The sequence below is a fragment of the Macrotis lagotis genome, chromosome 5 (assembly GCF_037893015.1).
Source record: "Macrotis lagotis isolate mMagLag1 chromosome 5, bilby.v1.9.chrom.fasta, whole genome shotgun sequence".
Classification (NCBI taxonomy): domain Eukaryota; kingdom Metazoa; phylum Chordata; class Mammalia; order Peramelemorphia; family Peramelidae; genus Macrotis; species Macrotis lagotis.
Window position 1 is genome coordinate 189,199,941 of NC_133662.1, and position 144,179 is coordinate 189,344,119.

The 144,179-nt window shown below is 34.5% G+C and overlaps 1 protein-coding gene across 2 annotated transcripts; it reads right to left on the bottom strand.

The window, feature by feature from the left end:
* Nucleotides 1-15,439: 15,439 nt before the first annotated feature.
* On the bottom strand, nucleotides 15,440-92,434 carry THBS2 (thrombospondin 2). Of its 2 annotated transcripts, XM_074188075.1 has the most exons (25): nucleotides 92,331-92,434; nucleotides 68,041-68,143; nucleotides 65,524-65,641; nucleotides 64,534-64,816; nucleotides 60,736-60,810; nucleotides 59,494-60,050; nucleotides 57,891-57,975; nucleotides 47,966-48,135; nucleotides 44,140-44,280; nucleotides 43,518-43,614; nucleotides 41,740-41,910; nucleotides 41,181-41,357; nucleotides 39,142-39,315; nucleotides 38,773-38,900; nucleotides 38,500-38,652; nucleotides 36,898-37,116; nucleotides 33,508-33,615; nucleotides 31,194-31,353; nucleotides 28,244-28,362; nucleotides 27,488-27,722; nucleotides 24,940-25,167; nucleotides 23,196-23,467; nucleotides 22,405-22,502; nucleotides 19,802-19,941; nucleotides 15,440-18,899 (listed from the first exon to the last, which is right to left on the bottom strand). In XM_074188075.1, the coding sequence occupies exons 5-25, from the start codon at nucleotides 60,803-60,805 to the stop codon at nucleotides 18,892-18,894; spliced, it is 3,510 nt and encodes a 1,169-aa protein (XP_074044176.1). In that variant the 5' UTR covers nucleotides 60,806-60,810; nucleotides 64,534-64,816; nucleotides 65,524-65,641; nucleotides 68,041-68,143; nucleotides 92,331-92,434; the 3' UTR covers nucleotides 15,440-18,891. The 2 variants fall into 2 exon arrangements, with proteins under 2 accessions (XP_074044176.1, XP_074044177.1); XM_074188076.1 differs by lacking the exons at nucleotides 68,041-68,143; nucleotides 92,331-92,434 and having other exon boundaries at nucleotides 65,524-65,863.
* Between the last annotated feature and the right edge of the window lie 51,745 nt (nucleotides 92,435-144,179).

Below are 144,179 nucleotides of genomic sequence, written 5' to 3' on the forward strand. Positions count from 1 at the left end.
TATTCATAATTACATTTTATGTTTATGATGCTCAATATTACCTTCTGTTCATGTTTTCCTTAGTCCAGGAGGAGAGCCAATTCTTAGGTTTGTCTCTGTTCCAATCACACCAAACTCATGAACACAGGAGCTCATATTCATACACAAGTGGCTTCCCAAAAATCTTTAGTCTTGCCAACAATTTCATCAGTACCACTGATTTGTATTTATCCTTCCCACATGTACCAATGCCATCTGTATACTCTTTTTAGCCTGATCCTTTCCTCCACATCATTTGATGTGATTGGGGAAGGCAAGTGTCTGAATGTGCTTGTGGGCAAACTAGTTGTACAGCCAAAACCCTACAAAAAAATTGACCAGTACACAAAAGCTTCCTTAATTTGAGTTCCATTCATCTAGATTATGAGATCATTCAATCAGAAGCCAAACTAAAAAATGTCTCTGTTATTATATATTTATATTATATTTATATAATATATTAGAAGAAAATGTTTATTCCAATGAAAAAGTACTCCCTCAAAAATATAAATATAGTGTTTTAGAGGTATTCTTAATTGTTTAAGAGATTTTAGAGGAATGTAATGCTAATTACTTGTAAATTAACTCATTTATATCCTCAACATTGTTCTTCTACTGTACTCACAACTCACAACAAATGATAGATTTCCATTTGGAACCCTATTAGTGATCATCTTCTCCCATTTTATCAATGGAGAGAGAGAGAGAGAGAGAGGATCTGAGTGAGTGGAAAATTTCCCAGCCAAAATTCAAGACCAGTTCTTACACGCAATCTACTGCTCTTTCCCTAATACCTTGATGACTGCCATTTTATTCTGATGGAAATTATATGAATTGAACTTTTTTCCACCTTATCTCAACATATTTCTGGCCTAATAACTGTCCCATCTTCTGTTTTCCTATTCTTCATTCAATGAGATAGGTTAGTATTAGGGGATGAATTCAAACTATACTGGAACAGAGTAACTAGAGTACTCAAATCAGGAAGACTAGGGTTCCTGATCTTCCTCAGATACTTACTAGGTGTGACCCTGGCCAGGTCATTTTTTCCTCTACAAGCTACAGTTTTATCATCTATAAAATGGAAACAATAATGGTAATGATTAAGGGCCTACCTTGACAATCTACTCCAATATGTTAACAAGAAAACCCCATGGAGAATATTGGTATGCTAGGTTCACAGGGTCATGACAAATTGGACATGACTGAATAACTGAACATAAATCAAAGAACTACCAGAAATGAAATGATCCCTGTCATTGAGAAATTTACAATTTGAAAACCTTAAAGGTCTATGGCAAGTGTGACATTATTATTAATGAGGATGATGATGATGATGATTACTGTTAATGCCATCACGATCAACTAGTGAGTTCCCCAGAGGAACTTGGGTCTGCTGCTTAGTCAATTCTACCTTTGAGGTTAAGTTTGAGTCTTACTTCCTGGATCCTCAAGATAAAAATCTTATTATACCTTTATCCTTCATGATTGCAAAGTTTAGGTAAAATAACACCTTCCTGATGAACAAGCTTGAATCTTTGGGAAATCAAATTTCCCCTTGACACAGGAAGGAAACCTTAACCAGAATTCTTTGATTTGTCTTTTCTTAAGGTCCTGTCTCTCTTTCTGGAGATTTGATTATAGTTCTGATAGGGAAAGACTTTGACACCATATCTATACAGAACTGTCAAACCTGTTGTTGGAGAGCTGTCTCCCCTTACTCCTCTTCTGTGTCCCAGACCCCATGTTTCTAATTCCTGAGGGATATTGCTATCATGGTAATAGATATCTATAAATATTTTAATTCCAATGGTTTGGGTTTTTTTCATTGTCAAGAATAATAGTGCTAAGACACTTTAAACCAAGATCATAACTCTGGAGGGACTTAGAAAGGAGGAAGAAATGGAATTAAGGAGAACATTGAAGAAGAAGAAAATAGCTGGATTATATCAAATAACATACTCTTTTTGGAGGTAAAACATTAGGGCATTTTTGGATCAATTCATAGACTATTCAGTGAAGGGAAAGATACCAAATGCTTAGAGTATCATTTTCAGAATTTCCCTTTTCCAGTTAAAACCACAGAGCAAGTCCCTAACCTTCTCCTCAGGTGATAATAGTAAATACAAAGGTCTTCACAAAACTAAAACAAGGATATTCCTTTAAATAATTTCTGAAATAATAAGTACAACTGCAACAACCAAACAGTTTTAAAGCAGTTTCAACTTGTGCATTTATGGGAAAGGGGAAGAGAATAACTTGTGTTGTAGAAATAAGATTCAAAGGACTTTTCTATACATCTATCTCAAAGCAAAAGTTTTCTTTTCCCCAGGTGTTTTCCACAGTAATCAGAGTTCCATCTTGCAAGAGTCCATGCCCTTCAGGATGGAATTTAGTTAGTATTTTTTACCTGCCAGAAAGACTTTTTTGTTTTGGATCCAGACTTGTGATTCCATTGTGAGGGAAAAAAGACACCTAATAAATCAGTCACACCTTTCATTTCTGAAATTTGCCTGGATGCTCCGAGAAAGTAGTCCCAAAGCATCATTCTGATAAAGCACTTGAACCCAAATCTTTCTGAGTCCTAGACTGCCACTGCAGGCCTCTTTCTCAGAAAAATAAGCCTATTTAAAAGCTTTTCAGAATTATTTGCTTTTTTACATATTCATAACTAAAACCTATTTTGTGGGACTAAGGAGACCTTTCAAAGGTTCAAGGAAAAGCAAACATACCTGTCCCAAAAAGTAGATCTACAAGTACTAAAGAAAGAAAGAGAACAGATAAGCTTTAAGGAATTGTGTTATTCATTGAATGACTTTTACCAAGAGATTTCTAAGGGCTTGGCAGACACCAGCTAAAACCCTTAGGAAGATGAATTTCAATATCTGTTCCTTTGATAACTCTGTTTAAAAGTGCCCTGGCAGAGAAAGAGGGACTTTATATAATTTGCCTTACAACAGCCTCCAAGTCAATGTTTCTGCCAGACCTCACACCCCATGCCCTTTGGTGTTCCTATAAGTGAATGAGTTGTGTTTTTTACTTTAAAAAGTTTATTATTTCCTCTTATATTCTTTGTATGGTTTAAGTATAAGCTACCTTCCAAATAAAACTACGTTACTGGTCTGTGGTCTAAAGAACAAGTTGTTTGCTTTATTCTCGTATTTAGGATAAGGGTGAAACATTTCCACATAATATCAATTTGAGCTAGATAATTCAAAAAATAAAGCACTGGCTCTGGAGTTAAGAAGACCTGGTTTAAATTTGAAGTCAGACTTATACTACCTGTGTGACCTGGGAAAGTCATTTAACCATTTGCCTTTGTTTCCCCCTCTGTGAAATAGACTGAAGAAGAAAATTCAAGTATCTTTGCCAAGAAAACTCCAAAATGAGATCAAGGAGAGTCAGACATGACTGAACAACAACCAAAATCCATTTCAAAGAATGAAAATCTCTATTAAAAAAAACTAAATAGAACATTATTAAAGAATATGCTATTAAAATTCTGCCACAAATTTAGCACAAAATTTAAAGGTATAATTATCTTCTTCAGTAACCTTATCTATAATGAACTCTAATCCTTACCTTCTTTTTTATTTCTAAATTCAAAAAGGAGCACATTACTTTTTTTTAACTAATGATTTAATATAAAAATTTTAGAACTTATCTTAGTTTTGTGCTTACACTTGAGAGTTAAAATCTGTTTCTTTAGAAAACAGTACCTTCTTCCCTCTAGTCACAGAGGAAAATCTGCAGAGATAGAGAAACATATAACCTCTCTTTCCCTGCATGCCATTTTCAGAACTGCTTCCAGATTTGCTTCATATAAAAGAGAGGGAGTGATTATCTTTACATACTATATAGTTGCTCTAATAATGGAAAACAATATACTGTAATGATAAAAAATCAATGAATTTATAATAAGAAAAGTATAATCTAAATTCTGGCTCTACTGTTGACTACCTGTATTGAGCTTTGTAACTTAACTTCAGTTTCTTCAACTACACAAGGGTTAAAAGATCTAAAAGTTCTCCTTCTATGAATCTGTATGACTATATTTTTTCCAACAATCAGTTTCTCTTTTTAACAGTATCCATATTGAGGAAAAGGATTAAAACTCTCCTTTCCTTAATTTTTGTATTTTTCTTATTTGAAATGAAATATTAGTTACATATGTTAACTGAGAGTTGACCCTCAGTAGGATTTTAAAATCCAGAAGGGTTTTAGAACTAGACAAAGGCTCGAGAAGTAATGAAATAAATTAAAAGTGGTAGTCCATATGTGTAAATCTTTGCTACCAGGGAGCTAAAACTGAAGCTAATGAGTTTGACTGGCTAAATGGAGCCAATATGTTGAACCCTTAGGAGGCAATAACTACCAGAATGCTTAAGGGGGAGGGGAGGGGTATAGAGAAAGTTAAGTGTGGAGAATTGGTACAGTTTGAAAATGTTTGTCCTTCATTTTCAAAGAAAACCATGATATCAGGGAGGCGATGCCATGACAAGCTCACGAATTGGAGTGGGGGAGGCTGTGCTAAGTCACCAGTCTCACTTTCTCCTCTGGAGCCATCTGGGTCCAATGACCAGATAGGAGTCAGGATGACTAGAGCTGGCCCTGGATGCCAGGCAGTCAGGGTTAAGTGATTTGCCCCAGGTGACATAGTTAATTAGAGTCAAGTTTCTGAGGTCTGATTCAAACTCCCATCCTTCTGAATTCAAGGTGAGTATTCATCCACTGTACCACCTAGCTGCACTTTGATTGAAAAAGAAATAGATCAAAACTCTCTTTCCAATCAATTGGTAATCGGATTTAATTGGGACTGTACTAACCTTAGAAAGATAAGACCTTGTCTAGGAAAAACAAATAAACAAAAAAGTCTTACTTTTTTGAATAATGAAACAGGCCTGTAGAGGTCAAATGATTTGGACTAGAATTTCCTGCCTGGTAAAATTTTACTCAGTTAACAGAGTCTGAAGCTTTTTTTGCTGTTGTTCATTTTGCTTTTTTTTTTTTTAAAAAAAATCTGTTTCCATATTTCCCCCATCCCTGGGACATTAATACATTGTTAGTCGAGCTATGAACTCATCCAACCTTTCTGGAGAGCAATTTGTAATTATACCCAAAGGGCAACAAAAATTTGCATACCATTTGATCCAACAATACCACTACTGGGTCTATACCCTGAAGAGATGATGAAAAAAGGTAAAAGCATCACTTGTACAAAAATATTCATAGCAGCCCCGTTTGTGGTGGTAAAGAATTGGAAATCAACTAAATGTCCTTAAATTGGGGAATAGCTTAACAAACTGTGGTATATGTATGCCATGGAACACTATTGCTCTATTAGAAAACAGGAGGGATGGGAATTCAAGGAAGCCTGGAGGGATTTCCATGAACTGATGCTGAGTGAGATGAGCAAGAAATATATTGTACACCCTAAAAGCAACATAGGGGTGATGATCAATCTTGATGGACTTACTCATTCCATAAGTGCAGCAATCAGGGATAATTTGGGCTATCTGCAATGGAGAATACCATCTGTATCCAGAAAAAGAACTGTGGAGTTTGAACAAAGATGGAAGACTATTACCTTTAATTTAGAAAAAAAAAAAACCGATATCTTATTATGCAATCTTGCTGTCTCTTATAGTTTATGTTTCTTCCTTAAGGATATAATTTCTCTCTCATCACATTCAATTTGGATCAATATATACCATGGAAATAATGTAAAGACTGGCCAATTGCCTTCTGTGGGGGGAGGGAGTGGAAGCAAGATTAGGGGAAAAATTGTAAAACTCAAAATAAATAAAATCTTTTAAAAAATTAAATCTCAGTTTCCAGAAATCTTTTTTAAAGGATATTGATTGTAAAAGTCTTGACCATATAAGAATAAATGAGGATCATAGCTTATGCTAGAAATCTATTTCTCTTTGTGAAACAACACAGAAATAGAAAAACTCAGAATATTTTAAACAGATTTATTTTAATAATAGAACCTAAATCTGCAATTAATAATAAAACTATTTCCTAATATTCTTTAGCTACTGGCAATGAAAACTAAAAGTGCTCAGTACAAAGTGGAATAAAAAGCTTTTTTTAAAAATGCAAAGAAAATACCTGATATAGTCCATCATATAACATATTGCCCATGGAACATTCCTTCTAACTTCTTAAAACACACCTCATATTTCTTTCTAGATAAAGATCTAGAAAAGTGGTTCTTAACCTGAAGTCTACAAACTTTATTTTTTCACATATAATAATTTCATTTCATTTCAGTTGTTTCCTTCATAATCTTGTGTATTTTATTTTCTGGATTTAATTTTAAAACATCATTCTGAAAAAAAGGATCTGTAAAAGCTTCACCAGAATGCCAAAGGGGTCCATCACACACTCACACATAAAGCTTAATAAATGCTGGTCTACATAGATAATGCTGCTGAGCTATTTTGGATGACTAATTTTTAAGGAGCTTTGTGGATAAACTATTTCCACATGGCAATTTCTCTTGCCTTAGTGGCTACCGATTCATCAAAATGTAAATATAATATTGCTGATATCTTAGGCAAGAATTACAACTATGATTTCCTTTTCAGAATATTTGGGGAATAAGGAAGAGGACAGGAATATTTATAGTCTTCTTGTCCTCACAACTAAAAAACCCAATAGATATGTCATTCTAATCTAAACTTTTAACACTTCTCAGATACATCATTCTCCTTAAACATATATTTAACTGTTTGATTTCCTTCTTCCAAACAATGAGCTCATTCTTAGCATTTTCTCGAATTTAACTGAGATGATGGCAGTTGTCAGGTTTGAATTTCCTCATCTTCCTATGTCTGATTATGTCTTTATTCTCATTCCCCCTTCCTCTGAAGAATGGCTATTCTCAAAGAAGAATCACTATGACATCAGGGGACCCTGACAAGTCCATGAATTGGATTTGAATGAGGGGAGCTGTGCTAAGTCACCAGCCTCACTCTCTCCTCCAGAGCCATCTGGATCAAGCAGCCAGACATGAATCAGGATGACTGGAGATGGAACTGGAGGTGAGGTAATCAGGGTTAAATGATTTGCCCAAGGTCACACAGCTAGTAAGTATCTGAGGTCTGATTTGAACTCAGTTCCTCCGGACTATAAGGTCAGTACTCTCTCCTCTCAGCCACCTGCCTTCCCTCTCTACATCAAAGGGAAAGATAGCCTATCTCCTTTCTAGGACAAATCCTCCATTTGTGCCTTTAATCTCAGTCTATTCTCATTCTTTAGTCCACTAAGTGGCACAATGTCTAGATTGCAAAGTCTGAAATCAGGAAGATTTGAGTTCAAATTTAGCATCAGGCACTTACTAGCTGTGCAATCCTGGGCAAGTCACTAAAGCTCTGTTTGTCTCAGTTTTTTCTATCATAAACTGGATAATAACAGTACCCACCTTTCAGGATTTTTGTGAGAACCAAATGAGGTACTATTTTATAAAGACCAATCACTACATAGTAGGTGTTATATAAATGCTTATTCTCTTTCCATTGGCCATTTCTACTTTTGCATATTGCACTGATTTTTACCTTTTCCTTGACCTTTTAGTGAATCTGGTACTATGTTCCATCTGTTATTCTCTCAAAATCTATCATGCTCATCCTTTCCTTTCTTTTTCATATTCACAGACCTAGTTGCAAATTCTTATTACCTCTTCAGTCATTAAAACAGGAAGGAACTACAGATCATGTGTTCAATTATTCATTTTACATGTGAGAATAATGAGCTCAAGGAAGTTGAAGTGTCTTGTTCAATGTTATCCAGATAGCCAATTACCCTTTTAACCAATCCACTCACTCCTAAAATCTCTCACTTCAATTTCCTACAGCAAAGTTCTGATCATATTACTTCCTAGTTCAGTAACTCCCCTTGCCTACTATAATGTTCTTAAAGAACAATAGTACACTATACATTCATATACCTTAGCTTGTTCAGTCATTCCTCAATTGATAAGCATGCCTTCAATTTCCAATTCTTTGCTATTACAAAAAGCTGCTATGATTATTTTGGAACATGTAGGACTTTTCCCATTTTTTAAAATTTCTTTGGGATATAGTTGTAGTATTGATATTGCTTGGTCAAAAAGTATGATCAGTTTTATTGCTCTTTGGGAACCATGTTCCATATTGCTCTCTAGAATGTTTGAATCAGAGAAAGTAAGACTGGTGACATAGCCCAGCAACCCTTCACTCAAATCCAATTCATGTGCTTGTCAAGGCATCACCTCTCTGATGTCCTATCTTTCTTCTTCAAGAATGGTAATTCTGGGACGGCTAGGTGACACAGTGGATGGAGCACCGGCCCTGGAGTCAGGAGTACCTGAGTTTAAATCCGGCCTAATTACCTAGCTGTGTGGCCTTGGGCAAGCCACTTAACCCCATTGCCTTGAAAAAACCTAAAAGAAAATTAACATGAATGGTAATTCTTCAGAGGAAGAGAAAATGGGAATAAAGGCATATTCAGACATAGGAAGATGAGGAAATTTAAACCTGAAAGCTTCCGTCATCTCCGTTAACTCCACCAACAGTGCATTAATGTCCCAGTCCTCCTACAACCTCTCCAACATTGATCATTTTCCCTTTTTGTCATTTTAGGCAATCTGACAGGTGAAAAGTGGTACCTCATTGTTGTTTTAATTTGCATTTCTCTAATCAGTAATGATTTGGAGCATTTTTTCATATGATTATATATATATATAATTTTAATTTCTTCATTTGAAATACAAGTTATTCTTGTTGAACAATCTTTTCTCACTATAATGAAAAGCAAAGCAGTAATAGCCTCCTTTACAGAAGTGAAACAGACTATACCTCCTTCCTACCTTTCGAGTATCTTTAACCTTACTCCCCAACAATTATTCTTGTTCCAGTAACACTAGCTCCTTGGCTGTTCCAAGAATGATACTTGATCTCTTGGTTCCACACATCCACTCCAGACATCCATCCCCATTCCTGAGATGTTCTCCCACCTCTATTAAGTTCTACCTAAAATCTCCCCTCCTTCAGCAAGCCTTCCCCATTCTACTTAATTTTAGTTCTTTCCTTCTGTTTACTATCTCCTATTTATCATCTACATATAATGATTTGTAAAAAATTGTTTGCAAGTTGCCTCCTCCATTAGATCATAAGCAGTTTGAAGGCAGGCACATTTTTTTGCCTCATTTTGTATCCCCCAACACTTAACACAGTGCCCAGCAGACTTATTAAATGTTTCTTCATTGATTGAATGTATTAGTACAAAGCAAGTAAGTTATATGAAAATCATTTTATTATGAAAGGATTATTCACTTTACAAAGTAATTTCCTACAGGTTTCTTTTTTTAGCTAGCAAGGGATACTCAGTGATCAACCTTCATTCTCCAGTAGTATATTTTTTTAAAAATAGAGAAAAGTACTCAGTACATTGAGTGAACCCCTGGGGAGGTTTTATGACAGGACATGGACAAAAGTTATACAAAGTGAGTATGCATGGATGGAATGCTATGACATCAGTATAGATAATAACTACATTGATGGGTATGCAGATATATTGATATATCAGGGTATTAGAATATTAAATTAACATTTAAATAGAAATCTATTTCACTTGTGATCTAATATAATTAAATTTGTCTAACTATAGGCACACATTTTAGCATTTTGTCATGTAGTGTTTTTCAGTGTCACTGACTCTTTCATGTGTGTCACACAAATATACTTCCATCCCATGGCAATTATAGAAAGTGGCAAGATAATTTCTTAGTGAGAGTAATAAGATTGAAATTAATTATGTAATAAAATAAAAAAGCTCACTAAAACCGAATGCCAATTAGATTGAATACTTTTTTACAAAAGACAATGTTTTTATATTTCTTATTAACAAATAATAAGTACTCAGTAAATTTGTTGGATTGATTCTTTAAAAAAACCTATTAATTATATAAAGTGATATCTACTTATCTATCAATTGACCAGAACTATAGGTTTAAGAAAAAGTACATTCTTCCTAGGTGTCAGGTTAAAGATGGACATATATTGTGTTCCAGAGAAATAAAGATCCTGAGAGAATGAAAAAAAAATCATATGAGGACAGATGGTTAAGCCATCAAATAGTTAGGTTTTACAGAGTCCAGAAACTTTAATACAACAATGCTTTAAATCCCAAAGACAAATTTGAAAGCTACCATTCCCCTCCTCTCCCATCAAGGAAAGGCATGATTATTTTGGCAGAAGGTAATTGCTTCTCACAAGTTGAAACTGGCAGAAATCTTGAATTCTTTGTAAGGAATTTTCAGATGACCCTCATGCTCTCTTGCCATTATTTTCTTTATCTCTGTATTTGTCTCTGTCTCTCTGTTAACTATCTCCGTATATTTCTATTTTCTCTATCTCTTTTCCCCTTTATCTCTTTCTTTCTCTGCCTCTTTATCACTGTCTTTTTCTCTGTCTTTTTTGTTTTTATTGTTAACCTGGTTCTCTGTTGTGATGACTTATATCCAAATACAGATTATACATTTTTTTTTGTGCCCAGAATATCGTGGCCCTCCCCCCACCTCTTCTTTCTTTATTATGGGGAATTCTGTTAAATGATTGTGAAATAAAGATTTATTATGTCTATGGAATCTTTCTAATTTACCAATTTGCTAATTATCAACCTATCAATATATGTCATTAACCTATTTTAAAGGAAAAAGGAAATTAAATTAAATATCAAAGGACCTGTACTTAGTGAACCCACATTGATTCTCAGGGATTGTTGTATTCTTTTTCCCAAAAAGTTCATGTCACTTTTATTCCTTCTTTTTTTAAATTAATTAATTAATTAATTTAAGGTGATGGGGTTAAGTGAAGTGACTTGCCCAAGGTCACACAGCTAGGAAATTATTGAGTGTCTGAGGCCACATTTGAATTCAGGTCCTGTTGACTCCAGGGACTGTGCTCTATCCACTGCACTACCTCCTTTTGTTCCTTCTTTAAATAAACATCTATTGAGCCCGACTGACTGAACTTTACTTAATAGACAATAGAATACCACTGAAGATTTTTCAGTAGAGAAGTGATATGCCTATATCTTTATATAGGGATAATGATTTTAGCAGTAGTATTGCATAGAATGGAATAGATTATTGAGGAAAGAATAGAAGAAATAAATGCAATAATCTAGGTGGATGCTAAAAAATCTTATTATAATGGTAATGAGAAAGAAAAGGAAGTGATAAATGGAAAAAACAGATCAGAATTTCACATTCCATGTGATAAATGAGAAAAATGGAAAATAAGACCAAGGATATGAAATATAGATGAAGGTGGTTCCTTAGTCAGAAAATATGAAGTCACAAGGAGGAATAGGCATAGGAAATAAGGATGATAAAAAGGAAGAAAGACCTTCTGATATGTTGCACATGGTAATAAGTGCTTTATAAATATTTCATTTGCTCTTTCCATGAGAGGTAAGAATCATTCCAATTTTACATTTGAGGACTGTGAGATAGATAGAGGTTAAGTGACTTATCTAGGGTCACGTGACTAGTATATGTCCAAGGCTGGATTTTAACTCAGGTATTCCTGTCTGTAGGTTTAGAGTTCTATGCACTGTGCCATCCATCTGCTTCAATAAGCTCAATATTTTGAATATTGAGGGACAGCCAGCCAGAGATAGACAGAGATGTGCCCATAGAATTTAGAATAGACTTCATGAGTTGAGACATTTATCTGAGAGTTAATCACATACAGATCATGAATATGAATGATATGACCAAGAGGGAGAATGTGAGAAAGAGGCCCCATGTCAAACTCTTGAGTACCATCCATATTAAGAATGTTGGAGAGGGACTGCTAGGTGGGGCAGCGGATAGAACATCGGTCCTGGAGTTAGGAGTACTTGAGTTCAAATCCGGCCTCAGACACTTAATAATTCCCTAGCTGTGTGGCCTTGGGAAAGTCACTTAACCCTATTGCCTTGCAAAAAAACACTAAAAAAGAAAAAAAGAATGTTGGAGAGAGGGGTGGGACAACAGAAGGATAACCTGTTGTGATTATTGACACTGTTGACCACATCTCCTTGCAGAAATGCCTTCTTCCCTTGGCATTACTTTCTCTTGGTTCCCTACCTAGGTGTCTATTTGTTCTATCTTTTTGCTGAGTATGAACAATAAATGGACTGAAAACAAGAGGTTGGGTCAAAGGAGTACAAGTCATGATAATGGTGGAGCTGGGTTCAATGTGGGTAAGAAAATAGAAGAGGATAGGTAACCAGAGGGAGAGTAGAATTGCAAAGTTACAAATCTGAGATGATACAAGTTCAAGACATGGTGTGGGAAAAGACATGATCAGGGGTGGCTAGGTGGCATAGTGGATAAAGCACTGGCCTTGGAGTCAGGAGTACATGGGTTTAAATCTGGTCTCAGACACTTAATAATTACCTAGCTGTGTGGCCTTGGGCAAGCCACTTAACCCCATTTGCCTTGCAAAAACCTAAAAAAACGAAAAAGAAAAAGACATGATCAAAGACATGACATATTATTGTGTTATTGGAGTGAGGTAGAGAAAGATTCCTTTTAAATGAGTAAACTGAAGAACTCCGTGATCAGTTAGGTAACCACTGGGAAGGAGCCATAGGTGAGATGAATGGAGCACTAAAAGGGAAATCCCTATAACATTTTTTTCTACTTCATGAACTAGATCAGTCTAAATATATCTTCTTACTTTTGTTCATTGATATCAGAAATTCACCCCAAAGAGCTGGCCTTACTATTTTCTCCTCTGAATCTACTCTATAATATGCCTATTGGATACCATTTTCATTCAAACCCAGAGAAAGATGGTCAAAGACTTAACTTCCTGGAACAACTTGTTCTCCTCTCCTTCTCTCCTCTACTATTCCTCTCTGTCTTCTTCCATCTTGTCAAAGTCCCCTCTGGACTAGAGGATATATATGCCTCCCTCTTTGGTGAGTTAATCTGTCCAGATTGAAGTTCTTTCCTAGGCATGAGTTTCATTAGTCAAAGAGTGAGGGCAAATTTAACTAAATTGACTATATCTTGTTAACCCCAGATCCTACTTCATATCCAACTACCCTGGATGTGTTGATGTATTTGCCATTTGTCTTACTATTGTGTCTGCTTCTTTCTCTCCCAATTCCACCACACACACACACACACACACACACACACACTCTTCACATGTAAAACAGTGCCATCTTAACCACAAGTCACACCATACCTGGCTAGTCCCAGACTAGAGATCATATCTATCTACCCCAGATATCTTAAGACACCCTGCTATCATCACTGCTGGACCACATGCTCTCATCCCCAGAATCAACCCACAATCTGTTACTTTGGAAAGAGTAATCAAATGCATAATACCACTACTACTGGAGAGTGAATTACAATTGACTCTCCTGGGTTTCACTCATCTTTCTTTTAACTCCCCAAGAGAAGATAAAACAAAATAAGAAAAAGCAACTCTCTTCCCTATCACCCACCAACCCCAAAATCACCATCATCATATGTGCTCTCCCAAATAGAAGGTAAAATCTTTGCAGGCAGGAACTATTTCATTTTGTCTTGGTATCCTCAATGGTCAGTAGCAACTAATAAGTATTAGATAAATACATTTTCATTTATTCAATTAAAAAACCATTAAATTTCTCTAGATTACCTAAAAGATAAACAGATTTCAGTTGTATCAGTTAGTTTTACAAGTTAATGGCAAGTTTCTAGAAGTATAATATGCCATTTGAGTGGTCCTCTGGGGATTGCACAGATAGATAAAAGTTGCCAGGTCATTTTGTACATTCTATGGTCCATATCTGTAGACTGAGAGTCAGTCTCTTGTGTCCTCAAGTGACCTGACCCAGTCTGGAGTTTGTCTAGGGTTCTCAGAACTGAATAGAACCTTTGCAATCAGCCCCACAGCAGGAACTACCTTATTTTCCCAGTGGCTGGTTGCCTACAGCTTTAACCAGCAACAGCTGCCTGAGGAAATGCTGATGGACATCTCCAAACACTAAATCTTTGAGAAAATTTTTAATCTCTTATATCCTTTGGAAAGTAGCCTTCTAATTTTACTTTGAATCACAAATCTAAATTAAAATATTGGCATTTTGATGAAAAATAATTCATATATGAATGTATTTTTCTGCCTTTTCTAGAAATAGCAGAGCATGGTGGATGAGTCTCAAGCAAGAACAATATTACTTCTTGAAATATTCCTCTGCCAGTGACCTTCTCTCAAAGGACTTATTTTTATTTATGACTGAGAAAGCCTGAATGGAACAAAAACTAGCCCTTGATCATTTACAAAGAGACACAGAGACAGAGAGAGAGAAGGAGACAGAGACAGAAAGGGAGTGGAGTCATTATGTTTAGACCTAACCACTTACAGTGCTCATGGTTTCTTAGAAATTATTGTTTCTCTTAGCATATTCCTGTTAAGTCTCATCTAAACATCTCCTGGCAGGGCCCCATAAGACTTGTACAGTTATAATAGAGGAAAACTGAGATCCATCCTGCCTCACTAACTTCCTTTTGAAAATTTTGAAATGAATGTGGTATAGGCTCCTCATATTTATCATACGCAAAACAGAACTCATCATCTTTTCCCCAAAACTCCTCCCTCTCCTGAATTTCCTTTTCTCAGTGAAAGAAACCACAGAGCCTCTTAATCACTCAGGCTTACAAGCATTATCATCCTGAATTCCTCACTGAATCTACAATACAAATCTAATCTATTGCCTAATGTTGTCAATTCTACCTCCATAGCATCCTTCACTATCTGTTCATTTAACTAGCTCACCTAGTCATCACCCAAGTTCGAGATGCTTCACTTCTCACTTAGATAATTACAGTGACCTTCTAATTGGTCTCTCTACTTCTATTTTCTCTCTTCTCCCATCCATTATATCTCAACTGATACTCCTAAAAGATGGACCTAACTATGCAATTGTCTGAATCAAAAAGCACCAGTAATTTCTTATCCCCCAATCTAGCCCATTCCATCAAAAACAAAAACTTCTGTTAGACAAAACCTTTTTACAAACTGACTTCAACCGACTTTTCTTGGTATGTTAATTTATTCATCCTTTTCGTGAAATTGGTGGTTCAGCTAAACCAATCTTTTGACTGGTCCACTAACATAATACTCCATCTTCCATCTCCATGCATTCACACAGATTGTTCCCTATGTGTGAAATGTACTCCCTTCTCACTTCTTCAAACCACTAGCTTCCTGCAAAGTTCAGTCTAATCACCACTACCCACATGAACCCTTTCCTGATAACTCTTATCGCACAGTAAGAAAATCTGTTTTGTGTGTTTATGCTGTATATGAATATATTCATATATTTTGTATATACTGATATATATATATATATATATATTAGGTTCTTTAAAAGTACTTGTTGATTAATTGACTGATTGAATGTATGAACTTATAAGAGAATTTCAGTGTTATAAGGACTTCAGAGGTCATCTGGTCTGACCTATACTTGACAAAGAGTCTTCTCCACAATACTATCCTATCATATTTTAAAAATTCCTCTCATGAAAATATGATCCTCATCACAAGATCAAGTCATTTTTGCTTATAATTTAGACAATAAAACTATGGATTTTGAAACTATTGCCATTGCAAAAGCCTTGGGTTTAGCTCTTGCCATCAAGAATAACTATATTCTATTTTCTTACTTTATTGTTGGATTGAGTGCTGATAGAGCTAACATAAATTTCAAATTAGATATAGTTGAATTTTATATTATTTCTGCCCCATTCTTTCTTCCTCTTTTAATCCTACCTTTCAACATTTGATCTCTTTTTTTCTTTTGTTTTCTCTCCTCTATCTTTCCCCTAACTCAACCTCTTTAGTATTCCTTCCTTCTCTCTCCTCTATCTCTCTGGTTCCCACTTGTCCTTTGTTCTGTCTCTTCTCCTCTTTCTTGCCCTCTTCCCTTCCCTTCTTTTTTCTCTTCTCTTCTCTTCTCTTCTCTTCTCATCTCTTCTTTTTTCTTTTGTCTTCTCTTTTCTCCTTTCTTCCTCTTCTTTCCTCTCTCATTCTATTTCCAATATTTCTTTCCTTCTATTTCCCCAACCTGTTGTTTTCCTTCTAGTTCTTCATAATCTGTCCAAAAAAATGATGAGGAGTCTTTGGGGACTACTACACTAAGTTACCATGTTATTTTCTTAAAATATTTGGGTATTGGGATTTTTTTTTGGTTGCACAATAAGATTTTAAATTTCTTTGCCTAGAAAATGTGATCTTTTCCCCCCTTTTCTTAGCATTTGATTGGGTCAAGACAAGTACAGCTTGTATTAGTAAAGGGTGTCCCTTGTGTTGTTGCAAGTTGTCTGAATCACTCTCCTGATTCTTGCCAATATCCACTGTGAAAAATCTGCTCCCTGTTTTGTTTAACAATGACAAGAAGCAGCAGGGGTAAATTTTTAGCTGATTGGATCATAAATAGTATTGGGCGGGTCTGAGAGATATTATGAGACCTGTGCAGAATTAAAGTGTCTCCTAAGGGACCAGAAAACCTATGGTTTGCCCTCTGAGGAAATATGTTTGAAGCAACCTGTAACCAAGCAACAGATTTATTTAGGTAATTGAGCTAAAAAATTTATCTTTCTTTTTTGACTCTTTTCCATCTTTCTACCCTCCCAAAAAAAGGAGTGCCTTTGATTTATAAGAAAAGGTAAAGAGAGAAGTTTTATATAAAACCTTTTTTACAATTTATTTCTTATTATTAATCTTTAAAGTATAAAAATGAGTCTCTAGCTAAATGAAGGACTTCAATGGAAAAATTTTGTCCATGTAAACAAATAAATAATTATTTACAGTCTTTGGCAAAACAAAGCAGTTTCATCAAACTGGACGAGAAGGATTTTTTTTAAAAAAAAGAAAAACATCATAAATAATTTACAAAGGAAAATATGGTACAGTCTAAATATTAACATCATTGTCCCACACTGATGTACTGTTTCAATCAAACAACCCCCAATAACCAAAATTCTACACAGCTATGACAATTGTGACATTTAATGAAGTCTCCCCCACCCTTACTTGGAACTGGGCATGCAGTTCCAAAAACCAGAAGCATGAACCAAGAAAGACTAGGAAACATTACAAAACCAAAACAACAATAAAAAGCAATCACCAGAAGCAATTTTTAAAAATTTGATAATATGAAAATGCAATAAAATGTGCAACAATGTCAAAAGTCGTGGATTATTTCTTATTGTTATAGGAATAAAACCTCCATTGGAAGGAAAAAAGATTGAGACAGAGAGAATTTGTCCAGTATCAGACAAAAGAAAGTTTTCCTTTAGTAAAGTTTTTATGTGAAGTTTGCTTAGCAAGTATTTCCTGTGCAGAAACTACAGGCAACTTAATGCAAAGAAAAAAAGATATTGTACATTTTTATATAAGTGAATAACTGATTAACTAGTGGATCTGGTTAGATTAAATGCTGGTTTCCCTTCAATATTCAATCAAGAAAATGTCCTATGTACAGCAGGCAGATAATAATATGAAATTATGAATTAAAATTTGGGATAACTATACATATACATTAAGGTTCCATTTATAAACTATTATGATTTATTTCATCCTATGGCAATCTATAGCATTCTATATGACAAATCAAAATATTATCAAGTCATGCATTTTGACAGGCACTTACATTGTTTTAGTAGCATGTACACATTGTTATATGATCCTTTCTCAAAAATGTATTACAGAGGCAATGTATGACATGCTTAAAATAAGTTATTAGAGAATGTAGCTGCATCTGATAATCATCTAATAAATATCAACAAACATTTATAACTGGAACCTTAATTTAATGTGCTACCAAACTAGGTAACAGTAACATCCATCATTTGCAAAGCCCGGATCAGGATTTACATGTCAAAGTGCATTTGTTTGGGTTTTTTTTATCTTTTTTTAAAAATATTTTTCAGCAGCAGAGATTGGGGAAAATGGATCAGAGGGGGAAAAACAGCAACAACCCACAAGAAATTGGGGAATGGAAACCCATAGAAAAAAGAAGAGGGATTTACAATAGTACAAGGCTCAAGGTGGGGCACTCTGCTTTGTTATCACATATAGGAATTTTATTTTGATTGGGTGGCTCTTATTTCAACCTGTGGAACCTAGCCTGTCACACTGTCACAAATGAAGCTCTATCACTAAGATCTCCTCTGCAAGGTGTTTCCTGATCTCAGTGTGGAAAGACACCTTTTGAAAAATGTGGGTTGATTTTGGTTGTTATCTGTTTTCTCCCCAAGAACACCGCCCCCCAATCAGTTGAAGGACATGTTATGCTGGCTTCTGAGACTCTTATGCCACCCTCCAACACCTTCTTTACTATTACAACACCATAGCCTCAATAATTCCTGATGTATTCATGTAGGCCAGTTCTGGATTGAAAAGTGATTTAGAATTCATTTTCCTGCTTAATTTAAGACATGGCTTATACTCAGCATCCTCTTCAGCTACATATACATAAATATATTAAGTAATTACACTCTACATGTAAACGTCATCCTTTAAAACAAATAAAAACAGTGACATACATAGTCATACTCAATTTTTTCACTCTGCAGAAAGCTTCTAACTATCATATTTTGCTTCTAGGGCACATTGGCCACTTGTGATAGGGTCCTTTTGATATTACTTCTCAGAAGGCACTTGAACATAGAATTAGCTGAGCAACTCCTGGAAATGGAGAGATGAAAGGCTGCCCAGAGGAAAAGGCCAAGGAACTAGAGGAGAAGGAGACACAGAGGGAGGAGCTGGAAGTACCATGATGAATTGAGGTGTCTAAGCACAAACAGTACTTTGCTGGAAAGGCAGTATCTGTCATTCAGGCATCTGTAGGAAGAAAGAGATAAAATTAATAAATGGGACTAAAACAGGAGCTACCTTAAGACAATTGATTTTGCCCCTATGGGTCTCACTGCCTTATCTGTAAGAAAAAAGAAAACTTATTTATAAAAGCATAGGGTCACAGATTAAGAGCTAGAAGGTCCTTCAGAGGGCATCTAGTTCAATTGGTTTATTTTATAAACCCCAGGAAGTGACTTGTGATCTCTTAAGTCCAAATTCCATGAAAGGTTATTCTGCAATAGTACATTGCCTTGAACATTCCTCATGCTTATGGGAAAATGCCTGAAACTATTTTGCAAAATAACATGATATAAATGATAGGGAGTGAGCATAAAGAAAGACCGATGTCAAGGATTCTAACTCTTCTCCCTACACTACTCACTAACTATAATCTTAATCAAGCTTCTTCAATTCTCTAACCCTGGAGTATCTCATCTCTAATAATTTATTGCTTGTTTGAAGAGAAGGATTTAGATTCTTTAAGTCCATTCCAGAAATAACATTTGATGTCATAATTCAAATGTGACTAAATGTTGAAAGGCTATAAGAATCCTTCTCCAAGGTTTTAATTCAGATATTACAAGGAGAAGAGACATTTCTTTTTTAGCTCATCACAGATTCATAGATGATCTGGAGGTTATATAATGACTTAGTCACAGCTTATTAAGCTTATTATATAGCATAGATCCCCAGATTTCCATTAGACAATATGGAAGTCTTTATGTATATTCAATTATTCTTTTTTTTAATTTCACCTATGATTTCATTAGCATAAGGAATTTTAAGGAGGAAACTATCTATGAAAGAAAATTGTTACTGCTTTTCAACTTAAAGTTGTATCCCTGGGATAGTCAACTGCTTCCAAAATAAAGTTCACCAAAACTTACCTCGGCATTCATATTTGAGGTCTGAGAAAAAGACCATTTCTTGAGAGAAGACGAAAAGACCTAACCGTCCCCCAGCATAGGTTTGATCATAGATTGGTCCTGAATCTGCCATAACCTGCTTCCCTTCATGTACTAAAACTCTGTTGGAAAAGAAAAAAATAAAAGTTAAATTAACTTTCTAGAGAAATGTTTTATATGATCCATTTCTGGAGTGCTTTGAAGTAGGCATACAAAGTACTGTACACATTCTAGCCCATTTGATGTCAGGAGTCGTATTGTGATGAATGTAACTGCCAAGCACCTAAGACAGTATATTCATCAAAGCATTTTATGCACATTATTTCATTGCATTCTCAACAACTCAGTCAAGTAACTCCTGTGGGTCATAGCTTATTTTTGTTGGCAGTATCTATGATTTCATTTCTATTGGGAATGTTTGGTGAGGAAACTCCCTTTACCAGTTCAGGTCAGCACTAACTCTGCAACTGAGAAAGTCTTTCAGAGATGTCTCAGACACTGAAAGGTTAAGTGACCAGGGTCATATAACATATAACTACATCTATATCTCTATATAGTTATTATTGCCTCAGTTTTACAGATGAGGCAAAAGAGGCTCAGGGGAATAATGAGACATGCCCATGGGTCACACAACTAATATGTGCAGAGTTAGATTTGAACCCTGGTGTCTGAATTTAGTGGTCTTTTGTGTTGACTCTTTCATAATTCAAAATACATGTTCTATTTCATCTTTAGCTAGACTCCAGTTCAGTGGTGCTAAACCATCCCCTCTGAGACCCAGATTGTAGGCAGCATGATATAAAGATGGTTGAGAAGTGGCATGGAAGCCAAGTTCCAAGTCATCTTCCCCATCTCCTTCTCATTGGAACTTAGGGTTCTTCCCTTAGAATATTTGACTCTGATAGTTCATCTTTTGCCTTTTAGTGCTTTGGGACCAAATAGCCACATTACTTCCTCTGCCCTTTACAAACTATCCCTCCAAGATAATCCACTCAATCCCCAGTCTTTTATTCCTGGTTAGAATATAAATTCATTTAGCTCATTGAGTTCTAGGATGTTCCTTGCTTTCTTTTATTGGTATCCCCAGAATTTGTAACAGCGCCTATTATGACTGATGCTTAATAATTGCTTTAGCTCTCTGTCTATTCTAATCTATGTGATTGACCCTAAATTATTCTCCATTCCTGCTTGACCAATAGCCATATGCTATGCATTAGACACACAGATGCAATTTTGTAAAGCATTTGGCTGTCATGCACACATACACACACACACACACACACACACACACACAAACACAAACACAAAAGCTGGATTCCAGTGAGTCACCAAAGGAATTTCCCATCATCTTTTTAAAAAATTTCTTTTACCATAATCAAGTATGCTAGAGTAATATTTGTGTTCCAAGGAACCTGACCTCAGTGTTAATCTGTCTGGTATTTAAATGCACAGGGATTTGGCTAATGCAACAAATAAGTTAACCTTTTGACCCTCTTAAAAGAAGCAAATCACATACAAAAACTGTGCATTTATTTTATGATTGTAAAGTGTTAACAGAGAAGTAGGGACTGAAAATTGATTAAATTTTTTTCAATAAAAATCTTTTCTGTTTGTTGATATTAACCTGTAAGGGAGATATCTACATGAATATTTCTTGGTTATCTTTAAGAAGTTTTGAATTATTAATATAAACACTCTAATCTCATTTGAATATACAAGGAATTTAAATTCTAGATAGTAACTTAACAAAATGTACCAAATAATTTACAATTCAATAACTGTGTGATCCTGGGAAACTGAATCTCATTCTGCCTTGTATTCCTCATCTATAAATTGAAAATCATGATAATAATGGCTAAAATGATGGGTAACTGTGAGAATCAGGTAGAATAATACATATGCACAAACCTTGAAACATTACAAAATTCTAACTATGGTTATTGTTATTCCTGGATAATTATTCATTGATGACTGACTAGGCTATTCATTTTGCCCTTTTTTTCTTTTTTGGCTTCCATCCTAACTTTTAGTAGAAATTGGTTATATCAGAAAGACAAAATATCTTCTTTCAATCAATCTTCATATTTTATAGGTAAAGCTGTTATAATCTTTAGGCTTCCCTTTCTATATTATATCAACTATAGTTATATATTACTCACAAACTAGGGTCAGTTTGGGGCTGTTTGAATAGCTACATTATGGATTATTTAGATGATATATATATTACATTTTTTTCATTTCAGTTATTACTAATTTTGCCATTTTCCTCCCAACCCAATGTATTAATGCACACACACCAGACACAAGCAAACATACATACATATCTAACATGCTTCTAATCCAATTTTATTTTCAGAACCATTTCTTTATATTAAATTGGCCACCATAGATCAAGGTAAAGAATTAAAAGAAAGATTATTTTGAATCTAAGATTCCAAAGAAGAATTAGCATATAGGATCAGTTAGCAAATTTATCTTAACCTTTAAATTTGTCATCTTTTATTTTTAAAATGAGAAAGCTACAAAAAAGCTAACTTATACCTAGGAAACAGAAAAGAAACTGCAAGAACTGAGGCATTCCTTACCTAATATACCCTGTCTTGGGTCTGTGAGTCAGATGCCACCTATAGGCAGTATAATCTTTCCAGCCTACATTCTTGGGGTCATGCCATAAGGTACGTACCTGTGAATTAAAAAAAAAAAGTATCATTGAACAGAGTTGAAAGTGAATATGACAGCTATTATTTAGCACTTTCTATACGAAATAATATATTTTAAAAGAAACAGGAAGTTTCACATGAAAATTTATTACTTCATCTTTTTAAAATACTATACCAGTTTCCTAAAAACCTATACCCTAACATCTGTAAGAAAAGTGAGATAAAAAGTTACCACCAGAAAAGAAGAACTTTCAAAACTCCATTTAAAAAAGAAATGGCCCTCTCAGCAGTTCAGAGAATTAGGACTGGCTATGGATTATATTAGCCCCATCCAGAGATAGAAAAACAAAACAAAACACAAACACACACAAAAAACAACCCTTCAGAATCTGATGAACACTTTATAAAAATTATCTCTTCTGTATCTCTTTCCCTTAATTCTAATTCCTCATACTGAAAATAACTAAATCTAATCTATAAACATGTTTATCAAAATATGCATGTACAATGCTAACTTGACTGTTTGCTGAAGGGAGGGGTTGGGAAGGGGGATGAAACTTAAAAATATACATGTGCATATGGATGCAAATAAATAAATAAGTAGATAAATAAATAAAGGGGAAAAAAGAAATGGCAACCACAAGAAGTTGAAGGAGAAAGAAGGCAATCAGTTCCCACTCCTAATGTTTATACTTTCTAGATATCAATTTCCTTACTTGTCCTTCAGTGTTTCCAGTGTGCCATAGGGCATTCCTGAGATGTTCTCCAGTTCCAGTGGTAGAATTCACCACTTTGAGTGATACACCTGAGTAGCCATAAGCCCTGGTGGGCTGGTTTTCCCAATAAGTCTGGGTGACCTGCTTCCACATCACAACATAAAACCGACTGCTTGACTGGTAGCCAAACACAAATCCAGCATAATCATCATCACGGTCAGTATTGACATAAAATGTACCACTGAAGTCGACAGAGCCAAACTCATCAAAACCTAGATTTAAATGAGGAAACATGGTGAGAGAGATAATTTCAGATGAAGATGAATAACCCCTTAATTTCATTGAATAATTCAACAATTAATAAACCATTACTATAGTCATGTGTCTTTCTAGGAGGTAGATACTATTATTATTCATTAACTAATAGGCACTTAATAAAAGTTGTTAACTAATTGCTATTAGATGCTGTGTAAGGATTTCATAAGTAGCAAGGAATGAGTTAAACTCAAGGAATTGATAGCACACTGGGGAGATAAAGATGCAAATTGCTATTCACATGATAAGCTGTATATTAGAGACACAAATATGCACTATGGAATCAGAAAGCTAGAGAAATTTCCTTACTGGTCAAGTAAACTCAGGGAAGACTACATAAGCCCTTGATTTTAACTCTGGTTTTTGGTTTCCTGGTATTTTTTCTTTATTTGTTTTTGCCTCTTTTTTTGTTTGAACATCATGAGACTGGAAAGGGATTAAAAAAACATACAGAGATTAAATTTGTCTATAAAGATAACAACTCACATTGGAAAGTGCTCCAGAAGTCACAAAGCTCTTTTCTCAAAAGAACTGTATAAGTTAAGTGATTTATTGTGAGTCTTCTTTTACAGAGAGACAAATTGAGGAAGGATCAGAAAGATTAAGTAATTTGCTGGTGATTACATAGCAAATAAAGAGGAAAGTTAGGATCTATATCCAGATCTCTTATCCCTATGGACAACACTGTTTCTGACTATGCCACATTGGTTCTCATACCTAAAGACAAAGAGATCAGACTATCTTGTTTTTAAGGGAAGTTTCAGTCATTAGTAATTTTATACAGCCTGAAAGCTTATTTTATCTTTTCACAGTTTGATCCTGGATCTCCTGGCACTGGTAATTAGTTTTCAAGGGATAACCTTGACTTGATCATTTAGGTTTTTAGCTAATGGCCCAGAAATAGATAAAACACCAAGGTACATGAATAAACATTTGAATCATCCTATGTGCTTTACACTTCTATAAAAATTTCAAACCTCTACTGTAAGCCTAGGGAAACTTTGGGACATTCAGCATCTCAACAAATCTCTAAAGAAAGAATAGCCATCATCATCCTTTTTTTCTTTCCATTCCCTTCTAGAAAGAAGAAAATAAAGAGCTTAACCTATGCTTCTATTAAGATTGTTAGTAAATGGTCTAATTTTTTTATAAACCCTCTTCTTTGTATACAATATGTTGGATTTTGGATTTGCATACAATCATGTTTCAGCATACAAAGTGACATGCTTGATATTAAGCAATAATAACTCTTTTCCTGATGAAGTGATTATTCTTGTGAACAAGATTTTCAATGGCATCCAGTCAATGAGAATACTCAAAATATCACACTAAACATCTCCAAAGTAATTTGCAAAGCAAGATTTGTTTCCTCCCACAATCCTGATTCACTCAAGGACTATAATGGTACATGTTTTATTTGGAAACTCACCTACAGCTATACCAGGATCAGAATTGGCTGTCTGCACAAGCTCCTTGCCTTGGTGACGAATTACCCAGTTGGGATCTATCTGGGTTGTTCCCTTAGGGTCCAGATGTACCATCTGGAACTTTCTGAAATCAGTTTCACTGATAGCATTGTTTTCTGGGCACACATCATCAATATCAGGGACGTTGTCATTGTCAAAGTCATCTTTACAAATATCACCCCTTCCATCACCTGTATAAGGGGAATAAAGGAAAAGAAATTAAATTTTGTGCAAAAAAAATAAACCAACCAAAGATTAGTCAGTTCATGTCTAATAAAATAAAAATCAAGTTGCTTTAGAGTCTTAAAGTCTATATTCCTTTTTCACACCAATTAGCCTGATAGTGTTAATCAAAATAGTGTCCCCTACCTCCTCTTCACTTCATTCCATCTTTTCACACACACACACACACACACACACACACACACACACACACACACACACATACTCCCACCTCAAAAATGGTGATGAGTCAAATAGAGCAGAAAAAATGAATGGCATATATTGGGAGGGGGACCCAAGCCTCCAATGAATTTCTACTGAGGAATAAATGGAAAGAATGCTTTGTATACCAGGAGTTTTTGCATTCTCATCTTTACTCTGATGTGATCCTCCTATGTGATGATAATTTTTCCCATTTATAAAATAGTTCTTTTCCTAATCTTTTCCTAATCTTCTTTTCCTTTCTGTTTCAGAGAGGATCATTAAGCTATGAACTTGCATTTACTTAGAGTTTACTCACTGGAAAATTTTTAGCAAATTTATCAGGAAACAGTTTGCATAGAAGAACCTACTTTGGAATAATAGCATAAACTACATGAGTTCTATTATCTTCTATAATGCTATCAATGTGACATTCCTGGGCACAAGTAGGTGGCATCCTGTTGGTCGAGTCTATTTTGCCTAGAATTCTGTGTCCATAAGGAGATTGTGTGAAATGTATTGGAGAATCAGAAAATCATGGAGTTAAACGGACCTCATCCCAAATAAACATCCCATCTATAATATATCCCACAATAGGTCATTCAAACTTTGCCCCCTGAAAATTTCAAATGAGAAGGAACGTATTGCTTCACAAAGAAGTCCATTCTATTTTATGTGATTCTAAATGCTTAGAAGAATTTTTCCCTTAAATTTGGAAAACTATCAGAGTGTCAGAAATCATATTCCACAAATTTTGAGGATGTAGAGGGTATTTTTTTAAATGAAATGTCTTTACATGATATTTTTTTAAAAGACTTCTGGATAAGGATTCAGATGAATAGAGTTTGAAATCCAGTTCCAATATTCATTACCTGTCTGATTTTGAGAAAGTACTTTAATCAGTATGGACCTTAGTTCCCTAATCTATAAAAACAGAGATAGTCAGACAAGATGAACTCTAAATTCCCTGACAGCTCTAAATCTATAATCCTATAACCTTAAAATGCTATGCAAGGAGCAATCCAGCTGCTGGGAAAAGGAGACCAAATTTCCAGAGTTGTGTTCAAGTTTCCAAGACCATTTTACTTGGTAATATCCCAAGACAAACTCTAAATTTGGACAGCTGTGTGCTCCTGAACTTGTTTGCCTTAACACAGGATAATACTAGTATCTCTCATTCCAAATTCCTCTGCACTGGTCACAGGGAGAGTCTTTGTGTCCAAAATCAGGATTTGAGCAAATCTATCTATCTATGAGGCATCTTTTTTTTTTCTCCCTGAGTATTGGCTGGTAGTACCTAACTTTAAGCTCTTGAAAAGAGCATGATTTTTGAATGGCATGAGATTTAAAGAAGAGGAACCTGATTTAACACAGGCTTTAGTTCAGAGTATTTCTGTATTTCTTTATCTAGATAAATACAATGAGAACCTTGGCCAGGAATTTTCCATTGAGTCACATGTGCTGATGAGACAACTTGCCTAATCTCATTTCTAAGAGATTCCATAATTTGCCAATGCAAATTAATTTTTCCTCAAATTACAATTTTCTTCAAGGAAGATTAGAATGTTGTACTATTTTTAAAATGTGTATTCTCTGTTCACTTAAAAAAAAGAAATTCAACTAGCTAGTAATTTTCATTATTTCTGTCTCAGAAAAAAAAGTATCATTCTTTGGTCAATAGTTCATCTCTTTCTCTATTTCTAATGGTGAGATTTGTTCCTCAAAGATCACCAGACCCTTTATAAATTACAAAAACCATGACATTACCTATCCCCACTGCCAAATACAACCACATTTGATATTTAGCATCTGTTGAAGAATGCAAACACAGCAACATATCAGCAGTGTAGCAGACAGGTCATGGAGAAACAAACATCATTTCATTTGTCCAGTTCCATATGATATCTAAAACAACTGTGCTTTTCCAATATATTTAGGATGATTTCATCATATTACTATCCATGTGTCTTTGGAGATCTTTTTATGAGCACACTTCTAGTCAGACTTCTTGGCTTGCAAATGAACAATCACATGCACCAAAAATAAAAAATAAAACAAGCAAAGTTTGCTTATTTGAAGGGCACTTACCATCTGAGTCTTCCTGGTCAGGATTGAAAACAAGTCGGCAATTGTCCCTGTCATCTGGAATGCCATCATTGTCATCATCAGAGTCACAGGCATCCCCCTTGCCATCATTATCATGATCAGCTTGATTAGCATTGGAGATGTAGGGACAGTTGTCTTGGTTGTTCTGATGACCATCTTCATCTATGTCTTCATTGTTATCACACTGGTCGCCGACAAGGTCATTATCCACATCAGTCTAACAAGATCAAGTGAGAAGTTATTGACCCAAATGTAATGGAAGAAAAAATAATCAAGAGAGCAGTTCAGATTATTGGTCCAAAAAAAAGATCCATTACTATAGGAAAACTGACTTTTTTCTCACTATGAGAGTATAAATAGCATGAGTTCACCATCCATTGTTATTTTCATCTGTGACAGTAATCATTTACATTCTCAAATGCTTTATGGAAAGGCATCATCTGAGTCCAGAGTTGGAATTTGGTAAGTACTTGCATGTCACAGGAATATGGGACTAGAAAATCCACAATATTTTCCTCATAGTCCTGCAGTAGTACTTTATTGAAAGCATACAAAGTTTCAGCTAAGAACACCATTGCAAAAACCTTTCATGAAATGAACATACTTGTATAAAATCTATGCTCTATAATGGACATACAGTAAAAAAAATTATTAATTTAATATGCTTATTCATTCATGTACATTATTAGCTTAAATGATAGCTCACTCTCTCTCAATTCATATAATCTGATTATTTACCTGGTCAGGATTATGCATCAAGGGACAGTTGTCACAGTGATCTCCAACTCCATCACCATCAGTATCCCTTTGGTCAGTATTGTAAACATAGGGACAATTATCTCTTTCATTAAAAACATCTGCAAATGACCAAAGAAAAATATGAAAGTTTATTGAATTTAGGGGAAAAAAAACCATACTTTGTTTCCCATTTCTTAAATCTATTTAAGTAATTTTTTCTCCAATAAGAAAATTAATTAGAATATGATCATATGTGCAAGCATTTTGATTTATTAAACAACATAAAATTTATTTATCTCAGGAAATTGCTTAGAATTTCATATTTTTAAAAAATAGATTTCTTTCTTGGAGATAACTTAATAATTAATTATAATGAATATTCTATAAGTGAGTGTGTTTATAATACACACCTTTAGGACTTCCAACCTGTATGAACAACTGATTATCTCCCATTGAAACTCCATTAGTACTGCAGGATATTACATTATTTTAACATTTGTTAGTGGGAAAATACCAGTGACAAAGCTCTGCCAGATTTTCTTTCTAGCCTTTTGTTTCAGGAAATTTAATAAATGATTTTGCATTCTTGGAAAAGCTGTATTGTGTAGAAATAAGTAATACGAATTGGCAATTGACTGAAATAACCAAAGGACAGTAAGGCATCCAAGATAATAACACTGAGGTTTTGTTCTTACAGAAAGCGTCATAATGTTGCCAAGAGTGGGGAAGACCATGGGAAAAAAAAAGATTTCAGGGGGGAAGATAAGGAATTCTTTCAAGCATACTGAATTTAAGATGGTGTTGATATAATCAGTTGGAAGTATCCTGGGAAAATGTGGAACTGAGTAGTTGAAGAGAGATTGGAAGTAGTTTCATTTGAAATCATAGAAATGGAAAAAAAATCTTTCTAAGCTACCATAAGCATGCTGAAGTGGGAAAAGTATTAGGATAATACCCAAAAGACCTTGGTTCAAATGCTATGCTTGATATTTACTAGTTCCATGACTATGCAGATAATTTTCTTCCTTCAGGTCTCTTTCTTAAAGGATTAAATGCTTAAAGGCAGTAATACTATTTCTTTAACCTACTGATAGACTGAAGAGGCAGCAGCTGTGAGCCTGAATTGAGAAGGTCTCAAAGGTATACATAATGATTGATTACCCTTGAGCTAGAAAATGAATTCAACAGAATGTCTCCTCATTCTTGTAATCAACAGAATAAGCATGTTATAAATCTGATCCCTGGATTTCTGGGAAGAGTGCTTTGAGAAAAGAAGCTGAGTATTTGGAAAATTAAAAAAAGTAGTGTTTTAACTGAATGATTTAGTTGATGAGTATGCATTGTGATTTGAATATCTCTCAACAAATAGAGACTGTCTTCCAGGTCCCCATCCTCAGATATTTATAAGTACATCACTGTATAGATAGATACCTCAGTGCCTCCCAGAAATTCAAAAATTTTAAAGGCAACATGGTATAGTATATAGTGTAGTAGAGTCAGAAAAACCACATCTGATAATATTGCGGTTCTGGGCTAGTCATTTAAACTTTATGTGCCTCAGTTTGATCACCTGTAAAATGAAAGGATTCAATTCTATGGCTTCTAAGATCCCTTAAAGCTCTAATTCTACAGATCTGAAATCCTGTGAATGTATTTAATACGAATGTTTTTTTTCTCTGCTTATATACCACAGTACTTTGAATGCATTGAATATACATTCAACTGTTCTCAGGTGGAATCATTTGATTAAGTAGAAGACTATTAATAATAACATGCACAGGAATAGAGAGAAACCCACTCTCTGCAACAGCTACCTGTTTCTACTCATATGCCCCCTCAGAAACTATCTTGTGAAATTCAAGGAATGAGAAACATCCTGTCCAAGACCATGGAGCCAATAATCTTCCTGTAATCTGTCTGATCTGGTCTAGGATGTTCAGTTTTGAGCTCCACATTTTGGGAAGGATACTTCTATGCAAGGTAGCATCTTCAGGAGGTGAGCAGGAAGGTGAAAAGCCTTGAGATCATGGTACCATAGAGCTGAAGAAGAGAAGACTCTGGGGTTTGGGAGGAGACATAATGGCTGTTCCCAAATATCTAAAGGGCTTTCATATGGAAGAAATGTTAGACTTGAGTGTAGAACTAGGAGCAAGAAGTAGAAATTACAAAGGCAAATTCAACTTTGACATCAGGGGGGGAAATGGTCCTAGTAATGCTTCCCCCAAAGCAGACCTGAGGTGCTTCCAGAAGATATGCAATTCTTATCACTAGAATGCCAAATATGCAGTAGACATTACATATAGGGTAACTGGTAAAGGGGGATAGATATGACCTAGGAAGCAGAGTGAGTAATATAGGACTGTAATTTGTATAACATGTTGTGTGAATATATAAGGCCCCAAACAAGTCCATCAATATTATTGATGTAACTGATATATAGAATAGGCAGCTGTTTGTGTGTAGTATTTTATGAGTCATTGAAGGTATCCTATTGAAGAAGAAAAATTGTTCTATTTGCTAATGTCTGAAATGTTTTTATTACATGCACACACCACAGTCATGTAAAAAGCACATATTCTTGGATAGATATATAAACTTTAAATTATATCACTCATCAAATGTTTTCCTTATCAAAACAAGATTTGTTTGGGACAGGAAGGAATTCCTTAGAAACTATGAAAGGGATTAAAGTTGAAAAAAGAGAAGGGCATACACAAACTTCAGCAACCTTATGTTTCTGCTTCATTAGGATGGAAGATACCACAAAAGGAATGAACTACAAATGGAGGGACTACACATGGAGTAGGATTTCTATAAGGTTAATTATATTTTATTATATTTTTTGAAACGAATAAAGCACCATACCATCGCAAAACAGACTGTGGTTTGCAGCTATTTCTAATTTTTTAGAAGATACATGAAAAGTAATGACAAAGAAAAAAGGACTTACCATCTCCATCAATATCTACAGAACAGGCATCCCCTTCTCCATTATTGTCAGTGTCAATCTGAGCAGGGTTGTGTACATAAGGGCAATTATCACAGCGATCTCCAACCTCATCCTTGTCATAATCAGATTGACGGGGATTGAAGAGAAGAGGGCAATTGTCCTAGAAAACCAAAGGAAAGAAGTGAGGAGGAAACATATCAGAGCTTAGTTGGAAATGCTTGCTTGAGTTGAAAGGGAAGAGAAGAAAAGGAAATAGATATTTATATACTGACAACTGTGTGTCAGACTCAATTTAATGCTTCACAAATATAAGTTCAGTGGATATTTTGTTCATTTGAGCATTAAAAGTCCTTTAATTTATGTATCTTTTATTAGAAAGTATTTTTGTCAGATGGAAAATAATCAGAATTGGAAGTACTAAAGCTATAATCAAATAGTGAAAGACATTGCAGAAGTAAGATTTTAAGAAAGCACATTGTTCTTCTAGTTGCAAGATCTAACAATAGAGTTGAAGTCAGACGTAAGGATACAATTTTTGTATATAGTAGATTACAATAGTATTACAATAAAATATATTGTAACAATAACTATATATCACAATATTATAATATAATACAATATATTTTATTATATAATTTATCTTTACCTCTATTTACTCAATTATTGTATCATATAAAATGAAATCTACATTTAGACAGATAGAAACTGTCCTTGTCAGATTTACCTTGATAGAAGTTGACACAGGGCACTCCTAGTTGAGGATATTCTCTCTACCTGTACAGGTCAGGTCCTTGCCTGACATTTATATTCTTGGTTAGGTAGGTACTTTAGGGAACTGGGAACATAAGCGACTTGTCCAGGATTACCCACCCAGGTTGTGGGAGAGACCAGTCTTGAACCCAAGTCATGCTGACTCTCAGACTATGTCACATTTCCTCTCAGAATAGAGGATTCTAATAGGAAGTATTTAAATGAAAAGTGTGAAGCATTGGCATTATTTCTATAACAGTTGTTTTCTCCTAGGTCTATTTATATTGCCTGTTGTTTCAAGGGTTACTATGACTGAAGAATTTGACATCTCTATACAATTAACTAAACTAGTTAGTCCCTAACTGGCTTCTGAAAGGACCTGATTTTAAGCTTTGTGACATGGTAAAACCCGATAGAGATTATGTTTTTTCACACTCTGAAAATTCAAGTTTCATCTCTATGTCCCCAAGAAGCAGCAGGGAAGGACTTTGTAGAGGTTAGGAATGCCATTTAAGAAAAAAAGCCAGGAGAAGTAGGACTGCAGCAAGAAGATGGTATAACAGATTGAAAACATGTGCACTAGGATCTACAAAATACAAAAAGACTGACAAGGATTCCTAAAGCACATTTCTTAGAGGCTTTATAGAGAATCTCTGAGAAAACATGATGAGAATCTATGAATATGAGAATGTGTGGGATGAGTCAAAATCTGCCTGGATGGAAAGAATACTCACCTTGCAGCAAAAAAGCATGCATATTTTCTTCTATGTTACGAATGTGGTAAGTGAGCAGCAGAGGTTCAAATAAAGTGCTATAAAAATTGAAGAGAGATCTTGATTCCTTTTAAGGTAAGATGTTAAGATCAGGCTTAAAGACCTTAGGTTGGGCCTTAAAAGAATAAAGGAACTTCAAAATGTAGTTATGATAGAGGGAGAATCCTTTCTCTGTATGATGATTGCAACATAAAAATGAACTTCAAAGGATGTCTACAGGGCATGAAAGGCAGTCAGGAAGGAAGACTACAAAAAGTTGCAAAATAAAGAATAAATCATGAAAGGCATTTTAGAGTTGAATAATACAAGACTTTGAGTGTCAAAATAATGCCAAAGTCAGATAACTGAGTAATGATATGAATGTTCATATATTATTTCTTAGGCAATGAACAACCAAAGGGCCTTTGAGTAGAAAAACATAATCAGAAAAAGTGGTACCTTAGGAAGGTTATACAGTAATTAATGAATTTTTAAAAAATCAATATTTATTAGATGCTTACTCTATGCAAGATTCTATACTAAGAACAAAAAAATGGGAAAAAGTCAGTCCCTATCTTCAAGGAACTTATAATCTAAATGAAAAATATTTGATATTTAAGTTAAATAAAGGCAAAATTAAATGGGTAATTAGAAAGATTTCCTACCATTGAATGCAGGGCGGAACAGAGAGAAGAGAGATGGAAAGGTAAACAGCCAAAATAATCCAGATAATTGCTATTTAACTTTTAAAAAATAAAAAGTTGATATATCACAGTACATGGTTAGAAATGCAACTAAAGGAACTAACTTACCTTCTCATCATCTACACCATCATTGTCATCATCAGTATCACAAGCATCACCAATGCCATCTTTGTCAAAATCTTCTTGGCCAGAATTCGGGAGATGAGGGCAGTTATCCTGAAATTTTATTTTTTAAAAAGTTGAGTCAATTTTGCAGTCATGTTTGAAGTCACTATCAGCAAGTCATTTAATATTTTCAGACCTTCATTTCCTATGTAAAATGGAGTTAGACTTGATGGTCACTAAGTTACCTTTCAAACTTTCCATGATTGTCATCTTTTTCAGAAGATTTTCATGGTTCAAAAATGAATTCATTAAAGCAAACCTTGTAAGTAAGAAGAGGAGATGCCAGATAGGCCCATCCGCAATAGAAAATTTTTATATAGAAAGCTTAAGAATGTAAATTTGCCAAACTTTAAAATGATGAGTGTATTTCTTTTCAAGTTCTATCCCTAAAATTCGGTGCCTTATAATAAGTGGAAACAAAGACTAATCTATTTTTTCTAAACTGTGAAATTCCATGCATTCACCAAACAAGAAAATTCAAGAAAATAAAGAATTGTCCCTTTGTAAAAATTTACAAGCATTCAGGAATATTTAGTCAAGCTTCCCCTTTCCTTTTAGAACTTTAGAATAGAAAATTAGATCCTAAAGAACAAGAAATTGGCAACTCTGTTGGACTTCAATTTTTCATAGAAAAAGATAATTTGAAAGAAGGGCATGTTCAGATTAGAGTTTAGAATTATTATCCAAAATAAAGTTACTTTCTGCCTTCTTAGGTTATTCTTATTAGTGAGCAAGATATATAAATAAAAGCGACTAAGATCATATTACCTAATCAAAACAAACTCCAAATAAGTACCACCTGAGAATACTTGCTATTATCAAAATGTGGTCATCAAAAACACATTTGTTTTTATTAAATCAGCATAGGCATTAGCAAACCTCAAAGGATGAGCCTTCCAAAAGTGTTCAATATGTATCATTTAACTGATCAGAAGCAGTTCTTCCTGGTGCTTCATCTCATGCCAATATGTTTCAGGATGCCATGACAAATGGGTCAGAAGAACATATATTGATACTAAACTGGACACAAATCCAAAAACCAGTGAGCTGAGAGAGTATCAGTAGAACCTCAGGTCACCCTGAGGTGCATCTTTAGGCACAGTGATCTGGTATTACCATAGTTTCTAATCAGTGTTCAAGCATATGCTACAGTCATGTGTATGATCAATATTCTCTGCTGCTTTTGAACTCATTGACTTTTTCTTTCTTTCAGGTGAAGTCCTCTAACCATTTGTGATCCCTCTTAATTATAGTACTTTCAGTTAGTTGTTTTGTCAAATTTATTCTATAAAAACATTTTATTTGCATATTGTCTTCACCATTCAATTGTGAATTCTTAAAAAGGGAACTGTCTTCTACCTCTCTTTGTGTCTCCAATGCTTAATGTGATGTTTGTTATAGTAGATGCCTTATAAATGTTTATTGATTAAGTGTCTATAGATGTGGAGGGCGGGAATAAAAGATATCTTCAAGGGTAAACTAGGGAAACTCCTCCTAGTATGAATGAATTTTACTTCCTGGTCTACTTTGTGTCTGGGACCCTGATCATATACTTCAGATTTTAACTACAGATTAAAAGTGAATTGTTGGTTAATCAATAAACATTTTTCAAACATTTACTACGTACAAGATTTATGTAATAATCACTCATCCACCCATCTTTGGAAAAAGAACTTTCCCCCCCCCAGGAAAATAATCAAGAATGCTAATTCTACTATGCAGTGATCATGGAAATGCTAAGAAAGAGTTGGGTAGATTGGAGCAAAAATGGGGATATATAAAATGTTTAAAGGGATTCTAAGGCCCCAAGGATTTTACTCTGAGTACAACTTTTTAAAGAACAAAGAATATAGAATCCAATGAGCTCAATTCCCATAACTTCTACTCACTAGCTATGGATAACTTGGGCCAAATCACTTCTCTGCTATTAACCTCAGTTTAATCTGCTACAAAATGAGAATAATAATTTATCTCACATGGTTCTTTTTGTAGTTCCTTAGGAATGTTTTAAATATGTTATTTCTCTTGATCTTCACAACAACCCTGTAAGTAAATATTATTAGCCCCATGATGCGAGAAAGCCAGGACTAAGAGAGATTGGGTAACTAGTACAAGGTCACATAATTAGCAACCTCTGAGATGGTATTTGACTTCAGGACTTCCTAAATTCAAATACAATAATCATCCACTTTGCCAGTCTACCTCTTCTATCATCATTTATAGGTTAAGCATTAGAAGTACAGCTCTTTGCTAAAGTTGAAGTGATATATAAATGTGGTTGCTGTTTGTGATGGTGATAGTCATGCCAATGCTGGTGCTGATGCTAGTATTGGTTATCAGACCTCAGTTTTGACTCCTCTGTTTTACATATGAGGGACTTAAAATTTCACAGATGAACTTCATCAACACTGGCAAAACACTGAGTATGGGATCTGTGAAGCAAACAAATGATCTTGGGGCATAAATTTCCTCTTTAATTTTCTCTCTGCCTTTACCTCTCTCAATGTACTTAAGTTTTTGTGTCTGAAAAAGTATGAACAAATACATACATATATATATATATATATAAATACATATGCACATATACATACAATTCTATGAGTTGTACAGTCTAGACAGGAGTAGATGAGTTACAATATACATCAGTGGAGGGAATTTCAAAAACAAAAAGATCCATGTATTCATACATGTACATATATGAATGTATATGTAATATGCATGATGTATTTATAAAAATTGATTTTATATATATATATCTGCATTTGCCTTATTTGTAGCATAAAGGGATGAATTTTAAAATCCATTTGGGCTATAAGAGGGGGAAGATTAATATTTATACAACTACTATGTATTTTTTTTGTACAGAGGAATTTTATTCCCCAGAAGTATCATGATCCCCTTGACCTGAGAAAAAAATGCTAAGACAATAATAAGTTAAAACAGTTATGTGGCTTGATCAATATAGTATTTGGCCTGGCATCATGAAGTCCTAAATTCAAATCCACCTTCAGATCCTTTCTAGCTGTGTGATCTTGAACCAGGCTTAACTTATACCTGCCTAAAGGGGGAATAATACCTGCACCTACTTCCCAGGATTATTGTGAGGATCAAATGAAATAACATTTTTAAATTATCTATCAAATGGCCTGGCTCATTAATAAATTCTTGTTCCCTCCATCCTTATATTATAATGATGCACTATGACACTAAAGCAACAAAACTGACTTCTATAAGACACACACACACACGTGCGTGCAAGCGTACACACACACACACACACACACATACACAAATTTCATTTCTTAACCACAACTCACACACATTCCCTCTTACCTTAATGCAGTGATATGTAGCATTTGTTGCACAGACAAGATTTTTATTGGGCCAGCCATCCAGATCAGAGTCTTCCCCGCAGATGAGCCCATCGCCAGCATAGCCAGTCTTACATTCACATTTGTACATTGGATCACTAAAATGACCCAAGTAGATGCATTCTGAATGTTTATGGCAGTTGTGAGTCTTGTCTTTGCATGGATTTTCAGGTTCACAAACCTACAATAACAGGCATCAGATTGTCATTCTCCAATAATGTGGCTCACCATATGCTTATACTATGTTGGATATTATAATATAAAGATAAAATTTTTTAAAAATCGCTGTCACAAAGATCTTTAACCTCTATTGGGGCAAACAGAATTTATGTGTGTGTGTGTGTGTGTATACAGGTATATATGTATATATAGATACATATATGTGTGTGTGTGAATAAATGGAAAACATTAGGAAGAATGTTGTCTTATTTTGTGTGACCATGAATATTTTACTTAACCTTTGGAAATTGTTTCCATATCTGTAAAATGGTTAGAGTATTAGTTATATAACCTGATTTTTAGAATTATTCTCTGAGGTTGATACTTAAAACATTTAAGGCAGTGGTTTTAAAAGAAAAAAATGGGCAAGAGTATGGTTAATTACACAAAGACCGCAGAATTCATGTCACTAGAAGTCTTGATTCAGCTGGTTTTCTGTAGCTAATTTGCACCCCCTTTTAAGTTTCAATCAGCCTAGAAGTACTAATCCATCCTATTTTCTTTGCCTTAAATCTCATATCAGATTCCTCCGTACTTCCTCTTCTCCCCATGTACACATTTCTAGGCAGTAGTATTCAAAAATCTGCATCAGTGGTATCAAACTCAAATAGAAATAAGGACCACTAAAACTTAGATAAGCATCCCTTTACACTATAAATTGAATTAGCTTTAAAATTCGATGTTATTTAGCTTTTGTTATATTATTATTTATTTTATTTAATATTTATAAATTAAATTTTTAATCTGGTTTGGGCTACATTCATTTGGGAGTACTGCTGGCCACACTCATGCTTGACACCTCCAGCTACATAAATTGCAGAAATCTGTACCACTATCCCCAACAATTTAAAGAGTATATTACATTATTATGCTAAATAAAGTAAAGGAGAATTTATAAATGGCTTAAAGATAAAAGAGAGACTGTAATGTAATAGATAAATGACTAGATTAATAGCTCCAAATATCAGATCAAGCCTTCCCTTTTAGTTTTCTCGATATTTTATTTTACTGAAATTGTGAAACTGCATTTTTAGGGTAGTATTATACTTCCCAAATTAAGTATCATTTCCCAACTGTGATTTTTTTTTCAATTTGTTCTTTTGTTATCGAAGAATAGAAAAGGCCAACCTTGCATAAATAATTTTACAAGGAGTGGTATCCTAAGTGCAACCTGTGCCAATCATCCCACAAATAGAAGGTGCATCTCCTTCCCAAAGGATCTGCAACTAGCTACTCCCCCACACTCCTTTCCTTGTGACTCTTGGCTGAGTTGCCTTTAGAAAGTGTTCCACCCTGAGTTTACACAGCTGATCTCTTGCCCAGTGACCTCACATCCACAACTTACTTGCTTTTCTGTTCTGGCCGCCTCAAGCCCCTTCCCAAAAGGCTGAGTTCCTTTGTAGCGTAGGGGGCATGGCAGACAATGGAAGCCTGGGTTGGTGTTGACACAGCGGTGAACCTTATTGGATATGAAGCAGACATCTGTGACAACTGTGCACTGTAGGGAAACAAAGGAAAATAACTTGTTGGGCTTTCTGACCTTCAGATGATGCCTGGACTTAATCCTGAGGGAGAAAAAATTTATCTTGGGAAATGATAGCCCAGGAAGGGCACCTACTTCATCAAGGTCTTCACAGTGAGTACCATTCCCGAGGTAGCCAACTGGGCAAGAGCCACATGACCAAGAGCCATCAGGGAAACTATTACATTCTGCTCCAGGAAAGCAAGGATTAGATAAACATCCATCTGTGAAGGCAGAAGGCAGGGTGAAATTTTATTTTTTTAATATTCCAAATACAAATTGTATTAAAATAAATATAAGACAAAGTCAGAAGCTTCATTTTCTGTGGTGGATTACTATATGGCTATAGATCAGACCACACTGGGTGTAATTCTTACTTCAGAGTATCTAGATCATAGCCAAAGGCAGAATCAAACTTTATGCATCGTCAAAAAAGAACAGAAGCACTGATTACTCCATACATACCAATGGGACAACTCCGTTTGTTGCACATCTGGTGTTCTTTGATATCTCCCACACAATCCTTTCCTTCATACTGTGGTTCAGGATTGTTACAAATCCGGGATCTTTCACGAATACCTCCTGCACATGTGACAGAGCAGGAAGACCAGGGAGACCATGGACCCCATCGACCATCAACTGTAATTGAAAGAGAAGTTAAAGATCAGTGAGATGAAGCATACCTATAAACAAGCAAGAAAAACCTTAAATGTCTTAAATATTTTCTATGTGGCATTGTTAAGTGTTTACATTTGTGCCACAGTAAGATGCATTTTTATTTGTCTCAAACATAGTGATGTCATTTTGTCTTCTTTAATAATGAAGGACAAGAACCATAAGGAATATAAATATAATATAAATGAATTATATTTCATATATGTGAATATATAAACAAATAGAAAAAATTAGAAGGAATATTTGGTTTTTTTGTGTGATCATGAATATTTTACCTAGCAATTGGAGACTATAAAATAGTTAGAGTAATATTCATATAACCTGTGTTTTAGAATTGTTATCAGGTAAGCTCTTGAACAACCTGGAAGTATTGCTTAAATGTGTATTATTATTAACTTTCTGGGATATATGGAATTAATTCCATTAGCAAAATAGGAATATGATAGCTACATTCATATTATTGAAGGCCTATTTTATTAAAGAATTATTAGATTCTCCAGAATAAGAAGAAATACGAAGACATAGAGGAGAAGATTTTGACACTAAGAAAAACTTCACAGATACTTAAATAAGACAGGACTCATGGGGAAAGACACTGATGATGGGAAAGGTGGAAGGGAAAAGGGTTAGGAGAGGATGGAATGGATAAATTGTGTCATGGAAACAATGAGCATGAACTTGGACAGATTTTGAGAGATAGTGAAGGACAGAAAGATATGGCATACTCTGGTCCATGGGATCACCAAGAGTCAGACACAACTGAATGTCCAAAAAAAAGGTATAATGAAATGTCCAAGAGGTTGTATGTTGCACTTTCTGAGATCTTCAAGCAAAGTCTGAATGATCATTAATTAGGTATTTGATAGAAGACCTCATTGGAGTCCTTGTCATCTAAAATATTCTATGATTTTTGAGATAAACTATATAAAGTTTTAAATATGGTAATTATTTCGGGGAATTATTTTTTTACTTAGAAACATTAAAAAAATTCAAATTGTGTAGAAGGCTATCTTATTATCAAATCAGCCTCATTTCAAATATGCTTAAAGGACCTCAAATGTAAACTTAGAAGATAACTGAGAGTTCAAGCAATTTATTTTTATATTTAACCCATTTTACAGATGAGAAAATTTAATCTCCTCAAATATGAGGTGATTTGCCAAGGTCAAATATAGTGAGACAGGCAGGATTTGAACTCAGATCTTCTGATTCTAGCTCTAGTGATTTGATCTCTATACAACAAAGTTTCTTGTTTCTGAAAAATCACAGATGAATTGAACTAATACAGGAGTTCCTCATTTAAAGAAAGAATTAATTGGACATCTTGCAAAGGAAATATCTCCTCTTGAAGTTGGGCAAACCTGTTCAGAATAAACCTGACTTTTATGATCCTATATCTTCCAAAACAATTGAGAAGGAAGAAAGAGGGGAAATTTTTTTTTTTGTTATATAACATTACATAATCAGTTCAAAAATTCACTACTATACTTGCCTTTACAGTTTGAGGGTTTTGTTGTTTTGTTTTAATTTTACTGAAGTCTTTGCAAGAGACCAGTGAAGTCAGAGCTAAACCATACAAGGTCAATATTGAGTCCAAAAAATTCAGAATGCCAAATTCAAGAAGTAGACTATGCCAAGATGACTGTACAGCATTTTTTATTTCAATGAAAATGCTTCTGGAGTTTATTTTTTCAAGCTGGGCTAGTTTTGAAAATAGACTCTAGACTGAATACCTTCTTTCTATCAGTTTCAATCCTTAGCAAGTCCTCAAATGACAGTCCCACATACAAATATTATTCAGTACGGTGCTGCTGTTCCTACAGACTTACTTGGACAAGGGGACTTCTCGCATTCTTTTGTCTCACGTCCACTTCCCTTGCAAAACTTTCCTCCCAGTTGTGGAACAGGGGAATTGCAAAGACGAATCCGAGTAATGTTCCCCAATCCACATGTTACAGAGCAGGAAGACCAAGGGGACCAATGACTCCAGCCGCCATTTTGCTGCCCTAACAGATGCAGAAACATAGCAGGAGATTAATATCCTGTGTTGTTTAAATAAGGAAGGAAATGACTAACAATCACCCAGAGGACCTAACCCCAATCCAGATGTTTGACTTATTAACTGAGTAATAGTTCAAAATTGGAACCCAGGAAGGAAGGGAAACATTACCTAAAATGAGAAAAAAGGAATAGTTTAACCTTTTAACTTATAACATTCTAGGAGTTAACCTGGAAAAGATTTATCAACAGTGAAGAGGATCACTCCAATAAGCAATCAGAAGGCATGCCACTTCTATAACAAAAAGAATGGCAAGCACAAAAACAAACTAAAGAATGAATGGCTTGAACATTTTGGCATTGCAGGTAACAGAATTCTCCATCACTTACTTCGGTTGTCACATTTGCCAAGGCTGCACATTCTTGTCTGGATAGAGGGTCCTAGGCATGTGTTGCTGGTGACATCACATGAGCGACCTCTTTGTTGAGTTCCTGAACCACATGTAACAGAACATTCTGTCCATTCAGCCCATGGAGACCAGCCCTCTTCATTGTCATTGACTAGGTGATCAGAGAAAATAGAATGTCCTAAGTTTGTCTCACCTCGATGGATAATTGGGTTATTTAAGCACAAAAATAATTTTTAAAAGTATCCTACATTTAATAGGTAGGTTTTTTTAAAAAGTCTTGAATTAAACTGGATGATTAAAAAAATGTGTTTTGATTCAGGAATGAGCCAGTGCCAGTTTACAAGACACCTGCTAAATTTTCTGTGTGGGTATTAACTCCTTCGAATTAACAAATGTTACAATTCATGGTTTAATTTATTGTTTTAATTGCCTAGATTTTTTAAATGGAGAAAATGTTAATAATATAGATTAAACTATGAAATGATTCATGCATACATTTTATTTCAGAGACCTAGTTGTTAAAAAAGTTTCCCCGGTTAGGTCTTATTGTAATGAATGAAGCTAAATATATTTTTTCTATTTGATGAAACAAAACATTTCTCCCTCTTTCTGGCAAGTATATAGTCCCATACAAAAAACCATTCTAGGAATAATAAAAGTCCAGTCTCATAGGTGACAGGCTACAGTGGAAAGAACATTGATTTTGAACTCAGAAATTCCAGGTTCAAATCTGTTCAAATTAAGGAGAGAGACCCAAAAATAGATTCTCAATCTTGCCATGACACAGTGAAGTTTAATACTGGTCTTTTAACTGCAAATCAAAAGAAACATTAAAAAATAAACAGTGAAAAATAAGAACAATCAATTTAGAAAATACCACTGCAAATTTATTGTGCTCTCATAGAAAAATATTATAGTGAGAAGAGACTGCTACGTATTGGCCAGAGCATCTTGGTCAAGGTACTTTTTCCTCTCTAATTTCAATTGCTCTCTCAAACATAGAGAAAAAGTGAAATAACAAAATTTGTCTCATCCAGTTCAGGGGGATATTATGAGGTTATCATAGTGTAATAACTGGTGATGGTTGTAGAAATATGAAATGGCATTATTAGTAATATATGGACATTATCTTTGGAGGACTTCAAGGCATCTTTATGAAAAATATTATTTTTGAAAAACAAAACAATAGTCTTAAGAGATTGAATTGAATTTTTACTCTTTTCTTTTAATTCACTTTCTTCATCTTCTCTTCCATACCAACTTCTTACCCTCAATTACATACACACACACACACACACACACACACACTAGTAGTAGTAGTAGTAAGTAGTAGTAGTAGTAGTAGTAGTAGTAGTAGTAGTAGTAGTAGTAGTATCAGCAACAAAAGTAGGACCTAACATTTGTATGATTTTAAAATTTTAAAGCACTTAATAAATATCTACAAATAAATGTAAATGGAGATAATAATAGCCACATTGCTATGAGAATGAAATAAGATAATATTTGTAAAGTATTAAGCACGGGTCTGGCATATTTTTGTTCCTTTACGTCTGACTCTGCTTATCCTATTCCATCTTAAAGATGAGGAAGCTAAGGGAGAGATGAAGCCATTTTTCAAGGGTAACACGCTAATAATAAGTATCTCAGATAAAACTGAAGACAAGTCATATGGACCCCAGGTCAGGCTTCTGTCCACTGCTATTAGCTACCTCCAATCTACATAAATGATTCTTTCCACTTGGAGTAGTAAATACTTACAGGGAGAGCAGGAAGGACAACATTCACCTTCCACAAAGGAGGGATTGGCACAAGTTACTGCTGGGCAGGTAATTTGGTTGCAAACTGTTTTAAATTTCTAAAAAGAAAGTAATTTCATTAGTTTCTGTTTGATAAACATAGACAGTATGACATTTGCAAAAAAGTAAGAGGAAAGAAATGGATGTCTCAAATTCCTTCAAAATTATAGGATTCGATATTTTTGTCAGCTTTTATATTCCTATGTCTTGGAAATACTTAATTTCTATCCATTTAAATAGGGAATGACCTGTTTGTCACAATGTGTTTTCCCTACACAATAACTATATTTTGGTTTTTCAAGATCTCTTACAGGTTATAAAAGGAAGGAAAAATAAAAAGTCATGTTTTTGTTTCCTCTTTACCTTATTCATTGCATTTCTCTTCCTCACTTCTCTTTGTCTCTTTTCCCCTCATTTTTCTCATTTTTCTCATTCTCTTCCCCACCCCATCTCTCTCTCTCTCTCTCTCTCTCTCTCTCTATCTCTCTCTCTCTCTCTCTCTCTCTCTCTCTCTCTCTCTCTCTCTCTCCCTCCCTCCCCCCCCAACCCCATCTCATAAAGGGAAAGTACTTCCAAATTCTCACCTTGCAAGTACATTTAGTACAGCTGTCCACTACCCAGGTTTCATTATCTTGAAAGAAACGGCCCTCTTGCCAACATGCTGTCTGATTCCTTACTTTTAGAGGGACACCAACAAGTTCCCAAAGAACTTGATTATCATTTGTCTGGAGAAGAAAAGACAACGCCAAGAAAAGACATAAGTGAAGTTCAAGATTCAATTGCAAGTCAATATTAAGGCATCTTAATGATCATATTCTTGTTTCTGGTTAACTACTTTTTTCTTTAAATGGGTTCAAATGAGATAATAATGTAAGTAAAATAAACCTTTGCAGCCATTAAAGAACTGTTACCTACTGATACCATTATTGTCGTGATTATTAATAAACATAAAGCAAATCTATACTGCTTTGTGAAAGACGACTATAGGCTTGTAAAATTGGAAAATAATCAAAGTTGACTACTACAATTACTGCTATGGTTACTACTTCTGCTGCTACTACTGTTGCTATCACTGCTGTTTTGCTACTGCTGCTGCTGCTGCTGCTGCTGCTACTACTACTACTACTACTACTACTACTACTACTACTTCTACTGCTACTACTGCCACTACTCCTACTGCTTCTATTTCTATTTCTACTACTACTCCTGCTACTACTGCTGCTGCTGTTGCTACTACTACTAATACTACTACTACTACTACTACTACTACCTCTACTACTGCTACTGCTTCTATTTCAATTTTTACTACTACTCCTACTATTACTACTACTACTGCTGCTACTGCTGTTGCTCCTCCTCCTCCTATTACTACTACTCCTGCTGCTTGTGCTAACTTTGGCCTAACAAATTAATACCAAGAAAATACAGGTACTCCATCAGCCACACCACACTATCCATATATAGTACCATCAATTAAAGCCAATGGAGAAGTTTTGAATACTGTGGAATATTTCACTTACCTTGGCAGTATACATTCTAGGGAAACACTATTGATAATAAGGTTGAAACATACATTGCTATAACTGGTTTAGTTCTTAGGAGAGAAAGAAAGTGTGAGAGAGAAGAGGTATTAGACTGACTACCAAACTGAAGGTGTACAGAGCCTTTCTGCTAATCTCATTGCTATACAACCTGTGAAACCTGGAAGTTGACCAGCACCATGCCAGAAAACTGAATCGCTTCCATTTAAATTGTTTTAGGAAGATTCTGAAGATTACCTGGCAGGAGAAGATAACAGACACTGAGGTCCTTTCTCAAGCCTACAGAAAGCACAACCTGGATGGGTTGGCCATATGTTATTTGAATGTCAGAATACACTTGCCAAAAAGACTGTTTTATGAAGAACTCACCAAAGGGCAAGAGGTCACCGGGAGGTCATAAGAATTGATTCAGGGATACCGTGAAGGACTTTCTTAAGAACTTTGGAATTAACTGTGCAGCATGGGAGACACTGGCACAGGACCACCCAGCATGACATGCCCTCATCAGTGAAGGTGCTATGCTCTATAAGCAAGACAGAATGGAAGCAGCTCAAAGGAAATGTGAGATTCTTAAGTTTAGAATAACTATTCCAGGCATTCACATGGACTATTTGTGTCCAACTTGTGGTACGGTATTCCAAGATCATATTGGTCAGATCAGTCACTGTAGAACTCACTGTAATTTGTCTCTATGGTGATGTCATTTTGGTCTTCTTCAATAATGAAGGACAAAAGCTACCAACTACCCTGTTACTGCCACTACTACTATTACTCCTGTTATCACCATCACTGCTACTTCTGCTAACTACTATGACAGAATCAGCCCTGTTTTTTCCTAATATCAAATCAAAGCTACAGAAGCAGTTTTCAATTTTACTCACTTTACATCTTGATGTTCTGTTGATTTGACAACACTCAATTAGAAATTAAACTTTGCTTCCCCTCTTTTATCCAATTACTCAATGATGAGCCAAACAGATGAAGGCTACACCCCTTGGCTGTTGCCACTAGGCCAATATTCCAGAAGGCAGTGGGAGAGGATAGACAGACGTAGCACTGATAGACAGATGTGCTAACAACAAAAGGAAAAAACCTACTACCAACACCAGCATCATCAAGGCAAAGGAGTATGATTTCCCTCTAACCTAGATCCATAGGCCTGGCCAGCCTATTTTAAATGCAGGACCCCCTAAAAATAGCTCTTGATATGGAAATGCAGTGAAGGGGAAGACACACTGTGCTTTGGATTTGTCCCAGTTCTACACACACAACAGCATACTCTGTGAAATTTTCGTTTTGTTTTGGTATAGGAATTATCTATGCTTTCTACTCTTATGAGAAATGCTCCAACTTTTAGTTGTTCATCTACTTTCCATCAGGCAGATTCAGAGACTTCCAAAAGTCATTCCACTATTAATGCCAGGAAAGGATCACAGGGATGAATGTAATATAGGGCTTTAAAATGAAAATGAATTTCCCGAATGAAAAATTTAAACACTCTCTAAGTATTGGGGGAAAAGGACAAGTGCTGGACATATGCTTGAGGTGCTTGGTGATAGAAGAATATCAGTTTAATTTCTTGTCTCCAACCCAAAATAGCCCTACTATTACTCTTTTTCATAACCTCACATTTTATCTCTCTTTTACATTCTCTAGATTGAGAGTCAAGATCACAGAATAATGTTAAGACTCTAAGTAATCATGCACTTGCTAATTCTACAAAACCAAGGCAAGAACTTATAAGGATTGTCTCACAGCCAGCCTGTATAATTCTAATTTACATCTGAACACAGGACATCCCTTAAGCCACACTGCATTCTACTCTCAGTCACATAACCCTCACAGATGCTTCTCTTCCCTTTCTTTTCCCAAATGTCACCAAATAACCAGACCCAGATGTCTCTTCTCTGTTCTTGTTCTTTATTATACTCTCATTAATATCATGTTCTCTATTACTATGCAGAAGTAAACTTCAGGTATTCATTATATTTGAATTTAAATTTATATCCTGTTTCCTTTTATCTCTTGTAAAGAGCTATAATTCTTCTTCAGCATATTTTTTTTCTCTCACTTCCCTCTTTTAGTCCAACTCAGGTCCCAGACAATCAGCCACTAAGCCAAAGAATGTTGCCACATCTACAAATGCTATATACTCTTTAAAACAGAGACTCCATCTGGATATAAGACAGATGAAATTTTAGAGAATTTGAAAACCTTTTCATGTTCCATTCTCTTGTCAATGGATTCATACATCAAATGACATTCAAACAAACAAACAGAACTCTTTGAACAACCATCTGTAAAATACACAATTTGGAATTTTTAGGGAAACCATTTCAATTTGGATTTAAGTGTTACCTCATGACTAGATTTCCTGGTCCTACAAAAAGAATCAACAGATATAATTCCATCCATGAAATTGTCATCAAGAAATACCCATCTATTATAAAACAATCAGACATCTAAGAGCCAAAAGTCACTTCATAGTCCATCTAATTCAACTACCTCATTTTATAGATGAGAAAATAAACCCAGGAATTACAAGTGATTTGCTCAATATCTCACAGGGAGGGGTGGCTAGGTGGCATAGTGGATAAAGTACGGGGCCTTGGAGTCAGGAGTACCTGGGTTCAAATCGGATCTTAAACACTTAATAATTACCTAGCTGTGTGGCCTTGGGCAAGGCACTTAACCCCATTTGCCTTGCAAAAAACCTAAAACAAACAAACAAAAAAACAAATATGTTACAGGGAGTAAGCATAAGAGAGGAATACTTGACTCTGATCATCTGACTTCAGAACCAATGATCTTTCCACTAAACCAACTAGTTCCATGTTTCTCTGCTCCAGCATGATCTTAGGGGACTTACCACTTTATTAAGATTTTCTCTGAGGTTGTTGATCAGGTTGTGTAGCCCTGATATTTCATTGATCATGCTGCCTAGTTCTTCACAGGAGCGCTCACAGACTTCTGCCTTTTTCTCTAGGTTTGGGTTAAGGTGGAGAATCTCTGTGCTCTCATTGATGGTGTTCATTTCAGCTGCAGAAAAATAGAACACAGAACAATTGCATGGTCAACAATGGACCTCTGATTATAGCTTGTTTAGGGAATTATATGCTGACTCCAGAGGTGGAGTTAAGTGGTATCTGTTTTTGGAGAGATCTGATGCTAAATTATACCCATGGCAACAGAGAAGAGTTGAAAATCAACTGTTTCTAATTACAACTTTTCTTTTTCTCAAGAGAATCCAGTTCCATTCCACAAAATTCAACTTACCACGTAAAGACAATTCACTGACAAAAAAAAAAAAAAAGCTTTGACTTACAAAGAGAAAAATATTTAATATCCTTGGAACTTTTACATTTGCAACTTTACAAAGATGTATCTGAGTTTTACAGCAACAATAGCATTCATGCTGATGCTGATATGGCTTCCTCTGCTTTTTCCCTGATTTTGAGTGTCTCTTCTTCCCAATTCCAACTCAAAAATTTTACTGAATATTGTTTTGTCCTTCTAATCATTCATCTTACTTCTCCCTCTTTCCTTTTATCAACCATCCTTTCTTACTACTCATTCATCTAGCACATTTCAGGTCTCTCATGTTTAGGAAGCCTTCACTATAATCAACCTTCCTTCCCTCTTTTTGCTCATATCTCAACATTTTTGAGTGAAACTTTTCCTAATCCTTGCAGCCATAACCTTCCTCCATATTCCCCCATCAATATGACTTGTATTTATTTATTACACACACACACACATACACACACTCACTCACATGTATACCACACACATACACATATGTACAACATACCACATACACACATACATATAAATACACCTGGTGTCTTTGTCTCTATCATCTGGCATGGGTTGATTCCTGTGTACATAATTCCTCGTACATAATAGAAATTTAATAAAAGCTTACAGTTGATTGTTTAGGTTCCATTTCTTGGCACAAAGCATATGCACCACTACCTCCTTTTTTAATAACAGACTTTCTCCCTTAACTCTCCATGCAAATTATTTATTCTTAATAATATCAATTATTGAATGAGATTTATAGATCAATTGGGGTATGACTAAAAAGTTATGGTATATGATTGAACTATAGTATTTTTGTGCTATAAAAAATGACAAGTAGGATGATTTCCGAAAAAAACAAGAAAGACTTATATGAATTGATGCAAAATAAAATGAGCAGAATCAGAAGAATGTTATACACAGTAACAATAATATTGTAACATGAAATGACCTAGCTATTCTCAGCAATACAATGGTCCAAGAAAATCTCAAAGTACTAATGATTAAGCACATATCTACCTCCAGAGAAAGATGTGATATTGTCTGAACATAGACTGAAGAATGCTATTTTTGTCTTTCCTTCCTCATTTTTTTTTAATTCAAGGCTTCTTTTACAAGATGACTAATATGGAAATGTTTTACAAGACTGCACATGCATAATCCATATCTGATTGTTTACCAGATCAGGGAGGGGGAGGAAGGAGAGCCAGAATTTGGAACTCCAAAACAAATGTTAAATATTGTTTTAACATGTAATTGGAAGAAATAAAATATGATATGTTAAAATAATCCATTTACAATGCTTATTCTTATCAACTTTCTCTTATCTTTCTTTTTCCCCCACAGGTAAGACTATGCTCTTTAGAGCCTCAATCCTGGTCCCAAACATGGATATGTGACATTTAATAACATGAAGGGCCCCAGAATCCATGGAACAACTCTGACCTGGGATTCAATAAATCAGCTTGTTGATTCTAGATGACGGTCCCAGGTTGGACTCATATTAATTTTATTGCCTCTCCTCCCCAGAGGGGCAGTTCCCTATTCATAGCCCCCCCAAAATAAATATAGACCTACCTTACTTTGAATATTACATGATTACATCACATTTTCTTTGTTCAATCACCTATGATTTCATTCTCACAGAGAGTTCCCATGGTCAAAGATTTTTTCATTAATGTCAATTAATAACTTCTTTATAATTTGAAGTCTGACAGTTGTCTAAGACACTTAAAGGTGAAACAACTTTCCTGAAGGCTTACAGATAGTATGTGATGGGGAGATGGTCTGAAACAAGGTCTTCCCAATCACCATCCTTCTAGATTTCTGGCCCAATAACCCCCTTCTGTTCATGACGTTTTTATGTGTTGTCTTCCCCATTAAGATGTAAACACCTTGAACATTGTACACATTAATAAATCATTAAATCATGATGATCAATTATAATGGACATATTTCCTTTCAATAGTTCTGTTATCAAGGCACCAGAAAGATATTATCTATGATTAAGATGCCACATGTAGTCAAATACTTTCAAGTACAGATTGGTGCCTACTTACTTCTAAGTAGAATAAGTATATAAAGTTCAATGGTGCAGAATGAATCAATAAGCAATAATCCCCAAATGCAGAAATATTCTCAGATTTAAGATAAGTCACTCACTGGCATAAACATTCTTGAATATCCTAGAGTCTAGAATCTTTTAGTAACTAGTAACAGTGAACTATATAAAATGAATTCATAAGAGAGAGAAAGGAAATAAATTTGCTGATTATCTGGATAGAAAATAAAATAATATAGGAATAAAAACATCCAAAAAATAGATATTCATATCACTTGACCTCAAGCTAGATTAGGTAAGATAGATAGATAGATAGATAGATGTAGATATAGACATATAGATATATACTATAGGCAGTTACTATAAGTATTTTTAAATTCCTATTTAACTAATGCTTAACAAGGTTGAATAACTTAATGATGGTAATACAACTAATTAATAAATGTTGAGGTAGTATTTCAACTCAGGTCTAGTTATTCCAATTAGTTCCTACTCTAAACCATTGATCTCTCCACTCATTAGTTTCCATTTTAATATTGTCTCTTAGCACAACTCTCCCTTTTCCATTTTATAATAAATTCCATAAATGCCAGACTGACTTAACCAAATTATTTGAATTGGTATTGTGGGGGTTTTCTTCATTTGAATATTGGGAAAATCTTCCTTCTAAGCAGAGTAACAAATCTACTTCTCCCTTTTTAATGTGTTTCAATAAATGGTTAATTGCATTGAGAGGTAAAGTTCTTGCCTTAATTCCTCTCACCTCTTTGACAGTCCAGTGATAACATGCATAATCAAGAAAGTACATGTGTCTGAATATAGCCTGGAAGTTGGCTTGTCCTACTGGCACCCCTTAGTGAATCAAATATTAAAAGCTATTTGAATACACTGTGGTTTGCCAGTAGGGTATGAGGATAAGTTTCTTGAAACATGGCACCTGCTGACAAAGTCAACTAGAAACTGGATTGTTGGCTTGGGATAAAGCAATTTGCCTTCCATCTGTTTATGGACAGAAATGTAGCAGCTCATTCCTTCAAACTATCCTTCATTCTAATGGCATGAAAAAGGTTCCAAAAAAAGTGAAATTCTTCCTGGAATTTGAAAAAAAATGTATAGGGCAAGGACTTCTTTTGGCAGATCTAAGAACTAAGCAAAGTTTGTGCTTTCACCAACTACCCTACCCATGGGACCAAGTAGTCTTATGCTATCCCTGGCTAAGTCCATATTTCCCCAGGTCATGTACTATTTCAAAATAATTTCTTCTTGTTTCTATTACCAAGAACTCTTCTGCTCTCTCTGGATTCTGCTTTTCTATCTAGTTTTCAATATCAGAAGCATATGATTCTTATAAAATGACTCACACCAAAAGATTTATGATTAATATATGCTTATGTTGCTCCTCCCACAGTTACATTTGCATTTGAAATTAGCATATCAAGTCTTCACCCAAAGAAATGAATTGTAAACTTCAGATTGTCTGAAAAGATTTGGAGGCAGATGAACCTTTCCAGTACCCCTCAAAATCATAATGTTTATCCTTCATTTTCAAAGACCACAAAATTAGAGAGGTGATGACATGACTACTATGTGAATTGGATTTGAGTGAGGGAGTGCTGTGGTAAGTTAACAGTTTCACTTTCTCCTCCAGAGCTGTCTGGGTCCAGTGACCAGATATGAATCAGGATGACTGGAGATGGCCCTGAATGCAAGGCAATCAGGGTTGAGTGTCTTGCCCAAGATCACACAGCTAATAAGAGTCAAGTGTCTGAAACTGGATTTGAACTCCTCTCCTCCTGACTCCAAGGCCTATGCTCTCTCCACTGTGCCACCTAACTGCTAATCTCTGAGCTTTTATGTGTTCAATTGGTTTATTTGTATGGGGGGGGAAGAAGATTTTTCCATTTTAAATTATAAATTTAACAATGACACTATCTTTAAAATATCATTTTTATTAGGATATATATATCCTAATAAAATACATACATATATATATATATATATATATATATATATATATATATATATATATATATATATATATAGCTAGAGCAGTGGATAGAGAGCTAGATCTGGAATCAGGAAGATCTGAGTTCAAATTCAGTTTCAGACATAATAATTGTGAGATCTGAGCAAGTTAAACTGCTGCCTCAATTTTCTTAACACAAAATGGGTTTTGTGAGGGTTAAATTAGGTAACATTCATAAAATGCTTAGCATAATGTCAAGAACATAAGTTCTTACTAAGTGCTTTTTTCCTTCTTAATAATAATAATAATAATAATAATAATAATAATAATGAACACCTCAGACTCCATGGAGGTATTCTTTGATCCAATATATCTAATTTGGCAGCCAACAATGATCAAATAAATTAAATTCTGACAAATTTCCTCTATGTTTTTTCCTCTTGGTATGATATAATGATCTTGAAACTATTCTACTCTATGTGTGTGTGTGTGTGTGTGTGTGTGCTACAGTTATCTTTAAGTTGCTGTAGTTTTCTCAATATGTGGAATCATTTACCTTTTGCATATCTTTGCACAAAACACAATAACAATGATTATTTTCATATTTCAATATTCAACAGCAAATTTAAGATCTATTATCAAAACAGGGAGTGCCATACTACTCAATGTAATGAGCATTTTATCCATACCACCACTGCCACTCTGTCTTCCAACTTTCCAAAGAAAGTGGATAAGATGAACTCCTTTAAAAACTAATAAGTAAAAACTGATCCCATCTTCATAGACATGAATCTTTTAGGCAGGCCCTCACAAATATCCTTCATAAGGAAAAGAGAAGCTATAGATTTTTTTTACTAAATATCATTCTTAAGAATTCAAAATTTTATTATTCTTTAAAATTCTAGAGAAACTAGGTCAGTACTAAATTCAGGGCTTTCGGGTTTGTTATATATATATATATATATATATATATATATATATATATATATATATATATATATATATACATATATATATATACAGTAATATGCTACTAAATTCAGGGCTTTCAGGTTTGTTTTACCATATATATATATATATATATATATATATATATACACACAGTAATATGCTACTAAATTCAGGGCTTTCAGGTTTGTTATATATATATATATATATATATATATATATATATATATATATATATATACAGTAATATGCTAGTAAAAGTTTTAACAACTGGCTCTCCCCAAAAATGAAAAATTGTACATATAATACATTTTAAAGTAAAATTTGACATTCTCCTTCACTTTCTTAAGTCCAGACAATAAGCAGAACAATAAATTTGTAGTATCTGCCATATTCTGAAGTATACATGCTCATACTGAAAAATTTAACATTTGGTTCTCCCAAGTCATTTTGAGTTGGATGGCAAACAAGGTTGGTTTTAAACAGCAAAATTAGGAGCTTGCCTGAATGATATCCTCTGAGAGCAATAAATTTTCAGTTGACCTTAACTAGAAGCTCAAGAATCAGAAAAAATATCTGCCACCTTTCATGGGAAGAAAACTGACTCTGAGCTCCAATTTGCACATGAATTCCAATAGGCCGAGATCAAGACAGCTATGAAGTGCTTATCCATGGACATAGTTTCGATATAAATGACACAATTCAATTTTTAGAAATAGGGATAATCTAGTCAATACATATCCTTCTGATTAAATATTTAAATGTCAGCATTATAATCAATTAATAAGGCTCTATTCTGAATCTCAAAGACAAATAACTAGGTCAGTGCTAAGATTAGCATAAAAGTCAGTGATGGAGAGGCAGAGAGAAGAAGTGGTGTTTATATGCCAGAGGGAGCAAATAGACTCTCAACAGTGCTCCCAACAGCCTCTAGATGGTCTGCCTTCGATAAAATTCTCATGACCACACCTTAGTTACAGCTCTGTTACTTTATAGCAAACAATATATTTCCTTAGCATTTTCCTCCCCAAAGGAGCAGTGATAATGGTGACTGTTCTGATGTACATTTTGCATGTGTGTGTATACACACACATCTATATACATAAATAGTATCTGTTATTGCAGGTATATACACATATATAATATATACTTATATTTTATAGGGAAAAGGTGAAATCAGAGATAAAATTAGAGATTACCTAATCTAATGTATTATTTTGTAGATGAGAAAACTGTCATAGAAGTTAAATGATAGGGGTTGCTAGGTGGCACAGTGGATAAAGCAACTGGAGTCAGGAGGACCTGAGTTCAAATTTGAACTCAGACACAATAATTGTCGCTGTGCGACCTTGGACAAGTCATTTGATTCCATTGCCTTAAATAAATAAAAATTTTTTAAAGTGCCAGAACCTTAATTTCCACCCATATTTTCTAATGCTAAGACCATGGCTGAGTCACCTAGTTGACAACATGATTGTTATATGGATACACATGCATATATATGTATAAATGTGTACATGTATATATGCAGAAAATATTCACATTTATGAACTTTGAAAGAAGCTTTCCAAAAACTTCTAGGTGTAAAAAATGATTAGGTTGCCATGAACCCTATTTATCATTCTGCACCCCACCCCAAATTCATCTACAAAACATCCCAACTCATAGAATCATAAATTTAGAACTGGAAGGCTCCTTACAGGTACAGTTTACAAATAAGGAAACTGAGACTCAGAAAACTCAAGTGACTTTTCCAAACTCATACGATAGTGAGTGACAGAGCCAGAAAGCTCAGGACTCTGGCTCTAAATTCAATATTGCTTTTTCCATATGTTATTTCTTCATTCCACCTATCTCACTTTTCTACTCTGATCTTTCTTTCCTCATACTACTAGCTAAAGGTAACACGAGAATCTACCTAAATCTAGTATATACAAGGTTTATCCATTAACCCCAAAGGATCTTCCTGCCTGCCTTTATTCTTAATGTGAGTTCTTAAAGGCTTAGGGTTCAATAGCTACATAGATCAATCTTACTTTATACAAATGTTGTGAACTACTTCTAGTAACAATTTAATAGTGTTACCCTGGGGACTCATAATTCTAGTAGAGATCAGAATAAATGGTCTTGAAGACGCCTTCCAGATCTAGGGTTCCATAGTTCTATTATTCAATGTCACTTACCTTGGACATGATTTATGAAGATTAACTTAAAAATAATGCTATCATAGAACCTGAAAGGAAATGATGAGATCTGTTCATATGGCTCCAATTAGTACTGACTTTTTTGAAACAGCACCTGATCACAGTCACTAATCCAGTTTAGGGCCAATCAACCAAAATCAAGATGATCTTTAATATAGTTAACGTCAATCATCTGTACTTCATCATGAGCCAGGTCCTCTTTTGCTAGCCTCAATGATAATGGAAAAATCTGTATATGTTTATTATTTTCACAATTTGGCAATTTCTTTTTTATAATTAACAAAAGAATAATTCTGAGGATTCCTCAAAATTTTTCCAGATAGTTTTTAAAGCATTTTTAGCAATTATGACCTTCCAGCAGATAGGAAGAAGTTGGTTTGGGTGAAGATCTACTGTGTATCACAATGCTTTATAGCTGTAAAGTATACAGTAATAACTAGAACATAATTCAAAAAATTAGTTGCAACAAACAAATTAAGTTCACCACACCTTATAACCTCAAACCTCTTTGTGGCATAAAGGTGACCCTGGATTTTTGAAGGCTATTCCAGGAAAGAAGCTATAATTTTAGGGACCAGCTAGGTGGTGCAGTAGATAGAGCACTGGCCCTGGAGTCAGGAGAACCTGAGTTCAAATCTGACCTCATTTAATATTTACTTAGCTATGTGATCAAGTCATTTAACTACATTGCCTTGGAAAAATAATAAAATGCCATAGTTTTAAAGATTCCACCATGCCAGAAAGCCTATCAATCTTAGCAAACCCTATATTTAACTTTTAAGAAACAGACAAGGTAAGTACAGAGAGATTCATAGTGGCCACTAGGTAATAAAGTCTTTGACCACGACTCTTTGTCAAAGAAACAAAGAAAAATGAAAATAATCCTCAGTCTTATGAGATTTCTGTTATTTGTTGTGGTGGCAGAAAACAGAAGATATTAAAAACACAAAAACATTAAATTTACTATAACACATATCTTTTTCTTCATCAATTGATATAGTAACACCATATCTCAGTACCATTCTTATTCTACATAGGTAGAAATGACATTTATACATTGATGTTTGAAAAATCAGCTGAAGTATACCAAATATATACAAGACCAGGAACCATGATGGAATCAACACTACACAGAGATAGTTGAATAACTTATTCTCAATATAATAGGAGAGAGAGGGAGAGAGAGAGAGAGAGAGAGAGAGAGAGAGAGAGAGAGAGAGAAGAAGAAGAAGAAGAAGAAGAAGAAGGAGGAGGAGGAGGAGGAGGAGGAGGAGGAGGAGGGAGGGAGGAAGGAAGATAGGAAGATGGAAAGGAGAGAAGGTGGAAGTGATTTTAAGAAAGTGTGTTCACATACCAGGTAAAGTAGTTCCCTAATGGTTCCCTAAAGTCAGACTTGAACAACGACTAACATTCATTTATCCTCTTTTTTTAGGGGGCAAATCAGCTTTTACCTCCCTATTTTACAATATCTGACTAAAATTTGATTTCCTCTTCTTATAACAACTCAAGAAATGTCTCCTATATTTATCTCTGTTCCTTCTGTTAATTAATGAGTACAAATTTGGAGGTCACTTAAAGTAGTGATCAGTATCTTTCCCATAGAACCATCATGAGGTCCAAAGCCTAGTACCTTGCTGTTCAGAAAAGAAGTACTCAATGAATTTTTATTGATTGAGGTGAATGAATTTCATTTTGAATATCTTGATAGATATGTTCTGTTGGTGATGGTGATTTTACAAGAGAAAACTCAATTTGTACAGTGCCATTATTATGTTTTATGAAGAATTGATTTAAATTCTTTTTCACTTGAAATTATAAGGATATGATATCTTGATCAAGTTGATCATATTTGAATTTTGGTTGAATATCCATGCTATCCCTTTCCCTAGGTGACTTGAGTCATCAGGATTCTGTCATGCTATCATTGGCTAGGGAAAATGAAGGAAAAAGTTTAAATCAGGAAAGCAATCCCTACAATCCCTTATTCATATGTTCATTTAACATTTTAACAGGACTAGATTGTACAAGAAGTACACACTCAAAACTACTTCAAAAGACCAGCAATATTCAGCTTGAGAAAATTTAAGGTGGAAAACATATTTTGTACCATTCAAAACTATTCAAAAAACTCATTCATACTTTTGTCAATATATCATCTCCCACTGTTAACAATTGCAGTTGGCAAGTGCTTTATCCAAAATGTATAAAGGGTAATTTATTCAGCATTTTTAAATTAATGCCTCGGTGCTACATTTAACTAAAAATTCTATCAAACATGAATTGTGGAATGCAGCTTTAGGCAAAATTTCTCTACCTGTCTGTCTTCGTTCACATCCTCTCTTGATAAGAACATCTTCCACGGAAGTCTCAAAAACTAAGCGGACATCTTGAAGCAAACCCTGTAACAAAGGAAAATAAAAACAAAGGGGGAGAAGAATTTGAAATGATTAAGGTCAAATAAGTGTGTTTTTCTTTCATGTTTTACAACTAATGAACCTAATCACTAAATATGGATAAATAGTTATCCTAAGTGTAATAAACTCATGAAATCACAATTATTGTATAATATGTTATATATTATACCTTTGGACGTCTGAAAAGGTTGGGAGTAGCCAGGGTTTTGCCATAGGCACTTGCATAAATGTCACTTTCTCTTTGGGGAAGGGGCTGCTTCTTCCACATCAAAATCCATTGCCACATAGTATTTTTGGACTTAGGAAGCACATAGGCCCAAGAACAAAGATAATGAATAGGCTCAAGGGCCATTAGTGGAGAAGAACTCTCATCAATAGTTGACGCAGTATCCTTTGTGCCCCTGATAAACCACTATAAACTGAACTTGGGTCCACCCTGACCTCACCATCAAATGTTTAATAATAATCATCTAAAAACAAGAGTTTGGCATGAGAATATTTTAGATGAGAAGAGGAAGGCTGTCCATACAAAAACTTGGAGTGGCAATAATAAGAAAAACATAGGAAAGAATTTTGAAAGAATGATATTCAAGGAGGAAAAAACACTATTCTTGTTTTTTAAAATTCTTTAGAGTGTAAGTTCCTTGGTGTTATGCTAAAGGTCCCAGAGATTACCACTAGTAGAAGCAGTATTCACATTAGTCATTGCATCAGGGCCTACAGGTCTATGAAGGCTGTATTCTGCAAAATACTAGGCTACTATAGCATAATAAATCTAAGGTGAGGTATACATCATACTCTGTATCCAACTAATCAAATATAATTAAATTATTTTAAAAATAATATAACACCAAAATAATTAGCATTGAAACTTTTAAATCATCAATTAGTTTTAACCATACTTACACATTTCCATGTGTAAAATTATTGGAAGAAAATCATGGCATTAAAATTCCATTGTAAATCACGAGCACTCATGCTTTCAAAAATACTCACACCAAATTAAATGAGCAATCATCTGCACTGAAATAAATTCTCACAAACTAGTCTTTGTTTCTTGAAATGGTTAGCTAATGTTTTACCCTCCCTAGACCTTCAAAGAGGGAAAATAATAACACCAAAATAACAAATCAAGTATTCAAATGTGATTCATAAAATAATGAAAATAAAGTTGCAGAATCTAAATGGGACTGATTTTTCAGAACCCTAAAATCATAATTCCTTTTTGGGATTAATAATAGCTTGATCTCTTGAAAGTAACTTGCTCTCTTAGTTTTGTAGGGATTGTACACATATAAAGGAAATAATATTCATTGGAATATGGGAATGTTTATTGTCAGACTATATCCTCCTGACTCAGGAATATATCCTCTCTCACATTGCCAGAAAGCTAACAGTGTCACCCTGGTGACATCAAACAAAATGAATGCTTTTTGTTTAAATATACCATTTTCCCCCTTTCTGTCTAAGTTGATTTCTTGACCTAAGAAAGTACACACATACCCTGAAGTGATTTTCTCGGATGGAGCCTTTGGCCACATACATTCTGCTATCCTCAGACTTCAGTTGTTCATAGAAAGGCTCCTCCAGAATGAAGCTGTCAATGAGGTCACAGCCCACATAGAGGCCATAGGTCTCCCCTGTCAGTTGCACAGTGATGTTTTTCCAATGGGAGTCAGCCAGATCTACATCCTCCAAAGAAATCACATTCTGGACCTTATCTCCTGAGTAAATCAGATCCAGGGTGTTGGCCCGGCCATTGGATATAATCTCAAATTGCCTCTGTGAGTTCCCAGGTCCCTCCAAAGCCAGGAGAGTACCCCGAGAATGTTTATCCTGCTTTAGAGTAGCAGTGAGGAAGAAGCCCTCATTTTGTCTCATCATCTTTAGCATCTTCTTGAGAATCTCAGCTTTCACTGGTGGAATGTGATCAAACCTGATAAAGCGATAAGCTGGACTACTAGGGTCAGGCCCTCGGAATTGCTTGGCACCAACTGTTCTTCGGTTTATGTTACTGATTTCAAAAAGGTCAAAGGAAATATCATCTTCTCCATCACTGTCTGCAAAAGTTAATGGTAAATAATAAAGCCTTTAGCCAATGAAAAATAGTATATAGGAATGATAAATAAGGTTGTACATTATTTATTAGCATATCCATTATGATAGTTTTATATCCATTTAAGGAAACCATTCTTTTATTTCATACAAAAAGTTGGGTTCAAATTCCTCTATTCTTTTTCTTTCCATATAGATATAAATTTATTTTATATATAAATACTCTACTCTAAAACTGATCCACCCAGAAAAAAGAATGGAATAAATTTATATCCTTTCCTTAAATTGGACTGATTTTAAAAAAAAAGCTCTTTGAATTATCTATTATTTGCTTAAACCACTTCATTTAGAAAAGAGCCATTTTTTTCTTTATTGTAGCCCATAGTAAGGGCCATAAGGTATTTGGGGGCAATAGTTGAACTTTAGTTCATACAACGGAGGTTAAGTTTTAGTCTTTTTTTTCTTTTAATTAATAGCATAAAGTTATTGTCTAAATTTACTGACAAGAAAATATTTGCTTTGAATGCATGGTAGCTTAATAGAAAAATTACCACTACTACCTTTTTAACTTGACATTTATGTTAGGTCAATAGGCTTGAAAACTTTTTTTGAAAAACAGTTTTTGATTGAATCAACTTTCAATTTTTATCTGTGTTACATATTAATATTTGCTGTTTAGTGAGTATATACCTTGAGCATTGGAGAAAGCCCAGAGAGCCAGGAGGACCAGCCACCAGAGCATCCTGCCTCTGTGTAGCATCACACCTATGGATAAAGAGGGGAAAAAAAAAAACAACCAAACTGACTTTCCACATCTTTTGGTATCTTTAATCAGTTGGCCATTTTAAAAAGCTTAGGTGTAAGTAAAATCAGTTGTACATTGTCATCTGGAAAACTGAGTGAAGGGCATTATGTTAGCCTTGAATATAAGTTGATAACTGTAAGTTAAAATAATCATAGCAGTTTCCATTTATAAAGGGCTTTTTATTCCAAGTGTTTCTTTTACAATTTCCAAGCTGTATGGGCTAAGAAGCACAAGTAATTATTTCCATTGTATAGATTCAGAAACCAAGGCTCAGAGGGATTACATGATTGGCCTAAGATCATAGGGTTATTGTGTGTCAGGAACCAAAGTCCTTCAGAGTCCAAAACCAAAGTACTCCCAGTGTCCTATATTTCCATCAGTGAACCAAAGATTTGGACAAAGTGATCTAAAGAGATATGTGAATGTGCCTATGTAAGGAAACTTCCCAAGGGTTAAAGAGTTATGACAAATAATTTAAAGATAAGATGACATGCAAATTTTGTTCAGCTTGATTGAATAGAAGGCAGTGGCTCCACTTAAAAATTGAAAAAATGACATCATTTGTTATTTATGCAGGATTCAGTTATTACATTTGGAAACATTTTACTTAGATCATTTTTATTCTATTTTTATTTTCCCTTTGTGAGTTTTTTCCTTAGGAATATTGAGTTGATGAAGTGGAAGGAGAATAAATGATATTAGATCACCTGATAATAGATCTTGAGGTAGAAGGAAACTTGGGGGCTATCTCACCCCATCCTCTCACTATATAGATAATGAAATTGAGATCCAGAGAGGATGACTTGCCCACAGCCATTAAATTATCACTGAAGTAATAAATTATCATCAAGATTACATATGACAAAGTTAGGAAGTAGATTTTCCATATATGGAGAGGAATGGATTACATATGGATAGCCCAATTGTGTTGATAACCATGAGATAATCAAAACTACATTGAAAGGGAGTGGAGTAGTTCCTCTACTAATGACGAGTGGAAGAGAATGGGCAAGAATTACATGAACAATGACCTGAATCAATGAAAAGATTATCCACACTACTGGGATCTATTTAATAACCGAAATTCCAAAGAGAAAGTGTATTCACCATCATCACTACTACTACTACTACTACTACTACTACTACTACTACTACCACTACTGCCACTACTATCACTACAACCACTACCACCACCACCATCACTACTACTACTACTATGACTACTATCACTACTACTTCTACTATACCACTACCACCACCAATATCACTGCTGCTACTACTACTACTACTACTACTACTACTACTACTACTACTACTACTACTACTGCAACTACTACTACTAAGGCTACTTTGATTGCTTCTACTACTACTGCTACTACTATGACTACTACTACTGTTGCTGCTGCTGCTGCTGCTGAATCTAGTATTACTACTACCACCACCATTACTACTACTACCACTATCACCAGCACCACCACCACCACTACAACCACTTCTACTCCACCTCCAACAACAACAGCAACAACAACAACATTTACATATCTATCATGTGCCAAACACTGTGTTTTACAAAGATTATCTCATTTGACACCTACAACACCCTGGGTGTAGATGCTTTTTTTTTTAATTCCCATTTTACAATTGGGAAACTGAAGCAAAGAGAAGTTAAGGGATTTATCCAAGTTTACACCTCTACTAAATGCCCAAAGCTGGATTTGAACTTCTTCCTAAATCCAGAGGAGTGTTTTATTTACTACACCAGACTAAGTAGCAAGAGATAATTCCACTTCTGCCAATAATGTGCATTAGCATAGATAAGTCACTTGACAACTCTAAATGTCATTCCATTTTAAATTAAATTAGGACATAAATCTATTCATAATACTAAAGTGGTTTAACACTGATATGTTCAAGATATCTAAGGAGGTTCATTCTCAAGAGATATAAACAAAAAGGGAGATCAATTCTTTTAAGAAATGATTTAATTGAAATTGGACTTTATGTCCTCAAAGGCTCCTTTTTGATCTAAGTGCTTAAAGCTGTGTCTATATAACACTACAAACCCACAAGAAGCTTATAAAATTCATTCATGTAGCCAACTCTTTTCAAATGCTGATTTAGGTGGCGTGGTATAGACCAAACGTCTGGAATGTCTTTACCACATTTTTGGTTGTTCAGCCAGATGTTTACTGTCATATTTATACTGCCCCAATGTTCTTCAATTTATCCCTTATTTAAAACCACAACCTCCAATTAAGGGTAGCAGTATTTCTGATTATGACAAAGGTATGATAGTTCCAAAAATAGTATCATAATATCTTGGTGATTTGTCCCTGCAATCACTGTTCCAGAGTTGAAAGGAACCTCTCATCCAACCTATTCCTTTTACATATGAGAAATCTGAGATTTTTAAAGATTAAATAATTTACCCAAAGTCTCATATCAGAGTCAGTTCTCTAGAGTTAGTACATTTCCCCCTGAGCCATGGGAGCCAAGCACTAAACAAAAACAGAAATACTAAATAGCTACAAGGTCAAAAAATCCCAACTCTTACTAACTCAGGGAAATACCTTCACACCATGGAATTAAAATTTTTTGACTGTGATTAAGAAATCTGTAAAATGGAATTAATAATGGAATTATGCCTCATGGTAACAGGATGGTAAATATAGGGAGAAGTGTAAATTTTTTTAAAAAGTGCATATGACCAGAAAACATTTAGTACAGGTTTTACAGTTATTGAATTGTGAAATATCTATGCCAACTAGTCTTATAAATTAGATTTCTCAACTCTAAAGTAATTGACATTGCTAATCTATGTTTATATTTTGCAAATCAAGTTCCAAAATGTTTAAATTCCTAAGGAAAAAGGAAAATTTTCCCCATTTTTAGAAGTACTTCAATAGCCAATGTAGGAAAATAATTAGGCTGAGATGCATTTATTCACCCATATATAAAGTTATTTGGATATACCTAAACTTTTTTAAAAGCATTTAGTTCCATGAATGCTAGCAGCCAAATTCAATTTTCTTATTGCTGTAGTTCATGCACACATCAACATTTCCCCTTCTCTTTTTGAGAAATGACTATCCTTATAGGGCAAATAATTCTAGGGGAGTGTGTGTTCATGGAATTTTAATGAGGGTACTCATTCAGGAAAACTATATTGAAAATCTTTTTTTTTCATTAATTAATTTAAACATGTTCCAAGTTAGCAGCAATGTGATCTCTCTTAGGTTTTGCAAAAGTTTCACTGAAATTTGAGGTTGTCAAGAGACAGCAAATATTTCTATCCACATCTTATTGGCCCCTTTCCTCCTTAAATAAACTTCAGCAAGTGAGATTTGTCATAAATATAAATTTTGACATCTTCAAAAATGCACACAGCATAGTCAAGTATAAGAAAATAAAGAAGGAAGGAAGAAAACCATTGAAAAGACTCTTAAATACATGCCAGTTCATAAAAAAAGCAGAATTACAAATAAAACATTAAAAATAAACATTACCCGGGTTCTTGTAAAATGGCAGAAAAGTATTTTTTTAATCTTTTTTAATCTACAGACATTGGCTTACCTAGAGCATCAACTATCTGCTTATCCAATATTCTTTTCTTCTTTTAAATATAATAATTGTCAGCAAAAATGAAAGAACAAAGAAATTGTTAATGAAAATGTTTCACTTACCTGGTCTTTTTTTAAAACAATTCTCTAATGAGAAATGATGCTCCAATTCAAACCCAGAAATAATGAGCACTGGACTCCTCTTGAGACGTCAATTCAAAACTTCTTAAGTGTTCAGAATACACTGTTGTGGATAGTTTCTCTTATGACTTTTAGGCAGCAGCTCCCTCCTTTATATACTCTCTTTTCTGTCAATCAGTCTCACACGAGGAAGCACTTTTTAATTCATTCCTTTGAAAGAATGACATAATTTCTCCTTCTGATCTGACAATTTGCTCTGGGGTACCTGGAAAGAGATTCCAAATCCAGCCCCTTCAGGGATCTGTACCAGCACCCCTCCTCCTTTTTCCACCCATGGCAATCCCAGATTGCTGACGGAGGAGGAGCCAGACAAAAGAAAGGGAAAGTCAGTGACTGAGTTTTCCTGTCTTCTCTCAGGAAACAAAATGCTATAAATAAAACTACTAGCATTGCAGGACTGTCTGGAAGTCTCCTCTTTTACTTGGGAATGCAGTGCTTAAAGCAATAGGCATCTAGACTGGGATCCGTGAGTTTTCTAATTAAAAGGTGAGATAGGATTTCAAAACTCTAGTTGGTGAAGGTTAAATGAGATAAACAAATACATATTGAAAAATTATATATTTGGAATAGGGATATTTTCCTAAACAATGTAAACATATGTATGCACCTTGAAGGTGGGAAATGCTGCAGGAGGATTTTTAATTTCAGAAAGATATATGACTGTAAAGAAAGACTGTAGCTTTAAGAGATGATTGTTTTTCATCTAAAAACCCCCTTTATCTACTTTGTCTCCACTCACCAAATCATCCTCCTTCCCTTTAAAAACATTCTGAGTCAATGTCCATTTTGAATACGTTTGCATAATGGTTGGTGGCAACTCAAAGAATTAGATTCCATATATTTAAAGTGACAACTAAAAATGTGTGTTCTCCATAAAGTAGATTTAAGAAAAGGGGAAAGTGTGATACTTACCAGACCCCTCCAACCCATTAGCACCAATCTTGGGTCCTCCATCTCACAGTTGGGATACATCATACTGGTCCTTGGCAGCCAAGCTTTCTTTGTGTGGGCTGAGGCACAGGTGTTTTATCTGGACATAAGAGAAGTTAGTGGAAAACTGCTGTTTCTGAAGAATTTCACACTGTCTTCATGTGCTTTGCTGAGAAGGGACAAGGGATCCCCTGAACAGACTTCTTCAAATCCCATTGTTTCTTTGGCAACAGGACCAAACTGAATAAACCTGGCAGGGAAAGCTAGAAGACAGACAGGAGCAGCAGCAGTAACCACTGCTGCCACAACCTATCCAATTTCCATGTCTCCAGCAGGAGATGGAAAGGGTGGAGACTGAGAGAATGTGGAATGTCCTGTTCCAGGGGGAGGTCTGTATTATTTAAGGAAGCCAAAGAAGAAGGAATAGAGAGGAAAAGGATGAAGGAAATGAAAGCGATAAAATCATTAACTAACTATAAGGTTGGTGATGATTTTATTCTTTACAGATGATTTTATTCTCTATAGAAATCTCACATTTTAAATAGCTTATTCCTTACATTTTAACAAAATCACTAATTCTACTGAATATGATGAAAGCAGCATAAAAAATAACAAAAATGCTTTTCATGAACATATTCATATTTGTTTAAGATCCACAAAACACTCTACAAAAGTGATTTCATTTCATTTTATCTTCACAAAAATGCTAGGAAGTAGGTGCTATTATTCCTGCTTTGCAAATATGAAAACTGAGGCAGACAGCCTAGAAGAATGGTCTAAGTCACACATTTGTTAAGTGTCTGTGGCTAGATTAGGATTCAGGTCTTTGTGACTCTAGGCCTAACCCTCTATCCACTGTAACACCCAGCTAACCAAGGTTAAATGCATTACTTGGAAGAGGCTACAGAATTTAACAAAAGTAAAGGACCTGAATTCAATCTTGACTGTTGCATGAGTCTTTGAGCTAGTCACTTAGCCTTTTCTGAGATCCTTCAAAGTGAGAATAATCATATTTTTTGCTACCTACCTCAAGGGGGAGTATTGCATAGTAGATAGAAAGCTGTCCTCAGAGTCAAGACAGTCTAGTTTCTAACAAATATTGTGTAACTCCAAACAAGTGATTTTATCTCTGTAGGACTCAGGTCCCTCATCTTTAAAATAAGGAATCGGACTAAATAACTTTCAAGGTTCCTTCCAGTTCAAGATCTATGCTCTTTATGAAACACATGTATCATGGGGTTTTGGTGGATTGATTGTTCACACTGAGTAAATAAGAATTTTTTTTAAAGCAATGAAGTTTTATGTTGCAATTACTGAGACAAAGTTTGGAATAAAAATTCTTGAAGGGCAAAATTTGTTTGTCATTTTGGTCTTTATAGCCCTAGCATCTAACATGTGGCCTTGTAACATGTAGCTAACATTTATGAAATGCTTTTTTCGAAATAAATTGAATTTAAAGAACCAAGTATTTTTATGTCTGATCTACATTATAATAATGAATTATCTTAGAATACAAATAGAAACAAATATTCCACTTAAATATATTTGAACACTGACTTGTTGGTTTGTAGATCTATGTTCACAAGTTTATCTTTCTTAATTTAAATAAAGAATTGAACTTGTATCCCATTTCTCTATATGCAGAATTATAACCAGGAATTTTTGCTTTGGAGGCAAATACCAAAACTCCACTAACACAGCAAAGATTCAAAAGAGATAAAAGGAGAATACAGAGGTGCATGGGAAGAGCCCAGCCAGTCTGTTATCTGGTAGTTTCTTAATTATTTTAATCCCCATAATAACAGGAGCTAAACTCCCTTTTTTTTGACCCTGTTGAAGCCCTAATATACTGTCAACAACCTCTAATGGAACACCTGCCAATAAGATGCTCCTGGGTAAATTTCCATTTACACTAATCTGACTTTAGTAAAGGCATGCTTGTCCATAAATTCCTTGTTATCTATAACTTGAGAGAAATTATTATTTCTCTGATATTAAGAATAAATTATTGATTTATGATGAAAAGGACATTGTTGATGGATGAAATTGCCCAAACCCCTTGGAAACTGCCTTTCCATTCTTGTGTAGGAAACCCCACCCAACAAAGAATTCAATTGTATTCCACTCAGTGTGATCTGAGTAGAGGAAGATCCTTTGTCCAGCCTGAGGCTGGAGGTGGTCTAGTGCCCAGAGTGATCAAAGTCACATCCCTAAGCTCCTTATTAGAATGGTTCTACCTCTTATTAGAATATTCATTCTTCTCATTAATTCTTAACCAATTGGAGTTTACTGTCACCCTCAGGAACACACTTCCAAGGGCATATATAATTGTTGAGTAGGGACCATGAAGGGTCTTTGGAATTCAAGAGTTCCATGGACCCTTTTTTATTAATTGTCTGTTAAAATAATAACTATAATGATTATTCACCCTTTTATACATCATAATTCATTCAAGGAAGTTGTTCCGGAACTGGAATAAAACTCACTTGATATACTTACAATTGACTAGCTCTGTGACCTGGACACATCATCTATCTTCTCTCCAATACAATTTCTTCAATTGTAAAATGGGGAAAACAGTACTATTTTTCTTCCAGGGTTGCTGTGAGAATAAAACAATTGTAAAGCACTTGGTAAAACTTGTGCCATAAAATCTTAGCTATTGTTATTTCTTGAGCTCAATAGTAGGAATTGTCTCATTTGTGAACAGCCTAAAAAATTGGGGGATATGGGTCTTGTTTTAGTGTGTAAAAGTCAAAATATGGGCTGAATTCATGAGATATATAAAATATATAGCTGAAAAACAACCTTGCACTCAAAACTTTTCCAGATCCCTCCAAATTCTAGTTTCCTCCCTCCCTCAAAATCTTATATTTAATTTTTCTAGGTTGTATAAACTTATATATGTAGATGTTGTTTCCTCCAATGCAAGGCAAACTCCTTAAGGGGAGGAAATTGTTTACCTTGCTCTTTCTATCCTTATTGACTTGCACATTCAGGACACATAGTAGGTACTTCCTTAAGAAATGCTTATTGATCAGTTGATTGACAGAGAGTCTTATCTATCATATCTCTAAATCAATCTGCACAGAGACCAGGAAATTTACATAGAGAAACTATGCTAATTGAGATAATATATTATAAAAGTAGACCTTTGATAAGAATATATTTGGAAACTATAAGGTAGTTTATATAGATATAATGTAATTTAGAATGTGTATGTTTAGATAGACTGACAGACAGAGAGGTAGTAGTAATAGTAACAGAAACAGCAGCAGTAGAAATAGTAGCAGCAATATCAGAAGTAATGATATATAGTAGTAATTGTAGCAGCAATATCAGAAGTAGCAATCAGAGGGGTAATAGTAGCAGCAGCAGTAGCAGCAGTAATAGTAGCGGTAGTAGTAATAGTAATAGCAGCAGAACTAATTAATAAAAGTAACAGTAGTAGTAGTAGTAGTAGTAGTAGTAGTAGTAGTAGTAGTAGTAGTAGTAGTAATAGTAGTAGAAAGCGTACTGGCCATGGGGCGGCTAGATTGCTCAGTGGATAAAGCGCTGGCCCTGGAGTCAGGAGTACCTGAGTTCAAATTTGGCATCAGACACTTAATAATTACCTAGCTGTGTGGTCTTGGGCAAGCCACATAGCCTCATTTGCTTTGCCAAAGCCTAAAAGAAAAAGAGTACTGGCCCTGAGAGTTTGAGCTATGGGAAGAAGGAAAGTTAGCTCTGGAGTTAGAAGCCTTGGGTTCAAATCTAAACTCTGATGTTTACTACTTATATGACTTTAGACAGTTTACTTACCTTTCTAGGTGTCCATTTCTTTTGACTAGTGAAGGGTATGTATAGAATAGAGTCTTTAAGATGGCTTCTCTATATCTATGGTCTAATGACTACTCCTGGTTCTGCCTAGAGCTTTGAGTCCCTAAAAATTCAAAGAAATATAGAAGTGGAAAGGGACTGCAGAAACTGGTCCAACCCAAATCTGCATAGTATCTCCTCTATACATGGACCCCTAGCCTTTCTTTGAAGATCTCTAGTGTTAGGAAACCCATTATGTCTTGAAGAAACTCATTCCACTTTTGAAAATTTTAAGTAAATTTTCTTTATAGCAAACCTAAACATGTCTCTTTGTAACTTCCACCAGTGGGGCCAGGTAGGAACAAATAAATTCACTTTTTCAAGAAACAGTCCTTCAAACATTTGCTATGTCTAAGTCTTCATCTTGCCAGGTAAAACTAAAACTCCCTAGTTCCTTCATCCAATCCTCATTTGGAATTTGGGTTACTATACTTCCCAATATTGTCTTACGTTGTCTCATAACTACAGGAATGTCCAGTTTGTTGAGGCATACAAAGATGAGTAAGGTCTTTGTGACACCTCAGTGTATTCTAACACATTGACTAGTTGGGAAATAGCTAAAAAGAGTTGGATGCAAGATGTCACAACTGCAGCCATCTGTTTTCTTTTAGTTCATCATTAAGATGAACAAATACAGCAAAATCAGTGAGTAAGCAATGGTCCCTTCTCACCTCCCTTGTCTAGGAGAGTTATGGGAGTTTGCCCTATCATCACTAACAACAGAAGGGAAACAACAGTTTGAAATTTCTTTGTTAGCCTGCCCAAGATTGGTAGCAAGAGAGAAAGTATTCCAGAGCAAAGCCCATGTCAGCAGAGGCTGAAGTGGATGAGCTAATGGACCTTTTCCATTCTTGACTACTAAATGATTTGTGTGGACTGAGGACATATAAAGGGCAACTGAAGCCTGGGTTGAAGGTGAGGAAGTTGGGGTTATACTATTAAAATTAATTGTTAATTTATATAGTATAATTATTTCAGGAGACCTTAAGAATATAGAGCACTAATCTGTTCTCACAATATCCCTCTAATGAATGAGAAAGAAGAAATCATTGTTATTCACATTGTTATAGACAGGGGATAAAAAGCAGAGAGGAGGATAACTTAATAAAAGCAAACAGAACTTTTGGCTAGAAAGAGAACCAGGCTGCCTGTCTCCTGGGTCAATGCTCTGTCTTCTAGATCATACTGTTCCCAGTTATGAAACTCAGTAGCACCAAAACCTTAACCAAATGAACTCATTTAATTCATTTTTGAGCAAGGACTCACAAAAAAAGTTGGGGCGGTCAAGGTTTGTGACTACTCAGCTGGCTGACTCTGGCACAGACAGGAAGTTGGCTTAAGGAAATTTAAGAGCAGGGTTAAAATCATAGAAGAGATGTGTCTAGCTTCAGAAAAGTGTAGCTTGCTCATACCTATACAGTCTTCTCAAAGAAACATGAGATTTTTCTCCAGCTTAGAAGCAAGGTGAACATCAAGAGACATTTATTGAGTATCAATTGTATATAGAACCATGTGATAGCTGTCACCTATATGGTGAGAAAGTGTGGGATGCATGTACAAATATCAATCACAAAAAGAGATTTACCCACTACTTTAGGAAATAAAACATAGATGCACAAAATGCTAAAAGAATTCAAAACTGGAAAGAACATTAGAGATCAAAAGTCTAATTTAAAAAATTTTTAAACTGTGACACAAAGAAATTAAGCAATGCTCCCAGTGTCATTTTCTCTGAGGTGGAACTTTCCTGGCTCCAGTTTCAGTGTCCTATCCACTCACTAAATAATACTGCCTCTTCTAAATACCTAGAGATGTAAAATAATTGTTGGACACAGGCACCTACACATTTAAAGACGACAAAAGAAAAAGGGCCAATTTGGCCCTGGACTTTGTGTGGAGTATTTTGCACACCAAATATTTGAGGCTTTTTAAGGGAGAGTCTAGAAACATTTTCAAGTGTACAAATTAAGATATTTCCATTTTACTTGGAATTATTCTTTCTTGGAGGCAAGAATTGTTCGGAGCAGTTCCTAAGGACCTTTCCAGCTACATTGTCCCCTAGTAGAGGGAAAATCTCCCTTTGCTAGAATAGCAGATGAGAGAAATCATTGCAGCAAGCATGTCTGGTCAGAGAACACAATGAGCCACATGCTTAGCAACACCACTACTTCTACTCTTTCTTGTGCTTTTGTTTCTACTGTCTTTTTACAATATTTAAAGAGTATTTTCTCCTAATTAAAAGATATATCTCAATGACTTCAAGGCAGATATGATTAACTGTCAAGTAGATCCCTTTATTAAACTAAAGATATTTTTCTATTTTCCTGAGGAAGAAGAAAAGGAAAATATTTCAGAATGGTAACAATCAAGTGCAACAATGTTTCAAGGCACCAGTGATTATGAAAATAAGAATGAAAACAAATGTCAGGTTTCACCTTATATCTAGCAAACTAACAAAGATTGCGGATGGATGGATGGATGGATGGATGGATGGATGGATGGATGGATGGATATATGCATACAAACATGCATACATACATACATACATACATGAAGAACTAAGATTACAAAGTTTGTGGAAAGTCAGGCACATATATTACTATTGGTGGAACTGTGAATTGATTCAATCATTTCAGAAAACAATTTGGAATTATATTAAGAAGGTGACTATATTTTCAATGGAGATTGAAGATGAAAATAAAGTTCCCATTTAAAACAAAATATTTACAGCAGCACTTTCAAAAGTAGCAAACAAATGGAAAGAAAATACATAACAATTGTTTGGGAAATGGCTAAATAATTTATGGCACATGAACATAATATATTACTATGCTTTAAAAATGAATATGACGAATACAAAGAAATATGAGAAAACTTACATGAACTAATGCAAAAGGATATTAACAGAACTATAAAAGTAGCATAAACATATTACAGCAATATAAATTAAGAAAAACATCATTATATGACATTATTTGTGACATTTTAATCAATATGATTGACCCCAAAGAAAAGAGAATTTTTTTTCCCCTTTGCAGGAATGAATGACAGTAGGATAGAGCTCCACATATACTATCAATATGTTGGTTAGTTTGTTAAGCTGCTTTTTTTGTTTCTAATCCTTTCTTAAGGGTTATGATCCTTTTAGAGGAGGGAGGGAGGGAGAGAGAGAGAGAGAGAGAGAGAGAGAGAGAGAGAGAGAGAGAGGCAGAGAGAGAGATGCATTTCTCCTATAAGTGTTGTGTTTTGTTTTTTCTCCAGACTTACTTATTTCTGTTTAGGGCAGTGCCATTAACCTAATTATCATTGACTTTTCCTTATAAATTACTCCCAATATTTAATCAGTTAAGTAGGCTGATAAATATAGAGAGAGATCTGCAGATATGTCTGTATATACATACAGACAAATGTATATGTAGACACAAACATTTATTCTTGTATTTAATCTAAAATAATTTCTAGAAATATTTTTTAAATAATAAAATACACCAAAAAACAAATATAAAACTTTGAACTGGATCACTTAACCCTATCTTTTCTTATTTTTTTACAATTCAAAACTTTACATCTCTTAATGACCTATATCCTATTAGAATGATCCTCAGTTGAATTCAATACACTTAAGCCTTAATGTAATCCTACTGTTCTTTTGGAAAATTAGCTTTGCTGGACCACCATGGACACTCTATTTATTATTATAAAACATTTTTTCTTCATTATATGATAGGTTTGCCCTTATACCATATCATGGGACTGGTATTATCAAAATTCTTTCAAAAATAATAGCACCTGCCTCTTAGAATTGTTATAATCAAATAATGTGATTTATATAAAGTTCTTTGTAAGCAGTAAAAGAGTATACATGAGGACTAGTTATTATCAATAATACCTTTGTCTTAAATTCTGCTGGCTCTTTTGAAGAAATGGGCTACTGATTTATATTAAAATAGAGGAGCAAGCAACTCTAATCTAGCAATCATTGGGGGATCAGTACATGGACTTTCTAGTTTTATAAACTCCTGAGTGGCATCCCCCCTCCCCTGCCTCATTCTCAGTATCCTATATTTAGCTCCTCTTTAAGGTTTCATTAGAAAGGATCCTTAATACCCTTAGATCAAGAAGGATATTAAATGTGGTCAAAATTGAGTATAGATATTACTATGCTCAGAAAGGATGGAAAATTATATTATAGTATTAATAAAAGTATATTCTCTTCCAGAAGGAAAGCTCAGATTCGTTCACATTCTGAATACTTCCTATGTACATCTGTGTGCCATAAATAATATTATTATTATTCATTTCACACAGCATGTTGGCCCAGTGAAGAACCTTTTATAAGGTAATGTAATCATCTCTGTGCTTTGCATGACAAAGTACACAAAAAGTTATTTTTGAGCAGATTTCCAGGGTTTTAGTTGTAATTTAAAGTACAGAAAAATTGACCAGAAAACGAAATTATGAAAATCAAATATATGCTTAGTTAAATTCAATAAGAAGACACTTATATACTGCCTTTATCATCTCCAGTATTTCAGCATTCACTAATTCTTTTTCCTTTCCTTTCCTTCCTTCTGTTAGTTTCCCTTTTTCTCCCCCTCCCTGTCTCCATCCCCCCTCCCCTTCCCCCCTTTTAATACTTGAAAGGTAAAATGCTTCAACTGAGTGTGTGTGTAAGTTAACTTTAAGCTAAGTCTGATGGGAGGAAGATTCAGGAGTTTCTCATCTCCTCCCTTCTTCTCTTCATGTAATAATATTTACCCCATTCAATCCCCTCCATCCTCCCATCTCCTTCCTGTCCCCCTTTTTAAGGAGGTAGTATTTTTACATCATTCTATCTGAGTCTCAGAAAATCATGAGTATCCATCACTTCTGGCTAAGTATATTCTCTCTAATGGAGTTACAATTCTTAACAGTTATTAGAGTCTTTTCCCCAAATAAGGATAAAGCCAGTTTCTTCCCATTGGATTGCAGTCTCATGGCTAAGTCATGAATATCCATTCCTTCTGGCTAACTATTCTCTGTGATAGAGTTGAAATTCTCAAGAATTATGAGAATCTTTTTTCCCATGCTGGGATGTAGCCAGTTTCATCTTATTGGATAACAGGTTTTTTTCCTCTTTACCTTTTTGTTTTTATACCTTTTCATCTGTCTCTTGAACCTCCTGTTTGATGTCCAAATTTTCTATTTAGTTCTGGCCTTTTCATCAGGAATTATTTGAAGTCTCCCATTTTCTCAAATGACCATCTTTTCCCCTGGAAGAGAAGGCTCAGTTTGCTGGATAGCAAATTCTTGGATGCATTCCAAGTTCCCTTGCTCATCAAAATATCCCATTCCAGGCCCTTCAATCCCATAATGTTGATGCAGCCAGCCAGGTCCTGTGTAAATCCTTCCTGTGACTCTATGGTATTTAAATTGTTTCTTTCTGGATGTTTACAGGATTTTCTGTTTTATCTGATAGTTCTGGAATTTGGCAACAACATTACTTGGTGTTTTCATTTAGGATCTCTTTCTGGAGGGAATCAATGTATTCTTTCAATAACTATTTTGTCCTCTGGTTCCATGATATCAGGGCAATTTTCCTTCACTAAATCTTGTAATATTAAGTCCAGACTTTTTTTCTCTTCAATGTTTTCAGGAAGGCCTATTATTCTCAGGTTGTCCCTCCTGGATCTATTCTCAAGGTCAGTAGTTTTGCTAATGAGGTATTTTACATTTTCTTCTATTTTTTAAATTTTTTTGGTTTTCTTTAAAAGTCTCTTGCTGTATCATGAAGTCATTAGTTTCTGTAGACTCCATTCTTTTTTTAGAGAAGAGTTTTCTTCATTTACCTTTTGCAACTCCTTTTCCAATTGGTCAGTTCTATTTTTGTAAGAGTTTTCCATTTGACCAATTGAAGTTTTGAGAGAATTGTTTTCTTGTTGCAAGGTGTTAATTTTCTCTCCCTAATTTTCCAATTGATTTTTAAACTCCTTCCTTATTTTTTTCAAGCAAGTCTTTCTGTGCTGCAGAGCAGGTCATATTCTCCTCAGAGGTTCTGGGTCTCTCTGAGTTAGTATCTTTTCTTTCCAAAAATTTTTCTATGGAACCTCCTTTTCACTGGCCTTTCTTCATTGTCCTAAGACCTTGTGTTGGGGAGGGGCTGGTTCACAGAGGCTTGGTGTTGGGATCCCTAGAGGTTTTACTCACTGAATGTAATATCTCCAGCTGGCCAGTAGGATGTGCTGGTTGCTTTCTCTGGAATGTCTGTGATTTTGATTCAGACACTTGCCCTTGGCCTAGAGGACGTAGTTGAAGCTATTTAATACTTTTATCTTTGATCAATGGTGGGCTATACTTTGGGGTGAGGTAATCACTCTCTCTATTCACAGCTGAGGTGGTTCTGCTGCTTGGCCTTAGCCTGGGGTGGAAGGTGGGCTGTAATTGTATTTGTTATGGGAAGAGGTTTCAGTTGAAATAAAGGTACAGTCTCTGAGTTCCTCCTGACCAGAGGGGCCCAGGGATCAATGCCTGCAGCTCTCCTGCACCAAAACTCTCCCTCCAGCCCTGCCAGCAAGTTCTAGAGGGTTAGCACCACAACCAATGCCTCTGCTCCCTAGTTGGCCCTGGAGTCAGGAGTACCTGGGTTCAAATCCGGTCTCAGACACTTAATAATTACCTATCTGGCCTTGAGCAAGTCACTTAACCCCAATTGCCCTGCAAAAACCTAAAAAAAAAGAAAAGAAAAGAAAAGAAAAGCCAGGGGCTAGTAGAAGCTAATGACTCTATGAGATATCAAAAAAAATCAGTCTAGCAAAAATTTGAAAAATGAAATAAATAAAAATTATAAAATACCTTATTGGAAAAGCAATCAAAACATAACTTAAATTAATGGATTACCTGAAAACCATGATTAAAAAAGAGTCTGGACAACATATTTCAAGAAATCAACAAGGAAACTGTTCTGATATTCTAGAACCAGAAAGTAAAATAGCCTTTGAAAGAATCCATTAATCAAATTCTGAAAGGTATTCCAAAATTAAAATGCCAAGGAATACTGCAGCCAAATTCCAGAATTATGAGCTCAAGGAGAAAATCCTGCAGACTTTGAGAAAGAAGCAATTTAAATACCATAGAGTCACAGTAAGGATTTCATTGAACTTGGCAGTTTCAACATAAAAGGATAATAGAGACAAGAGTATGATATTCTTAAGGGCAAGGGGATTTGGATTACAACCAAGAATTACAACTTCCCTACAAAACTGAGCATATTCTTTCAGGGGAAAAGATGGACATTCAACTAAATAGAGGACTTTCAAACTCTCCTGATGAAAAGACTAGAGCTGAACAGAAAATTCAGTCTTCAAATTCAGCTTACAAGAGATATACAAAAAGGTAAGCAGGAAAGGAAAATAAAATGTCAAACAATAAGATTAAACAGTTTACATCCCTTCATGGGAAGATGACATTTGTATCTCCTGAGAACTATATATTTATTAGAAGGTAAATACTAGACAGAGGTTGTGATCATAAGATGATTTTAATGTGATGAAATAAAAATTAAGACATATAAAAAAGGATTGTTCTGGGAAAAGAGGAGAGAAAAGTAGAAAAGAAAGAAGGGAAGGAGTGAGAATTGATTGGATCTTACTCACATTGCCTCAAAAAGGAATAACAAATACATTCAGCTAGGTTTAGAAATTTGTCCCCTATAGGGGGACATTAGGAGGAGAAAGGAGGGAAAGGGAAGGACAGGCTGATAGAAGGGAGGCTAGGAGAAGGGGGGGGAAGGAAAGAAAAGGGAGGTGAGATAATTAAAGGGAGAGCAAATTATGGGAAATGGTGGTCAGAAGCAAAACACTGGTAAGGAAGAATAGAGTGAAAGGAGAGAGAAAAGTATAAATGAGGGGAAAGTAGGATAGAGAGTTCTACCAAATTCCTTCTATGATACCAATATGAGGCTGATACCTAAACCAGAAAGAGTCAAAATAGAGAAAGAAAATTCAGACCAATTTCCTAATGAATGTTGATACAAAATTTTTTTAAATGTATTAACAAAAAGATTAAAGCAAGTTATCAATAGGATAATATACTATGATCAGGTGGGATTTATATAAGGAATGTAGGACTAGTTAAATATTAGAAAAATAATCAGGATAATTGACCATATCAAAAACAAAACTTGGAAAAATTATATTCTTAACTCAACAGATTTTGATAAAGCTTTTGACAAAATACAGCACCAATTCTTATTAAAAACACTGTAGAGAATAGGAGTAAATGGAGTTTTCCCTAAAATGATAAGCAGAGATATCTAAAACCATCAACTAGCATTACATGTAATAGGGATAAACTGGAATCATTCCCAATAAGATCAGAGTAAAACAAAGATAAGCATTATCAACACTGTTATTCAATATTGTTTAGAAGTTTTAACTTCAGCAATAAAAGAAGAAAAGGAAATTGAAGGAATTAGACTAGGCAATAAAGAGCAGCTAGGTAGCAGTGGATAGAGCACTGGCCCTGGAGTCAGGAGTACCTGGGGTCAAATCTGGTCTCAGACACTTAATAATTACCTACCTAGCCATGTGGTCTTGGGCAAGCTACTTAATCCCATTGCCTTGAAAAATCTAAAAAAAAAAAGCAGAATAGGCAATAAAGAAACAAAACCCTCATTCTTTGCAGATGATATAATGGTGTACTTGGAGAATCCTAGAAAATCAACTAAAAAACTATTTGAAAGAATGAACTTTAGCAAAGTTACAGGATATAAAATGAACCTACATAAATCATCAGTATTTATATTAACAATATCCAGGAGCAAGAGAGAGGAGGAGAAATTCCATTTAACATAATTGTAGACAACTTGTCTACATGCCAAGACAAACCCATAAATGATATGAACACAATTATAAAACACTTTTCACACAAATAAAATCAGATTTAAACAACTGGGAAAATGCCACTTCTCCTAAGTAGACAAAAAATAACTAATAATTCTACCTAAATTAGATTGCTTATTCAGTGCCATGTCAATCTATCAAAAATTATTTTATAGAGCTAGAAAAAACAGTAACACAATTTATCTAGAGGAACAAAAGGTCAAGAATATCGCAGGGGGTGGGGGGCAACTAGTTAGTACAGTGGATAGAGCACCAGTCCTGGAGTCAGGAGAAACTGAGTTCAAATATGGCCTCAGACACTTAACAATTACCAAGCTGTGGGAACTTGGGCAAGTCAGTGAACCCCATTTCCTTGCAAAAACATGAATAAATAAATTTCAAAAAAAAATCAAGGAAATTAATGAAATAAAATGCAAAGGAAGGTGGTATAGTCATAAATTGTTAAATTATATTATAAAGCATAAGTCATCAAAACTGGTATTAGGGCAGCTAGGAGGATAGAGCAGTCCTGGAGTCAGGAGAACCTGAGTCCAAATCAAGCCTTAGACACATAATAATTACCTAGTTGTGTAACCTTGGACAAGTCACTTAGCCCCATTGCCTTGCAAAAAACAAAACAAAACAAAAAGAACTGCTTGGTATTGGCTAAGAAATGAAGTGTTTTATCCTGAAATAGATTAAGTACAAAAGAAATAGTAGTAAATGAGTATAGCTATCTATTGTTTGATAAACCCAAAGACTCTGAAAACTTTCCATTTCAAATCATAAACTCATGTGGGGAGGAAAAAAATCCAATCTAAATACTGAGGGCCTTTCTTGCTTTCTCATGATAGTGTAAAAATATAGAGCTTATCCACAGATTATTCCTTCCCTTATCCATATGCCTTTCTTTCTCTTTAGCATAATTCTTTTTTCATTTGTGACCATCCTTCCCCTCACTTGTCCTTTTAATTTCTTTCTTTTTTTCTTCCTTTTTCGGTTTTATTTTCTCTTCTTCTTCTTCTTCTTCTTCTTCTTCTTCTTCTGCCTCTCCTTTTTCCTTCTTCTTCCTCTTCCCTCTTCCTCTTCTTCCTTTTTCTTCCTTTTTTTTCCTTCTGTAAGGTGTTCCTGAGTTGCTTCTCTACTCTCTTTTGCATAATCATCAATTTTAACAATTCAGTATGTAAACACTAAGGGTCATAGTAGTGTCCATACTTCTGTGTTCCTCCTCATCTCTTCAGTTTAAAGCTACCCTAAATCTTTTACAAAAACAAAAACAAACAAAACCCTCCCCCTTACGAAGGTGGTATATTTATACAGCCAGGTGGATGAGCAACACCTCCCTCTTTTCCTAACACTAACATCAGAATTCTTGTTATGGGTCTAGACCATTCCACTCTCCAGAAATAACTATGTTGTCAAGAATGGTGAAAACAACAACAGCAATAATGAGAAGAAAAATTCTATATGAATAAACTTATTAGAACTAGTCTATAGGTCCTGGATGAATACCATAGAAGACTGCAATATGCCATGAATTGAAACCAAGATATAAGAATACAAGTATATTAGAGCTAAAAAGATAGGATTTTGACTTCCGGCCAAGATGGTGGAGAGAAGACAGGCACAGTTCTAAAGTCTCCTGATCTCTTCCCCATCTATCATATGAAACAAATCTCTTAAAAGAATTCCAAACCAGGAAACCCAGAAAGAAAAGCCAGGAGAGAAAAATCTACCTCAGGATTTGTCTCCCGCAGCAGTTGGCTGAGTACTGGCAGGTGAGTCTGGGCTCCGCGGAAAGATCAGCCCGGGATCAGCCAGATTAACAGCTGAATTGGAACCAGGAGTCTGAGGGCCTGAGAGCGGGACATGCTGGATCAGCAGGTAGGGCTGTATGCAGAGGGCTTGGGTCCGCGGGGAAACAGAGGTGGTGGTGTTGGTGCTGTCCCCCTGGAGCATGGTGAAGGGGCTGCGGGCAGCATCCCTGGGCTCCACAGGTCTGAGAAACTCTGAGTCCATGCCTCCATTACACAGAGGCCTCCTCCCAAAGAAATGCAAATTACTTCTGCGTCAGGCCGAAGTGTGTGAGCAGAAGAACCAGCCCAGCTGAGGAATGACCTCAGGCCAGGGTAAAGCCCACCATTGATTGAAGGCAAAAGAATTCAATAGTTCCAACTCCTCCCTTCTGGCAAAGGGAGAAGGCCTCCCAACCAAGGTCACAGCCACTCCAGAGAGGGCAACCAGCACCTCCTACTGGCCAGCCAGGGAACTGCACTCAGAAAAGCCTTCAGCAATCTCAAGCCCAGGTGAACCAGCCTCCGCCAACTCAAGGTCTTAGCATAATGAAGAAGGTTCAGCAGAAAGGTGGATGGATAGAAAAATTCCTGGAAGCGAAAAACCCCAACTCAGAGAGACCTGGAACCTCTGAAGAAAATACAATCTGGTCTCCAGCACAGAAAGACTTCATTGAAGAAACAAGGAAGGAGCTTAAAAATTTGGGAGAGACAATTAATACCTTGCAACAAGAAAACAAAACCTTAGAAAGTACAATTGGACAAACACAAAAGGAGAATAAATCTCTCAGATCATCAATTGGACAATTACAAAATGAGAATAATTCTCTCAGATGCTCAAATGAACAAATACAAAAAGAAATTAATTCTCTCAAAACCTCAATTGGTCAAATGGAAAGCTCTTTCAAAAGTAGAATTGACCAATTAGAAAAGGAGTTGCAAAAGGTTAATGAAGAAAACTCCTCCTCCCAAAAAAGAATGGAGTCTACAGAAACTAATGACTCCATGAGACAGCAAGAGTATGTTAAACAAAATCAAAAAATAGAAAAAATAGAAGCAAATGTAAAATACCTCATCAACAAAGTCACTAACCTTGAGAATAGATCGAGGAGGGGCAACCTAAAAATTATAGGACTTCCACAAGACATTGAAGAGAAAAAAAGCCTGAACTTAATGTTACAAGATCTAGTGATGGAAAACTGCCCTGAAATCATGGAATCAGAGCGCAACGTAGTTATTGAAAGAGCACATCGATCCCCACCAGAAAAAGATCCTAAAATGAAAACACCAAGGAATGTTGTGGCCAAACTCCAGAACTATCAGATAAAAGAGAAAATCCTGCAAGCAGCCAGAAAGAAACAATTTAAATATCAAGGAGCCACAGTAAGGATCATGCAGGACCTGTCAGCATCAACATCAAGGGATTGAAGGGCCTGGAATGAGATATTTTGAAGAGCAAGGGAGCTTGGAATGTACCCAAGAATCTACTTTCCTGCAAAGCTGAGCCTTATCTTACAGGGAAAGAGATGGACATTTAACAAAATGGAAGAATTCCAAAAATTTCTGATGAAAAGACCAGAGCTAAACAGAAAATTTGGATATGAAACAGGAGGTTCAAGAGACACATGAAAAGGTAAAAAAAAGGGGGGGCTGTAAAAGGAAAAAAAATGCAATCCAATAAGTTGAAACTGGCTATATTCCAGTATGGGAAGGGGGGGGGTGGAAGAGACTCTCATAAATCCTGAGAAATGTAACTCTAACAGAGAGAATACACCTAGCCAGAAATGATGGACATCTATGACCTATTCATGAGACTGCTATCTAATGGGATGTAACTCGCTTTAACCCCATTTGGGAGAAAGACTCTAATAACTCTCAGGAATTTTAACTCTATCCAATAGAATATACTGAACTAGAAGGGACAGACACTCAGAATTTTCTATGACCTAGATAGAATGATCTAAACAAATACACTACCTCCCTAAAAAAGAGGGAGAGGAAAGAGACGGGAGGAGGGAGGGGATTGAATGGGACAAATCTCATTAAATTAAGAGATACAAAAAACCTATGGTAATAGAGGGGAAGAAGTGAGCAGAGGAGAAACACCTGAATCTTCTTCTCATCAGACTTGGCTTAAAGTCAACCTACACATACTCAGTTAACTTATAAAACATGTAACCTTTCAAGTATTAAAAGGAGCAAAGGGGAGGGGGGATGGAGAAAGGGAAGGGGAGTGGAGGAAATAAGGGGAAATAACAAAAGGAAGGGAAGGGAAAATGGAAAAAGTGAAAGGGCAAAGAAAGGGGAGGGTGTGATATAGGAGGGCAAACATACTGAACGGAGTGGTTTTCAGAAACAAAAGACTGGGGAATATGGACAAAAGGGGGAGAAAGGGGGAAAAATACAAACAGAGGGAAGATAGCACAGAGGGCAATAAAGAATTAGTAATCATAACCTTGAATGTGAATGGGATGAACTCTTCCTTAAAAGGTAAGCAAATAAGAGAGTGGATTAAAAACCAGAATCCTACAATGTGCTGCTTACAAGAAACTCATTTGAAGATGAGAGATACATATAGAATAAAGGTAAAAGGTTGGAGCAAAATATATTTTGCTTCAGCTGAAGTAAAAAAAGCAGGGGTAGCAGTCCATATGTCAGACAAAGCAGCAGCAAAAATAGATAGCCTTAAAAGAGATAAGGAAGGAAACTATCCTCCTAAAATGTACCATAGACAATAAAGTCATTTCAATATTGAATGTATATGCACCCAGTGGGACAGCACCCAAATTCTTAGAGGAGAAGCTGAAAGAATTATAGGAAGGCAAAGACAGCAAAATTCTACTAGTAGGAGACCTCAACCTCCCACTATCAGATCTAGATAAATCAAATCATAAAACAAACAAGAAAGAAATTAGGGAGGTAAATAGATTGTTAGAAAAATTAGATATGGTAGACTTATGGAGGAAACTGAATGGGGATAGAAAGGAATATACCTTTTTCTCTGCAGTACATGGAACTTATACAAAAATTGACCATGTACTAGGACATAAAAGCCTAATGATCAACTGCAGAAAGGTAGGAATAGTGAATACATCTTTCTCAGATCACAATGCAATACAAGTCATATGCAATAGTGGGCCAAGGAGATATAGACCCAGAGCAAATTGGAAACTGAATAACCTCGTTTTAAAAAATGAGTGGGCCAAAAAACAAATTATAGAAAGAATTAACCACTTTATCCTAGATAATGATAATAATGAAACAACTTACCAAAACCTATGGGATTCATTCAAAGTGACTCTCAGGGGATATATTATAGCTCTAAATGCTTATATGAATAAATTGGAGAAAGGAAATCAATGAACTAAAAATGCAACTAAAAAAATTAAAGAACAAATCAAAAATCCCCAATCAAATACCAAATTAAAAATTTTAAAAATTAAAGGAGAAATTAATAAAATCAAAAGCAAAAAAAACTATTGAATTAATAAATAAAACCAAAAGTTGGTATTATGAAAAAACCAATAAAATTGATAAACCTCTGGTCAATTTGATTAAAAAAAAGAAAGAAGAAAACCAAATTGCTAGTATTATAAAAGAAAAAGGTGAACTCACCACCAATGAGGAGGAAATTAAAGAAATAATTTGAAATTATTTTGCCCAGCTCTATGCCAATAAATTTGATAATCTAATTGAAATGGATGAATATTTACAAAAATATAAGTTGCCCAGCTTAAATGAAGAAGAGATTAAATACCTAAACATCTCTATCTAAGAAAAAGAAATTCAACAAGCCATTATTGAACTCCCTAAAAAAAATCTCCAGGGCCTGATGAATTCATAAGTGAATTCTACCAAACATTTAAGGAACAATTGGTTCCAATCCTATATAAACTCTTTGGAAAAATAGGGAAAGATGGAACTCTGCCTCACTCTTTCTATGAAACCAATATGGTACTGTTACCTAAACCAGGAAGAGTTAAAACAGAGAAAGAAAATTATAGACCTATTTCCCTGATGAATATAGATGCAAAAATCCTAAATAAAATCTTAGCAAAATGACTACAAGTCATCACTAAGATAATACATTATGATGAAGTAGGATTTACTCCAGGAATGCAGGGTTGGTTCAATATTAGGAAAACTGTTAGTATACTCAATTATATCAATAACAAACCTATCAGAAATGATATGATCATATCAATAAATGCCAAAAAAGCTTTTGACAAAATACAGCATCCATTCCTATTAAAAACACTAGAGAGTGTAGGAATAAATGGGCTGTTCCTTAAAATAATTAGCATTATCTATCTGAAACCATCAACAAGCATTATATTCAATGGGGAGAGGCTAGAGACATTCCCAATAAGATCAGGGGTCAAACAAGGATGCCCATTATCACCACTACTATTCAATATTGTATTAGAAATGTTAGCATCAGCAATTAGAGAAGAAAAAGAAATTGAAGGAATTAGAATTGGGAAGGAAGAGACAAAACTCTCACTCTTCGCAGATGATATGATGATCTACCTATAGAATCCCAAGAAATCATCTAAAAAACTACTGGAAACAATTAGCAATTTTAGCAAAGTTGCAGGTTATAAAATAAACCCCTATAAATGCTCAACTTTTCTATATATGTCTAGCAAGAAACAGCAGGAAGAGCTAGAAAGAGAAATCCAATTCAAAGTACCCTCAGACAGTGTAAAATATTTGGGAGTCTATTTGCCAATACAGACTCAGAATCTTTTTGAAAACAATTATAAAACACTTCTCACACAAATTAAATCAGATTTAAATAACTGGGCAAATATCAACTGCTCATGGATAGGGAGAGCTAATATAATAAAAATGACAATTCTACCAAAACTAAATTATCTGTTCAGTGCCCTACCAATCAAAATTCCAAAGAATTACTTTAATGTGTTAGAAAAAAATTGTAAGTAAATTCATATGGAGAAATAAAAAGTCACGAATTGCCAGGGGCTTAATGAAAAAAAAATTCAAACGAAGGTGGCTTAGCACTACCCTATCTAAAATTATATTATAAAGCATCAGTCCTCAAAACGGTTTGGTATTGGCTAAGAAATAGAGTGGTAGACCAGTGGAATAGACTAGGTGTAAAAGCAGGAGATGATTATAGTAATCTGCTGTTTGATAAACCCAAAGAGTCCGGCCATTGGGATAAAAACTCCCTCTTTGATAAAAGTTGCTGGGATAATTGGAAGTTAGTATGGAAGACACTTAGATTAGACCAACACCTCACACCCTTTACCAAGATAAGATCCAAATGGTTACAGGACATAGACATAAAAAACAATACTATAAGCAAATTAGAAGATCAAGGATTAGTCTACCTGTCAGATCTATGGAAAGGGGAACAGTTTATAACTAAGGAAGAGTTGGAGAACATTGCTAAAAACCAATTAGATGATTTTGATTACATTAAATTAAAAAGCTTTTGCACAGGTAAAACCAAGGTAATCAAGATCAAAAGAAAAGTAGTAAACTGGGAAACAATCTTTACAATTAATGATTCTGACAAAGGACTCATTTCTAAAATATACAGAGTACTGAGTCATAGTTTTAAAACAAAAAGCCATTCCCCAATTGACAAATGGTCAAAGGATATGCAAAGGCAATTTACAGATGAGGAGATCAAAGCAATCCATAGCCATATGAAAAAATGCTCTAAATCATTAATGATTAGAGAAGTGCAAATTAAAGTTTCTCTGAGGTACCACCTCACACCTCTCAAATTGGCCAGTATGACCAGGAAGGATAATCATCATTGTTGGAGGGGATGTGGGAAATCTGGGACACTATTACACTGTTGGTGGAGCTATGAACTCATCCAACCCTTCTGGAGAGCTATTTGGAACTATGCCCAAAGGGCAACAAAAATGTGCATACCCTTTGACCCAGCAATACCACTGCTGGGTCTATACCCTGATGAGATGAGGAAAAAGGGTAAAAACATTATTTTTACAAAAATATTTATAGCAGCCCTGTTTGTGGTGGCAAAGAATTGGAAATCCAGTAAATGTCCTTCAATTGGGGAATGGCTTAGCAAAATGTGGTATATGTATGTCATGGAACACTATTCTTCTATTAGAAATCAGGAGGGATGGGATTTCAGGGAAACCTGGAGGGATTTGCATGAACTGATGCTGAGTGAGATGAGCAGAACCAGAAAAACACTGTACACCCTAACAGCAAAATGGGAGTGATGTTCAACCTTGAAGGACTTGCTCATTCCATCAGTGCAACAATTGGGAACAAGTTTGGGCTGTCTGCAAAGGAGAGTACCATCTGTATTCAGATAAGTAGCTGTGGAGTTTGAACAAAGTACAAGGACTATTCCCTTTAATTTGGAAAAAAAACAGTTATCTTATTGTCTCATCTTGTTACCTCTGAAAATTCTGTTCTCTTTAAGGATATGATTTCTCTCTCATCACACCCACTTTGGATCAAGGTACAACATGGAAACAAAGTAAAGACTGACAGAGTGCTATCTGTGGGGTGGGGGTGGGGGGAGGGAAGCAAGATTGGGAGAAAATTATATAACTCAAATAATATCTTTAATAAAAAATAAATAAAATAAAAAGATAGGATTTTGTTTCAGGGAGAAAGAGAAAGCTATTAAAAAATTGTAATTCTTTCAAGGTAATAGAACTTCTTCATTCATTCTAATGCTCTTTTACTTCATATTCAGTTCTGGGATTAATTCCCTAACCATTTCTATCATCTCTTTTTATTTATTGACAAATCCATAAAACAAAGCAAAAATTGATAAATTCTGGGCCATTACCATTATTGAGATTGAATTTTTCCCCTTTTTTCATTTTAAATTTTCACACAGGAAATTTTTACCAATATGCTAATGTCCGTCTATGATGCATTATCATGTTTCTTTCTTAGACACTGATTAGCTACTTGAATCTAGGAAACTCATTTACCATCATGAAATCTCTTTCTTTAATCTCTAAAATGGACTTAATCACTTCTAAGATCTATTCCAGCTCTAAAAATACAATCCTACATGGAGACAAATGCAAAATTTATTTATTTGCTAGGCACAGGTAGATAAGACTTCATAAATTGATGTAGGTGACATGGTTTGGGTTTGTTGTCTGGCAATCAACCTAGGAGAACTCCTTCACAACAGAATAAGTCATGGAATGATTAATAGTTTTGGCTACAGTGAAACATTAAGCCAGCTGCTAAGATGTGGAGGTTTTGTAATTTTTATTAATTGAGGGAGCATTCACATTAATAAAATTATGGATCTCTGAAGTATTGTTATAATTTTTCTGCCTTTTATACTAAATAACTGTGCTAATATCTGAGTATTATTTTTCAAAAATCAATGCCATACTAGCTTTGTATAAACTCTGCAAAGTCCTACAAAGTTGAAAGAACTTTGAATTTCAGTCCAGAATTAGCATATATGTGTAGATGTGTATATGTGCAAGCATGTACTGAGAATTTACCTAGTAAAATATAGAGGTATTCATTATCTGAAGATTTTACATTGGAATATTTGTGACTATTGAAAATCATGAAACCTATTTATGAATTTGTAAAGTGGATCCAGTCAACACTGATAGTGTTGAAGAGAACTTAATCAGCCCTTACTGATAAAGCTACTGGTCAACTTATTGAAAAAAGAATGTTTGCCAAGGTTCCTTTTGAAATCACCCTGAAACACTGAGGTTACTAATTGAGTTATATGTTCCCATTTGAATTTTTATTTTTTGCCAAATATGGCACGTTCATAAATATATAAATGTATCTGTGATAACATTGATGCAATTGTTCCCTTCTGTTTGGAAGACCTCTATCTGTTTATCTGCCCATCCTCTGAAAATGTTATCCATGATCTTTCATAAATTCACATGGGGAGGAAAAAGGACAGCTCACAATACTTAGTTTTGTTGCTAACATGTGATGCCATTTAAAGGATATAAGTCATTTCTAATTTCCTTTCAATGAATATAGTTTTCAGAATGTTGACCTTGCTCAACATGGAGAGTCTTATTTGTCATACCATTGGAGATACTTGATAATCACTGAATATTTTTTCCATTTCTTAATAAAGGACAAGTTCCATCACCATCAGATACACATACATATGTATATAGTTATAGCATGTATAGTGACATATACTGGTGAATTCCATAAAACACAAGTACACACACATGTAGAGTACATAAACACATGCACACCCACACAGTCGCTCACACACCCACCCCAAGCGACCTCTTAGTACAAAGCTGACTAGCCCAAACATCCTTCTATTCTGTTTGCATGTTCGGATTCCTGCCTAATTGCAAAAATATTGTTTAAATGTCAGTCACATGAGTCTTTGTTGCAACTTCACTGCCATGTGTGTATTCTCTTAGGATATCCTTATAAAGAGGGTGAATCATCTTTGGAATATTTTCCTCTAGAAGAAGCATATTGAGTAAATCATCAACAAAATCAAGTAATGAAGCAAGAAGTTCAGTCATAGTCCAATATTTGTACCAACTTTTTCATATTATTTTATTTTATTTTTTCTGATTACATGCAAAGATAGTTTTCAACACTGATCTTTTTGTAAGCTTTTGAGTTTCGTGTTTTTCTACTTCCCTGCCTTCTTTCTCTCTTCCACTTGACAAAAATTATCTGATATATTATACATGTATAATTATGTTTAACATAATTTCTACACTAGTCATGCTGTGAAAGAAGAATCAGAACTAAAGGGAAAAAACATGCTAGAGAGAAAAAAAGCCCTAAGTTTTTTAAAAATGAAACTAGTCTACTTTGGTCTGCATTCAGACTCCATCATTGTTTCTCTGGATGTGGATGGCATTTTCCATCAGAATTCTTTTAGAGTTGTCCTTGATCACTGAATAGCTAAGAGGAGCTGTGTCCATCATAGCTGATCATCATATAATGCTGTTGTTAATATATACAATGCTCCCCTGGTTCTGTTCCCTTCACTCTGCATCAGTTTATACAAGTCTTCCAGGCTCTCCCATAATTTTTACAGAATAATAAATAATATTTATCGCATTCATATTCTACAATTTGTTAAGCCATTCCCCAATTGATGGACATTCCCCCAATTTAAAATTCTTTGCTGCTGTTCAAAGACCTGCTATAGATGTTTTTGTACATGTAGGTTTTTTTTTTCTTTTTATGAACTATTTGGGAAACAGACATAGTAATAGTATTGCTGGATCAAAAGGTATGCATAGTTTCATTGCCCTTTGGACATAGTTCCAAATTAACACTTCCAAATTGTTGGATCAGTTCACAACTCCACTAGCACTACATTAGTGTCCTGGTTTTCCTACTTCCCCTTCAGTATTAATCATTGTCATTTTAGTCAATCTGATAGGTATGAAGTAAGACGTCAGAGTTGTTTTTATTTGCATTTCTCTAATCAATGATGATTTAGAACATTTTTATATAATTATAGATAGCTTAAATTTCTTCTGAAAGCTCTCTATTCATATCCTTTGACTATCAATTGGGGAATGCCTTATATTCTTATAAATTTTACTCAGTTCTCTATCCATTTCAGAAATGAGACCTTCTTTAGAAACAATAGCTATGAAATTGTTTCCTGACTTTCTGCCTTTCTTCTAACCTTGATTATATTGGTTTTATTTGTGTAAAACTTTTTTTAGTTTAATATAATCAAAAATATTTAATATTTATTTTTATAATATTCTCTATATCTTGTTTGGTTATAAACTCCTCCCCTCTCCATATGTCTGATAGTTAACTATTCTTTATTCTCCTAATTGGCTTATGGTAAGTAAATCCTTTATGTCTAAATTCTGTTTATAAGACGTGAGATATGTGTATGTCTATGCCTAGTTTCTGCTATGTTATTTTCCATTTTCCCAGCAGCTTTTTATCAGATGATGAGTTGTAGTCACAATGGATGGATGGATGGATGGATGGATGGTGGACCATAGTCTATGTAATTGGAGAAAATACAGTAATGAAATCACAATTTCATTTTCATATTCATGAATGTGTCAAATCTGACAACATGTAAGAAATGTTGGACATTCATCTGAGAGTCTTTAACTCGATCATTAAATTTAATGCAACGTCAATGAACCAGAATGATCTAAAATTGAAGGTGTTATAATTTATGACCTTTCCAGCACTATGATCTACAGTTGAGCTATTTTTGTTTAGGTTAACTGAGTTTAACTGAAAACTCACTTTATTTCATTTACTATTTTTATAAATATTTCCAGAAAAAGTTAATCTTTCTCTAAAAATAAAGAATCTTGCTTTAAACATTCATTATTTTGAACATCAATAATCAATGGTTGTTACTATACTTTTAGGATAAATATATGATATAAGAAATAGAATTAAGGGTGTACAGATATTCAGAAACAACCTAGTCATTGTTTCTTGTTTTTTTGTTAGAAATAGTTTTTAACAATTTTAAAAAATAGGGTTTTTTGTCCTAAGTTAATATGTAGCAATAACAAAAAATCAAGAATCATTACTAGTAGTGTTATGGTTTGTGGAAACTTTAACTGTGCTAAGAAAATAAGTGGTTATAGAGTCTGTGGTTGTTATTGGCAACTAAGAAATCAAATTCCACAGGAAAAGAACCTTTAAGATAAAGTCTTGGAGAATATATTAGTGCTCCTTTGAGAGCTCTAAAATGTGAATAAAACAGATGATGTTTGAAACATTTTCTCTTAAATGATGGAATTCATTGATAATAGAAATAATATATGTTTCACCAGAAAATCATCTAAAATGATATTTTGTGTTTTCTTACCTTCTCTATCTTTATCTCTGAAATTTTAATTTTAATCTTAAATGCTTATAACTATTTTTATGGTCATATTTCCTAAATCGTCAAATATATATGTATATATATATATATATACATATATATATATATATTAATATAGAGATATGTAGGTATATAAAATGAATGTAGACCAACTTTTAAATAATGGACTATATCTAATTAAAATATTTTGTTCCTAAGCAGGTAATTTTTGTTGCCATTACTTTGGGCAAAAAATGACAAGTGCCTCCTAAAGAAAATAGTCAAGCATAACTGTTTATCTTACACTTCTTCCATTCTCAACATCTCAATATTTAATATTTCACAGATTAAGGGAAGTGAAAAAAGTTGACTTTTTGAGTCTTTTTTTGAGAGACTGGTGAGTTCACAATCAAATTACAATACATTTGAAAAAGCAAACATTTCCCATTTCTTCCTTCTTAAAGAAAATTAAGTATTCTCTGTGTAGCAAGCCTTGTCTAAATCTGTACCCCATGAACATCTTTAGACATTTAGACATGTATACCCTTTCTATATTATTTCAACATATTTCAGAGTCAAGTTCAATAGTTGGCAGGAATGTTTTTAATATTGTATTTCATGTTTTCATAACTTGTTATTATACTTGACCTTTGGCACATAGCTACTTATTTTTAGCATGAAGCTATTATATCATATGTTCAAATATATTTATGTCAATGTCATCACAAATAAATTCACAAACATTTCCATGTGATGACAAAAATCTGTCCATGTTCCTATGTCTAACAATGAAATATGCCTTATATTTATTTAAAAAACTATGAAATATGCGTGTTCTTTTCACACAAGGCTTTATTTGGTTTGACATTTACACAAAGTATCCTTTGACTTATAGCAATTCAATGCAGATTTTTAAACTTTGAAGATTATTTTGAACTGTATTACCTAAGGATCTGAGGTTATGGCTGCTGGCACTCTACAACATTTTAATTCTAAACCATCTTGCACTTACTGTCATCTTAGTCATTTGATTAATCCAAAACCACTTACTAGTGTGAATTTTTATTTGAATTTATATATAATTTATAAATTAATTCTTAAGAATGATTTTAGAGAGGCATTTGGGCAGATAGTGGAGTAGGTCAGAACATTTTAGACTTTCTAAATTTTATTCAACAATCAAGATTGAACATCATCTCAAAATGAATTTGGAGCAACAAAAGTAAACAGAAGTCTGAGTAAAATAATTGTCTTTCTAAGACAATTTGAGAAGACCTCAGAAAAGACTCAATCACCAGGGGACAGAACTTTGGTCCCCTGAAGAACAAGCAGTTCCAGGTCCCTCCACTGAATTAACAAACAGTAAGCAAACCCTAGACATAGCTGGGTGAGAAAGAAAAGACCTCAGGAGCTTTCACCTCACAGACTATGGGGATCAAACATCTGAGCAGGGGAAAATACAAGTACACTCACCTGTCTCAGGATGGCTGACCCAGCTGTGTTGACCAAAGTCTGTGGAAGAGAAGGAGCAAGAGTGACTTCAGTAGCAGAGGGGTGGGGACCTTACTAGCTGTGGGAACTTGAAGGAGAGCAGAGTCCCTGGTTTCTGTTGCAGAGAGAGAGAGTAAAGCTGAAGTTTGCAGTTATGGGAGGGACCACAGAGAACTAGAGCATTTGCTGGACAGCCTGGATGGGGGCTTAAGAGATAGCTTAGGGTTAAAGAAGAGAACCCAAGTTTGGCCCTTGACAGAGTTAAAAAATATCAGTAAGAAGAATGTGAATCCTTAGGAGTCATTCCCCACACCTAGGGACTAGAACCTGATGCAAAATCCTAAATAAGAATCTAGCTAAGTGATTACAACAATACCTTACAAGGATTATATAGTCCTATCAGGAATTCAGGGATAGTTTAGCATGAGGAAACTATTAATATTATTAACTATATCAATAACGAAAGTAACAAAATCATTTGAGTATAACAATAGATGCAGAAAAAGCTTTTGATAGAGTACAAAAGTCATTTCTATTAAAAATGAAAGTATAAGCATAAATGGATTTCTCCTTAAATGATAAACAGCACTTACTTCAAATCAACAACAAATATTACTTGTAATGAGGATAAGCTAGAAGTCTTCACAATAAGATCAGATGTGAAACAAGGATGCCTACTATCACCAATATTTTTCAATATTGTATTGGAAAGTCTAGCAATTATAATAAGATAAGAAAAAGAAGCAAATGAATCAGAATAAGCATTGAGGCAATGCATTTAAATCATCAGCATTCCTATGAATTCCACACAAAACTCTGCAAGAAGAGATAGTAAGAGATATCCCATTTAAAATAAGTATACAATATAAAATACCTGGAAGTAACACCTTATAAATTTTACAAAGTTCTTTATATATTTGAAATATGAGACATGTCTAGAAAGGGTCTATAATTTTTTTTCACCAATATTCTACTTTCCTTCTAATCTTGGCTATATTGGTTTTATTTGTACAATTCTTTTTAAATTTAATGTATGTTATCCATTTACAACTCACTCTGCTCTATCTGTTCTTTATCTATAACTTGTTCACATATCCATATCTGATAAGTAATATCTTCCATATTCTTCTAATTTTCTTGTAATATCTCTATATCTAGTTCATGTATCCATTTTGACTTTATCTTGACAAATGGTTTTAGATGCTGGTCTATGCCCAATTTCTGCCAGACTGCTTTCCAGTTTTCTGGACAATTTTTTTACCAACTAATGAATTCTTTTCCCAAAATCTTAAGTCTTTACATTTGTCATATACAAACTTACTTTATTTTTTCTGCTATAAATTTAATGTCTACTCTATTCCATTCATCTAATGAACTGTTTTTTAGCCAATACCAGATATTTTGATAATTACTACCTTATAATATAGTTTAAGATCTGGTATTGCTAACTTACTTCCTTTACATTTTTTCTCAGTTCCTTTTCTATTCTTGACTTTTTGTTGTTCTACATGAATTTTGTTATTATATTTACTAATTCAGTAAAATAATTTTTGGTCATTTATTATTCCCTAGACCAGTGAATAGCCAGCTTTAATCCCATCCCATTCCACCCAACACCAAAAGAAAATGTAAAGTGAAAGAATATGGTCACTTACATGGCTTTAATATAATGTCAGGCCAATTTCTTGATAGATGCAACAGGAGCAATTATAGTTCAAGATAGCAGAGTGAGAGCAAATCTAAGTTCAGCCCCACTTTGGCTTAAAAACAACAAAAGGTGCTTAGCAATGCATTTGTAAAAAGTAACAATGAGAAAGATAGAAAATACATTTTAAAAAACACTTAAGATAACTCCTATAGAAAAAAATGACATCAAGCAGAAGAGAGACAGGGTCAGATAACAATAACAAAAGACTAAAAACTGAAATCCATATTTTCATATATCTAAGGCTAGACAGCTTTGAATGTGAGTTTTTAATTTGATTAAGAATTTTTGTTTTAAAAGTTTGATATTTTGCTTTTTTTCCCCTCTGTAACTCTTCATCTGGACCTTTACTCAGAAGTCTAGTAGTCTGAAGTTGTCATCAAGAAATCTGAGGAAAGAGGAAATCCATACTGTTGAGCCACTCAAAGTTAGAAATATGAGTCTTGTACTAGGTAATTACACTAGGTAATAAAGTCCCAAAACTTTACCACTGATAACTGATGTGGATATTATATAGGGTACCTAGTACATGACTAGAAATTCTTAAGTGCTAATTTGGCAGATGAGTAAGACAAAAATCAATACCAAGCCTCCAACATTTTATTTTCCCTTTCTCTATTTTAGATGAAAAGGTCTCCCCTCTACCACTGCTTTACTATCTAAATTGTCTTGCCTTGTTGGCCAGGGGATGGTAAAAGGAATAGAAGCCTTATCTAGCCTTTACCAACTGAAGTCCCATAAAAGCCAATCCCCAGATGAATTTTCTTCCCTTGTTTATTGAAATTTTCATTGTTATAAATTTTTGATATGTATCACCCCAGCTCAGTGTAACCTGTGAGTTAGAATTCCTAAAACATTAACTCACTAACTCCAATCAATGCATTTATCCATCCTCCAGTTAGACAGAGAACCCATTCAGTTCATACAAAGTCAATTATTGAAATTGTATAATAGTAACAAACATTTCTCTCCATAAAACTGGGGCAGACTCTCACAAATACATATAGAAACTAGGAAGAGTGGATACACAAGTAGAGTCATACATATGGGCGAAACAAATAGCTAAAACAGCTCACACTTCCCATATTGTTACACCCTCTTGTTCTTTTCTTGTTGTATGCTCATTCTACTTACCTTAAACACAAATTATCTACTAAGCAGGTTTATTTTGCTAGGTTTCCTTGACCTGGTCATCTTTGAGGCTCAAAAATGATTCCACAATGCAATTCTCTAGACTGGTTCTCTACTGGACATGTTATCTCCTAAGGGAAAAGTGGCTGTGCTGAAAGAAGCCAGTGGGGCCAGAGGAAGTATCAGAAAGAAAAATCCCCTCTCTTTTCATTCTGGAAGGGAAAAGTATGACTACTGCAAGAATTGGATTCTTCCTCCATAATTGACTCATTTCAACTATCAGAGATGATTCCTCTCAGAGTTTATGTGTAAGTGTGTTTTTAGGTAATCAGGAAAATTATTGATTCTTCAGTTAAACAGTGGATAGCTATTCTATTATTATCTTAATTAGGGAACTTTTTCCATCCTTCCTAAAACAATAAAGGTAGAAAAAATATTTCTTTTATATTGGCTCATGACCAATGTAAAAGAAATGTTTCTTTTGACCTGTAAGGCTAGGCTGCATGGTCTCTCAGTTTCATCATGTTGAAGAATATAGACATGGCTCATTTTCAGTCTTTCTGTTGAATAACCACTGGGTGTAGATGTAGGGGAAGAAGTGTTAATTTAGTTTATTTTCTAATCTCCTCTTCATCTGATACAAGATGTTACTCTTCTCTAAACTGTGGCTCTGAAATGTGTGCATGGCACATTTTTAGACTGGTTTGACTTCTTTCCTTCATGTGGATTGGTAAAATAAATTTCTTTTTCTTTCTGCAAAGGAATATTCAGACAGAGTCTTGTTATCAGGAATTCTTATAGCCAGGTCCCTTCATCATAAACCTTGGAATTTTTTTATGTTCGTTCCCAAAGATAAATAGGGATGGTATGGCTCTGAGGATGAGTGAGAGCTCTAAATATTGTAGTCTTCAGTATTAATTCAAGAAGATATGGTCGTTGGGGGCATAGGAGAAGGGTGTTGAAGAAGGAATTTATATCTTCTTTTCTTATGGAATTAGATGCAATTATTTACATGTTTTGCATTGTTTAGAGGTTGTACAGATTTTAAAGGGATACTATTTCATCACATTTTTGGCCATGAAATGCCACAGCCCCCCCAATAATCTTCTAAGATTCTTTCCTCTTCTTAGTGTTGTGCATATTACTCAGGAAAAGGAAATCACACTTCACTTATTCTATACTGCCATGAGAAGACTGAGGTAAAAAGCAGCAACTAACTTAATCTCTTTGTTTCCCAAGTTCCCATAACTATAAAATGTGGGGGCTGCTAGGTGGCACAGTGGATAGAGCACCGGTCCTGGAGTCAGGAGTACCTGAGTTCAAATCGGGCCTCAGACACTTAATAATTGCCTAGCTGTGTGGCCTTGGGCAAGCCATTTAACCCCACTTGCCTTGCAAAAACCTAAAAAAATAAAATAAAATAAAATGTGGATGATGATGACCATACTCACTCCAATCTCACAGGCTAATTATGAGTCTCAAACAAAATAATCTCTTTGAAATATAAACTAGAAATCATTTAGAAATTATCAGTTAATTTACACACACACACACACACACACACATATATGGATAAATTCATGAGTAGATTTGAGATTCAGCAGTGGCATACATAAAAGTTGTAATCTCTCTGAGGTGCTGTGAAACTCGAAATAATAATGGTAAAACACTTCACTTAATGCACTATATAAATGTCAGTTATTTTTATAATTATTAGTCTACAGTCACCAGGCTCCTAGTCTAATGATGATATCATTCCCTGGCCCTTCTGTAGGTCTGCTAAATTCAAGCAATGTTTAAAGAGAAATATAAGATTGTGCTGGTAAATGTTTAACAACTAAGCTCTCACAAAAAAATTGTATGCCCACATTTTTAAGTTTAATCTTCCTTATTTATGCTTTCTTAAATTTGGTCTGTTCTACAATTATTCCCTCTCCTCACTTTTTTAATCATAAATCTTTAATATCATTTTCCTGCATAATTTCTTATTTTTTAGTGTTTGAAGCCTACTCTTGAACTGCTACATAGCTCTCCTTTGCCTGATTTTCAAGATTATTTCAAAATGATTTACAAGAAGTTGAGAATTTGCTGAATATTGATTAGGTGAGAAAAATAAATTATTCTGTCAAATATCTAATTAGACCAAGTGCCCTTTTCACAAACATTGCTGCTTGTTGAACAAGCAAGAAAATAATTGGGGATAGAGTTTAGAATGGTATTGACAGAAAGACAAAAAACCTTTGGTGGAGAATATGATCTGCCTTTACTAGAGCAATGGAAGTCTTCCTGATATTCAGCTCAGTGCTTTCTTTACTATGCTGCCATGTTGCTTGTAATTTTGTATTTATTTTATTCATGTGCTCCATTTACTTACTTATGAACATGGTATGCTCCCCAGAGAAGATCCCTGTTTTTCCAAGGCAGAGACTTATCACTTTTGCATGTAAATCCCTAATGTCTAGCTCTAAACATAGCACGCTGTAGATATTTATAAATCCCTATAAACTGATCATTTACAAAAGTCTTTCTGTTCACTCTTTATAGTCTTATCAAGGATGCTCTTAATGCATATATAGATTAATCTCAAAATTAATTTGTATTTGCAGGAAATTAGGTATGTGTAGTAAGAATTGTTTATTTCATGCAATTCCTATATTCTCTATGTCACCTTTTCTGGTAACAGTAGGACCTGGGATTGTTTTTACATATAATTGGAATTTTTACACCTTCATGAGTAAACAGAGGTACCTCCTAGGGTCTTTGACATTGAACCACATAGGCAATAACCTATTGTATTTCTTGGCCCTGGTTTCATCATTATTTCTACATTAAATGACCTCTAGATTCTACCTGTCAATCAACATTTTTTGTACATGTGCAAGTACATTTATCAAATGCCTACCATAAATATAGACATAATGAGTAAGAATATAAAGAAATTAAAAACACAGTAATTGAAACCAATAATTCCTTAAATGTTTGATAGAATTCACGTGGAAATCATCTGGCAGTGGAGATTTTTCTTAGGAAGTTCGATAATGGCTTGTTGAATTTCTTTTTCTGAGATAGGGTTATTTAGGTTTTTAATTTCCTCTTCATTTATCCTGGACAACCTATAATTTTGTAAATATTCATTCATTTCGCTTAGGATTATCAAATTTATTGACATACAATTGAACAATATAATTCTGAAGTTTTCCTGAATTTTCTCCATATTGGTGGTGAGTTCATCTTTTTCATTTATGATGCTAGCAATTTGGTTTTCTTCTTTTTTAAATCAAATTAACAAGAATTTTATCAATTTTATTGGTTTTTTCATAAAACCAACTCAATTTTATTTATTGCTTCAATAGTTTTCTTGCTTTCAATTTTATTAATTTCTCCTTTAACTTTTAGAACTTCAAATTTGGTATTTAATTGGGGTTTTTAATTTGTTCTTTCTCTAATTTTTTTAATTGAATTTTTAATTCATTGATTTCATCTTTCTCTAATTTATTCATGTAAGCATTTGGAGATATAATATATCCCCTGACAACTGCATTGACTGTATCCCATAAGTTTTGGTATGTTGTCATTATTGTCATTTTCTAGGATGAAATTATTAATTCTTTCTATAATTTGTTGTTTGATTCACTCGATCTTTAAAATGATGCTATTTAGTTTCCTATTAGTTTTAGGTCTGTCTCTCCATGGCCCATTATTGCATGTGATTTTTCTTGCACTATGATCTGAGAAGGGTGCATTCACTATTTTTGCATTTGATTATTAGGTTTTTATGCACTAATACATGGTCAAATTTTCTGTAAGTGCCATGTGCTACAGGAAAAAAAAAGTATATTCCTTTCTATCCCCATTCAGTTTTCTCCAAAGGTCCATCAAGTCTAGGTTTTCTAACATTCTATTTACCTCCTTAACTTCCTTCTTGTTTATTTTATGGTTAGATTTATCTAAATCTGAGAGTAGGAATTTGAGGTCTCCCACCAGTAGAGTTTTGCTATCTATGTCTTCCTGTAACCCATTCTACTTCTCCTTTAAGAATCTGGATGCCATACTACTTGGTACATACATATTTATCTTTGAAAATGCTTCATTGTCTATGGCATCTTTTAAGAGGATATAGTTTCCTTCTTTGTCTCTTTTAATGAGATCTATTTTTGCAGCTGATTTGTCTGAAATAAGGGTTGTCACCCCTGCTTTTTTCACTTCAGCTGAAGCAAAATATTTTTTGCTCCAACCTTTTACCTTTACTCTTATATGTATCTCTCTACTTCAAATGAGTTTCTTCTAAGCAGTATATTGTAGGATTATGGTTTTTTAATCCATTCTGCTATTAACTTTCATTTTCTTCGAGAGTTCATCCTATCCACATTCAAAGATATAATTACTAACTCTTTATTGTCTGCCATGTTATCTTCCCTCTGTTTATATTTCCCCCTGTTTTCACCTTATCCATATTACTAAGTATATAGCTTCTGAATACCACCTCCTTCAGTGTATTTGCTCCCTCCCCTTTTTCCCCTTTCCCCTTATCCCTTCTTCCTTCCCTTCCTCCTGTTAGTTCCTCCCCCTCCCCTTTCCTCTTTTAATACTTGAAAGGTAAGATGAGTTTCTTAACCTAACCGAGAAGTGTGTATGTTAACTTTGAGCCAAATCTGATGAGAGTAAGATTCAGGCAGTTCTCACCTCTTCCCTTCTTCCCTTCTATTGCAATAGGTCCTTTGTACCTCTTCATGTACTGTGATTTACCCCATTCAATATCCTCCATCTTCTCATATTTTTACTGTCCCCCCTTTTTAAGGAGATGCTGTTTTTAAATGATTCTGTCAGAGTCATGGATAAATCATGAGTGTCTATTACTTCTGACTAAGTATAATCTTTCTCTAGCAGAGTTATAATTCTCGAGGATTATAAGAATCTTTCTCGCAGGTGGGGAGAAAGCTTCATCTTATTGGATGACAGTTTTTTTTCTTTACTCTTTTTTTTTGCTTTTTCATGTGTCTCTGAGTCTCCTGTTTGAAGTCCAAATTTTCTATTTAACTCTGGTCTTTTCATCAGGAAAAGTTAGAAGTCTCCTATTTCATTAAATATTCTTCTCATCACCTGGAAGGGAAGGCTCTGTTTTGCTATATAGCAAATTTTTGGCTGCATTCCAAGCTTCCTGGCTCTTCAGAATATTTCATTCCAGGCCTTTCTATCCCTTAATGTTGTTGTAATCAGGTCCTGTATAATCCTTACTGTGATTCCTTGGTATCTAAGTTTTTGTCTTTTTGGCTGCTTGCAGAATTTTCTCTTTTATCTGATAGTTCTGGAATTTGGCCCCAATATTCGTTGTTGTTTTCATTTTTGGATTCCTTTCAGTAGAGGATTGATTTATTCTATCAATAATTATTTTACCCTCTGATTCGATGATCTCATGGCAATTTTCCATCACTAAATCCTATAATATTGATCCACATTTTTTTCTCTTCAATGTTTTCAGAAAACCCAATGATGCTTAAGTTGTCTTTTCTGGAACTATTCTTGAGGTTAGTGGTTTTTTTCAGTGATGTGTCTTAGAGTTTCTTCTATTTTTTTCAATTTTTTTGGTTTTGTTTAATAAATTCGTGTTGTATTATGAAGTCATTAGTTTCTACAGATTTCATTCTTTTTTAGACAGGAATTTTCTTCATTTACCTTTTCCAATTGGTCAATTCTATTTTTTGAATGCATTTTCCTTTTGCCCAATTGAAGTTTTGAGAGAACTATTCTCTTTTCGCGTTTGTCAAATTGCATTTTTCCCAGGATTTGTTTTCTTATTGCAAGGTATTAATTTTCTCTTGAGTTTCTTTTCCCAATTTTTCTAATTCATTTCTAAACTCCTTCCTCATTTCTCCCAGGAAATATTTCTGGGCCAATTCATATTCTCTTCAGAAGATCTAGATCTTTCTGAGAATCTTTGCCTTCAAGATAGTTTTCTATGGACCCTGCTTTTCTCTGTTTTTTCTTCATTTTCCTAAGATCTTGTGTTGGAAGGACTGGTTCACAGACCTTTGGTGTGGAAATTCCTAGAGGCTTTGCTCACTGGGTTTAGTAACTCCAAGTGGGCCGGCCAGTAGAGGGTGTTGGTTTCTTTCTCTGGAGTATCTGTGACCTTAATATGAGGCCTACTCTATAGGCCTAGAGTGGGTGGGTGTGCAGTTGGATACTGTTATCCTTGACCAGTGTGGGCTGGGGTTAGGTAGTTAATCTCCCTATTCTGCTGAGGGAGCTCTGCTGCCCATACCGAGCCTGGGGGTATGGGAAGATTATTACTGTGTTTGTTCTGAGAAGAGGGCATGTGACCCCAAGTCAAGCAGATTGATGTCCAGCTACACTCTGCAACTCTCTGCACTGGAACTCGCCCTCCAGCCCGACTGGAGCTCCTCAGACCACTGCTCCCACAGTTAGGTTGTGGCTTAGGTTGGTCCACTGGCTTCACCCTGCTGATCCTGGGCTGATTCTCTGCTCTCTGCCTCCAGCTCACCCATGCTACCTTGTGGCAGACCTTGTTGATAGATGTTTTATTCCTCATTTCTTTTACTAGGTTTTGTCCAGCAAACCTCTGTTAATAGGCTCGTTTCATATTAGTTCTGAGAGAAAGCCAGGAGACCTTAGCACAGTGCCTGGCTTCTCTCTGCCATCTATATAAGCTCTTTGGAAAAGTAGGTGAAGACGGAACTCTGCCTAACTTTTTCTGTGACACCAATATTGTGCTGATACTTAAACCAGGAAGAGTCAAAACAGAGAAAGAAAATTACACTTATCTCCCTAATGAATATAGATGCAAAAATCTTAAATAAAATTTTAGCAAAGTGATCAAAGCAATTATCACTAGGATAATACACTATGATCAAGCAGAATTTATCCCAGGAATGCAGGGTGGGTTCAATATTAGGAAAAATAATAGTATAATTAACTACATCAATAACAAAGCAAACAGAAATCTTATGTCAGTAGATGCTGAAAAAGCCTTTGACAAAATATTCCTACTAAAAACACTAGAGAGTATAGGAATAAATGGATTATTCTTTAGAATTATTAGCAGTATCTATCTGAAAGCATCAACAAGCATTTTATGCAATGGAGATAAGCTAGAGGGATTCCCAATAAGATCAGGGATGAAACAAGGATGCCCATTATCACCACCAATTACTATTCAATATTGTGTTAGAAATGTTAGCATCAGCAATAAGAGAAGAAAAAGAAATCTTAGGAATCAGAATTGGGAAGGAAGAAACAAAGCTCTCACTCTTTGCAGATGACATGATAGTATACCCTGAGAATCCTAAAAAACTACTAGAAACAATTAGCAACTTTAGCAAAGTTGCAGAATATAAAATAAGCACTCATAAATCCTCAACATTTATTTACATATATCTATCTATCTATCTATCTATATATATATATATATATATATATACATATATATATATATATATATATATATATTACTAGTAAGATACAGCAGCAAGAGCTAGAAAGAGAAATCCCACTCAAAGTATCTTCAGACAATATATATAATACTTGGGAATCTACCTGCCAAGGCAGACTCAGAAACTCCCTGAAAACAAATACAAAATACTTCTCACGCAAATGAAATCATATTTAAATGACTGGGCAAATATCAACTGCTCATGGATGAGCTGAGCTAATATAATGAAAATGACAATTTTACTTAAATTAAACTACTTATTGAGTGCCCTACCAATCAAAATTACAGAAAATTACTTTAATGAACAAGAAAAAATCGTAAGTAAATTCATATGGAGAAATAAAAAGTAAAGAATTTCCAGAGATTTAATGAAAAAAGTGCAAAATAAGGTGGCTTAGCCCTACCAGATCTAAAATTATGACATAAAGCATCAGTTATCAAAACTGTCTGGTATTGGCCCAGAAGTAAAGTAGTGGATTGATGGAATAGACTAGGTGCAAAAGAGATATCAGGAAATGATTATAGTTATCTGCTGTTTGATAAACTCAAAGAGTCTGCCTTCTGGGATAAAACTCTCTCTTTGATAAATACTAGTGGGAAAATTGGACTTTAGTATGGTAGACCAACATCTCACACCTTAAACCTAAGAACAAAATGAGTACAGGATTTAGACATAAAGCATAATATTAAAAGCAAACTAGGAGACCAAGGAATAGTTCACCTGTCAGATCTATGGAAAGGGAAGCAGTTTATGACCAAGGAAGAGATGGAAAATATTATTAAAAACAAACTAGATAATTTTGATTACATTAAACTAAAAAGCTTTTGCACAGATAAAACCACTATAACCAAGATCAAAAGAAATGTAGCAAATTGGGAAACAATTTTTACAACTAGTATTTCTGACAAAGATCTCATTTCTAAAATATACAGAGAACTGAATCAAATTAGTAAAAAAAAAAAAGCCATTACCCAATTGACAAATGGTATAAGGATATGCAGAAGCAATTTACAGATGAGGAAATCAAAGCAACCCATAGTCATATGAAAAATTGCTCTAAATCATTAGTGATTAGAAAAATGCAAATTAAGTACCACTTTTACAAAAAATATTCCTAGAAGCTCTTTTTGTGGTGACAAAGAATTAGAAATTGAGTGAATGTCCATCAATTGGGGAATGGCCGAACAAATTGTGGTATATATACATTATGGAACACTTGTTCTATTAGAAACCAGGAGGGATGGGAATTAAGAGAAGCCTGGAAGGATTTTCATGAACTGATGCTGAGAGAGATGAGAAGAACTAGAAGAGCATTGTACACCAGAACAGCAACATGGGGGTTGATGATCAATTTTAATGGACTTTCTCATTTCACCAGTGCAACAGTCAGGGATGATTTTAGGGTATCTGTGATGGTGAATACCATCTGTATCCAAAGAAAGAATCGTGGAATTTAAACAAAGACCAAAGACGATTACCTTTAATTCAAAAAAATATTTTCTTAATGTGTAATTTTGCTATCTCTTATATTTTATTTTTTCCTTAAGGATATGATTTCTCTCTCAACACATTCAATTTTGATCAATGTATAACATGGAAACAAAGTAAAGACTATTAGACTGTGTTCTGTGGGGGGGTGATGGGAGGGAAGCAAGATTGGGGGAAAATTGTAAAATTTAAAAAATAAATTTAAAAAAATGAAGTAATTGACTACTAAGCAGTTTGGGATAAAGGATACTAGAGATTGAGAGAATCAGGTGAAGTTTCACATTAAAAAAATCTGTATCTTAAAAGAAAGGAAGTCTACAACATTAAGCTGAAGAAGGCATTCATACAAGACAGCCTGTCCAAAGGCATGGAGTTGGGAGATGGAGAATCCTGTGTAAAGAACTAAGAGAAGAACAGTTTGCCTAACAAAATAGAGAAGAGGAAGCAATGAATTTTAATGCTAATGAGGTTTTAATGCTTGAGACAAGGTGACAAAAGACTGGGGATACGATTAGGATCTGATCTATGGGAATAGCCCTTGAGAGTAGAGGAAAAGGATTCTGATGGGAGTGACTAGGTAGAGATTGAAAGAACAGTTTGATAACTAATTGAATATGAGGTGAGGGAAACAGAAAACAATGCTGACCTTATGCACTTCAAACTTGGAAGAAAGGAAGAGAAGGGAGAAGAATTAGCATTTATAGATTGCCTAAGATGTGATAGGCACTACTTTTATAGTAGGGTTCTTATTAGCTCAATTGACCCCTTACAATAACCTTGGTCGGTAGGAAGTTTTATTCTCCCTGTTTTAAATTTAAGGCTACTGAGGCAGACAGAGTTTAAGTGACTTGCCCAGGGTCACACAACTAGTAAGTGTGCTGCAGGATTCCATCTCAATTCTTCCTCCATGTTTAGCATCTATCCATTGCTTTGATGCCTCAGTGACAAGAATAGAGGTACCCTTGAGCGAAACAGGTAAGTTTGGCAGATGGGTAAGTTGTGGGTAGGAGTGGAGATGATGAGGTCCATTTAAACATCTAAGACATCTTGTCTGAAATGTCCAAGATTCAATTGACAATAAGTAATGAGGCACAGATTTCTATGGCTGGAACCAAAATGAAATTTTTACTATAATCCGGCTATGATTCTAGGGCTTGGAAGTCTGCAAGCCTATCTTTAAGCTGCTTCCACCTGAGGAGAGATTAGGGTTAGACACATCTCTGAGTAAGCCCCAAATGCTAAGAGCTATTACAAGATATGCTCATTTAGTTGAGTACCTAAAAAGATAGAACATTTGTGTTTTGATGTCATTTTTTAGAAACTGTCTCACTGTCTCATCTATTACTGCTACTACATCTTAAAAATTTTCATTTTTTAGAAATACTTCTCACTGAGATCATGTTTGATAGTAGGCATACTTTTGCACTTTTGCAAAACCTACTGGACAAAATGCTGCAGTAGCTTCTCCTAGAAATTTGGGGGCCTAGAGCAAGTGAAGGCAGCATATCCTCAAGGGCCTAATTAAATTCCCAGGCAGTGCCTTGATCCTGGGCAGGGAGCTTGCAGAAACAGGCTAATGACTTTGCCGTTGATTCCAGCATGTAAAGCATTGAATTGTCTCTTTGGCTAAACTGAAGACTGCCAGCTGACTCTGTGCCAGGCAAGCTCACTGTAGTGGTGTGATAATTACAGAAGCAATCAAATGGAGACATCACCAGCCAAGACTTTAGCACACAAAAAGACGTATTCAGGTGCCAATTAGACAACAGTAGACCTTTAGAGCAAGAACTTTTCATGATCTCAAGACCTGACAAGAACAAACTGTAAGCTGGAGTGAAAAAGCTGTAGAAGACTTAAAGGAAAATCACATTCATAGATCAGAAGGATACATGCATCCTGGACAATCATTCAAGGTCTTTCACCTGACTAGTTTAACTGTTTCTTGGTGGGATGCTCTAAAATATTTACTATGAGAGGTATCACAAAGTTATAAAGTTTAGAACTTGGATGAAGCTTGGAAAGAGGGAGAGAGAGAGACAGAGAGAGAAGAGAGAGAGAGAGAGAGAGAGAGAGAGAGAGAGAGAGAGAGAGAGAGAGAGAAGAAAAGAGAGAGGGAGAGAGAGGGAGGGAGGGAAGGAAGGAAGGAAGGAAGGAAGGAAGGAAGGAAGGAAGGAAGGAAGGAAGGGAGGAAGGAAGGAAGGAAGGAAGGAAGGAAGGAAGGAAGGAAGGGAGGGAGGGAGGGAGGGAGGGAAGGAGGGAGGGAGGGAGGGAAAGAGGGAAGGAAGGAAGGAAGGAAGGAAGGAAGGAAGGAAGGAAGGAAGGAAGGAAGGAAGGAAGGAAGGAGATTCAAATTTTTAAAAAGAAGAATCAAAGTAAGACTTCAGTCTCAAATATAAACCAATCCATATTTTAGTATCAGGAAAATGACCATTCTCTCTCTATTTTTTTTAAATCACTATTCAGTGTTACCTCCTCTTGCACTTTCTGATTTGGGCTGAAACTGAAACTGAAGTTGCCAAGATTCTGTGAAGGGAAAATGGACAAGGATTTGGCCTAACTAAAACCAGGAAGGACCAGAAGTCATGCAATGAATTCTGTTTTCCTAAGACTCCCAAGCCATTTGTACAGACATGAGATGGTAAGTCTTAGGTAATCAACCTTTGAGTTTATTTTAAATTGCTTTCTGATGAAGTTCTTCCACAGACTGTTTCCAGGGTCAGTCTTTAATTCTATTTTGCTTTAGGCAAGATGGATAAGACTTCAATGTTGAAGCTCAAGCATTTATAATTCAAATTTCTAAACAAATTAGTTTTCCTATCAAAACACGAGGTAATTTATTGTTTTGTATCATAAAATGAAAGAATATAACATAAATCAGCAATCAGGCCCACCTATTGTTATTTGAAAGATATTCTTTGAAATATTAATAAAATGAAATATGTCTTAAGAATACTGCAGTGGGTAATGCACTGGTCAGGAGGACCTGAGTTTGAATCCAGCCTCAGACACTTAATAATTACCTATCTATGTGACCTTGGGTAAATAACTTAACCTCATTGCCTTGACAAAAAAATGCTTCAGTAGAGTTATGAAAAAATAGTTACTTTCTGAAAACTTCTTCAATCTTTAAACAACAAAAACTCAAATGAAAAGAATGATGAGCATAATATGGAAAAATTACAGTTGAACCCACAAGATAACAAGACAGAACCTTGCTAGAAAGAGTAAAAACTTCATAAGATAATTCCAGAGAACTTTAATACTTAGAGTCATCACTCAGCTTGCTTGCCCTCTTCCTGCCAAAATCTGTAATTTGTGTCATTGTTGATACTGCCTCCACTCATGTCAATTGAGACCCCTCCAAGCCTTAGGAGATAGGTTGATGAGTTTCAATAGCCAAAACATTTCATAACCTTGGAACCAACTCCTGGTGATGAGTTCCTACATAGTTAGCCAGTCTGGTTGCCCAATTGCAAACATTCAGTGTGCAACAGGGTTTATCTTTCACATCTCTCCAGCTTGATCATTCACAACACATAGTAGCCAGTTAATAAGTATTGACTAATTGATAAGTAATTATGTAATGCAGTAGATAGACTTTTAGATTTGTCAGAATACTGTAAGATCAAATCCTGCTTCAAACACTTATTAGCTATATGAACTTGGGCAAATCACATGACTTCTCTCATTTGTATTAATGGAAATAATTATAGCACCTAACTTCATGGGGTTGTTACAAGGATGAAATGAGATAACAAATGTAAAGCATTTTGCAAATTTTAAAGTGTTATGCATGTGTTATTTTATTATTATTATTATTATTCATTTCCCATCTGCAGGATCTGATAGGAATATTCTTTATAATGATCCCTGACATTTGATTAACCAAACCTCACTTGAAGAACTCCTATGAAGTGGAAGGAAGTTCTTATGAAACTGTTAAAATGCATTTTCTAGGGGCATATAGGTGGCAAAATGGATAGAACACTGGACCTAGACTCAGAGGACCTGAATTCAAATCTGCCCTCAGGCACAATACTTACTTAGCTATGTGATCTTAGGCAAGTCACTTAACCCCACTGCCTTGCAAAAAAAATGCATTTTTAAAGAAAACATATTCATGAATTTCATAATCAGAATACAAAAGCTAGATAGAGTAGATCGATCGTTCACTCACAAAATTTAATTTGAGGGCTCTTTTAGAAAATTTAAAATCACTAGTTACTTAAGTAACTATAATCTTTAGAGATTCCCTATTCCCCTCTCATGCATCCTGGCTATATAACCCTGGAGAAGTCTAAGTTTCAGAGAAGGCACCCTTCTGCACTAGTAGAGGGAGTTTTCTCACCAAGAGCTCATTATATCACTGAAATCACAACTCCTGTTTTGAAAAAGAAACTGCAGAACTTAATGAGATTGAATCCTCTCTCTCCTTATCCCCTAAACTGAGTTACAATCATTACCAAAAGAATTGTAAATGATAGATGATAGAGAAATAACTATTTTTGTAAACCAAGATCTTGTCACTCCCTTGATTAAAGGATGCTGGATCATTAAAAATCTGCTTTCCTTCCAGTACTGTGTTTTATGATAGAAAATATTTCTTTGAGTCATAGAACTCTGTACAAGAGTTATTGCCCCTACTGAGATAGCCTAACACCCATTCCTGCTGTTTGAGCCCTGGATATTTGAGAACTTTTTTTTTTTTAATAAACACCATTCTTAGTTATCTAAATGGAATGAAACCTTTCAAAACTCAAATATTTCATTTCCCAATAACCTACATATCTACCATGGTGAGATTCTAAAATTTGTCCTCCCTTTATTAAAAAGCAAAGTTCACACGCAAGCTAAGAAAACAAAGCTTAATTCTGTAGTTTTCCATTGCTAAAGTTAGAGGTGGGCTTGAGATGACAGGTAAAGAAATAAGAGTATAAAGAAGCCAGGTATTTACTTCAATGAAGCACAGATTTTTTTAAAAAAAATGCAAGATAAAAAAATTTCCAACCTACTACTGGATTTCTGGAGGAGTTTATAAATTTGGAAGACTTTTTTTTTTCCCTAGTCTTAGAATGTTAGTGAAAAAACAACATGAATGTTATGCTGACTTTTATTTAGAGACCGAATATTCATCCAAAATGGCAACAGCTTTCTTTAAAATGTAATTAAAATGCCACATTTGAATAAGACTTAGATCTGCTTTTTTTAACTGTAAAAATGGAAGCTATAATGTCAGTCTTTCCTTATAAGTCCCTGATGAATGCCATTTGGCCTCTATCTTTTTCTGACCCAGATAAACACATAGTTGAGTGAATGCTATTATTTCTAGAAAAAAAAAATTTTCTCCCATCTAGAGATAATTGAAGAGTCTCTATTTACTAAGCCGCCTTTGAGGGCAAAGAAATTATTCAAGTTAGAAAAGTATGTGAAACTGAATTTTTAGCCAATCTCTATTTATTCATTAATTTTACATATAACTAAACTCTTACTAAGGGTTCCATATTCTTTAAAGCACTAAGAAGTTCACAAGGAATAAGAATCATAGCACCTCAAAGTTGGTAGGCAATCAGTGTTATCTAATCCTACTGAAGTCTGAACAGGTTATCCCTTCCACAATAGCTTTGAAAAATAAACATCCCAGGTAGCTTGGAGGCACAGTGGATAGAACACCAGCCCTGGAGTCAGGAGGACCTTGAGTTCAAATTTGACCTCAGACACTTAATAATTACCTAGCTATGTAACCTTGGACAAGTCACTTAATAATCCCAATGCCTTGCAAAAATAAATAAATAAATAAAATAATCATCCAAACTCCACATTGAGTTCTCCACTGATGAGAAACCCATTGTCTACCAAGTTCATTCATTCCATTTTGGACAATCCTAAATTGTCAGGAATTTTTTACCTTATAAAAAACTGAAGTCTGCCTTTCTGAAATTTCTCTGTTCTTTGTAGAACTGTTGCCTAGGGACAAAGATAACAAGAAGAATCTTACTTCCACTTGGCATCCTTTCACATGCTAGAAGACAACTGGCATCCCCTCCCCAAATCTGCCTGTTGCCAAGCTAAACCTTCCCAGTTCCTTTCTATGTTTATATAGATTTTTCTTCAGTCCCACATTAAATTGGTTATTTTCTCCTGAATACACTCATTTGTTAATGCTTCCCTAAATTGTAATTAGGTCTTTCTTAAGCTTCTGTCAGGTTAAGGAAGAAGTAGTTTCCATTCTGGATTATGGGGAGCCTAAGATTTCACTTGACTTTATAGCTTCCATTTTTAAGATCGCATTAGAAGATTTGTCTCTTATGTCAAATATGATGGAGATGTTCCCCATTTTTGACAAATTAATTTCTTCCAATATTTACATTCCTATAATTACTGAAAAACAATGTCAAGGAAGCAAATTAAATAATAGTTATGCACACCACTCATACAACACACACACACACACACACACACACACACACACACACACACACACACACAGAAAGTGAGCAGAGCAGATTGAAATCAGACAAGGAAAAGTTCCAGGAAGGACTGTGTTGTTCTAAGCTGTTACCTATGTCATCAGTAAGATATGGAAGCTAATAAAGTTGAAGGAAGTGATAGAAAGTCAGAAGGAAAGGGAAAGTTTGAGGACAAATAGAGGAGTAGAGAAAGAGGTAAAGAGAAAGGGGAAGTGGGAAACAGAGACAGAGAGACAGAGATAGACAGAGACAGAGAAAGACCCAGAGACAGAGAAACACAGAGAGACAGGAAGATGGAAGCTAAATAAGGTTGATATCTACACTAGGAAATTACATATTAAAATAATTATCCAGATACTCTGGATAAGAGAAAGGATATGTGAACATCAATCTGGACGTTCCCTCCAATGGTGCAGATAATAAACCATCCATACCTGCCTATCCCATACAACTCCCATGCAGTCTCCCATATGTTCACCATTTAGAGTCCACGTCAATATGATACGTCCCCATTTTCTTCTGACTTGCTGAGGTACCAGTTAAACATTCCAGCTATATGCTTGTTACCTCTTGCTCACCAAATGAACTATTCACCTTCACTTTTATCATTCTATTCCTTGATGATATTTTTTAATGCTTTTCTTCTTTGGAGTTCTTTATTGGTTTTATGTGACATACTACTCACATACCCTACAACATTGCCCTCTATGTGAAAACATATTTTTAATTTTTCAGCAACTGCTGTATTCCACATCTCAATGCCTATAGCAATATTGGTAGAATGTTGAAAAAAAGAGATTTTAGTATTCATGGGAAGCTTGTGTTATTTGTACTTATCAAATCAAGTTCCCTAAGGGTTTTAATTATGAACTGTGGAATTTTAATGCTAGGAGGCACCCTAGATATTTTCTTGTTCAACCATCTCGTTTTACAAGTGAGAAATACCAAGGTTCGGGGACAATAAATGACTTGCCAAGATCTAATAGTTAAATAACACAGTAAATATTTCCACTTAGGATCCCCAGGGCAGAGGTTAATAACAAAACTGTGACATTACTGTGGGGACATGCAAAAAATATTGTTTCAGACCACTTACCCAAAACCAGATAGATGTGTTAGAGGTCAATGAGCACAGTCTTCTGGCAAGAGCAAGCTATCTCATAACCCCAAACCTTGGCAGTATGAAATAGGTCATTGGCTTTTCACACTAGAAAAAAACAGCTCCTCTTAAAAAAAAAAAGTTATAGTATCCCCAACAGATCACTCTTTCATTCAACCAGTCTCCACTTTGGACAGCCGTCCATGTGGACAGCATTATAGTTATAGTAACTACTGTGCAACTTGATTGAATTCAGTTCATTAAGAATTTTCTATTACTTTGAATAAAGCATTATATAATTAGGTGCTAGGGATGCAAAGACAATAATTACATGGTTCCTGCCCTCAATGATTTTACATGCTACTGTGGGGAACATCATGTCCACAAGTAAATAATTGAAAAGTATATGCAAAGTACTTTCAGGACCTAAGAATGCTAATAATGTGTAGGTGTATAAAGACCTCTATTTTTTCAACCTATGAATATATATTTCTATATTTTGCCAACCTTACACACACACACACACACACAGACACATATATATATATATATACATATATATATATATATATATATATATATATATATATCTTCTCCAAACTATAAATATGCTTATTATGAAAGGTCTTGTGTTTGCCAATGACTGAGCAAATTAGGTGAATTTCTCAGAAATATTTTTTGGAAAAATCACTTTAAAAAAGAAACCCCCATGGGGGCAGCTAGGTGGCACAGTGGCTAGAGCACCAGCCTTGGAGTCAGGAGGACCTCAGTTCAAATCCAGCCTCAGACATTTAATAATTACCTAGCTGTGTGGCCTTGGGCAAGCCACTTAACCCTATTCACCTTGCAAAAACCTTAAAAAAAAAAAAAAGAAACCCTCTTCCCTCAGAGAAGTATGTATTTTTTTGTTTTGTTTTTTTGCAATGAAATGCCGTGTGCTCTGGGTTTGACCTTACATTTTTAGATACATCTGATATTGACATAATATTTTATATTTCCTATAGTAAACATTAGAATTTTTTTCTTCCTCAAATCTAATATATTCACAGAATTTTAGTGATATCACCTACAATTCTAGAATGATATTGAAAACTATTTTTTCTTGTTATGTCATAAATGAAGTCCCCATTCCTCCCCACCAATTACTGAAAGTAGATGCCCTGAACTGTGACTCAGAGGTTCTATTTCTTGTTCTGCCACTTCTGTGAATGTGGAGTAATCTGCGAGTTAGCATTTATTAAACCCCATCTATGTATGGGGCACTATGCCAAACACTGAGGATCCCTAGAAAGTCAAAAGACAATCCCTGATCTCAAAGAGCTCCCAGTCTAAGAGGAGAAGCAATATTGCAAAAAAGTTAGTAAAAACAAGATATATACAGGATAAATTGGGAAGGTACTAAGATTAAAGAAGATTAAGAAAGTCAATTTGTTTAACCACTTTGACCCTGTTTCTCCAATGAAAAAAAATAGGTATAATTATCCTTGCACTACCCATCTCATAGAATTGTTTTGGGCTTTGTAAATTAAGTGTTATACAGAAAATACTTCAGATATTATTTTGGTGTACTATGATGAGAAATGCAACCAATGTACATATGAAAGTGTGAGAGGCAGTTGTAATAAAGAGGATTTAGGTTCAGAGGATAAAGGTTCAGGTTCAGGAATCTTGAATTTGGTTTCCCCTCTGATATATACCAGACTGGTTCTGCAACTCTGGTGTCCACAGACAAATCTCTAACACTAGAAATTGCAGAGCAGCTGCAAATCATCTCCAAGAAAAGAAGTTCCTTGGACCCCTGTAATCATCTTGATAGATGCTGGTAGAATATAAAAGCACTTTGAGGGCAAATACTCTTGTTTTTTCTCTTCATGATCCTAGTGTTTAAATCAGTGCCTAGCACTAACAGTGCAGGTTGTAAAAAATAGTTACTGAGTTAGATAGGATTGCATGATTTTGCACCTCTTTGATTCATTTATGTAAATGCTATATTATAAATATAGTAAATTATAATAAATAAATAATATCTGTGTCTATGCTTTATGGCTTGTGATGATAATGACTGAATGTAATCAATTAGACCATGGGTGTTCAATCTGTTAGCTCTTCGAACAAAAACTTGTCAAGGATCGCATATAGAATTGAATATTTATTTATAACTTCAATGAAACCCATATAACCAAGGGGTATAATAATAAAATGTAATAATGCTGCATGAATGGACTTTGAAGACCAAATGCAGTTGCAGGTTGCACCTCACCTGAATTGGAAAGTCGATCATTAAATTATGATCTCCTTAAGGACAAGAACTGTCCTTTGCCTTTTCTTGTGCACTAAGTGCCTTGCCCAGTGACTTGGCAGACAGTAGTTATTTAAAAAATATTTACTGATTGATTTTTTAAAATATGCATTTCTCTCTATTGCCTAGCCTGGTGCTTAGATAGAGTAGTTTGTTTTTAATTCTTGCTGAATGAATAAATGAACGGGCAAACAAATTGGAAGCAATAGAGTTTGAATGGTCTATTAATGGGAGAACAATAAAACTAAAAGGGAGTAATATAAGCAAACTTTACAAAATAAAGGATTACTGTACATGCTATGCAGCTATTTTGATTTCATAAATGATAAAGTAATTCTCATGCAATATTGTGAAACCAAGGATTAAAATTCTTTCTTTTGCTTTAAATAAATAGGATGTTTGTGATAAGGATAATGATGATAATGATAAATGGAACCATGTATAATATTCAAGGTACTTCTCCTCCAAAAGAGAATTTCTACTTTAGAAGAGTATTGCAAAGTAATGTCTTACTAGAAAACAAGCAGAATTTGGAATTACAGGTTTGAATACCAGCTCTTCTCACATGCAACTTATATATTCTTGGGCACATCATTTCAATTCAATTAGCCTCAATCTCATTTCTAAAATAAGAGATTGGACTCAATGACCTCTATTGTTTCTTCAAAGTTCTGAATCTGTGATCCTCTGACCCTGTTTATATTCATTATTCATTCATGCTTAAGACAAAGTAAATTTATATGAGCTTCCATAGCAGTTGAAAATAACTGCATGTGAAGGTCATCAAAGATTGATTCAGAAAAGGAGAGTGGTACTGTGGGGGAAAAAACTCATTTAACTTAATCTAAATCCTATTGCTGAAGCCTATTTTCTATCCAATATATTACTGGGAATTCTTCATTTGGCAGAGTCACAACAGTAATGAGAGAGGAACAGAAGGAGCTCTAAACCTTTAGTATTATTATCAATTAGTTCTTATTCTTCAAAAAAAATCACTATATAAATTCTGGCATTGGTTGGAACAAATATTAAGAGCATTTTGATTTAAAGAAAAGTCTCACAATGTAAACACAATTGGTTCAGGGACCAAGAAGGCTAGACTATAAAGATTTCAACAATTGAAACACAAACAAAATGTCATACATAAAAATAGGAATTTCTCCTCTGATCACTCAATCATGATAAAATAATCCCTTGAAGTAGGTCAAGTACAACTGAAATTTGGGATGTTTTGGTTCTAGGAAAGTTAAGTATTTTTCTTCAGTTGTTCACTTATCAGTTTCTGCCTTTGGCATAATAAAGAAATGAAAAGACTTCCATATGCTTAATGATGACTGGGCCTTTGAGATAAGTTTTTCAGAAATGTTTCTTGGAAACTTATCACTTAAAAAAATAAAATTTCTGCCCTCGGAGTGGAAGTGCAAAAAAAAAGTTTGTTCCTGTTGCTCTTTTGCAATGCAATACCATGTGTTCTTAAATGAAATATATTTTATACAATAAATGTGTACTAAATCAAGGGGATTTGAACTAGTCAGGTAGTCTATGATGATCTGAGGTATAGAAAAATTGGCTTTGGAGCCACAATGATGTTGGTTCAATTCTTCTCTCTGATAAAAACTGACTTGTGAGTAAGTCATTTATCCTTTGTGTGCTGTGGGCAAATCTCTAATACCTAAAGTTGCAGAAAGGTATCAAGACTCATTGGTGCAAGAAGTTCATCAACCAGGTATCAGTTTATTCCCTATTCCTGAGATGCTTCAGAATTCTACATGTCTCTGTATTTTTTAAATGGACACTGTGTTTAAAAATTTTATGATAAAAATCATTTACCTAAAAGGTTCTTCCAGAAATCATTTGAACCAGTCTTCTTCCAGCATGATTCTACCTAATCTATTCAAATCATAAAGTCAACAGCTCTAATCTTCAGGGAGAAAAACTTAACACATATATCTCTGTCCCTTCATTTCAGAAGTAAAGGACTAGAGTATGTATCTTGCATATAATGAATATTGTATTTTTGCATATGAAGTCAGAAACAGTCAATATTTTCTCTAGTTTTGCTAAATTTCTTTTTAACTTTATTTAAAAAACTATTATAGGAAAAAAAAGTATTACAGGGAATGACTCCTGGGTAGAGGAGGGGAGAAAGAGTTATTGAAATATAGATGTGATAGAAAATAAAAGGCATCAATAAAAATAAGATAATTTTAAATAAAATTTTAAATGTCCAGGAAGACATATAATAACAACTTACATGTAATCAAAAATTATCCTTTGCCCTATTTTCAAACATTTCTTTCTGCTAAACCCTACCCCATTCATTAAGCAAAAGGTACTTCCACCTTTTACGTATATAAGCACATGAAAGAAAGCCAGAACTAAGTTAAATATATAGCTAATTTTAAGATTTCATCTTAATTAGTCACACCACTTAGAAAACAATCATGATAAGAGAATAAGTGACAAGGAAAGAATGAAATCTCAAATATTTTTGCCTTCTTTTAACAACTCTTTGGTAGTGATGCAAAAAAGAAAAGAAAAAAAGGGAAAAAATCAAGTTCTTGGAATAGATAGAAAGTTTTATCATCTACATAGATTGATTTCAGGGGTATTTGTATCTTCTCAAGTCTCAAAGGATTTCTTACCAAATCTTCTCACAATTAGTAATATTCTAGACCAATTAGAAACATATAATATTTATGGGGTTAAGTATTACTTAAAATAAGAAGTAGGAAGTTAGCTGTCACATAAATGTAGATGAATTTATTTAATTTAGTAATCTGATTATATGGACATGAGTCAGGTAAACTTTGATAGGGGATTGAGAGAAGAGATTCAAAACATGATGGAAAACATATATGATATATTTATCCAGTCTCAATCTCTCTCCTAACTCCAACCTTATCTGATTAGTAACTTGACTGACATCTCCATTTTGTTTGACTTTGGACTAGATTAGACACATTTTTAATTTGGGAGCTCTCAGTGAGGAATGCAGATTGGACCATGATCTTCAAATTATTAGAGTTGCCCAATACGTTGTAAAGTTAAGTGATTCATCAAGGGTCACATAACTAGCATGTGTCAAAGACATGATTTGAATACTAGTCTCCTGTACAGCAAGATTCCCTTGTCTCAAACCTAATATATACTGTAACCCCAGTAAAAAAGGTCATATATGAGCATTAAACTATTTTCTTTGATGCCTTAAGCAAGGACAGATTTAACATGACCAAAACAAAACTGATCATCTCCCTAACTTAATTATGATTGTCCTCCAAAATTTCCTTCTTCTCATTAATGTAAGTTCATTGTGAGTAGTGATTATTTCATGTTTGTATCTCCAACACTTGCACAGTGCCTGAGACACAGGGGGTACTCAACTGATACTTGTTAATTAATTGATTCTTTTCCTCTCACCCCTATATCCAATCAGTTATCAATCTCCAACTTCAATATCACCTCTAATTTATTTTTCCTCACCACCCACATGTCCAACCGATTTCATCACTTCTAACCTGAAACTACTATGGATAATGAATCCTTAGAAATGGTATTTATTCAAAGGAATAATATTCAAATTTGTAACACTGTAAACTATGATAATAAGTCTCAGTCCAAGGAAAATATGCAATGTGAATTTAAATAATGCCACTATTTCAGGAATTCATTGTTAGCACTAATCTGAACTATCAGCAAGTATCCTAAGAGTCTCCTTCTACATTCTGTTCTCTTCAATTTATTTTCCACCCATCTATTTTTTAAGGCATAGAGTTGACCATATAACTCCTCTGGGAAAAATAAACCTCCATTGGTTCCCAATTGCTTCTGGAACAAAAGACTTCAATTAGCCCAACATTTAACAATTTCTATCTATAGTCCAGCTACAAACCTATCCTTCAAGACATTCATTTCACTCCCCTTTCAAAATTCTATAATATAATCAAATGAGACTACTATTTATTTGTTGAAATTGTAATTTCACTTTCTAGCTCTTTATGTTTAGCAGCTAGAATATATTCCCTCATCATCTCTAAGAATTATTTTCTTCCTTCAAGGATCAGGTCAGGTGTTTCCCTCTGCGAAGTTCCCCTTCTCTGTATTAACTCAACCATCACTGCTATTTTCTTCCTCAGTTTTCATTTTATTATCCACAAACATGTTGAAACCCTTAGGAGAATATAAATTTGGGGGGGGGGGGGTTGCAAGGCAAATGGGGTTAAGGGGCTTGCCCAAGGTCACACAGCTAGGTAATTATCAAGTGTCAGAGGTTGGATTTGAACTCAGGTACTCCTGACTCTAGGGCTGGTGCTCTATCCACTGTGCCACCCAGCCACCCCGAGAATATAAATTCTTAAAGATAGGGATGCTCATTTTTGTATTTACATTCCTAATACCTTCCTCATACTAGATACCTAAGGAAAATGATGGTTAGTTTGAATAGAGAATGAATAGGAAACCAAATGTCATTGTGGGGTTACTGGGGATTTTTTTAAGTAACTTTCACATTATGTCCCTTTGTGAAGCTTCTCCCTAGAATCATAATTCATATACTTTTTTGCTTACCATAAGACATGTTTCCATGATAAGGCTAGGTAAAACATTCAGCTCTATCCAAAAAGTTCCCTTTTCCCCTTTTCTCCTATTTTTTTTTTATCAAAGGAAGTATGCTTGAGTTAAGAAGCAATTGTTAGCAATAGGAGACAACTTTGGAACTCAGAAGGAAAATTTTGCTCTTTTCCTTTGCCCCATGACATGCAGTTTACCTCAAAATCCCATTACAACCCTATGGTTAAATCATCACTGTTTCTTAATCAATCTTACTAAAAGAACCCCTCATCAACAAAATATTACCCAATCACCCCTTTTCTAGATCACTTATTTCTACCCCCTTCAACTCTTTGACCTTATCCATTAGGCCAGACTCTGCCTGATTAGTCAAAAAACATTTTTCTTATTGTAATTTAATATTTTAGAAGGCTATTCTTTCATAAATAATTAAAAACATCTATGACCTTTGGAAGAAAGAGGTCATAAAGGAAAGTCTAATGTGATATTTGCATGTCTTCCAGGTGTCTATAATCTGCCCTAAAATAGACTGCATTACTCATAAGACCTTGCAGTTTGTCTTTGTAAATACAAAGAAAAAAAGTCATTTTTCTTACTAGATGGCTATTAAAAGAAGTAAATAAAAGCATCATAAGCACTTACTCATAGGAAAATTTCACAAATTCACTAGTAATTGTTTGTTTCAATTCTATCCCTTTCAGACATGGGATCAAAAATCAATGTCTTTTAGCAAATAAGCTTATTTGTTCCCATGTAATTCTACCAATCAGTTTGTATTTGCTACTCCATCACCTGGTCACAACCAAGACTATACTAAGAGACAGAGGCACAACACAAGACAAAGTAGGGACTCTACAACATCACACATTTGAAAGTCATGGGTCTAGACTTGATCCATTTAAAAGTGAACAAATTACAGCCCAGTGCCTAAGCTACTCACTGGCTGACAGGCAGGCAATAAGGCAGGTATAAATATAGTTATTACTTTGATCAATTACTTTCTTGCACATAGGTTTTAATAAATTGAGTTAATCCTCAAACATGTTGATTTTCTCCTCAGAACTTGAAACAAACCCCAGTCTTAGGACAGACAAGAAGAATTTGACTTACGTAGACTCTGAGATATCTGATTTTCTCACCTGCAAAATAAAATATAACCTGCACTGCCTACCCTCATGAGATTCTTCTGAAGAAAACACAATGGAATTCTTAAAGCACTCCAGAAACGTGAATTTATCATAATTATTTTATCAGTTAACTTTAGAGCATCCAGCAACTCCATTACCTAACTCCTTCTGGAATTTCTACTGCCCTCTGTTCTGTTCTTCAATACATTGATACCTTTGAAGTATTATCCAATATCTCAAGAAACATTTATTAAATTACTATTTTGTATAAAGAAAAATGTAGGTGATTTATATCCAAAGACAAAAATAGAGCAGTCCTTTCCCTCTGGAACTTTCTACTTGGGAAGGGCAAACAATAGCATATTAGATAATTAGAAGAAACAACCTGGAAATTCAATGAAAGTTTATAAAAGAGGTTTTCAGTTCTGCTACATTTTAAAGTGAGAGTGAAAAGCCAGATTAAAATTGGAGGGAGATAATTAGAATAGAGAAGATCCTGGAAATCATAGATTTCAGAAGTGCTTGAAGAAACTGAATGTGTTTGACCTAAGGAAAAAAGAAGATTAGGTAGAAACATAGTTATTTGAAAATACCTGAACACTGGTCATGCAGAAAAAGGAACAGATGAATTCTGTGTCATGACAGAGAATAGAACTAGCATCAGAGAATACAAGTCACAAGGAATTCGATTTTGGTTCAACATTAAATATGGTTTTCTAATAATTAAAGCTGTCCAAAAAATTAAATAAAGACCTTATGAAATATTCCAGCTAAGATTTTGTGTTATCCTTTTCAGGTATTATAGAAGAATTCTGACACTAGAAAAGAAAAATACAGAAGCATTAAGGCATCTTCCAATTCTAAGTCTCTAATTCAAAGTTTGTCAGATACCTTAAAATATTTCCATATGGATATTCCAATATCAAAATCAATGTCTGAGATTAAATTCACATGCCTTCTTTCCCTATGCTAAAGTCTCTTCTTTCTGACTTCCTTATTCAAATAGATAAATAGAAAAATAGATAGATGAAAGAAAGAAAGGAAGGAAGGAAGGAAGGAAGGAAGGAAGGAAGGAAGAAAGAAAGAAAGAAAGAAAGAAAGAAAGAAAGAAAGAAAGAAAGAAAGAAAGAAAGAAAGAAAGAAAGAAAGAAAGAAAGAAAGAAAGAAAGAAAGAAAGAAAGAAAGAAAGAAAGAAGAGAGAGAGGAAAGGAGGGAGAGAGGGAGGGAGGGAAGGAAGGAAAGAAGGAAGGAAAGAAGGAAGGAAGGAAGGAAGGAAGGAAGGATGGAAGGGAGAGAGAAAGAAAGAAAAGAAAGAAAGAAAGAAAGAAAGAAAGAAAGAAAGAAAGAAAGAAAGAAAGAAAGAAAGAAAGAAAGAGAGAGAGAGAAGAGAGAGAGAGAGAGAGAGAGAGAGAGAGAGAGAAAGAGAGAGAAAACTGGATGGATAGATGTTCAGTTGTGTCTAACGCTTTGAACCACAGATCCTTCTGTCTTCTATCTCTCAAAGACTACCAAGTTCATGTTCATTGTTCCCATGATGCTATCTATCCATCTCATTCTCTGTCATCCCCATCTCCTTTTATTCCCTTCAATATTTCCCAATATCAGGATCTTTTGCAATGAGTCAAATCTTCTCATTATGGGCCAAAGCATCTAAACTACAGCTTCAGTATTTGATCTGTTATTAAATAAGCTGAATTAATTCTTTTAATATTGACAGATTTGATCTCCTTGTTGTTCAAGGGACTCTGAAAATTCCAGTACCACAATTTGAAAAAAATGAATTCTGTGGCACTCATCTTTCCTTATAATCCAATTCTCAAAACCATACATTTCTACCAGAAAAACCATAGGTTTGACTACATCCATCTTTTTAAATAAGGTAAGTCTCTGCTTTTTAGTGGGCTGTCTAGACTTTCCATCTTTCTTTCCAAGGAACAAGCATCTTTTAATTGATGTCTTCAAAGCCAGCTGCAGTGATCTTTGAGTTGAAGAATATAAAATCTGATACCTTTTCCATTTCTTTTCTATTTGCCAGGAAGTGATGATGGGAGCAGTAGCCAAGATACTTTTTTTGTTAAGCTTCAAGCCAGCTTTTATAGTCTCCTCTTTCACCTTCATCAAGAAACTTCTTAATTCCTCTTCATTTTCTGCCATCAGAGTTCTATTATTTTTAGATCTGAGATTATTGATATAACCCTAATTCCAATTTTTGATTCATTCAGTATGGTAATTCATATGACATACATTGCATATGTTAAATAAATAAGGTTATAAAATACAGCCATGTTATACTCCCTTCCCAATCTTAAATCAGTCAGTTGTTCCATGTTTGATTCTAACTGTTGCACCTTGGCCTGCATACAGATGCTTCAGGAGATAAGAAAGAAGATTTGTTAGTCCTATGTATTTGAGAATTTGCCACATTTTTCTGTGATCCACACAGTCAAAGACTTAAGTGTAATCAATGAAACAGAAACAAATTTTTTTTGTCACTCCCTTGCCTTCTCTATAGTCGAGAGAATGTTGGCAATTTGGAAATGGCACAATAAATACTTGGCAAAAGAGTGTCATGGACTTCTATTCCTTTGCAAGCTAAAATCTCATATATCAGAACTAAAGTACCCACCAGGACTAAGGGTCCATAGTTCTAGTGAGATGGAGATGGACATTATGTCTGGAGAAAATAATTGATTTGATAAATTCAGTAAATATTTTAAACACCATAGTATCATCATTGTAACATAGGTTCAAAACTACAAATAAATTTTTTACTCTTCCCTTCCTGTAGAGAAATCAGCTTTTCAATATGTTATCCAGAAGAGAAAGAAAGATAACTTCTATTCAAAAGAACAATTAAATATATTAATATTTTGGTGATAATTTAAACAAATGGGTTATATAAAGTGAATTACAATAAAGGAAGGCTTCTATAATTGGAAAGGTATTCAGAGGTAATGTTGAACTTTACTAGTACAAAAATTATAATACCACTTTAATTTATAAATTTTGTGCTATATCCAATAGCAAGGGGAATATTTTAACACTAGATAAAATGATAATAAAATTTCCATGAAGAAACATATTAATATCTCAATAGAATTTTTAAAATAGAAATGAAAGGGACATATTATAATCAAAACTCAATCTATGGTATAAATCAGAAATCATTCCAATTATTTTATACTATTCCAGTGCTGGCCATCTCTCCTTTGGTTTGGGAGGCAACTAAAATCAGCTTCAGTGACTTCTGAAGCTCTCAGTCAATAGCAAGAAGATCAGATAATTGATTAAAAAAAGATTAAGGGTCCTTTTGTTTGTAGGGATTACAGGACTCTATTGCATTGCTCATACTTCAGTCCACATCACAGTCCCAATGTGAGGAGAAGCATTAGCCCACCAGAGCTTGCAGCTTCAGGGAATTGGTAACCCTGATCACAATTCCCAGACAGAAGAGTGCTTATTTCTCTTTAAATTATGTCATCTGGGAAGAATTGAAGAGTTACAGATCTCCAGAACTAGTTCTGAAAACAACTGCACGCAAAAAACCCTGAAGTTTGGGACCCTAGGAGCAGAGTTCAGCTTTAAAATTAAATTAAAAGTCATGAAGTAGGCTGGAAGAATGAGCAACAAAGAAAGAATTTGACCATAGAAAGTTAGCATGGTAACAAATAAGATCAACACCCAAACTCAGAAGAAGATACTAAAGTCATCACTTCTAAATCCAAAGCCTCAAAGAAAAATACAAATTGGTCTCAGACTCAAACAATTCCCGGAAGAACTCAAAAAGGATTTTAAAAATCAAAGAAAAGAAATAGAGGGAAAAATAGGGAAAAAATGAGTAATACAAGAAAATCATGAAAAAAGCATCAAACAGCTTGTTAAAGGAGGCATACACAAAAAAAAAATACTGAAGAAAAGAAAATCAGAATAGACCAATTGGTAAAAAAAAGCACAAAAATTCATTGAAAAGATGAAATCTTCAGAAAGATATATTTCAAAGTATTATAATATCCCAAGACTATAAGTAGGACATGAATTAAAGGGGTCAGAAATTTGGATGGCATTGAACGAATGGATATAAGACATACCATACCTGTTTACTTCCCTGGAATCTGTTGATAATAGTTATTTAATAAATGTGAAATAAATTTGATTCCAAACTGAAAGCACTAAAAAAAAATTAAAACTCAAAGTTCTTCCCTCAAAAAAAAAAAAAATCACTCTCTCAATCTTTAGAAGAGAGAAAAGATTTCAGCAGGCTCTGTAAAAGATTTTAGTTAAGCCAAGTCAAGTATCATAGAAGGAAGAAATTGTTAGGTGCCCCCCAGTCCAGGGAAGTGAAATCAATATGGCAAGGACACAGTTTATCTCTCATCTCCCAACAATTTCTGATAATTAACCTCCGTCTAGACTCATTTTAGCTTACTTAATAGTTAAAAAGTCAGGAAAGCTTGGGTTAATATATTTTCTCTGATAAATGTCAGTCAACTCACTAAGATTATAGATTAAATGGTAGGTGGATTGGTAGGGGACATCTGTCATCGGGGGTTCCCTATGAACCCATTGGGGTACCGATTAAGTCATAGATATGGTACAATAGACACACATACTGAACAACACTGGTGATATAAATCTATAGCAAAACAAATGCCCTTCAGTTCAAGAGATTTCATGGATTTCAAGCAGGTATATAAATAGAGGAGATATATTTATCTGGCCAGGGGAAAAAGAAGCTTTCCAAGTATAAGTAGTAGTAGAAAAGATAAAGTGAAAAATAATAGAAGCTGTTGATTTGAAGTAAAGAATAAATAATGTGTTTGTGTGTGTGTGTGTGTGTGTGTGTGTGTGTGTGTGTGTGTGTGTGTCCACACACAGAAAATCCTTGGACCAAGGAATCTAACTTTTTATATTTTCCTTGTACCATCAACATTTATATGGATTTCTTTTAAAGTCAAAATTATAACACTTCGAATTTCTAACTGAAGATTTCAAATCACATTGACTAGCAGTAGTATTTTAAAGCACGACAATATGTTTTTAAATAATGTTACTCCTGTGTTGCTTAGTATGATCCACACTTCCCTCTCTCCTTATCATGTGCCTGCATAGAGAAGACATCTGGATTGAACTTGTTCAAATTTCCAAGCATATTGAGTCAGACTACCATAAAAAGGGTGAAAAGTTTAACACTGAAAAAGAATAAATTATCTTCTGTTGTATAGACGTCAGAAGGCATGGCTAAGAATCATTTTGAAAACTCTTCCAGGCTCCCTAAAGACTGATCTTAGAAAAGCTACTTATTTCTCAGAATTCATTTTATTTGTCAGTAAAATAGATGGAATGATAACTATTTTTGAAGTGTTCTGAACTCCCTAGAGGAAAAAAAATCACTTGAAAACAAAGTAATATAAAAAAATTCAAATACCAACAGCACTTACTATTTAAAGTTTTGCAGGGAGGTTGGATCTTTCAGGGGATAAATATATTTGTGGAAAATGAGGGCATCAAAGAATCTCATTAAATAAATGTTTGATTTTTAAAGCAATAGGAGTAATGCTGAAACTCATCAAGAGTTGAATGATTGTAGGGTTGGTACTGTAGGGGTCATATTATTATTTTTTTTTAGATTTTTGCAAGGCAAATGGGGTTAAGTGGCTTGCCCAAGGCCACACAGCTAGGTAATTATTAAGTGTCTAAGACCAGATTTGAACCCAGGTACTCCTGACGCCAGGGCCAGTGCTTTATCCCCTCCTCCACCTCGCTGCCCCTGTAGGAGTAATATTATAAGCAATGTGGTAGTTGGTGAGGACAGATGTCAAATAAATGAACCAAATAGCTGTTGTGGGTTTGTTTACTTCTGAAAATTGGAATGCTTCCTCAAGTTCACATGTGGATCAGAAAATTTTGCAATAAAATAAGTTTCCCCTACTTGTTCCTGCTCCTCTCTGGCAATGTTATTATAATCATATAGAGGGCATGGATTTCCCCTAAAGAATATTTATTCCCAAGACATTACATCAATCTGCTCAATTCTCATTAATTGTTGAGGAAATGCAAATAAAATTTATTTTTATTTTGGATACTTAAGAGACTAATAAAAGATTACTAAATATCCTTGTGTAATTTGTTGAATTCATTTCAAAACAGGGAGTAAAGTTAGACATCATTTACACTTCAAGTTAATGAGGAGGGGGTAGTAGATGGTTTAGGGTTAGAGCATTAGCCCTGAAGTCAGGAATACCTAAGTTCAAATCCAGCCTCAGTCACTTGACTCTTACTAGCTATGTGAACCTGGGCAACTCACTTAACCCTCCTTGCCTTGACAAAAAAAAAAAGCCTCAAGTTATTGAGGAAAGAACAAAGGAAGAAAGGAAGGATGATAAAAAGAAGATACAAAGCCAGAAAAAGAGAATAATTCCAAAATATCAGGAAATCTTCAAATTGGGGCAGCTAAGCAGCATAGTGGATAGAGCACCAATCCTGGAGTCAGGAGAACCTGAGTTCAAATCCAGCTTCAGACACTGAATAATTACCTAGTTCTGTGATCTTGGGCAACTCACTTGACCCCTTTGCCTTGCAAAAGCAAAAGAAAGAAAGGAAGAAAGAAAGAAAGAAAGAAAGAAAGAAAGAAAGAAAGAAAGAAAGAAAGAAAGAAAGAAAGAAAGAAAGAAAAGAAAGATCTTCAAATAACAAGAGAAAGTGATCACAAGCTGAACTAAAATTTATGAAAGAAATGAACTAATTAAACAAAAACTTTTTTAAAAAAGAATTAAAATTATATAAATGAAATGATAGTGCTTAAGAAAGACATGGAAGAAGTAATAGAATAGTATAATGAATTAACAACAAAAAAACAAAAAACACTTTATTCTAAGTTATAGATTCCATGAAAATTAAAATGATCAAATAAAAATTTATGACTACGTAAGACAAGAAATTTTAACACAAAGTCAAAAGATTAAAAATAAGAGAAGGAGGGGCAGCTAGGTAGTACAGTGGATAGAACACCAGCCCTGAGTACCTGAATTCAAATCCAGCCTCAGACACTTAACAATTACCTAGCTGTGTGGCCTTGGGCAAGCCACTTAACCCAATTTGCCTTGCAAAAACCTTAAAAAAAAAAGAGAGAAGAAAATATGAAAATCTCACATCAAGAATAACTAACATAGAAAACAGATCCAAGAGATTTCTTAAAAATCATTGCATTTCCTGAGAGTCATAAGTTAAAAAAAAAAGACCCTGAAATATCATACATCAAGAAATCATGAAGGAAAACTGCTCAGCTCTATTAAAGTTAGAGAGCAAAGTGAAACTAGGAGGTATCTACTAGTCATTTTCTGAAGCCCAAAATAAAATCTCTTAGGAATGCTATGGCCAAAGCACTGAGCTTCCAAGTCTGAGAAATTAGACCTTTGCAAGCCTCAGGAAAGAAAACAACCAAGTACCAAGGATCCAGAGTCAAGATCACACAAGATTTGACAGTTAGCACTATAAGTATAGAATTAATTTTATGGTATTCAAAAAGGTAAAAGGTATGAGCTTACAGCTAAAAATGACATCACACAAAAAAAGTATAATTTGTCAGAAGAAAAAAAAATGGAGTTTTAATGAAATAGAGGATTTATAAGTCTACCTGATAAAAAGACTAATTCTGTGGAAACTGATATAAAAACACCAAAGGCAAGAGAAATATTGAAAAAAAGCAAATTCAACTCAGTGAACAATCAGATTAGGCTAAATAATGATAAACTAAGTGCATTCCAATAGTGGGAGATATTATGTGCCACTCCTCCTCAGAGACCTGATGATATTAGGACTTTCAGAAGAACTTAAAAGACAATCGACCTGAGAGTTCTTTATGATCTAAAAGAAAAGAATAGGTGGGGGGAATATAGAGGAGGGGAGGGAAACTTTAGGGAAGAAAGAGGAAAGGGAAATGGGTAAATTTAATTTCTCATATATTTTGAGATGCACAAATAGAAGATGTGTTTCATCTGTTTCCTCTCTGCATCCCCCTCTAGTCTCTATTCCCACTTCTATTTCAGTGAAATTTTCCTGCAGAACCCCAATTACAAGAAATGCTAAAACTCTTCCTTATCCTTCTCTTTCCTTACTTGGTGGCTCAATCTTCTCTGTGTGTTTAAATCACCTTCAGAAGTCAATTAATGATGTTACAAGGATTCATTTCCTTGACAGCCTTTGTTTCTGTCAGGGCATCTTCTTCCATTCCTCTGTATTATTTGCCACCTTCCTATGCCTATAACTGGGGTTCAGCATGATTTAATTTCAAGTGACTTGCCACACCTCAATCTTAAACATAGATCAAAGCATTTTTTCATAGGATTTAGACTTCAGAATAATCTTAGAGTTGCAAGGGTGACAAAGGTTACAAATGTCAGGACCAAAATCTAGACCCAAGTCCTCTGATTCCCAATTCAGGGCTCTTTCTACTTCTCTATCATTTCTCTATCACTCCATCACTCTATCACTATCACTACTTCTCTATCACTTCTCAGCCTTCTGCTGCAATGGCTTTGACAGTGATTGTGCTCATGTCTCTTTTTCTGCATTCAAGCAAGAAGTCAAATGTCATCTATTATGCTAAGTATCAGGCATACAAATGAAATAAGAGAAAACTACCCTTCTCCAATTATTTTGCATTCTCCTAGCAAAAGACTCCCCTTTCCTCATAATTGGGACATTGATGCTTTTCTGGTGGAGTTGTGAATGGATTCAACTTTTTCTGGAGAGCAATAAGGAACTAGGCTCAAAGAGCAATAAAACTGTTCAAACTCTTTGACCCAGCAATTCCAATTCTAGATCTATATACAGAAGAAATTATAAAAAATGGTAAAAGTCCCACATGTTCCAAAATATTCATAGCAGCTATTTTTGTAGTGGCAAAGAATCGGAGGAGAGGATGCCTATTAATTGGGGAATGGCTAAACAAGTTATGGCACATGAATACTATGGAATACTATTGTTCTATAAGAAACCATAAATGGTCAAACTCTAGAGAGGCATGGAATGACTTATGGAATCTGATGCTGAATGAAGTGAACAGAATCAAGAGAACAATGTACACATCAACAACAACATGATGAGATGAACAACCTTGATGGAAACAGCTCCTGTCAGCAGTCCAGAGAGCTAGGATAACTAGTTATGGATTATATTATCCCCGACCAGGGGAAGAAAAACAAAACAAAGCAAAACACACAAGGAAAAAACATTGCTTCTGAGTCTGATGAACACTTTATAAATATTATCTCTTATGTATCTCTTTCCCTTAATCCTAATTCCTCATGCCCAAAATTACTAATTTGTAAACATATTTAACAAAAATGTATGTAAAATGCTAACCTGACTGCTCCCTGCTGAAGGAAGGGGGGTGGGAAAGGAGGGTGGAGAGAAATTTTGTAAGTTGGAAGCATGCATGTGCATATGGATGATAATAAATGAATAAATTTTAAAAATATAGACCTCTCATAATGACAGTGTTGCTTTCATCAAAACTGAAAGCACTTAATACTTGTGTATTTGAATTGCTGAATTCAATTCTATTTCCATGTTTTGTAATTCTTACTGATGATACTTTAGGAAAATACCTATGTTTCTCTTTTCCATTAATTTTACCTAAATATTTTCTATTATGATTCCCCTAAAGTTGGTGGGTTTCTAAATCACATTGTTGGTTTGAAAGAAATAATTATCCACTGTTCTTAATACTGGACAGCTATTTGACAGTCATCTGAACATAATGACAAAATTGAAAAAAATATTCTGCAATTGTTTACTATAAATGGACAATTCTCCTGACTGGGAGCTTAAACTAGGTCAACATCAAGACAGATTTTAATGAATAGTTCTCATTCAGTTTGTTTGTTTGTAATGGTCCATGCTAGAGTTGATACTTCTATTTCTTAACTAGTAAGATCTTTTACTATGGGTGTTACAATATAAAGTGTTGAAAACATTTGTAGGAACACCCTGTACAAACTGATTCCTATTAAGAGTGTACTAGCACTAATAGCAAACCTTGAAGATAAATGGGTGGAGAATCAAAAGAAAAGAGTTGACCTTGGATTGGAGTTACCATAAACATCTCCAAATTCCATGGATTCTTTATGACAAATCTTATAAATCTAAGCTACAATCAAAATAATTTGTTTATATGTTAAATATGTCATTGAAGAACTTTTTTCTGAAGCAAAACACTATTCACTAAATTGATCCTAAAGGCCTAAGTAGGGTGGAGTTAAAAAGGTTATTTTACTGAACCTAACACAGGAGGGTACACAGCTCTAACTAGCCTGCTAGTCTTTTGACTGTAAAGTATCCCCAAAGTAAAACTCTTCCTATGGTATTCCCTTTTAGAGTTATATTCCTTTGGAAATTTTTCTTAAAAATTCTTTCTCTCTAACATTCTAAGTCTAACACAGACATTATTTTCTTCACATAATAGGTATGTTCAAAAAAAGTTTTGTGTGATAATTTTTGATGAATTAAATCAATTTAATTAAAAAGCACTCCAAAATATTTACTGGAGTTCTATTAGGTACAAGGGGCCATATTTAAATTCTTCCTGCTATATATTTAATATGGCTAACTAACATCTGATTCCTTCCGAGTTGATTTGTAGGGTGCCCCCCAAAATAAATTAAATTATAACAAAGGTCCCCGAAAAGAGAACTCGGTACCATAAAAGTGAAGCAGAGAATTGGTTTTCCATCAGGACAAGGAAGAATTTTTCTAGCCTTCTTGGCCTTGGCCTTTGGGAAGGTAGAGTATACTCAGAATGCTAATAATGACAAGCTTGGATGGAATGTGAACTGGACCTGCTGACTCATTCACTAATCTCTGGGAGGAGCTGGAGGGAAGTATGCCATAGAGTAGTAGACCTTCAAAGCCAGAGGGGAAGAAAAAACAGGTCTTCAAATTTAAGGTTGAAAAAGAACTTTAGATATAATTCTAGTCCAAGATCTTCATTATATGGATGATTAATCTGGGACTCTGAAGGTGAAGTCATTTTCAATGATTCTATACATAGCAGAGACAGTATTTGAAGCTATTTTCTTTGACTCCTAATGATGGACTATTTCTATTGCACTACAATATATAAACTTCCAGAAGTGTTGGAAAAGAAGAAAATATTTTGTGAACATTGTGTGTGCGTGTGTGTGTGTGTGTGTGTGTGTGTAAAGGATAAGTCTAATTAAAGCAAGGATATGTATTATCTCTTATCTCACAATTTTCCAAAGACTAATAAGTCAAGTTTCTTTGTCTCATTTTGAAAGGGAGCTGCATACCCTTCTCCTGTATCTTCTCTCAGTCCTCTTTTCTCCTCTCTGGTTGAATTGAAGCAAGGCAGACTACAACCTAAATTTAAGAAGGAGAAGCAGGACTAGAGAAAGAAAGAGAGAAAAGAGAGAAAGAGAAAGGAAGGAGAGAGAGAGAGAGAGAGAGAGAGAGAGAGAGAGAGAGAGAGAGAGAAAGATAGATGACAATGACAACTTGGGAAAAATACAAAATCCACACCCATCTAAATCTTCTTAATGCTTGGTATAAATGAAACTAAATTCCTCCAAAGTGGTCAGTGTCTTCTTTAGTCATAGAATATAACATTAAGAGTTCTAAGAGCTCTTATGGCTTGTCTAGATTGAAATCTTTATTTTACAGATAAAGTAACTTGCAACTTAGAATGGGGATGTCACTCGCCAAGGGCTACCAAGGGCATAATGATAATGAGCAACACAGACTGGATTCAAATTCGGGTCTTATGACTGTAGATTCTTTCTTATTGCCTATTTCCAAGGAAATGTTTTGGTTCCAATTACTAAGGTATTTGTTAAAATTAACATTTGGTCAACCTTAAAATTAACAGAAGGGACCTTAGAGGTCTTATACTCATCCAATTTGACACAATTTGAAACTGAGATAAAGGAGGGAAAAGGCATCTCCAAGATTAGACAGGCTATTATTAGTGGCAGAAGTCAAATTCAAACTCAGGTCCTCTCACTCCAATTCTAACTTCATTGTGACACATTTTAATGCCTCTTTCACTAACAGAACTAATTCCATAAAGGAATCTGGTGAATTAGAGATTTCAGAACTGATAACTAAAGAATGCTGTTAACACTCTTTTAGGCATCTTAAAAGAGGCAAAGATAAGCAAGATGCAATCCTTGCCTTAGGGAGCTTATCATAACAATGTCAATTGCTTGTATTTATATGACACTTTCTAGTTTCAAAATCCTGAACTTCATTTGATCCCCTCCTAACACTCATCTGGTGACAAATATCATTATTATTATTATTATTATTATTATTATTATTATTATTATTATTATTATATTTATTCCCATTTTGCAATTGAGGAAATGAAAATGGAAATTGTATTTTTTGGGAAAAGGGACTATCTCTAGATTTCCAGTGCTTAGTACAATAGTGGTACATAGTAAGCACTTAATAAATACTTGTTCACTTGACTTTTTTACTACACAAGTCCTGCCAGTCACAACTTTCATAGAACTTACTTATCACATACTAGCTCACCACCCTCAACTATAGATGAAAGAATTGAGAGCCAGAGAAATATGGTGACTTTCTCAATGTGAACCAGATTTTTAATGGCAGAGTCAATAGGCATTCATTAATACCTATTATGTGCAAGGAACTGTATTTCTCCTAGAGATGCAAAAATAAGAAGGAAACAATTCCTTCATTCAAGGATTTTAAATTCTACTTTATACATTTAATAAGAAATGCCAATAACTCAGGAATTTTAAGGAGGAAAAACATTAATACTGGGGGGAATAAGAGAAGATGACTTGAATATTTCAAGATAAATATTAATGCATAGAGATAAGGAGCCAGTACATTCCAGACATGGGGCAAGATCATTCAAATTCACACAGGTGAGAACTGAAAAGTCAAGTCAAAAGAAAAGTTTGTAGCCTTATTGGCATTCAATGTACAAAGCAGGAAGAATAGTAATAAAATATCAAACTTGAAAGTAGGGTTGGACCAGTGGTGGGATTCAGCCAGTTCACACCAGGTTCAGCAGAACTGATAACTAATTTTAATTTAAGTTAAGCAAACCAGTTGTTAAAATGGCACTTTGTTATCAGGGTCCTCTTTAAGGTGGGTGCTTAGGCAGTCACCTAATGTGGAAATCACAAATTTACATTCCTTATTCTTTTTTAATGTTCATCTGCTCAACAGCATTTTCTAAGTGCCCATAGTAATGTTCATTCTGTCCATAGGTGAAAAAAATGGATAGAACTACACTTATACTATTTATTCATTTCTTAAAACTTATTTATACCTTTGATGAAATATTACATTTTAATTCCCCTGTTTTTTGTTACTTCAGTAAGCAAACATATAACATAAAGAAAAAAGTGTTAAACAACCAGGAGTTGACAAGATGTCATTTGTTTCCACTTTGCATTACTCTGAAAATTCCCCTGAGATATTATGAGTGAATTGGTGTTCCCTGAATGGTGAAACCAATAAGAAGCTGGGACACAATGAATCAATAGAAATTTAGATTTCAAAGGTTATCTTATCACCCATTTCAAAAGCCATGGAAATAGAAGAAAGAAAGAAAGAAAGAAAGAAAGAAAGAAAGAAAGAAAGAAAGAAAGAAAGAAAGAAAGAAAGAAAGAAAGAAAGAAAGGAAGGAAGGAAGGAAGGAAGGAAGGAAGAAAGGAAGAAAGGAAGAAAGGAAGAAAGGAAGAAAGGAAGGAAGGAAGGAAGGAAGGAAGGAAGAAAGAAAGAAAGAAAGAAAGAAAGAAAGAAAGAAAGAAAGAAAGAAAGAAAGAAAGAAAGAAAGAGAATAGATAGAATGAGTTTTGGTTCTGAGTATGTTCCAACATTTGATTGTTAATGGACACACAGTTACTTTCATTCCATAAGAATACATTTGCTTCCTTTTGTTGTTTTTGAGTATTAAATGCATGAAATATTAAACTACCTTTCAGTATATATATTTTATATACTTAAAACTATCATTAGGGCACATAACTGGTTATTAATTTATTTGAATCCCACCACTGGGTTGGAATAGTTTGTGAAGTATATTAAATTCCATACTGAGTTGACTGAGTTTTATTCTGAAGGCAATAGAGAAGAGCAATGACATGGTAAGATGTATGCCTTAGGAAAATTATTTTGATAGCTGTGTGGAGAAATGAGAAACTGGAAGTAAGAATACTACCTAGTTTAGGAGAGGAGGGATGATATGAGTCAAGGAAAGGAAAGAAAGTATGAATCAAGCGGAAGGGATGCTGACCCAGGAGGTTTGCAATATGAGTGCAGTGAAGAGGATGTTTAAAAAAGCATAAATGGCAAACCTAGGTGAATGTTTGAACACAGCAATAAAAAGACAGGAAATAGTAACTTTAAAATTCCTAATCTGGGGGTGGCTAGGTGGCATAGTGGATAAAGCACCAGCCTTGGAGTCAGGAGTACCTGGGTTCAAATCTGGTCTCAGACACTTAATAATTACCTAGCTGTGTGGCCTTGGGCAAGCCCCTTAACCCCAATTGCCTTGCAAAAACCTAAAAAAAAAATTCCTAATCTGGTTAATTAGGAGGAGAGTAAAACTATTCATTTAAATGGGGCATGAGAAGAAGGGGCTGATTCAGGAGAAGATGTGATGTGCTTCCATCTAGACTTGGTGAAATTCAGAAGGCACTGTAAGATTATAGAATTCAGAATTGTAGATTAAAGGAGACCTACCCATCCCAAGATTTGCAAACTTATGGATTTTGAATTAAAAAAAAAACCTTTCAGGTTTGCTCTTGTTCATTAGACTAATTGACTATAGAGAAATTAACAAGTATCAGTTGGCAGGGTGGAATTTTGTAGCAAGGGATCCTTTTCTCTAGTATCATTCAGGTTGAGATGCCCAACATGCAGCTGATGATATGAAATGGAATTCAGGAGAAAAAATAACCCTGGAAATATTGATTTTAAAGTCATATGCATAGAATTAAATGAGTACAGGCAAATTGACCAGGTCACCAAGAGAGACAGAAGATAAGAGCCCAAAAAAGAACTCTGGGGGACATTAGATAATGAATTTAATTAGAAATGAGAATCCATCCACTTAACCCCATTTGCCTTGCAAAAAAAAAGGAAATAAAAAAAAAGAAAAAAGAGAAATGAGAATCCATAGATAAGACTGAAAAGTACACAAATAACTAAGATGAAAGACATGTATGCCATAAGAAATATGTGCTAAGATGAGAAGGATGGGACATCAGAGGAAAGAACAATTATATAAGCTGTGGACATTAGGAAAGACTTCATTCAGAAGGCAACCTATAAAATGAACATGTTAGATTTTCAATATATAGAGATTCCAAATGGAGGGGATATTGTTAGCAAAGACCTTGAGACTAGAAAATTCAGACTATTTCAGGGAAGAAGAATTATTTACATGTTAACTGGAGCATAGAGTCTACATGTAGAGAATCTTACAATAAAGATCTAGAGCCAAAAGGCTCTTCCATAATCATCTAGTCTAACTTGATAATTTTACAGTTGAGAAAAATGGAAGCCCAGGGAAGGTAAGTGACTTAAGAAAAGAGAGTGAGAGATCTTTTGCAGGAAAGGACCTCAGAGATTGTCTAGTCCATTCATTTTACAGGTGTGGTTCAAGAACATTATATTACTTGCTCAGATTCTGACTTGAAGTCAGGTCTTTTCCCAGTGCACTGTCATATCTAGTATAAATAAGCAGTATTGAGCAGTATTGTGTAGGACCCTGAGTGTAAACTGAGAGGTTTTAACTTAATTCAATAGGAAAAGAACAATTAAAAATTTGAGCAAAGCTACAAAATAATGAGAACTCTACTTTCTGATGATGAATCTGGCAATAGAATTTAGGATAGGTTAAAAAGAGATAAACAGTTCAATACAGAATACAAACTTGTTTGTTAAATGGCACTGTGACTACTCCTATAAAGCAATGGAAAATAATTCACTACTTGCTGATGGAGAGAGAGAGAGAGAGACAGACAGAGAGACAGACAGACAGAGACAGAGACAGAGACAGAGAGTGAGCCTTTTAGCTATAGATTTAAATATGATTTTCCAAACACTGGTTATTTTTAAACGTTCACTCAGAATAAATAAGCCTACTTAGAGCCATAGTATCTCCTTAATTCCTTTAACTATACTTATTACTCTATAATTAAAAAAAGAAAAACGTTCCTTTCCTTGGATCATAGACTTCGAACCGGAAGGGCTCAAATGACTTGTCCAAAGGCGCATAGCTAGCATGTACTTGAAGTGCTGCCCTAATTGTTATTTGCCTAGACAATCTACCAGCACCATACCGTGAAACTGAATCACTTCCATGTAAAGTGTCATAGAAAGAAGATCACCTGGCAGGATCAGATACCAGACGCTAAGGTCATTTCTCAAATTAAACTACTAAGCATTCAAATTCTACTACAGAGAGCACAATTCTGATGGACTGGCCACATTGTTCAAATGCCAAGTACATACTTGCCAAAAAGACTATTTTATAGAGAACTCACACAGAACAAACACTCACAAGGGACTCAGAAAAAAAGTGATACAAGGACATGCTCAATGTCTCTTTTAAGAATTTTGGAATTTATTGTGTGACATGAAAGACATTGGCACAGGATGGCTTGTCCTCATCAAAGTAGGTGCTATGCTCTATGAGTGAAACAGAGTTGACTAACTTAGAGGAAAAGTGAGATGTACAAATTTAAAGAGTCTAACCCCGGTGTTCACATGAACCAGTTGGGCCCGACCTGTGGTACGTATCACAAGCTCATATTGGTCTGATCTGTCCCAGACAGACACATTGAAAGACTCTAACATAATAATGCCATTTTGATCCTCTGAGAACAAAGGAAAACTCCCAACCAATTTGTAGTGAACTTGGAAGCCAAGTTCTTCTAGGTCCAACAACATTGTTCACTAAAACCTGAAATGGTTTTTATTTCCTACTACCCAATTTCATACCTACCACTTAATCCTAATATCACTATGTACTTTTCTTTGTAAGTGAAGTTCATTGAATGATCTTTGTACATGGTGGTAGAAGATATGCGTTGAATTTCAGCATGACTCTTGGTCATTTTTCTGATTCTTTGGAGAATGATCTATTTGAAAAGAAATAGAGGCAAAGGGCATCTGAGATATGATTTTTTTCCATGAGTCTCCACCAAATTGTAATTGGTGCAGAAAAATGACAGTCATGGACTTTTCTTGCATCTGATGTAAGAGTTGAAAGTGACATTGAAATAATAATAAAAAGCATCCATCAAACACCAAGATGTGTATTGCAAAATGGCATGTATTATGAATACAAAGAAAAAGGAAATAAATAAAAATAAATGCACTTGACCTTTAAAAATTTTATTGATTAACTTGGGCAAAAATAAAGAAATATGATATAATTTGACATGGGTGACTCCACTAAAAATTGGAGGTTCCAGAAAACTTTCTAGTAGGAAGTCTCTAAGCTTGAAGGAAGTTTACACTACCACAGGCAAAGGTTAAAAGAAAATGAATTCCAAATAAAATAGATAATGTGGCAGAGGGAAGATGAGTTTGAGGAACCATTCATAAACCAGTCTAGATGGGAACAAGATGGCAGATGGTCACAGACAGCTCAGTAGTCTTGGCAGGAATACTTAAACCAGTGTGAGTCAACAAGCAGATTCCTAACAAGTTTCCACAGACTCCATCTTGTATTTGTGCCCAAACTTAAGTTCTATGAAAGAATATTAGATAATGGGCAAATCTAGTACCTTACTTATATCATAACTTTTGTTGTGTCATGGGTCTCGTTGACAATCTGGTGAAGTCTCTGAACCCACCTCAGAATAATTTTTAAACAATTTTTTAAAAATGTTAAATTTCAGTGAGAGGTTAGCAAAAATAAATATGTAATTTCTTTTCTGATCCATGCTCACAGACTCCCCCTGAAATCTACTTATGCATTCTTAAGTGGTATGTGGCCCCCAGATAAAGAACCCTGGCTCTTCAAGATCCTTTTATTTAAATTATTTTCAATTTGAATTGAAAATTTACTAATTAACTTCATATTTACTTAACATTTATAGGCATTACATAACTAGGTACTCCTTTTTTGTTCCCTATTTCATGTGTATGTGATGACTCCAAAACTAAAATTAAAACTTCTTGAAGGGTTAAGAACTATGTTCTGCTTCATTCTTAGCCTTCATAGTGATTAATGTAGTACTCATTGCTTGTAAGCTTGCAAACAAAATATATAGAGAGTAACAATCACTTTTGCAACTTGATATCTTTATTGTACTTTTAAAATTAAAAACATGCCAGTCTTCTGATTTCAGATGTTCTTTACCACTAAATATAACAAAGTCTACTTACTTTTATAAGTTGAACCCTCCTAAAGAAAAATACCCAGGACAGCTAGGTGGTGTAGTGGATAAAGCACCAGCCCTGGATTCAGGAGTACCTGGGTTCAAATTCAGTCTCAGACACTTAATAATTACCTAGAGGTGTGGCCTTGGGCAAGCCACTTAACCCTGTTTGCCTTACAAAAAAACCTAAAAAAAAATACCCAACATTTCATGAACATGCTGTGTTTATGATTTCTCTTTTGGGGAGTACATATATTTGTGAGCAATACTTCCCTGGATGAAGCATTCAAAAAGTAAAAATAGAAAAAAAGAATTGGTACAACCTCTATCAAACCAGATATAGATGCATTGGTATCATGAAGACAGGCTTAGTGGTCACATTAAAAATGGCATGGTCTTATTTCTTGTTTAAAAAGTAAATGTTTTATTATTATGCTCTTTTATTATCATTAGACTTTATTACATTTATTGTACTTTATTACATTATTACATTTTATTATGATTCTCACTGGTAACATGGGTTACACTGTAACATTCTTCTTCCTCCAGTCCCATAAAATTTCCCCTACACCAGAAAATTTCTTAATTTGTTAGGCTTCTCTCATCAACTAGAAAGTTCCTTGAGAATTGGGACTATTTATTACCTTTCTATATTTAGTTGGCTTAATATTACTTTTGCTATGACTATACTGCTATTGTTAGATATATTTTTGTCTTAATTTTATGGGATGATCCAAAAAGAATTATGAGCATATATAAGGAAAGTTACAAACAAGGAGAGACATCAATATGAGAGTGACAAAATGAATTAATTAAATGAATGAATTATAAAACTAATGAAAGAGTTAACATTTAAAGGGCATTCTGAAAAAAGAGGTTAGAAATTAGTTCAAGTTCTTGTAATCAGTGGCCCAAAGCCAGATCCTGATCTGTCAAAATTTGAGTAACAGAACTAGGCACCAAAAAAGTCATCATTCTTAAAGACAGAATCCAACTCTGCAGTCCCTGAAGCCACATGAGATACACCAAATTTAGTATCTTTATGCCACTGTCAGAAAAAACTGCAATGGAAACATGAGAATAGCCTAATATTCAAAGTCTTATCAGAGTTAAAGTAAAAGGAAAAACTCTTTCCTATTACGGATTATTCACAGTAATATATAAATATATATATATATATATGTACATATATATACAATATATATAATTGCTAAAAATTTCCCAATTATAAATCATTTAAAAAGTCATTTGGAATTTTATTTTTTAATTTTGAGGCCCCAATTCTCTCTCTCCCTCCTTCTCTATAAAGTACTTCTTTATTAGTTTGGTATAACACTGAATAAGTAAATTAACTTGGGTAGAATTGTGATTTCTATTATAAGTGGCTCAGTTTACCCATGAGCAATCAATATTTCTCCAATTGTTTAGATTTATCTTTACATCAAAAGTATATTAACTGCTTTCACATAATCCTGGCAATGGATTCTCAAGTGTGTAATACTGTCTACAGCTATTTTAAATGAAATTTCTCTTTCTATCTATTCTTGCTGGGTCTTGTTGATAGTATACAGAAGTGTTAATGATTTCTATGGCTTTATTTTATATCCTGCAATTTTACTGGAGTTGTTAATTGTTTCAACTAGTTTTTTAGTTGATTCTCTAGATTCTCTAAGTATACCATCTTATCATCTACAAAGTGATATTTTTGTTTCCTCATTACTTTTTTCCTTCAATTTTCTCAAATTTTGTAGGTAGAATTTCTAATACAATATTGAATAATAATGTTGATAATGTTCATTCTTGCTTCCTTCAGAATTTATTGAGAAGACTGAAGTGATAGATAGATAAATAGAGATATATGTGTGTGTGTCTTTATGTCATTGTTATTTTTCAATTGTTTCAATTGTGTCCAACTCTTCAGGATTCAATTTGAGACTTTCTTGGCAATGTTTTTCCTTCTCTAGCTAATTTTACAGATGTGGAAACGGAGGCAACTAAAGTGGCTTGCCCAGGATCACACAGCTGGTAAGTGAGATCAGATTTGAAATCTGGTCTTCTTGACTCCAAACTCAGCATTCTATCCACTGCTCTTTCTTGTGTGTGTGTTTGGGGGTGGGGGGGGAGGGTGTGGGGGTGGGGGTGGGGGTGGGGGTGGGGGTGGGTGTGTATCCTTTGAACTAATTTATATATGAATGAAGTTCAAGTATTATCCAATCCAAACTCCAACATCACCATTTTACCCTACACTATGGAAGCTTTTCCTTGTATGCCTCTTTCTTGTGAAATAATTTTACCCATTCTTCTCTCTTCACCCATCGCCCAGGGTATTCCTCTTTCTTACTTTTCTTTCATGCTTCCTTTTTACATCATCCCAACATATTCGCTTTTGTGCACTCTTTTTATAATCCTTCTAACTATTCTAACATGGATAAAATCCATAGAAGAAACACTTATTATCTTCCAGTTTAGAAGATAAACAGTTTAACCTCATTGAGTTGCTTATGAATTCTCTCTTATATTTGCCTTAATATACTTCTCTTGGGTTTTGTATTTGAAAGTCATTTTTTTTTTAGTTTTTGCAAGGCAATTGGTTTAAATGATTTGTCCAATGTCACATAGCTAGGTAATAATTAAGTGTCTCAGATGGGATTTACTCAACTCCTCCTGATTCCAGGGCTGTTGCTCTATCCACTGTGCAACTTAATTGCCCATGGAATTCTTTTTTTTAATTCAGCTTTAGTCTTTTTATCAGGAATGTATGGAAGTCCTCTATTAAATATCCATCTTTCTCTTTAATGATAATGTTCAGTTTTACTGGGTAGTTTATTTTTATTTGTAATTCCAGGTCTCTGGCTTCCAGAATGTCATATTCCAAACCCGCTACACCTATAATAAAGAAACTGCTAAGTCTTTTCTGATCCTCATTGTGGCTCCATTGTATTTGAATGGCTTCATTCTGGTTGTTTAAAGTGTTTTCTTTTTTTACTTACAAATTCTAGAATTTGTTATAATATTCCTGGGACTTTTCATTTGAGATTTCCTTCAGGCAGTGATTGATGGATTCTTTTAATTTATATTTTACTCTCTGGTAAGAAGATATTGAGATCACTTTCCTTGATAATATTTTGAAAAATGATAATATTTGAAAAATGAAAAAATAACCTCTTTCTTTCATCATGACTTTCATGTGGTCCAATAATTCTTAAAATTATCTCTCAATCTATTTTCCAGTTGAGTTGTTTATCCTATTATATGTTTCTTTTATTTTTTCTATACCTTTCTATATATTTTTCTATATTTTTTCTTCTACTTTTCATTCTTTTGACTATATTTTGTTTCTTCATATCTCTTTACATGTTCGTATGTATTTATCACCTATATCATTTCTTATGGTACAATAGAATTCCTGAGGCAGCGAGGTGGTGCAGTGGATAGAGCACCGGCCCTGGAGTCAGGAATGCCTGAGTGCAAATCTGGTCTCAGACACTTAATAATTACCTAGCTGTGTGGCCTTGGGCAAGCCACTTAACCCCATTGCCTTGCAAAAACTTAAAAAATATAGTATTCCATACCACAATTTGTTTAGATATTGCCCAATCAAGGGGTATCTATTTTCTCCAATTATTAGCAACTACAAAATGTTTTCCTATAAATATGTTATATAGATACTTTTTCCTTATTGATGGCTTCCTTGAGGTTTATGTCCAGTAATGAAATATCTGGTTCAAAGCACATATATATTTTAGACAGTTTATTTGTATAATTTCAAATTGCCCTTTTACATGGTTATACAATTTCACAGGATCACCAGCATACCTACCTTCTCACAAATCCTCCCACATTTACTCACCATTTTTGCTAATTAATAGGATGTGAGGCAAAGCCTCAGAATAGTTTTAATTTGCATTTCTCCTGTAAATATTGATTTGAAGAATTTTATGCTGAAAACATTTCTCAAAAGAAGAGGAGAAAATTATTTGTTCATATCCTTTGATAATTTGGCTATTGGAGAATGGGTACTAGACACACACATGCACACACACACACACAGCTTTTTATTATTTATATATCTTGAATAGCATATCCTTTTAATAAAAATTTTATAGAAATATTTTTTCCATTCAACCATTTCCATTTTATATTGTCTGTTCAAAAGTTTTTCAGTTTCAAGTAATTAAAATTATCTCTTTTACCTTTTTTAAATTGCCTCTCTTTCTGGTTTTGTTAAGAATACATAACATCCATCCATATCTATGAGAAGTATATATATATATATATATATATATATATATATATATATATGATATTTTTCTCTTTCTAATTTTTTTATAATATGATGTTTTATATTAAGATCACATAGCCATTTAGAATGCATTGTGGAGTGTGGTATAAGATGGGAAATAAAGTATGTTGTCTTATGTGTATTTTAATAAGGATTTGTAGATTCAGTAAATCTAACTCATTTTAAAATGACTTCCTCTAAATTACAGATTCATAAGTCTGCAATATACTACAGATGTTTCTTTTCAGGGTATGTTACATTCCACAAATTCAGGTCTGTAAAGCATCAAGTTTTAAAGGTAAACAAAAACTGAGTCCTGTATCTAAGATGAGAGCATCTATTAAGCAACTTTAGTTAGTCATCACATAATAAATTTTTAAAACTTTGTTTGTGATGGTAAGATTTTTTTCTTTTTAAGGAATACAGTTGAGAAGATATCAAAGATGTTCATAGAAGCAACAGGTTATAGTAGGAAATAAAACATTAGATTTGTAATTCAAGAGCTTGATTTCAAGACCTAACTCTGCCATAGACACATGATCTAATTTTTCTGACCCTTGCTTTCCTCATCTATAAAACTGGTAATTATTTTTTGTTCTACTTACCTTTATACAGTTTAGTGATTTTTCCACTAAAAGTTCCAAATAACTTTCCAGAAAGTTAGTGTCATATCAAAACTACATCTATGGGATGGCTAGGTGGCGCAGTGGATAAAGCACCAGCCCTAGAGTCAGGAGTACTGGCTTCAAATCCAGTCTCAGACACTTAATAATTACCTAGCTGTGTGGCCTTGGGCAAGCCACTTAACCCTATTTGCCTTGCAAAAATCTAAAAACAAAAAAACTACATCTATAAATGTATCAATGTGCCTGTCCTCTGAAAACTCCTCCAACAACCATTATTTTTATTTTTCTGGACTTTGACAACCTTAAGACTATGAAGAGGCATCTCTGATGTTTTTAATATGCACTTTTCTTGTTATTAGTGATTTGGAACTTATTTTTTATTTGGTTGTTGGCATTTTTTTATTTTGAGAATTGCCTGTTGATTTCTTTTGATGATTTATCTCTTGAATTAAAGACCTTCAGCCTCACATATTTGTTCAATTGTTCAGAGTATTTTATATTTTTTATAAAATATTCATTGATTTCATCTGAATTTTATGTTGCATAACTTTAGTGGCAAGCTTTTATTTATTGCTTCCACGATTTGATGTGCTTTATAAAGGTTACCATTTAGTCTTCTGTGTTCTTTACTTAGTCAACATGATACTTATCTACATCATCTTTGATGGGAATTTTTGCCCCTATTCAGAAAATATCACTCTCTGAAATGATAACTAATAAGAATCAGCCAAAATGAATAGAAGAGACCATCTCTGAAAAGTTTCCAAAAAATAATTTACCTAAGAGATGGTTTCTGATCATAGCATTAGTATTATAAATAATAGTGTCACTTTACACATCTCATGATAACCAATGGTATATAGAAACCATATAGCAGAACTGGACAAGGCAAAGTAACTGCATAAATCTCACTTTGGCTTACCAACCTAAACAAGAGAATTTATCATTTTAATAGCAATTTAAAACACAATTAATATTTCTTTGATGAATTTCTAGTCTCCCCCCAAAAAAAATTACTTGGGAATGAATTCCTTTTTAGAAAAAAACTAAACCAGATAGCACCTTGGTACCTAGCTTTAGAATAACAACTTATTCCATGCATTCAAGAATAAGAACTTATACTATATAGTACAACAAAAGCAAAATGGATATGTAACCTTAATGTTAAAAATCATGCATTAAAAAAACT

Excerpts from the sequence above, each read along its gene's own strand:
- THBS2 (XM_074188075.1), bottom strand. The coding sequence starts at position 60,805 with ATGCTACACAGAGGCAGGATGCTCTGGTGGCTGGTCCTCCTGGCTCTC. Across the intron at positions 28,363-31,193 it reads TGTAGATATTGATGGAGATG|ATGTTTTTAATGAAAGAGAT; the intron begins GTAAGTCCTTTT and ends GGTCATTTGCAG. Across the intron at positions 23,468-24,939 it reads TGATCCTGGTATAGCTGTAG|GTTTTGATGAGTTTGGCTCT; the intron begins GTGAGTTTCCAA and ends ATTTAAATCTAG.